The 134509-nt window shown below is 42.5% G+C and overlaps 4 protein-coding genes across 7 annotated transcripts; 1 reads left to right on the top strand and 3 right to left on the bottom strand.

The window, feature by feature from the left end:
• Nucleotides 1-21671: 21671 nt before the first annotated feature.
• Nucleotides 21672-85610, bottom strand: PARG (poly(ADP-ribose) glycohydrolase; the record flags this gene model as incomplete). Of its 2 annotated transcripts, none has more annotated exons than XM_084264794.1 (18): nucleotides 21672-21841; nucleotides 22559-22687; nucleotides 26651-26756; nucleotides 30455-30563; nucleotides 31322-31400; nucleotides 35770-35917; nucleotides 38239-38314; nucleotides 38971-39031; nucleotides 41577-41656; nucleotides 53417-53574; nucleotides 55612-55704; nucleotides 71972-72046; nucleotides 73088-73171; nucleotides 74227-74349; nucleotides 75390-75576; nucleotides 77681-78652; nucleotides 82970-83036; nucleotides 85439-85610. In XM_084264794.1, the coding sequence occupies 18 exons, from the start codon at nucleotides 85608-85610 to the stop codon at nucleotides 21672-21674; spliced, it is 2889 nt and encodes a 962-aa protein (XP_084120920.1). The 2 variants fall into 2 exon arrangements, with proteins under 2 accessions (XP_084120920.1, XP_084120921.1); XM_084264795.1 differs by having other exon boundaries at nucleotides 75390-75573.
• Nucleotides 85611-85969: 359 nt separating this feature from the next.
• LOC311191960 (mitochondrial import inner membrane translocase subunit Tim23) lies at nucleotides 85970-103221 on the top strand. Its single transcript, XM_084264322.1, has 7 exons — nucleotides 85970-86115; nucleotides 86628-86686; nucleotides 89291-89384; nucleotides 89602-89686; nucleotides 92001-92059; nucleotides 94380-94490; nucleotides 102550-103221. The coding sequence occupies exons 1-7, from the start codon at nucleotides 86019-86021 to the stop codon at nucleotides 102663-102665; spliced, it is 621 nt and encodes a 206-aa protein (XP_084120448.1). The 5' UTR covers nucleotides 85970-86018; the 3' UTR covers nucleotides 102666-103221.
• A 4193-nt stretch (nucleotides 103222-107414) lies between these two features.
• Nucleotides 107415-120168, bottom strand: NCOA4 (nuclear receptor coactivator 4). 3 transcript variants are annotated; one of them, XM_084265248.1, is made up of 11 exons: nucleotides 120132-120168; nucleotides 119330-119495; nucleotides 114224-114377; nucleotides 113667-113807; nucleotides 113458-113546; nucleotides 112853-112961; nucleotides 112202-112273; nucleotides 111341-111484; nucleotides 110102-111109; nucleotides 109663-109752; nucleotides 107415-109152 (listed from the first exon to the last, which is right to left on the bottom strand). In XM_084265248.1, the coding sequence occupies exons 3-11, from the start codon at nucleotides 114362-114364 to the stop codon at nucleotides 109147-109149; spliced, it is 1800 nt and encodes a 599-aa protein (XP_084121374.1). In that variant the 5' UTR covers nucleotides 114365-114377; nucleotides 119330-119495; nucleotides 120132-120168; the 3' UTR covers nucleotides 107415-109146. The 3 variants fall into 3 exon arrangements, with proteins under 3 accessions (XP_084121374.1, XP_084121373.1, XP_084121375.1); XM_084265247.1 differs by lacking the exon at nucleotides 120132-120168 and having other exon boundaries at nucleotides 119330-119581; XM_084265249.1 differs by lacking the exons at nucleotides 119330-119495; nucleotides 120132-120168 and adding an exon at nucleotides 116772-116787.
• Nucleotides 120169-130518: 10350 nt separating this feature from the next.
• Nucleotides 130519-132318, bottom strand: LOC311192487 (GRIN2-like protein; the record flags this gene model as incomplete). Its single annotated transcript, XM_084264970.1, has 1 exon — nucleotides 130519-132318. One exon carries the CDS (start codon nucleotides 132316-132318, stop codon nucleotides 130519-130521), a length of 1800 nt encoding a protein of 599 aa, XP_084121096.1.
• Between the last annotated feature and the right edge of the window lie 2191 nt (nucleotides 132319-134509).

The following is a 134509-nucleotide window of genomic DNA, read 5'->3' as shown; positions in this document are numbered from 1 at the left end:
CTGTAACAGGTAACACCAACTGAATTCCTGAAGCAATCATGGCACCACTTGTACTGCAGCCCCCCTGAGCCCAGGTTCCCTGGGAACAAGTGAGTCTGCCCATCACTGATTTCTCCAGAGCCCTTGGCAACCATAACAGCTGTCTCTGGGCCACAGAAAGCCACAGCCTTTTATCAAGCCAAAATGGGATAAGTTCCATGAACAGCGTCAACCGCAAATACAGTGGCTGAAAAAAAGCTGCTACCTCAAATTTATGTCACAAATACTGGTGCTGACAAAATAATTACAAGTGTTAGCTAAGTGTTCATATTGACACTAGCCTTCAGTGTTACACGAAGAAAAGGCTCAGTTTAATTTGCTTTCCTAACTAACAACAGTCATCTTGTGATCCCATTGGCCTCTTACAAGGTTTTCAAAACCGAGAGGAGATTCCCTGTGATTTTTAACCCAATGAGAAAAAAATTATCAGGGTTGAATCTTGGGAATGCTCAACACCATCAGCTCCAGTGCTAGCAAAGGGAACTGAAGCTTTAGAACAAAGAGAACAAGTATAGATTACAATTAGACCAAGAGTTGTAGAACTGTAAAGATGAAGTTGCTAAAACTGCAAAGAAATAGCAGTAATATGAAAAGAAGTTACTAGTTTTGTTTTCATTTTATAATTATCTGGAAAGCTACAAGAACATAAAGTGTAGAAAACAAATTAAGAGGAAGAACAATTCAGATTTGACTCTGAGGTGTCTCTCATTTAGTTTTTTGTCCATTTAAAGAAATAATTTATTTGGCAAGAAGGTAAAATCCAGGGTGTTTTGCTGTTCAGTGTGACTAGTTGAACATCTATTAAAAACGAATAATTAACATGCCAAATGAACTTTAGAGTATTTAAAAAACAATACTGTCATTTTGAGTTACAGATCAAATTTTGTTACCCATTACACATGAAGATTATTTTGCCTCTAATTCAAGAAACAACAGATACCTCAAAAAACTATGTATAAATATTTTCTAGATATAAACCCCATGCGATTATTTTCTCACTATTTTTACTCTTTCCCCTCTACCTCCAAAAAAGGAAATATGCAATTACAAATTTCCTAAATTTGAAAGGGATATAAAGAGCTCTATTTTTCATCATCCAATTTAATAATTAATATAAAAAGAAAAAAGGCTGTTACTGAATAAAACAGTATTAGAGCATTCTCTTCTCTGTCACCACATTTTTAACATGACATCGTTAACTCATTATCTATTTTGAAAGCTGCTGACTTGGATCGCTTTCCTAGTCACTGACTGTAACTGTATCATTCCAGCAGTGAACTCCATTCCTTTATCACACCAAATTCCCTTGACTCCTCTTTCAAGATTTCTGCAGCCTTTTCACTCCCATCCCTAGTAGATCCAATGACTACATCATAGCACCAGCTGGCATCTTCCACGTAACTGAACTTTGCAAACAAGCACTTGTTCACATTCTCCACGGTGTCCAGATACATGGAATGTATTCTCACAAGGCAGAATCACCAAAACTAGTAAACAATCCTCCCTTCAACCCAGAAAACCTCCAAAACTGCAAAACCACATGCTCTTCTCCCTGCCCCTTGGCATTTTCAGCAGATTGGCAATGGTTGAGCTACCTAGTATGCCGAATCCCTTCCCTCTATGTTAGCATTATTTCCTACCTAGCTACGTTCACTTGTCATTTTCCTTTTCACAGATTCAAAGCTTATTACAACACTGGTTTCCTCTTCTGTCAACACTCTGTCTATGATTAGGGCTCCTAGGCAACTGTAGGAACATAAATACTGTCAGCACCATTTTGAGAGCAGATTAAGTCCTGCAAAAGCTCAGCGCAACTGGGACAACACCGGCAGAGGAAAAATATTGTCTGCATATGTAACTCTTTTTAAGATGCAACAGCACTAAAAACACTATGTATGCATCACATTGTTTGGCAAACCATGGTAAGATTTCATCATGTTGTAACAGTAAGAACAGAGAAGTCACCTTGGCGCTTAAGACTTTCTATCTGTGCCCATTCTGATAGAAATTATTATTCCACCTATCTTATTCCATGCAAATCCCACCCTTTGCTAACAAACTTGTGCACACATACCTCAAGGGTGGACACCTGTTCATAAAGCACTCCCTGCCATTATTTAAGTGCTTTGCAAATTGCTGGGGGAGAAAGGAATGAGAGGGACGTTTTTCTCAGTTTATGGCACTACAGTGGCAAGCTTCTTAAGTACAGGTAATTCCACATTCATTCTTCCTACTACTACTTCTGCTTGGAGTAGGTGTAAATCTTTCTTCTAGCAGTTAGCAAAGAACACACAGCAACATAACAATTTGTCAGGGAGATTTGAAAATGGATGCAAATCACACAACGTATAATAGAAACTAAGAGCTTATAAGTGGCACCAGTCACTTCCCTCCAGTTCCATTTAACTTTCAAAATGGGGTCAGAGCCATACTGTCAGCTGTAACTACTGAATACACAATCAACAAGAGTGGATATGGGCTACTGTTACTCCTGTGGAGATGTAAAGATCACGGGTGAAGGAAACTGTTACGACAGACATTATTTCCATCTCATGAAAAAGTAATGCCTCCTTTTTTTGCAGGTATGAAAGAAAAATGGACAAAGCCACCAATCGTGTAATTCCAGTCAGATTTCAGCTACAGATTTAATTTCCCTCAACAAAACTCACTTCTTCCTAGTGCTTCCGTTCGCACGCACTGCTCTTGAGTACAGATGTCAGCTGTCAGCAGCTAAACAAATCTGAGACCACCAGCATGATCATAGACCATTCCAGCCCACTCAGCCTTGAGACCGTCAGTCAAAAATCAGAACACAGGACAGCAAGCAGAAGGCAGAAACACTTAGGATTGTTCCACTCTGCTATGTTTCCTAAATCAACCCCAAAAAGAAAACAGCGACTGGCAAGGAATCACGCTGAGCTAAGAGCAACCTAAAGGAAGGTATTAATTAACTCTCTACCAGAGGTCAAAAATAAGAAAGAAGCACTGAACCAAAAGAACAACGTGATTATTTAATGCACCAAAGCACCCATAAAATGGTGGAAGTAAATGAAAGCCCTAAGCGGTTGAAAATTTCTGCAGCTGTTCTGCAGTATGGCACGTGTGTCAAGCTACAAGCTACCTTCTACCCTGGAATTTTCAACTTTAGAAGTGAGATGGTGTCATGGATAGACTTGTCAATTATTCTACCCAGGTTTCTAGGGGGCAATAGAAGCGTATGAAAAAGGGACAGCGAGACACTTCAGATTGCAAAGCGTTTATCCATTTTTTTTCCATAAATTGCACAGCCTAGTATCATGAATCAATATTGTCCTGGTACTGACAGTACCCTTACTGAGTTTAACACACCCGTGAAGTCCTGCTGCCAATGCTAACAAAAGTTCTGCATGCTCTGTGGAAGTAATCATTGACACGTCTAGTCCATATTTCACAAAAAACACTCCTTCACCCTCTATTGTGATCATTTTCTCCTATGCTCCCCATACAGCTCACTCCAAAAGCTCTTCTTAAGATTGAATAATTCTAATAACACATGGCTGACAGTGACAAAAATGGATGAAGGTAATAAAGCATCTCCAAAAGCCTGTTATGGATAGTTGAAACTAGAAAGGCATCTAATATCCTTATCAAGTAATGCTACTTCAGGAATATACACCTCAATGTGCTAAATCTTTCTCGTTCTCCCAATACAGATGTGCAATACTGTATAAAGAAGCATAATTCTCCATCCAAAAAGTTGGCCCGGAGGAAGGTTTACAAGCTGAACATTCACCACAAGGTATGTACCATGAGTCTCGGGCAATGGAGGCATCTCCATGCACTAGAACTACCCAACATGTTACTCTCCCCTCAAAAAAGCCCACCTCCAGTGGATACTGAAGGGCTACCATCACCACAGGCTCCAGGGTACCAAAACACTGCAGAGGAGCAGGAGGAATGCCTGGAAGGGATCGGCTTTAGCCTCAGGCCCTGCCCACAACCCAAGGACACATCTTCCCATGGCCACCCGTCAAAACCAGCGCCCTGTTCACCTTGGCTGCGGCCAGGGACGGAGCCAGGGGGGCTGCCAAGGCGCTCCCGGTAACGGCGGGGCCGAGGTCCTCCTGGAGCCCGGGCCAGGCGGGCCGCTTTCCCCCCCTCGCCCCAAGCCGCGGCGCGCCGCCTCAAGGCCACGCCACAGGACCCGGCCCGGCACCTGCGGCGCGACCCCTCAAAACCCCACGCACGGCAAGCGGCCCCCGCCGCTCGGAGGGCCCGCACGGGGAATGGCCAGGCCTGGCTCCGCCACGCCGCCCACAGCCCGCCGCTCCCCGAGCCAAGCTGGGCCGGGTCCGGCCCGGCCGCCGGGCCCACAACCCCCCCGCCCCTCGCCCGGCGCTGACAGACCTGCGGGGGCGGGAGGCTCCGGCTCGCCCGCGAACAGCGGCAGCGCCGCCTCCAACGCCGCCCGGGGCACAGGCCGCGACGAGGGAGCAGCGGGGCGGGGGACCGCTACCTGCGTCACGTGAGGCGCGCACCGCAGCGGCTGCGGCGCCCAGTGCGCGCGCTGAGGTCACGGCGGGGCGGGGCCGCGGGCCGCGAGGCCACGCCCCCTCTCCGCGCCGCCCGCCCGCGGCGCCATTTTAGGCTCGACGCGCGGCGGTGGCCGGCCTGCTGCTGAGGTGCGAGGCCGGGGTGCGCCTGGGCGCCCTGTGGTTGCCCCGGGCGCCTCTCCCGCCGTACAGCAAAGGCACCTCAGGGGGTATGCAGCCACGGGGTGCCTGCAGCAGGAGGCACGCCTGGCAGGGCAAAGCAAAGGGCAATCTGCGGTGTTCCAGGCTGTTGACAAAGCTAGTGGTGGAAGCAGGCACTGGCACAGCGTGAGGCATCGAGGGGATGTGTTCAAAAGAGGGGCAGATGAGGTGCTCAGGGATACGGTTTGGTAGAGGACAGGTATGGTTGGCCTCTATAATCTCAAAGGTCTTTTCCACTTCTGCAGTTGAATCTGTGACATAAAGGATTACCCTGGCACTGACAGCAGTGTGGCCCGCCTTCCTCACGTTAACCTGCAGAGGTACCAGCGCAAAGCAAGGAACCACGCTTGGTGTTAATGGCAGAGGACTGTGTTAAACTTTATGTGCATCTAGGAAGTCCTTAAGAGACCCCTGCCCAATGGTTGTCAGGAAAAGTAGATTAGAAATATAAAGAAAAGCACCAATGAGATAAACACAGAAGTAAAATGCACTGAAGGATGAGTTGCTCATGCGAGTCCTGTACAGGAATGACTTGTGGTTACATGAAGGAGATGTAAAGTGTTCCAAGGACTCTCTGAGACCTATAAGTAAAGTGGACTAAAAGTAGTAGACCTTGACAAAATGGTTGGAACTACGTTTGAAGAGGTTTTTTGAGTTATTGTCCCAAGTTATGTGGCCAAATATAAAATGTGAGACAATACAATTTCAAATGTTCCTTTGCTGGTAGAATTTATATTTACAAGTCCTCTTTTCTTTTGGATGCCTTCACATTACAAATGTATGTCTGTTTTCTGTAATAATTCAGAACATGGCATACTTGTTATTTACCTGCTCTTAATCAAGTTATGCAGCACATACAACCAAGGTCAATCATCTGTACAGACACTAAAATGGATATTCAGAAAAATACCCATCACATAAATGCTAATATTTTATAATTTTTCTGCTAAAATAGTAAGATGAATGATGGGGAAACCGGGCATACCTTAAAAGGAAGGAGAGAAAGAGAGCTATGATTTGTTTTGTGCTAAGGTTATATGGCAAAAATTAGTTTAGCAAGGTCAGGTGGGCAGAAATGAAAAGCAAAAACCTTGGGAAGGTTTTCATGCAGTCGGCTTCACCTAGGGCTCTGTTGCCTGATGGTCACACAGATTTTCTGGCTATTACAATCGGTGGTTAGGCTCAAATTAATTTCTTCTAGATTAAAAAAATATAAATCTTATTCCTCACATAAATACATCAAAAGCCGTATTGTAATCTCAGCAGTTTTCCTAGCAGCTGTGTGTCTTTGGGGGGTTGTTAAACACAGCAAAGCAAAGGTGTGGATGATTTTGTAGTAACATTTTCTGTGAGGCAGTACTGGCGTGGCAGAGAGACGGCGCAGGGAGATGGCGTGGGAAGCGCTGTGGGACAGCCCCGTCCCACAGACGGTGCTGCCAGGAGGGCGACTGCCACGCTGGCTGGGTGAGACCGTCGCCACTGCAGAACCAGATGCGTGCGGAACCCGGGGCTTGCAGCTAGCCAGATGCTGGTGGAGCCTTCTGGCAAGTGGTGAAATATTGTTACATGCTGCAGCTACTAATTGAGTTTTAACCTTATTATGAGCAGACAGAGACATCTTTAGAGCAATCACGTTATGCTGACTGAACATAAATTCAATTAAAAATTGTAGTGAGGACAAGCAGACCTCCCCTCTACTTCAGAGGGAAACCCACGTGTCAAATCCGACTTTGAATACCATGGCAGTGAACAGCATAAATATGCTTGGATAGACACTAAGCCACTACAGTATGTTTTAAGGGCTTATGTTGTTCCCTGAAGCCTTTGCCCAATTTCACAACACTTATGTTCCTTTTTTTTTTTTTTTTTTTAATAATTCTTCACATGATGGGGATATGTGTGCTTGAACCAGCAAATTCCTGGTTTATTGTGCTTTGGAGTGACCCCAAAATTCAGTATTTATTGTAACTGGATTTCCCTCCCATCCCTCCTGCTCAGCTTTTGGTCCCTGCCCCAGCAGCTCTTGCTGTAGTAAAGACATTGCCTCACTGCTGCTGGCTCTGCTTTGTTTGCTGCAACTTTGCCACTGTTCTGTGCCCCCTGAGCCGTCCCTTCTTACCACTCTCCTGCTTGTGCACCAGTGAGTCCCTGTGGTGGACAAGATTCTGGGTTGAGTTTGTAAAACTTCCGGTTACAGTTCACGCGCCCGTCTGTGTACCCGGCTCTGCCTCCTGACACCCAAAGGAAGACGGGCTGTGCCTCTGAAACTGGCTGGAATCAAAGCCTGTCCGTGGAACGGAAGCAGACAAGCTGCAACACACGGCAGCCGCAGAGCCAAGTTTGGCAGCTGGCTTAGCATCGTGCTGACGGCTGCTGCGCTCTGAGAAGGTGTTACTGCTCTGGCTGAAAAGTTCAACGCAGCGACAGCCACAACAGGACCCCTGGAGTGGAAGCCAGATGTGAAACTGTCTAACGTGTGGAAAGGCACACTGCCTCGCTGTGATCTACCCTTAGATTTGTCATCATCTTCTGTAGCACATTGGTGTGAATCTGATCTGCTTTCTTATTTATTTCTGCCTCTTTTTGTCTTAACTCAGGCATGAGTTAACAGAGCTAGAACCAGCCTACCGAGCAAACCAAAGCTAGAACCAAGCTGGTTTAAAAACATATCCCATTGCCCAGTGAGGGCATGACCTGACCCGTCGTTTGTTCCACAGAGTGGTATTCCATGACACTCTAATGCCTTGCCTCTGCCTTCCCTTGGTTTTGGTACATTGGTTTTCCTTGCCAGATCAGCAGCTACTTGCAATCAGCATTGCAGTTCCTGTGGTTAATTGCTTCACACAACTCTCTCTGTATCACAGCACGACTTCTCAGTAGGCTTATTTCTTCAGAGGGTAATCTCATAGGAGGGGGTCTGGATACAGGATTACTCATAGAAGGACAATCTCATTAATAGCTTCCCCTCCTGAGATAGATATATTTATGTATTTTTGGCAACTCTTCATCGTTGTTGGTAATGTAATTCCACTACAGACAATATTTACCAGAAGTTCTCTTAAGTCAAGGACAGAAACTCCATTTTACTTTATTTCCCAATGTGTTTATTGCACATGAAGACTACAAATCTGGTTCAAATCTGAAGTATCATCTATTCTTAAAGCAAGGCAATTTGGAAATGGTAAAGCATCCTCTCACCTTGAGCCTAACAATAAACGCAGTGACTGGCCTGTGGGGCTCTCTAGTCATTACCCTTGACTAACATTTAAATCTGAGATTTCAAATACTTAGACCATCCTAGACCAAACAGTTCCAGTGAATCATTTGGTCTCTTTTCAGAGGCTTTTTTGGGGGTTTTGATGGTGATCTTAGGTAAACATTTCAAATAAATGCCAAAAAACTTTCAGAATCCCTGTGCACAGTAGCAGAGTAAGGGCACTCACTCCTCCAGTCGGGATGACTTGCACATTTGTCCTCCTTTTCTGGAACCCTCTCAGTTGGAATAACGTGAAATTATTTGGCAGGCACCTCTTCTGCCAGCCACAGGAGTTTTCCTGGGCAGGGGACAGCACTCGGGGCAGTCGGCAGCTGTTTGGACCCTTCTCCCCAGAAGAAGAGGAGCTTCTCTACATCTTCAGCAGTTCACACAGGAGGGCAGCCACAGATTCTTGCTTCAAGCCACCCTCAGCGTAATAAAGGCCCTTCCCCTTCCATCCCTGGCCCACGCTCTCCACTGTCATTGCTTGCCAGTCTCCCCTTGCAGCATCCAGCATCCTGCCTGCTAAGCACCCTGTGCCATCAATGCTCCACTTAAGCCCATTAGTGTGAAAAGGTATTCATTGTAAACATACTCTACAGCTTGGAGTTCACAGTCGTGTTTTCAGGAGGAACTGAATCACTTTTAGCAGGAACTGACACCTGCTGAGTGCTGCCAGGCAAATCTGCTGGCAGATCCAGATTCAAACTTCCCTGAGTTTGCCCCGTGGCTCCTGGGTCTATTCTAGGGAATGTCTCTGCATTGAATGGGGAAAGGGAGGTTCTGGTAGCATCAGTATAGATCTGCCCTGAGCTGCTGTGCAGCCAGGGTAACAGTACTGCACTCCCTAAAACGGCACATGCTTAGGTGTTGCAGGAGGCTTGTCTGAAAAGCACGTTGCAGTGCTTCATGCTCATGTTCTCAACATGGCTCAGCTGGGTTCCAGCGTCTGCAAATACCCTTCCTGGACACGTCCCTGTAGTAGCTACACACCCACATTCAGCACATTTTACTACCACAAGGTCAACTGATGAAACCCAGACCCTAACGAATCAGCAGCAAGTTTCCACTTCCTTCAGTGCTCCCCCCAGTCTTGTCTCTTCCTTTTTTTTGGAACTGGTGCTGTGTGTCCGGCATTTCTCCCTCCCCAGTCCTTCACAGAGAAACATTCATTACCTCCAACACCTCCTGCAGCGGAGTTTATGTGGGAGATTTCACCTGGGTGATTTCCATTCCCTTTGCTGGCAGAAACCTTGGCTCTGTGTGCCACAAACTTCAGTAATGTCCCCGACTTCTCAGAATAAACCTCCCATGGTAAAGGGGGCATGGGCTGCTGGATGTCTGAGGGAAAGAAAAATGGGTCCCAGTTTCACCCTGCTTCTTGGGTAGGCTCAGCATGAGGCAGGGAGGAAAGCCAACAGCAGGCACACCCAGGAGCTGAAGGGAAGCAATTACTGCCCTTTCCAGAGCCATAGGGAAGGCAGGAAGACAGAACCAAAAGAGCCAGGCTTTTCACAGTGCTGCCTGGCAGGAGGATGAGAGACAGCAAAACAGGGATGGTTCAATCTAGATACAAGGAAAACATTTTTCACTCAGAGGTTAAAAAACAACAGGGTCCCAGAGACATGGTAGACCCTCAATCCTTGGAACTGGCTGAACAAAGGCCTGAACAACCTGGTCCAACTCCAGTGTTGATTCTGCTTTGAGCAGGAGCTGCCCTGGGTGACTTCTGCAGTTCTTTAAACCTGACTGCAGCATCTATGATCTGTACAGGTTTCACAGCAGAAGTCACATCAGATCTGAGGTTAAGCACACAGACCTCATTTGGTCAACAGGCAAAGCTGTATCGATAATGTATGGGTAACATCTGTCACAGCTTCAGTTACTCTCTGCTCTACAATTGCAGGCTGTATTGCTCTGGAGAAAACAGTGGCTTAGAATTACGGAGTGTTTTATTGGAAGACCCAGAGCACTGAAGAATCCTCCTCAACTGATTCTGGCTCGATGGTTATTTTTCAAGTGACTTTTATCCTCCAAACATATTTCTGCGTGGAACCAATTCAGCACCCTGTTTTTCTGGCCATGGATCCATTAGAGACAATAAAGCCAGGTGACAATCTGTAAGACGTAACTTCAACTTGACTGTTTCACAGGACGGTGCTAGTAAATTAGTCTGTTGCAAGAACAAAGCCAACTGTTGCTGTAATTATTTCTCTGCTCTCTCATTGTATTATTGTTAAAGCCTCAGAATAAACAAAGAACTACAGCATATACAAAGCAGCAAGTGAGTCAGTAAGAGGATTCGGGGTCAGGTTAGGGAGGATCGGTGGCATACAACATTTATTTTAGCCACCAAATAATGAATTCACATTGAAATTAACAAGAGCACTAAACTTCATTTGTCCTAGTATGTGAGTGGGAAGTCAGTACATTGGCTGGAGAAACAGCAAGAGGTGTTCACACTATCTGGGAGTAGATCAGCATCGGCACACAGAGCAGTCTACGAGCATTTGGCATGTTGATGGTGAATAAGGTGCTGCCAACTGCCTTTTCCTTAACCAGGAAAAAATTAAAGTCTCTACTTTTTCTGTTTTACCAGTGGATTAAGAGAAAACTGCTATAAAATAGTTTTCAGTAAAACAGGTGTTCATAAGAGTGTTTCAGGTGTTTCATAAGAGTCCTAACAAAAATAGAAATGATACTTACTTTTGATAGCTTTCTTTCAGCTACATCTAAAAAGACACTGTTGTGTTGTGTTTTTTTTTTAAATTGTCCTTTTAGGTGACAGTGAAACATGAAGGTACCCTGCCATCGTCATACTCAACTGAAAAATTATCCTCATCTCTTATTCTGTACCACTGGCTGTGTTTTCTTCAGGAGGATATATTTTGATTTTTAATGCTATTTATCCTGATGAGGGAACGTGTAATTATCTTCCCACTTCTTTCATTTGGAAGAAAATAAATAAGGCAAGACAGTTCTCCATCAGTTAAAACTGCCGGGGTATCTGAGACGCCTGGGAGCAGGGTTTGCTAATGAAGCTTTTGAAGCCACAGTGGTGGTGTCTGATTGTAATTGCTAAAAGGTGACTCTTGAAGAGGTTTACTTGCACTAATCAACACCATGTTGCGCCTCAAAGCTAGAGTTCCCTTAGATGCCCTGTCCCTACAGAGTTATTCTGCAATAACTAAACAGGCTTTTCTGTTTACTTCTGTTCTGGCACCGTATCTGTTTTGTTAATGGGATCCTTTGAAGCTACTATCCAAACCTGTTGTACAGTTAAAACTTCACCATCTCTTCCTAACATTTTCCTGTTGCGGCACCCAAACCCCTTCTCCTCTGGTGCCTGAGCCAGAGGAACCTTCAGCAAAACCGTTAGTGTAAAATATCCAGGGGCTCGAAGGTGGGCTGCAGACATCGACTCTGTTACACGCAGGGCAGCAATCATGTCTCCTTTTCCTGGTGGTGGCCGTTTGGAAGCATTACATTCACAGTGCCAGGCACAGCTGGACAGTGTCAGGGAGTGATGCTTCTTCTCGGCTCTGTGCTTCCCTTAGGTTTTGTTGCCTGTATTTCACAGCAAAGTAGAAAACAGTGGAAGTGTCTCGGTTACCAGGGCGAGCTTCCTGCCCGTGCTTCACGCGGGTTGTCAGTTTGTCAGCAGCCACCGGGGCCCCAAATAGATGTGCAGAAAAGTAGTGTCGGTGTTGTAGGCAACATGCAGCAGCCCACCCCAGACTTACCCCCAGCAGCTTGCTCTGTGCTTGTCTTACCAACTGGCAATAAATTATTCTAACTTTGCCCTACATTCCTTTGGGACTGGCTTGCCGGGCACTTCAGGCTGTCACGCCTCACAGGTCCTCCTGTGTTACGAACTCTGGACCCATCGGTGCTGAGCTGGTTGAATCGTGTTAATGTTTATTAACATGAGGCAGTTGTGGTGCTCAGGACACAGCACCATGACCATGTCTGGTGGTCTCCTCCTCTTTGCAGGCCAGCTGCCAATGGATGCCTGGATGGTGCTGGTTTCACTCACGTGAAAAGGGCATTGCTGCAGCTCCAGTTCAGGGCGCGTTGAAATGCACGAAAGCCTGCTCTGATTAATCATACCATCGCAGCACAGCACACTACATGAAGAACAACATCATTAAGTGAAAAGCAGAACCCACAGTGTGATGAGTTTTGGACTGTAATGATGCCAGGCTTGGATTTTTAGCGCTATTGCTGTGGCAGCCTGAGGCAATTACAGGCGCTGCCTTAACGAACAGACCTTTCCCGCATAGACCCATTCCCCTGGATGTGCACAGTGCCTGTGGAAGGCTGCCACTAGAGCCAATTAAAGACAAAAAATTGGAAACTCCATAAAGGTGCTTGGAAAGTGAGGAATAAATCCTACCTGTCACTTCATACTCAATCCAGCCAGCAAATCATGATCCTCACTCATTACCGGCCTTGCACGCTGTGGCAAGGGAAGGGTCTAGCTCTGAAGAGCAAGGATTGCATGTCACTTGGGGGACTGTCATTAGCCCAAGTCTTAAGTAAATGAGTTTGAAGCTGACAGTTCACTCGATACTGTAAAGCCACTAAGCGTCGCTGGCACACACTGTCACCACAGGCGCTCCCAGTGCGACGGAGGCTTAGCGGGAGCGAGCCGGGAGGCTGAGTTACGACTCCTCTTGCAGACAGGGTGAACCTTTCGGGGGCTGAGGCTGAGCTCATCGGCTAGACACGGCTGAGGAGCAAAGACATACAGCAAGCACCTCGGTAAACAAAGAGACTTGTGGACATAGTTGAAGATGCAAACTACTAAGGACAACATTAGGATGCCTTGGCTGCTAGTTACTGCTTGCAGTGCATGTCTTAGCCCTAGAGAAATGCTGAGAAGGCAGAGAATACCTGGTGTTAATCCTTGTTTCAAGACGCTGGTCGCTGTGACCCATACGTTCCCATGCACGACACGCAATAAAACATCGGCCAAGTATTACCAGAGATCAGAATCCAAGGTCAGGCTTAAATCTCTTAAGTCACAGCTCAGTGAGATCATTGCTACATAAATTTTCAGAACAGAAAAGCCTTCTCCTGCTCATTTAAGTATATAAATGAATTGTTTTGGTCATAGCCGAAACATTTTTCATGGGTACAGTTTTACATGGATCTGCCAGGAGATTTTACTGGACTGTAGCAGAAACCAATCTCAAAGTAATTTATTAACATTTTGAGGCTATCCGGAGGTCACATGTAATCAAGATTTGAGGCCAAAAGAGGGGAATGCTTGTTTAAAGCAAGCAGGAATATGATTAGCCTTGAAGCTGATGGGGCCACGAGCTTTCCAAGCGGGCAGAGGAGGTTCCTGCTGTCAGTCAGGGCAACAAATCTCTTCCAAAACTGACATGCAGAAGGCACAGGTTCATCTGTGCTTCCAGCTCTCACATGCCAACGGCTGACAAACAATTTTAAGACTTCTGAAACTTCAAAAAATAAGGAGAAGTCGGTCAAGAGATTTAGAGCCCCAGATCCTTAAGTCAGTTGACTGTATGAGTTACGTAATTGTCGTTAAAGCCATCTAGTCCCTGTGATTGCCTGCAATCAAACGGTCAGGCTTCAGACAGCGGGGAAAAAGTAAAAGCCTCCAGATCTGTTGCATTTTAAATTTAATCTGCTGGGTTTGGCTGCTAGTTTGTGTACATGGAATTGGGGAAATGAGGAAGGGATGGACCCAATCAATCAGTGGGTCTTCTTTTTCATCATGAACACTCAAGAGAATTGTCATCACCAACAGTAAAGTTTAAATGCCACTTAGCAGAGATTTACAACATGGAATTAGAATCCTCGTTTTCTCAAAGTTGTGGTACATTCAATCCTTGGCCAGAACACAGCGACTAATTTATTTAGTTTTTACCTTTCTCCTCAAAATACAAAAGAAAATGCATTTTCCACAGAACGTAGAACCAAACATCCTTTCGTTCCTGACCCACATTTGCTGCAGGTCGAGTAATTATGAATGGAAATGCCACTTTGTTTATACGAGTGCCGTTTATGACAGAGATTAAGTTATGAAATTTGTATTCCTGGCATCTTATTAATACTGTTCTGTTGTAAAATTCCTCAGGCAACAGGCGAAATAATGACTTAAAACTGCAACAGGATAATTACCTTACAATGCAGGCATTTGGAAGATAGACTTCGCTCCAGATTTCAAAACACAATTTCTTAGGACCATACCCTTTATATAAAAGGGTGCAAAACACTTACAATTACCTTAATTTATTTCTGTGACATTTTGGTTTAGATCCAATCAATTCCTAGTACATTAAGGGAAATCTTGTCATTATTCAATAAGGGGATACAGCTATTCAAAGCCATTTTCTTAACCTTTCATTTTGAAAAGGTAAGTCTTCAAATCTTGGCAAAATTAACTTGGTGCAGCGGTGGAACACTTCAATCTGTGCAATATCTTTATTGCATCTGTGTGCTAAGATGCTTTGATGAATTAAATAAATTAGCAAATTCAGCACTGCAGCTTCCAGCCCAAAGCTCTGAGTATGCGCTCAGAGGAGCGATGTCCTCACTGATACCAGGCCATGCAGGAAGGTTCTTCTGAAGTGTCTCTAAAACAGATTAGATAAACTACAGCTAAATCTTAAGTGGACACTCTTCAGAATTGATTTAACTTCCTCCAATTCCAAGTGGCAGCAAAGTTTCTTTCTGCTTAGTAACAACCCACCCTAACAGCAGAGTTCAGCATCACCAACTTTCCAGACTGTCCCTTTGTAGGCAACACCTGATGTGAAGAGAGCGTAACAGATAATTCCACAAACTAATTTCCTTTAGGGGCTGAGCAGGTCAAACAGGAGAAGGCCTTTGTGTTGTGTTTTGTCCCTGTCAGTCCTGCAAAGCCAGGGTGTGCCAGTGGGACACACTGACTTCTCCGTACCTGGACACAGCTCCTTGCACCCAGCTGCCCAGGAATACAGAGAGGAGCAGCAGCTCCTCAGAGCCCTTAACGTGGGAACACGGCTGCTGATGAAGATGCACAAACCCATGGAAATACTTCCCTGAAAACCCACTTTCTGGTGCTCCAGCTACACAACACAAAACAACTTGACTGAACAAGACAGCTTGGAAAGAGTTTTCCATTGATTTCCCATTCCCGATTCTGAAGTTGCAACATTCTGGCCATGCAAATGCTGAGGCTTGTCATGTCCTCACTGAGCTCCAAAACAAAGACACCTCACCCGCACGCGGCCAGAGCTCACGTCACTGTTTCCAGAAAAACATCACTCTGTTCTCTTAGGCTGTTTCCCTCACCTCCGCAAGCAAAGCAAGCCCACCACCATCATCCAGCCAGGACAGGCTTTCACAAATGAAAGGCAATCAAAGAGGCACCTAAGGAAACCCCAACAGGTATTTCTTCTTGGGCACCAACACGTAGGAGATGGCAACGCAGGAACAAAACCCAATTTTCTCTCCAAGGAGCTTTCTGCCCTCTTCCCAAAGCTTCAAAAATAAAAGCTAACTGGAAAAAAAGCCCCTACCCTACAACAGGTCTTGATAACGATTGCTGAGGTGTCATTTCCCACACACTCTGGTGTTGCTCCTAACATAAATTACAGTTAGTGCCAAAGCTAGCGAGCACTGTGCTTTGTATTGGGTTTGTGTGGCAGGGTTTTGGGGGTAGGACGGGATACAGGGGTGGGGAAAATACTGTTAATGCCTTTAACCCCCGGCTAAGGTCAGGCATACCAAAAATGTGACAACACCTGGAGACACTAAAGCAGTTTGTCATTTGTTGTAACTGCCTTCCTACAAAAACAGCCCCTGGAATTGCAGCTCAGCGTTTGTAATTTATGATTAAATGCTGTACTTGTATCGTGCATCCAAAACGGTGGCACCTTGAGCAGCACCATGTTCTGTTCCTTGGTATCTTTATACATACCTGCTCTGCTGGGTTCTTTTACTCCCTTCCCATTTAGGAAGTGCAGGTTTTTGCAGAAGGTATCTCTCTGAAGCACAGGAAAGAGGTGGGCCTTCTAGGGAATGTAGCTGCCAGGAGGGTTGAGAGTGCCTGTGGAAGCTTCTCTACAAGGCAGGTAGGTAGTGACACACGGCTTAACCAGAGTTCTCCCACAGTTACAGAATCTAATCTTTACCCCTGGGGGAGGAGTTAAGGCTTTGCAGTGCTTGCTACCTGATCCTGCACGCTTTTACCACTTTACATCCAATGAAAAAATCCCCTCCTTACATTCTGCTGCTCTGGAAACTTGAACATCAAAGCGGGTAACCAGTCTCCCATTTTAGCATCACCTGTTCAACTTACCATAAACACCAGCAGCCCTTTTGTTTGGGTTTGGGCTTTTTATTTCCTTGTTTGTTAGGCCAGTCAGCTAGGACGAGGACTTTCAGTGCAACCCATTTGACAGAAGAGCTGACTGCAAAGGCTGAGGTGTGTGACCTGCAGGTGCCAGGCAGCCAGCAAGCAGCTCCAGATGTAAAGGCAGTGCAGTCTTCACCGTGCACTGCTTCTGCTCTCTTCTGTTTGGTAGACTTATAGCCGATTAACTACGTACTAACGATCCACACTCCCTGTAGCTTACCAGAGCTTCAAGTTTCTGCCCTGCATGTATCACCCAGCACAGTGCCTGTGAATCCACAGCCACCGTCACAGCATCCCTACCACAGTGCTACCAGGAGGACTTGGAACACGCTGGTGCTTCCTCTAACTGCCTATCGAGTAGTGCCACTTAGCGCATCCCTGCAACGTAACCCCGGCTGACAGCTCAGTTAAGCAGGAATTGATGGTCGTGCTGTAATGGAGTTATCAGTGACAGATACCTCCCATGCAGCTTCCAGGTCACACTCACTTAAGCAATGATAAACGAGCATGAAACACTGTTAGCACAAAACAAGGTCATAAATACTCACTTCTTAGTTAAAAACCCCAACAGCTTCAGACAGCTGCAGCATCTTGCAGTTTCCACGATTTTATGGATGTTCTCGCTACTGTCAAAAACGTGCCACAAAATTTTAAAAGGAGACTTTTTACAGACTTAAGAAGGAAAAAACCCAGCCAGCACAAACACTGCACCCGCCTACACTGGCTAACACGCAAACACAACAGCTAACCTTACAGAATTTACAGCAGCTTTTGGTATCCCAAGGTCTGTCTCCATCCATCCATCCATCCATCCATCCATCCATCACTGGAAGCTGCTGAGGCCGTGAGGATGCAGACCATTTGGAATGTAAACGTGAAGTGCTGCAGAATTCATTTGTCTGTGACTCCTCTAACCGAGTACTGACATAGGTGTGAAGCCACGGGTTTGTAGCAGAGAAATAAGGGAAAGAATTCCAAGGGGAAGCAGCAGGCCCTGTGACTGCGCTTTATCCCCAAGGAGTTATCTCCACAGGCTCCAGTTGGTTTTAAGAATTAATAAAATGTATTCCTGAGGCTGGTGGCTGCTTGCAGTGAGATCAGCAATGGCTTGGGGCAAGAGAGAGTGGCAGCTGCTTGCCTGCTACAGTAGCAGAGTGTCAGCACCTTCTCCTGCTTCCCCATCACCTGGGACTCATGGGTACCACGTGAAGGGCGTCAGCCCCTCTCCACCCAGCCATCAGGCTACCAGAAGCCTGTCATCTCCAGGTTATCCAACACGCAGCCAGACGCCTTGTACAGAACACTGGGCCACTTGCATGAGAAGAATTAACCCTATCCTAAATGCAGGAATGACTCACCATGCCCAAGGATGAACTGTGACCGCAGTGGCAGCCGGCACACACCTTGCGCAGGGCACCCCAGCTCAGCCACCAGCCTGCCCTTCCCGCCCTGGCTCATGTCATATGGGCAGCATCTTCCTGACAGATACATCCCTTTGGTATTAACACTGCAAACTTTCATCAGCTCAGCTCCATCTAAAACCTTAGGAGCAATCAGAAATCATATTTTATCCTCATTTTCTGTCACGCTAAAGAATTACTTCTTTACTGGGTTAAACCAAGACTTCTGAGAGAGTTCTATACCTTTCCATTTAGGCGGTCAGTCTCACTTTTACAGACCATTTATGCAACATGTTCATTACTTGTACCTTTTTAGGGTTTTATTTGCTTTTATTCAGTCGTATTTCCTTCACAAAGTTCAAAGGATGCTCAAACACTTACTTGCTTACCAAAAGCAAGCTGGGAACTACACCCATGCACGGCCACACCCCCACGTGTGAGATCTCGCTCTCATGCTCACACCCTTCCAGTGTACAGCAGTTACCTCCTCCTTACGTTGCTACGCAGGTGGGAGGGAGCAACCTCTACTACACTGTACTGGAAGAACAAATTCGTTCCTTTTAGGTATGGGAACACCTGAATTATTCCACTTACTGCTAGAGCCACCTGTAGCCTTGTTCCCCACAGGTTCACGCGTGCTGGCATTTCTCTGGAGGTGTATGATGAGGCAAAGCACACAATATTGCTTCGGTCAGAGTTTTTTAATTGTATTCCTACAAAATCATGTAAACATTAGCATACAGATCCCGAAAAAAAAACCCAATAGAATATAATGGTGCATAAACTGTAAGTTTAGAAGAATGTCAGGAACACTTCAGCAGTTTATAAATTAATATATACACTAATGGGTACTCATCATTCCATAAGAACGCCTCAAAACTGAGGAATTTAGGTGCAAGAGCCGTAAAACAACAGAGGAGCTCAGACACCAATCTCGACTATGAGGCAACACTGCAATCTACATGACTGCCTGTTGTTGTTTCATATTAAGCATTCAGTTTAACTGCTAAAAAGTATAAAACAAAAGTTTCTGTAGGAAGTTTATTTTTATTTGAAATCATATAGCAAACATCCCTAACGTAACAAAACCCCCCCAAAACCGGAATAGCCCATAAACAGGTTTCTAGAAGAGTTACTAGGCTGCACAAAGCTCACTGGCATCTCCATTCCACACTACTGCAAGCAGAGCACCAAAAGGCATCTCCAGCTAGAGAAATCATTTCGGGCCGTTTACAAATGGAGACCAGTGGGTGGAGGGAAAAAAGAAAGATACAGAACACGTATTGGGCTGATGCAAAACTCCTGCTTCCACATGCAGCGTTCCAGGCAGCTCAGCTCTTCACTGAATCAGAAAGTCATGGGAATGTAACACCCTCATTAGTTTGCCAACTGCGGGCTATTGGCTTCAAAGAAACAACCAAGAAAAATACACTCTTCAGCCTGTCTGCCATCAGTGTCGTATTCAAAGTGTTCTTTCTTACATCATCGCCCTTCTGCAGGTCAGGGACACAGAGCAGAACGCAGGGTCTATCACTCACTGAGATGTTTGAAACAGAAAAAGGAATTATTCTTTTCTATTCTATTCATAGAGAAAAAAGAGTATGGAAACCATATCCTAAAGAACCATCTCAAACAAAAGTTGTTGTTGCCCATATTAGAAAATTCTCAGGCATCAGTGAAAATACAGACTGCCTAAAATGCCTGGGATTATCCTAGAAACACCCAATACTGCAGAAACTCTCTTACCTGGAAACCTTATAATAAGATCTTCAGAGAATCTTTTGAAAAATTCTGTTTCTCTGTTTGTAGAGTTGAAGTAAATTTTATGCTATCTTATTTGGCATGCTTTTCATACCCAACAAATCGCTGCCCCTCACTATGAAAATCAATATTTCATTAATAAAGATGTATTTATTCACAATCAAGGGTAGGCCATATTTTGCTAAGTTTTCAGCCAGTTGGTTAGGAACAAATTCGGTTCATCTTTTCTGTAGGAGATCCTGAGTAGTAACATCACAGAATCATGAAGGTGGTTTGGCAGATAGCACCAATTTTCCATCACTTCTCCTTATTAACAGGGCACATTTATCATTGGCAACACATCTAGAAGCACGATCATAGCTGAACCTAAATGCCCAAAGTAAGGACTTAGGTAAAACCCTTATTCCTATTGCCGGAATCTGAGCCAACGCTGAAACACCAGGAGCAGGAGAAAAGAGCCACTAACTCTGAGGGCACAAGTTGCAAACACAGAAAAAGGGCTGAAATTCTAATCCACATCTTCCTTGCAATGGACAAGAAGATCTTTTCCATTAATGCAAAGGTGCAGTGCACTTAAAGTGTTTATAAATGACCCAAACTCTCTTCTGTTGCTTCCATAAGAGCAGCTCAAGCAGCAAGTGCCTTCCTGTACGCCAGGCTGCCAACAGTGTCCAGCATTTAATTATCACATTGTGTTTCAGGCATGGAGAGGCTTTATCTGGCATTAGCATACAGGATTTGTTGATACTAGAGCCTTGGCTTACTACATCTCCTGACAGGTTTTTTATTTGTATTGCTAAACTGGTAATAGCAACTATGACAGACCAGAAAATCTAACATAGAAGAGTCTAAACTTAGCAGTTTGGGCTTAAGCTTACACTGGGTTTAGTCTAGTAGTAGACAAACATTTCACTGGATTGGCCCTTGGCGCAGAGCTGGAAACATTTAATCACAGATGTATCTGCAGTTTTGTGTAAACTACTCACGTACTACAGCAACACTAGTTTGGTATTCACAGAGATAGTAACAGCACAGATTTTACACCGCTTTTGCCCTCCTCTCATTGTTATCCTTCCCACACCTAAAAAAACCACGGTGCAAGCTCATGTTCTTACCTGCAGCCTGCAGACCTTCCTCCCACTGAATCCCAAGTGATCTTTGTTTCCTTACTCATGTTATCCCATGGGGATCTTATACTCAGCAAGAAAGGAGAACTTATACGACAGTACAAACACAACTAGCAGACCTCAATTCAAATGACACGGCCAAGAGCGAACCTTGAGATACTTCAAATATACTGAGGTGTTTAAGACCTGGTTCAATGCTGTAACAGATAGCACCAACAAAATGGTATTGAAGAGTTTTAGGTGGAAGTGTTTCCCTCTGCTTCTACCTTTGGTCACATCTCTTGTTTTCCCATCCTCCCACACTTTTTCCCTCTACTTCTTCATGCTAACTCTTATGTCTGATTCAATCAAGACAATGCAGTTGTGACATGCATGATAGCTCCTCCAGAATGTTTCAGGTTTTAACCAGTTATTACAAAAAGAAAGAAGAAAAAAAATTAAAACCAGGACTTTAAGTTAAACGAATACGTTGATAAGAACAATGAAGGTAAAGTGGCAGCCTTAAGGAGGTAATTGAATGATTACAATTTTCTGTAGGAATGATCATGACAACCGTCTCTCTAAACTCATCCCAGGGGTTCTGTGGCTGCCTGTACTCCAGCACTAAGCTTCCGTGAGACATCTAAATAAGATCCCTGACAAAAGACAAAGGAGTACAGAGAAATCTTCTGAAGTCTTTCAGCAACCTCTTGACTGAAATACAAACATATACTGGAATATCCTGCTTAACAGGGTATAATGCAAACCATTTTTACCAAAGAAATCTTTTCTGTCAACACATGAACAGGGTTTTCATGTATGAAACCACCAAAGAAAATAAATCTCATCTCTCAAAGGGGTTGGATTTTTTTTGTGTGTGTCTTAGACGCAGCTAGCAATGCTGTCAATAGATATTAACTTAAGCCAATTCATACATTATACCCAGCAATTCACACAATATACCAGTGGGAAGAAATGAACAATGTACTCAAATACATTTTTTTAATCTTCAAAGCACAACCCTTTTTCTTCATCATCATCATCATCAGTAGAATCTGCATAGGACTCAACGGTGTTGTATATGAAAGAGTACAGCTTGACATCTGGTCCTGAAGTAGAACAGCTTCTGCATTCCTCAGTGTAATACCTCAGTAACAGCCTGTAAATATCCCCTTAAAAACAAAAAGAAATATTTTTTTAAAATGTAAGACCACGCTGTATGACAAACATCTAAGTGCAGCTGAAGACTGGCAATGCACACTCCTACTGAGATAGGGGCTGGGACGTCTCTCTAAGTGAGCACTGGAAGAGGAGGCAGGCAGCTGATTCAAGGAAACGTGACTGTTCCCAAGGCTGCTCCGGTGGGCTCCCTCAGCTTCCTGCACAAGCCATCTGAACGTCAGGCTGATACCCTCACTGCTTACAAATCTTTGTGCTTCTGCCCCAGAAACGAGACATCCAACAGTTACAGTGGGTGATGGATCCAGTGCTTTTCTTGCACTGCTACTGGGCAACACAACTGACCACTGCCCAGGATCAAGCCAGAACCACTATAAAACAAATCTACGTCCAGAACATGTGAGCAGATCTCCCTTTTTAAAGCACTGAGGTATATTAAAGTGTTGGCAAAGCTTTTGTCTACCAGACGTATCTGTATTTTCCACACTCTGGAGCATAACTCCCAAGTGAATTAGGAAAGGATTCTAGAAGCCTTCTAACAGGTTAACACCCAGCTGATCCTGAATCAGACGAGTTCCCCTCTCTAGGAACAGGCACAAATAAACTGAGATCCTGTTCAGGACCTGATAACAATAATTCTTATCACACAATTCCCATGTAGAGGGATGGCAAAGTCTCTTTGCTGCATGAAGAGATTTCTTTATGCTCACCAATAGTTTGGCCCTTCTCACAGAGAAAAGTGTGCATGCTGTAAATATCCTGCATCAGCTCCACATCTCCAAAGGTAAAATAAACGACATCACGTCCGGCCTCAGCAGCTGCCAGTATCTGTATTAAGGCTGAAAGAAACAAGCAAGACAGGTTACACACATGAATGTAGGATAAAACAATTTGTTGAAGGGAAAAACACAGCCAAGGTTTATGGCACATATTCATTCCACCCATCTCCAGCTGAACACCACAAAGCAGCTTGAGCAGCAGGTAGGTAAGCATTACTTCCACTTTTAAAACAAAGTAAAAAACACTGGGACCTGCGGCTCAATGTTGAGGTGTTGGAGTCACTACTGACAACCACCCTCACTTTCCAGATAAACAATGTCCTTAAAAATCAAAGGGGGTTTTATGGTCCTTTCCCCTGTGAAGCAGCATGCAGCCATTAGTTATCCAGGGAAAATGTGTGACAGTGTAAGGTGGCAGAGCACCATCTTACATCCTGGTTTAAGCTGCATGCTCTGAGTCACAAACAGCGAGGGCAAAAGCACCCATCACAATTTCCATTCTCTCCCACCCTTCAGAAGGCAGGGAGCCAACACTTGCACCAGGTAAGCTACACAAAGCAGGAGCTGACCAAACTTTTACCTCCCAAAAGGAAAGCTGTGCTTCTGCAGCCTCCTACTGTGCAGTTTAAGGTGTCTATTTTACCTATAATACAAGTATGCAGCATGAAATAGAAGGGCTTGTTCTGACCTATAAAACATGAGCGGCGATGCCAGGAATTCAATTCAGTTTATCTAACTTTCAGCATTATGTCAGACTTGCTGGACCAAGCTGCACCCTGAGTCCTGCCAAAGGCTAGCATTACAAATCAGAAAACACTGAAAAGAAAGAAGAATGTGTCCTAACTTGGAAACTGATTTTTGCAGATTCATCTTGAGAAATTGTCTGAGGTATTGATCAATGGTCCGGCTGCACCAAGTAACAACCTATGGCAACTGGAGAAAGTGGCTTTGGTCCAGCTACATTTTCTCCCTTCTCACCCACCTCCTGACTTCTCTGCAGATGCCCATCAGACATCTCACCGAGCCAATTCCATTCACCAACCTGGCAGAAGAGTTACACAACAATACAATTGAAGCTAAGTGTTTTCTGCTGGATGAGCAGCTGAACTGGCCGAGTGTAGGGTTTGCTAAGAGCCAGTGCTGAAGCAAGGGAGGGCATCAGAGCATACACCCAAAAGCAGCAAGGGGGAGAAGAGGAGCCAGAACCCTTTTAGGCAGCACCAAACTGTTCCAAGAGTGCAGCTTTTTCACCAACCAGCTCTGCAAGGCTGGGGTGTCACAGAGGCAGGACATCAATCACAAGGTTGCTTCAGGTAACAGTACAGCAGTCCAAATCATGGACCCCAGCAACTATTTGATCTACTGCAGCTTGTCTGATTTCAGAGCCTATGGGTGCTGTTCTGATATTAATTCTTTTCTTTCGTAGCCAGCAGAGTTAATTAAAATGTGATTAATATTGTGTCTGTGAAGATTAATTTTAAATAAAACAGTCTGTGTATTGCATTACCACTTGCTAGCAGAAACTAAATAGAAAGCCGTTCACAGCTCAAGAACCTTTCATGTTTAAAAACGGAGACCTAATAAAGTAAGGCATTCTTTAAGCAAAACAACCTCCTGGAAACCCAAAGCTAAAATTATAAATGACACGATTCACATGTGAAATTAATCTCAATCTGGGAACGATATTTTAATTAAACTACTAAACCAGCTGTGGATTTGGTAAAGCTTCAGTAGTTCAGCCTTTAAAAGGTCTAATTAACTCGCTTGCATAAGGGAACAGAACCTAATGAATCTTCTCATTCACTCCAAACAAACAACGCAGTTACACTTTACAGAAGATACTAAAAATACTCTACTGTTTTTGAATTGCTGTAAATCTTATGAAATGAGAGTCAAAATTTCTGTCAAGAATCAGGCTTCACGTTCTTCTGGACAATTAATGACATACAACACCATATGAAGTTTCCATGCTACTGATACAGAAAGGAGCATCACAGGAAAAGCAATAGAGCCCATGGAGGGGGAAGGAAGAGGACTGTAAGGATTTGAGCTCTCTTGCTCCTTGCATCCAGTTGACGTGATCCCATCTAACTCTTCTAGACTCTCACTGGGAGGAATGACTGTGCTGACACACTTTCTCCTACCACCCAGCAACAGTGGCGGAAGCGTAATACAAATTCCCCTGGGGACTCCACTCTCCTCACAGGTCTGACCTGGTCACAGTCCCTGGTAGCCAGAGGAAAGGACGTTCTCACCAGGAATCCCCCACTGCTGCAATGCTGTGGCAGCGCAGCCAAAGCCCGGGGATCGGTGTGAGGAAAGCGGCACCAGACACGGCAGGGACAAACTGCACGCTGCAGGCACAGCAATGCCACGCTGGGTTAAACACCACATACACCTTGTCATGTTGCCCAGCATCTAAGTTCAGAACTGCAGTACTGCCACAGTAGCACCTCAAGGTTGCTCTCATTTACACAAGGCAAGGCATGTGCTTTTCTCTCCTTCCTCTAATCCTACAAGGTCTTTTAAAAACTGATGGCAGTCATCCTATTGAACTGCATGTTCTCCGATGAGTAAGAATAACAATTCAGCTGAAGAGTATTTTCTCACGGTCATTCAAAGTTAAATATCTTTGAGATGTCTCATCACATCACCTCTTTTACATTTTCAACAGAACACTTTTCCAATCCTCAGACTGTTGCACAGAGCCCCTGCAGCTAGTAATTGTTAAGTTATCCTCTTGGTTGAAAAGCTAGACAAGATCTTCCAACTTCTCCCAATTATATAAACATCCTCTTTTTCAGTACTGAAAAGTCTTAAGTTCATACTAAAATTTTGTGGAAACATCCCTAACTTTGCTGGAATGTCTTGTTTAGGTACCAGGTCCTTATAAATTAAAGCTAGATAATTTTTTCCTCCCTTAAGACAACTTGAGTTTTCACATCATCCGTGACCTTGAGTGAAACTGTATTTTATACACAATCACATTAAACCTTCCTGACATTGGCATAATCAAGTATGATCAGATCCTACAGTAAATAACTACTTCTGATATGGATGATCTGCACTTGGCAGCCCATTTTATCTAATGGAAATCAAAAACAACTGTCAGGAAATCAATGAGAATTGAGAAAAAGAAACCCAGATGCCCAATGAATAAAACACATTAAGAAAGAAAACTAATGAAGCTGGTAGCTCGGTGATTGTCTCAATGTAACCACCTAAAGCTGTTCAGAAAAGCAAATTTTATATAGTCTCCAAATGTTTGAAAACAACAGAAATGTAAATTTGTACTTAGAACTAAGTGAATCAGGATATCAATTTAAATGTTAGGATCCACCAGTGATGGGAAAAAGGCTTAAATGAAAGTAGGCATGTTGTTTCTGCCATGCCATAAATACTCTAATTAAAAACAAAAGAACATGAGAAAGTGAGTGATATAGCAGGCAAGCGTGGAAAGACAGCAGGATGGCTGCATGACTGGAAGCCTCTCTGGTATATACAGCAATATGTTAAGGAGCAAAACTGAACAGTAAGCATTGCCAGCACGTGTGTGAAGCCTTGCAAATTAACCAGGTTCTTTAAACAGCTCTGCAGAGATACGAATTTTAGGCACAATCTATAAAGACCACTTCAGAAAGGTCAACAGACTTAGATGACCGAGAACTGCAACAAACGTGTTGCTGCATGAACGCGTGCCCGTGCTGTTGAAGGTTTTAGTGCCAAAGGTCCTTGTAAATCCAGTGTTTCACTATCATGTACTTACCTCAAACTTTAAACTGAAAATAACACATAAAAGCAGCGGGCACTTTTATTGTTTAAGGCCACATTACTCATGGCCTGAAGATCAAAGCTAACAAACCAGTTCTGTGAAGGGTTTACCTATTATTCCAATTCTTGGCTATAAGGTATTGCTAGGAGCAAACCCAAAAAATGTACTTGAACAGCAATAAAAAATAAGGCCCAGAATCAAAATCTAACCTATTCGATTCATACTGACATTAATGAATTACTACAATTTACCTTTTAATCTGGAGTCCCCTCCGAAGGCACCACATCCCCAGTTTCCTGTAGCTATTGCAGAGAGATGCTGAGGTGGAACATTGGGTCGAGAGAAGCCACAGTAGGCCTGCAGACAAACAAGATATTGCAATATTTTCAAACTGCTTTATAGCAATACCAAATTCAAACACACCATTAATCTTCCTTTAAATCACTAGAGAGCTTAAGAGAAGAATTAGACAAAGGTGCTGATTCCTAGGGATTTCAGCACAGCTGTTGGGTGCCACGATTCAGTCTGCATAAGGAGCACTTGCACATCATCAGGTGTGTCCAGCTTCTTGAGTGTTCTCAAGTCAGCACTGTTAGTGTATTTTAAACATCCAAGGAACGTTTGTATGAAACCTGCGGGTCAAACAAGCTAGTACTCTGGCTGTGTGGACAATAATTCTTCAAGCTCCATCCTCCCAGCGAAAGAAATGGATTGGTGCTGCACAGAATGCCATTTTCTTTTCAACTTTTATTTAATGGGCGTGTGTTTCCCAACTTCCCAGGACACCAAGGACAAAAACCACCTCGACAGACACAATGAGAAAGTCAGCACACACTTGGAAGGACTTCAGCAGTGATGAAAGAAAAAATATCTGAGTATGTGCTCCCCCACGATTTTTCATAGCAAATAAAGGATAGAAATAAAACTAATCAATTTTTTTAAAAAGGAGGGAATATGCCAGTATTTTAAATTATTTTTACCTAGGAATACAGAAATAGGAAACCTTTTTAAAGCAGTTTTAAAGCAGTTAAAAGCTGCTTCTTTTTTCAGCTACAGAAATGAATCTGGGTTTAAGTTGTACACAACTGCAAAGACGGGATTCCTCATTTAGAAGTTGTGTGATGCTTACAATTGGTTTCTTTGCATCTCTACACAAAATTCTCATAGTTAAAACTCTTTGAAACATAACTGTTCTGAATATCATCATTCTTAGGGAAGCATTTCTTGTCAAATATGAAGCTGTAGCTTTTTCTAATTAGAAACTATCAAAATAGCCTTAATGACATTTGTGAGTGCAATTGCAAACCCAATTCTACATCAGTTGCTCCTTAGGAAGTGGAACCTGCCACTGGAAAAATTATTGACTAATGTGAGTCTATTAAGCAATAATCTCAAGAAGCCAGCAAGGATGTAACAGTGACATCTCTTTCACACTTATCTGAAAACCTTCACGCTGAGACCAGGTAGAGTTACTTTTCTTTTCCTTATTCTGAACAATTTATTCTGAATTAGGCGATTTTAATCTTGTTTTCTGAGTTAAACCAGAAACAAGGGCCAGCCTCAGACACCTACCTATTCTGAAATCTAACCAAGAGCGAAGACCTGGTCCTTTACACAAATAGATCATACAAAGGAGAAATCGTGCAGGCGTGTGAGAAAATACAAGTTGCAAGAAGAATCACTTTCAGTCGTTCCAATCATTTCCTTATATCTAACAAAATGCCAGACAAGAAGGAACCTCTGGACACTGAGCTCTATCTGCTAATATATAACACACTCATATTTTAAAGCCTACGTGCATATACTGTGCTTACTGAGGCCTGGTTTATTAAAACATAACAGAAATGGGGTTCCATCAACTTGTTTTCACCCACAGCAAAATCTGAAGGTTAATACTAATTTTAAATCAAACTGAAAAAACCCCTCACCACAGTAATTTAAAAAAAATATTTGATTTGCTAAACTATTATAGAACCTCCAATAAACCTAATGAAATTTTTACTGTAGTAAACAGAGAATTAACCCAGGCTTAAAATTTTCTTTAAATACCAATCAGTCATCAAACAACATCATTCAAACCGACACACTGTATAGAAGTTGCACGGATCTACCATAATTCATTTTAAAAATCCAAACCCAGTCAATAATATTGAAAATTGTGGGCAGATCATAAATTCACTAGAGTAGGTAATTTGAATTTTGTACTAAGATATCACTGAAGTTTACAAAATTTATTTACTGTCTTTTTCAGGGATAATTTCATTACCAACCATGAAGAAACAAGCTGATGAATGTTACTTTAGTAAGATGCTAAGGCTTTACAACTAAATTAAATTAATCCTTCAGCACTGTACATCATTTCTGGGGGGGGGTTAAGGAGGGGAAAGATGAGCTTTCAGGAATATTCCCTTTCCAGTTGAGAATTGGGAATACACTGCCCTATGTTTGAATTTATTTAAAATGCGTTCTATATTATTCTATACCCTCCTGCACTACAGAAAGCAGACTAACAACAGTAGTATTGTGCCTATATATTTTAACACCCTAGCTAAAGCAGAGGCCTGCTGCACCTATAAACATAGACTTTATCATTAGCATGTTTTGAATCTAAATATAAACACAGTAATATGGTATAACTACATCGCCTCCCCAATAAAAATAGCATTTCCATTGCTGTAACAGGCCACAGACCTTTCACTGCCTAGCAAGGGCTCCTTCTGGCCCATTCGCCTTCTTACTAATTTATGAGAATTTGCAGATTAATACCAGGCACCTCTTGTTCAGAGAGAAAAACTGCACGGGGAATAAGAGGAAAGGCCTTGAAAACACTGACACAGGTTGAAAGATAAGGCTTCAGAGCGGTGAACAGCTTGCTGATGGCAATTACTAGTCACTGAAAAAGTACAGCCTCAAGACCTGGGAAGACTGCTTTAGTTTCAAGAACAGGAGCAGCAGTAAAGCAAGAAGTAAAAACAAGTAACATGAAAATCTCAGCCATGCAACATGGTAATTACCTGCTGCGGCATGGGAAAATAACCCCATGCAGGACACAGTCCATGGCAGAGACCAAGGGCTAGAAACCATCTACAAAACTTAAACACCTTTTTTAAGAACAAAATCACAAAATAGGTAGGGCGGGGAGGTGGGGGGGGAGGCAGTGGCGCAGTGGGAGAGAAAGGATGCTCACTGCAGTTCCAGCTTCCTTTTGCAAATTGCTCTTCCATCAGAACAACTTTGGTGACTAAGACTGTCAAAAACAATAGCCACTGGAGCAGCACAGCTTTGTGTGCACACAGCTAACACTGGGCAAGGTCAAGGACCGACTGTTGAATGCACAGTGATAATGACTAAATAATGTGTAAGAATTATTAGCAGAAAGAGTACTGTTTCTGTATGTCAGTCCAAAAGTTCTGTTTAAAGGATTAACTGGCCTGACTGAAAAGTCTCTCAAATACCTCCTTTGCTGTAGGCTGTAACTGACATGTATGTACACATATGCAGTTTTAACAGCCCTCACAGCTATCATGCAACTAAAGATATGAATTTATGACAGCTGAACCTGTTTATGAACAGACAACATCGATATATGAATAGATAAATTCCCAGGTAATATGGCAATACCTCAGAGCAAACAAGAAAGATGGAAGAAAAGCAAGCAGCACTGTATTTATGACCTCTCACATGTTAAAATAAGGCACCCCCTTCTCCACCTTGACAGTAGGACTAAGCAGAGCCAATCACAGGAAGAGAACTTAAAATCATAGTTTAGAAGCAGGACTGGGAAGAGTTAACAAAATATGTATCCAAATTTCATTAACGTTCTTGAAAGTTAAATAAGACACCTTTGAACAGCATATCAAAGGATAAGTGTCATTCTATTTGACAAGCTTCTGCTTTAACATCTGAGAGCACAACCCTGAACTATACCTTTTCTAAGAGACACAACTACACAAAACTTCCCTAGCAGAAGACAGTAATACAAAAATATTTGAAAAGGTGCTATAAACATTAATGAAACAGCCTTAGGCTGCAGGTTGTTGTAAAAAGCCACTGGCCTTGTTGAGCTCTCTTCTAATTTTCTCCGGGCCAAACTGATCAAGGAAACGTCTGAAGTGAAACGCATCTATAGCAACAATTTCAGTGTAGCGCCGCTGCCATTCATCCCTGGAAATGGAGGGAGGAGAAAAGTAGATGCCATTAGTTGCTTAATACTGGAAATACAATTGTGACCCAAAATTCCTTGCAGAGCTTCTCTGTGAGAAGCAACTAGAAAGGTGAGCTCATAACAGACAATGGAGCACTCTTCTTCTTTGTAAGCCAGGTATGAAAGCAGCATCAGAAGTGAGACAGGTCTCCCTATAAATTTAGAAGCACTCTGGCTAGACTTTGGGCATGAAGGTGAAACAAATCTAACTACGTGGCACTGTTTGTTAAGTGCCTAAGAACACCACAAGGTCAAAGTAAAGCACTTTGGCTCTCTGTCTTCCTCCAACATTTAAATGAGTGTACATTGAGTATGTTTCTATGCCAAAAGAATAATTTTGTGTATGCACTATAACAACGTTGTTGGAGAAAAAAACTGAAGAGTTCAGAGCTTTCTACATCAGCTGCACTGTGGCACCTGACATATCACTGTCAAAGTTCTTGTGACATTGCAATCCAAACAAAAATTTGGATGAAATACATAAAACGTAAAAGATGTTGTTTTAAGAACTGACATATTGGCAGGTACTATTTATTAGGATTAATATCTCATTAGTAATATGACAGCACTTTCTTAGCTTCTTAGGTCTATGGAAGAGCAGGATCAATCAGTCAAATTCTCTAGCAATTGAAATGCTAGTAACTACTTTAAGCACCACGTTTTCAAATTTATAATCTTTATTTATTCCTTCACTTGAAACATTTGTGTGGAACTTTACCTTGGGGTCTTATCTTCATGGCTTCTTGCCCACCGGTAAGTTTCTGCATAGCCTGTGTACTCACTGTACTGCTCAGTACCTGAAACAAATGATTTTCCATATTACATACAAAAACAGGTACAAATTTTTTTACATGGCAGCCTTTCATAGGAATCAGTGCTTCTCCAAAGGAACACACAGCCCTCAGAAGCAAAGGGAAACAGAAACTCACATCTACACCAAGAGATCTTATTGTAACCACTGGAAGCTTTTCCACAGATGATGTGGAGCATCCTCCACAGAACATTACAAGTGCAGATCTATGTATGATGGCCAGTATATAACAAGATAGTTTCCAACTTTGCCACACAAATTCAATAGCTTCTCAATAAACTGCCTGTCAACTTTAAGTTTCACTATCTAACAAAGAATATAAGACTTTGCGCCAGCAGCTCCTTGCTTTATTCTTTATTGAAGCTACTGCTTGTGTGAACACAATGATAAAGTAGTCACTCCACTAGTGAAATGTGGCAAGCCTACTTCATCACAATTGAGCAAACACCTGGGCTGACAGTTTAGGAAGATACTCAAACATGTAAATGGTGAGCAGTATGTTTACACGTTTGATTTCTCCAACGTGTTTTATTCCTCTAGCAAAATTAAAACCCACAAAGCAGAAGAAAACGCTGATGCTCAGAAATGAAGCAGATTTCAACATGTCAGAGTTACCCAGTGTGGTGCCCTACAGTCCGGAGGGCAGCCTTACGTATGGCTAGGTAGGTCTGTTAAGCTTCCTGGTCTCACTGGGAAATAAATCACCCTTTCTCCTTATCATTCTGTTGTGCATTTGTTCAGCATCTTAACTGAGAGTAAGGCTGATAACAACCTTTCTAAATGGTTGCCTTTCACCTCATCTAACCAATCTTCAGGACCTTATTTCAAGTCCTGAGGATGCACAAATGCTTCAGAGAAGTACTCCTAAAGGCACACCATAGCAAAAAATCACAATTTTTCCCCATTTTGAGCTCACAACAGCTGAATTTCAAAAGTAGGGGACTGAGAGGAATACCTTGCTTGGAAAATCTCAGTTCATACAGATACAGCTTGGCACAAGTTATAAACAATAAGAGTAAGAAAAGGACTGTTAAACAACTTCCTAATCACAAACACTGGCACCAGCTACACCTCTAAATGCAATAGAAAAGTAGGTTTCAGAAAGGTGTAAGTCAACAGGACAAAAACTCTGATGACTAGTAAGAAAAGTAACACCCATCTATTACACAGATCAGTGAGAATGCAAACGGTTAAATTTCATCTCCAAGTTTTTCAATCTCCAAGTACAAGTTGAGCCATCAGAAACAAAACTATTCACTTTTAACCTCATCTGACAAGGGAATCTGAACATTTGCTTTCAGTAGACTCAAGCACAGGAAACACAGGCTCTTAAGAAGTATTTAAAATGATGCATATATTGAAGACATTTTCCCCATTTACCCCAATGACTTTTAACAGAACAGACTTATCAGGGCTTCTTTAACTCATCTGCCCTGTTATCCACTCATCATTTAATTAGATTTATCTAGATGATTAACCATACTGAGGGCACAGAAATTCCATAAGGCTATTTTGAAGAGCTGCTGTGTGAAATGAGGGGGACGGGTAAAGATTCCTCACTAAGAATTCACTTCCTGTTACAAAATCCAAGTCCTGGACTGTGACGGCAGAATATGCCTAAACATTCACACACATCCACGTCCTCATTCAAAGAACAACCGTGAGAGCAGCTGAAATATTCAGAAAGTCAGTCTTCCAACTGAACTGCAGGCTATCAACCTTCAGTAAGACTTTTCCTGACATAGGTCAAATTCTGCTTTGCTGATACGCTTGGAAAAAGCATCTTGGCAAATAGTAAGAAGAGACAGGTGAGGGAAGCACGTGACTTTCTTTTCTAAGTGCTCCCTTCAGGAGACAACCTAGCAAAACTTCCAACTTTGAAAAGGAAGCATTTCCTTTGGTGCCTAGCATGTGGAAAGAAAAGGACAGGTTATCAAGCTATTGCTAGCAGGATAGATTAAATGACAAATCAAAGCTGGCTTTCACAAAGTTCCTTGTTTTCATTAATTTTTACAAAAGTGTAGTGTCTGACGACGAGAGCACCAGGAAGCAAACAAGCAAATACACATATATATTAAAAACAACAAAAAACAAAAGATACCAATAACAGAGAAGCTCAAAGAAATCGCACAAACTCTAAACTCCTTTCCCAGAAAGCCAAAGTTAATGAAAATCAATGGGTTTTCATAAGTGAAGCTCTGGAAATTTGTCAGACAAAAAAATGGGTATTCAACTGGCAGCACTTTTGCCTGCAAACTACTGGGATACAGACTGCTGTTGCTGGGAGAACAGGAGCGCTACAGGATAAGCTAATGTTTCTGGTGAACATTTTCTCTTCCCACAAAAAATAAAGAGGTAAAAAAGCCAAGCTACAAATAAAACATAACAGCACAGTTCCATCACAACTTCAAGAACAATCTACAAACACTAAACCAAAAATCCTAAAGTCAAAAGAAAGTATATGCAAGTATCATTCAACAATACATTCTTCATGAAACTTGCAGTAATTAGAGCATCAGACAGTGAAACTGCCAAGTATTAGTGCTCATGGCATCTCACACATCTAGAAAGAGTTACAATTATTACTAAGAATATATCCTTCTCAAACTCCACAGTCTAGCTTTTTGTTTGCATATGATCTGTATGGCATGATAAAATTCCCAGGGATTGGGGAAAAATCTCCACCATACTGTCCCTACAGTATGTGTTATGAGCTAGAAACTCGAGCTCTGAAGAGGCAGTACCACTAGCACTGAATAAAAGGAGGACATGTGAAAAGCACAACAGCAGAGTTTGCAGTCACCAAAATAAACACGGATTTGTTGCTAAAGCTGAGGGGAAGGTCCTTCTCCCTCTCTGAATCAGTTCTTCTGATTTCTTTCTTCTGCCACCAAGAAAGAGGTCTTCTACCTCTCTTGACAGGAGCATGATCAGTTTGGTAAATCCAGCTGAAATACCATTTTTCCCCCCTGAACCAATTGTCTGATCTCATTGACTGCAAGGGTAATGTGCTTAGAAGTCTTTGAAATGCATCGCTAAGAGATGGCCAGGACTGGCCATTGTGCAGTCTGTGATTTAAAGCCGCCTCATCTGCTCTTCATGCTGCCCAAGTATATTTAAACTCAAAGGAGGAAAAAGAAACCTAAATGAAAAACACTGACACTTATTCACAGCTCTACCAGAAACCCAACTGTGGGAATCTTTGGCACTGCTGCTGACATCTCTGTAGGTAGATGTCTGTGCTGAAGAACTCAACTCTTTTGTATGACCAGTTCCATATTCATTACAGCAGTGATCTTAACCAGATGCCCTGCAATCACAACAAATTTAATTTCTCCCCAATTTCTCAGACTCTTCTTCAAATTTAAGCTACATATTTATACCCATTAGGCCGCTGAGTCAAGATGCATCATAAAGAATGTAATTTATCAATAGGATTGTGAAACGCGGTGGAGACTTGGCTAAGAACTGAGGTGGAAGAGCTCCAGGGATGAAATTAAAATGATGGAACGGCCATTTCCATTAGGGAAGAACAGCATATCATAAATACTAATTGCAAAGTATTCAAGAAAACTAAAATGTAATATTGCTTCAGTGAAAGAAACCCCAACATCCTCACCTTTACTTGTTCATATCAAATCACTGATTTTACAGGGGTATGAAATAAGGTCTTTCAAAACATTCATTTAGTGTTTTCCCCCAACCAGTTATTACAGAGAGAGCTGTGCTCTGTTTTTACTCTCCCCAGAAGAGCCTCACCCAGAAAATGGATACGTTAATCCTGCTATAGTATCACACCCAAACCGCACAATAGAAACCAGCAATGGCCATGAATTTTCAGGCTCCTTTTCTTAGAAAGGTAATCACAAAAGACAATTTATCAAAAAGTTTTCACAGAAAAGGCATAAATTTATAGTAACCAGAAGGTGGTTCCTCTTCTTAGAGTTTTCAATCCCACTGATGACATCAAACGTTACGCATTCCAGAAAGGAACAAAACCCCTGATTTATGGTTACAGAAGCATTACCTGCTAACAGCTGGAACCACCTGATAGCTAGTAATTGTAGCTGTCACTTATACTGCCCAAGAGCATTCTTCAGCTAAGCCTAAAGACACTGAGTCAAACCCTTATGTAGGATAAAAAAGTTCTGTTTGCTGTCACTTTTTTTTGTTGTTGTTTCCTCTAGAGAGCACAGCAGCCCGATAGTCTTAAGAGGTGTGGTAATGAAGGAACCTCTTTGTTAATAAGTATTTTTAATTCCCACAGCATTTAAACGCACTACACTTCAACTTGAAATACATTTTCTATCTATAAAACCAGAATAAGACATGAAATATTCAGTGCAAAGTCTAACCTGTGATGATAAGACATTCATTGTGATCCAAGACTTCAGTGATGAGCCTAGATACAATCAGTTCTGGGTTGATTAGAAAACGAATTTCTTCTTGCACTAGTCCTGCCCCGGTCACTCCACCTCCAACAAAACGGTTTGCAAAGTCAACCTAAGAAAAATACATTCAGGAAGACTTTGAGATAAACAATCAGCACAAAATCATTTCATTTACCAAGGTAAATAAAGCTTGTATACGTTTCAAAAAATTCTATTGACATCTGCCGTGACTTAAAGATAGAAGGCAGCAGCACAGAACTCAATTCACAATATGCTTTTCTTTCTTCCTTTCTACTCAGAACACTTAATATGAGCAAGATATTACACAGCAAAATAAGGTTTTGCATCTGAAATGCTCTGAATCTAAGTTCTGTGGGTTTTCCTTGAAGAGCACATGTTTAAGAACAACACACATTCCAGTGAACATGAAAGATGAGAGCAGCAATTTACAGTATTCTTTTGCATTTTACAGACACTGAAGAATCATTAAGTTGTCCTTTACCAAGCACTTTGCCCCAGATGTCCACACTGAAGCATTTTTAGATTAGCACTGCCCCATACCAGTTGTTCTGTACCTGAAGGAATCTCTTACAAATCCTCCTTGAAATGTGCTTGAACAAGGCAAATCATTTGATCATCAAGGTTTCTGCTTGAAACAGAAAAGCTCTGGACTATTGTTTGCTGCGTAACACATTTTGCAAATTACTTTATTTTTATATAGGAAACAGTTTTAAAAGGATTTGGTTCATTCAATTAAGTGATTACTATTTATGCCCATGGAAATTTATAATTTTTAAAAGTCATTTCATCTTTCCAATGCTATTAGCTTCTTACTGAACTTCATTTAGATAGGTGATGAGAGCACAGTTATGGGAGTGGAACAAAAGTTGCCAAAGTAACGTGAACATCTGTGGAAGTTACAAACTGATTCAGGAGGCAAGAGTCAAGTCTAAAGCACCCTGAGACCCAGCCACTGCCACGGTAAGCATTCCTGAAGTCTACCCTGGAAATACCAACACACTTCAGTTGTTTAAGATTTACTGAACTTGACTACAATACAAAAAAGTAACATGAAAACTACCCAAGCATTCAACTGTACATTAGCTGTGCCCCTCGCACAAAGTCCCTGTACAAACACATCTCCCTGTCCCAGAGACACATTGTGTATGGGCATGTGGCCAGCCCTGTCCTCCACTGATGCCCACTTGCTGACTAGACATCTAGGATTGACCTTGGTGACCTGACTCATCATCTTGCCTTTGATGACCACCAGCCTGACAGCAAAACTGTTACTGCCACCATCGCTGCTTTGTTTGTCCCAGCCAATCATAGAATCATAGAATGGTCTGGGTTGGAAGGGACCCCAAGGATCACAGAGGTCCAACCCCGCTGCCACAGGCAGGGCCACCAACCTCCAGGCCTGGATCTACACAAGGTTGCCCAGGGCCCGATCCAACCTGCCCAGTGAGGCTGGGGTCACTTCATTGTCTTTCTCTGGTCATCCTGCACACTCTTACTGTGAGCAGAGATATTTTGTTTGTTAAGACTTGAAATAGCCAGGAGGAAAAATATGACATCGTGGACAATACGCATTTTCTGAGAGCACATCAGAAACAGTACATGAAAAGGCATAATTCAACCTTCTCTCACCTCCAAGGTTATAGTTGAATAGAGACACAGCAGCAAAATGGTTATTATTGAGCAGTTGCCCAATAATAAAAAATGTGTGTTTCAATAGACATTTGAGTGCTGAAGTTTCATGAAGTCACAAGACATATGAACGTTTGAGCAAAAAGAAGTCATCCTATTCTCCCTCCTCCTTTTCCTTTGCAATGCTTGTTCCTGGCTCAAGCACTTATAATTCTTTATTGATATGTGAACCCTGGAAGGCAGACTTTTTAAGAAAAACAAAAATCAAGCAACTGATTTGAAAACTCAAATATGTTCCCTGATAAAGATATGGACAGCACATCCTCCTTAAGAATTTCTTTTGCTGACTGGCACCCAGACTGAAACAATGGTGCTGGCAGCAGCAAGAAAGTTTCCTGAACCACTGACCGGGTCACTGTCTGGGGCACAAGAATAATTTTTAAAAATAAACTGAAACCCTTGACAACTCATCAAGATCACAGTCTGAAACTGATCTTGTCAATCTTTGATCCTGGTTTGAACCAAAAGACCTGAAGCTGTCCAAGGCTTGTGATGTTCTGTCAGCTCTTTCTGTACCAGGTGCATGTGCAAACCTAGATGAGCTGGGGAATACTGACAAGCACCAATACTGCCCATGGAATTAATTTTGGTGTTTCTTTTACACTGCATAACAACTTGTCATTTAAGTCAATTGAAGATAAAAAAATAAGTTCATTAAGCTGACAGATGATAAAAGCATGAGAAAAACATGACAAAGCGACATTTACTGCTACGTGCCCTTACCTGGAGCATACCTTGTCCATTGCTTTCGATGGTGCCTTCATAGGTGACGTGCAATCTAGACAGCTTTTTCTGAGATCTATCATTGAGGAGAACATTGTGCAGAAAAGATGATTACAGAATCTCCACAAAGGCATGCACATTTAAAGAAAAACCCATCTAAAGCTCAAAATTCTTTACACACATTAAGCATAGGGCATTTTAAAAAGAAAATCCTGGTGGATTAAAGAAAATGTATTTGCTTTTCAAAAACAATCTGTAAAGGTTTAACAGCCAATTTTCCCAGTTTCTCCACCTCTTTCACCAGAAACCCCAAATTTGAAATCAAAGCTCTACATTTTTCATGCAAGGTTTTCCCCACATTAATTTGCTAACCAGCAAGAAAGCTGCAACACAGCTTTCTTCATGTTTGCATGCTGGTTATCACTCATGCTTCATGGTATTTCCTGTCCTTTCTGAAATCAAGTCCTCTCTTTCCCACTCAAGCAACAGCACTAAGGACACGCTACTGTTTTAAAAAATCACTGAAGGCTAGTTTGCTCCACAGGGAAACATACTGGAAAACTAAGGGCACTCAAATCACTTGTGGCAGTTCACACACTTCCCTCTGTACCTCCCTCTGTAATAATTCATACCAAACACTGATTTCTGTAGTATTTCCAGGCCTGAATCTGCATGGGATTCAGTCATTACTGACTTAAGAAATTTCTTACATGAACAGGAAGTATGACTTACCTTTCCCAGTCTGGAAACTCCTGGAGACACTGTCTTGTAAATGTCACCAATCCTGTAGGTTCTACAATCAAACCAACCCCAGAGAAAAACATATTAACTCCTGGAGCTTTACTCTTTAGGCTATTTTAAGTGGGTTAAGCTTTTAAAATTGCAACACCATTCTTAGCAGAAACACAAGAGCTTAACTTTGCTCCAGAGCGGCACTGAATCTTCTCCTGACAGCCTACACTCAGGTTGAAAACACATAACATGAAGACCAAAATACTCACTGTTCTTCTCCCTTTGGAGTTGGAGCATTTTCCTTTTTCCAGATCAAAGAAAAACTTCAAGTGAATTCCACTATTAGAAAGACTCAATTGTTGTAAAATGTGCTACCACTTGTGAAAACTGCCCAGAGACATTGTAGAAGCCCCCTCCCTCGAAATGTTTAAGGCCATGCTGGATGGGGCTTTGGGCAACCTGGTCTAGTGAGCAGAGCAGGTCCAACCCCTTGCCATGGGCAGGGTGAACTAGATGGGCTTTGAGGTCCCTTCCAATCCAAACCAGTCTGAGATCCTAGGAAAAAGAAATTGTGAACCTTTAAAAGTGACTACTGGTCCGTATCAACAGGCAATGCACAGTGCAGTTAACCTATGGGTAGGTGAGAGTAGCAGCTCATATTTGAGAAAGTCCTCCTAGGTCAATAAAGATGTAGTGTCAGTGGATTCCAAATCCAGCTGTTTTCAGGCCTGCCAGAACGCTAATGAAAGTCAGTGTATTTCAACTGAGAAGAGACTCCTGCCCAAAGAGAAAAAGAGGAGCTATTGCTCACTGAAGGAATGAGGCATTATCAACTTCCCTTCTTCTACTCAAAAAAGTTCAGTTTTGCAACAGAAAGAAAATAGCAACCATTTATTAGGTGATTTCATCCAAATAAAAACTTACTTTGAGACTCATTTTTTTAGCTCCAGTAGGTCTACTGCACTGGCTTGTAAAAAAAAAATAAAAATAAAAATCAGATAGTATGTAAAGCATAGGCATATCCTTCCAAGAGCCTTAAATAAGCCTGTGCTTTTCTTCAACATTACAGGAGTTTAGGGGAAAAACTGGTTGCATACTCTTAAAAAAGTGCACAGCTTTTACTAATGAAGTGTTTTTCCACAGGGGAACTCTGGTATCCGCAGCAATATTTTACAAATTAAGCATTTAGCTTTTGAGCACCAAGTCTTCAGCTGATATAGTCTCCACTGTATTCTTTTACAAGGAATTCACTTACCATTTGCAAAATTAGTACACTGATTTATAGAGCTAAGTTACTTCAGTCTAACTAATTCCTTGGACAAAAAAGAACAAGAAATGGGCTCTTTTAAAGGTATGACAGGAATTTTTAATTCAATAAAAGAGCACTCAAGAATCTCATTAAATATTGAAGTTATAGCGTTAATAAATCCAAAAAGGCAGTTCCATAAAGCATGTTCCAAACAGATTTCATATGCACAGGGGGTCAGGGACAGCTGCATGAAAACTATTACTTGGGCATTTAAAATACCCAAGAATACTATAACTCTCTTCAGCCCCACACATAGATCACAATTTACTTTCTGCCTCAGAGCTTTAGTTCTATTGACAATGTTGAAAGTTTGATAGCTGAAACAGGATGTAGCTGCATTTAATTTGTGGTGAATTAAAATGATGAACTGAAGATAAAGTGAAGCAAGGAAAATTATTTTTATATTTAACAGCTCAAAGCTGGCTTTCTTTTAAAATAAGCCTTTCTGAGAATATGAAGCTGACAGTGAAGTATTGACATGTAAAGAAAAAATTCTTTAAAAAATACTATAATGAGGATATTACTGCAGATGTGATGTATGCTACTGTAATAAAATCTCTTTCTCTCCAAAAATACAATATAAAGGCTCTGATACAGTTCTCAAAAACAAATTTTTGTAAGCTTATTCAGATGTTCAAATTCACAGTAACAACAGAAGATCTGTCTACACACACTAAGGAAAGTATTATGTAGTAACTTCTAAAAGAGTTTGGAATGTGTCATGTCTTCCCATCACTTGTTTTAGTTGTACTGGACAAATCTTACAACAGCTTAGCTCTGACAAAACAGAAGGGAAAAACCTGTTACATCAACACAGGTAAGGGAAAATCCCCAAGGGCTACAAATGCTACAGCTAAAGGACTAAACATGTATACTCCAGGAAATCTGTAGTTTGATTCAGAATCTTTATGACTGTGATTTTGATGACTATGTATGGTGTTAAGTTCCCTCTACATTCTCACTCTGACATGGTGCAGCAAATAGTTGCATATATTACAAACTTTATACATATGTATAATTATATATATTTATATAAATAAAAAGTGTGCATGTAAAGGGGCTGGGAAAATATTTCTGTATATATTTTACACACCCCCTGTTTACATATATTTGCGTGCGTCAGAAAAAAGAAAACGGAATCAGTTCCATACAAAAAAGTTTAATTGCATGCATCATTTATATGAGAAGTGACATTAATATGACTATCAGCGTACTTAGCAAGCTGGCTTTTACTTATATTGTGATGCTGCATAGCCATTTCTAAATTTAACGGGATTAAAATTTTTATTTTTCATACTTTTTTCCGTGACTCTCCTAAAATAGCAGAAAAGGGTCTTAAGTTTCTCAGGCTTCCTTGGTGACCGTCCTTCAAACAATCTGAAATGCAAGAAATCAAAGCAATTAATTATATTTCAAGGATATACTGTATAGCAATTAGGCTACTTGTTAATTGTGAATTGGTTTTTTAACTATTATGCATATATTTCAATTAGCCTTGAATTCACATACTCTACTGTGGAAAGAATTCACTAGACGGCCCCCCTCTAACATGGGTCTTCAGGAGTAAAAAGTTCATTCACTTGCTAAGTTTTTGACTAAGCAAATGCCTATCTCAGACAATTTTGTATTACCAAAAAAGCCATACAATTTCAATGTTAACACCCCTGAATGCTACTAGTTCTCTTAGCAACAGACTGGTCGAGCACTCCAAGATCCAAATGCCTTACCCTACTTTCAGGTCAGTGAGTTGCAGAACTAATGCAACCATTCTGCTTCCAGGAGTTGCACTGCACCAGCAGCATTTCTAAAGAAAAGAACCCACCCCCCATGGAAATGGCTTCATCCACTGGGATGCTACTGGCATCACTGGTAAAAACCTAAGCATTGAAAAGAAGCATCCTATTTTTAGCCATTAAGTGAAAGCATTCTTTTTAAGACTAGCTGAAATACTTTCACTGCGTCATCTATCTTCCAGCAACTCGAACACGCGTTCCTTAATTTCACTTCCAACAAAGTGACAAGGTATTGTTATTGACAACACATAATGGAATTTATCTGGAAGGAAGAAGAATTGCGTCGACTTCAGAAATAATATCCTTTGAGTAGGAAGTCCACTAAAAGATGTCTGGTCGAGTGAAAGGCCTGAGGACATAAAATTTCCCCCCCCCAGTAGTCTAAGTAAAGGAATGACACAACGTTATTTATTTGTTTCCATGAACTAGAATGACAACCTGCCTTTAAAACCAGAACACTGCCAGATGAATTTAGCTTTTAGTAGTGAAGTGAACCAGATTTTTTACAGTATTTAAAAAATTCTTATGACATATACATGCTGAGGAGACTAATTTCACTCAAAATCTATATTAAGTCACAGAAAGTAATTTTAAAAAGGATAAAAAGGTTCTAGGAAAACTTTTTTGTTCTTTGAATAATTCATCAGGACTTTTACAGTCCATTTTAAAACAGGCCAAACTACAAATTCTATCAAGCAGTTGTGTTTGCTCAACTCGTGAGGAGTTCATAAAAGGAAGAGTTCATGTGTGCATCTGCTGCCTAAATTACGTCTCACCTTTTATCTGGAAGTCCCATTTGATATGAATCCGTTAAACTAGTTAATCTATGAGCCTAGTCACGCATTTACTACCTTTCTGTCTCTCTACATCAGACTGAAAACCTGCTAATGTTGCAAGAGAGGTCTTCACATCACAAAGGTGATGCAGGATTCGGCATAGCCAGCAGACTAGGCAGAAGTCCAGAATTGGAAAAGCTATATATGAAATAAGTCAGATCAAGGTAAATGGTAATGGCAGAGCAGATGAACTTGGTTTCATCCATTACAATCACTCACCAAAACAAAGTGACTCTGTCAGGTAGAGAATTTCAACCAAATATTTTCTTTAATATCTGAGGCATTCAGTATGTTTTCTCTCTTGTTAAAAGCTGTGCTAACTACCTGTCTTCTTTCTCCTCTGGGATCAAAGCCAGATTAATGCTGATCTGCTTCTGAAAATATCTAATTTACATCTGATAAATATTCCCAAAACACTGTCTATAATTACAATAATGAAAAAAAGTACCTGTATTTCTGTTCTGGCCCTGTACAGCTGGGTAAAAACCACTGGGCAGCACAAAAGAGTTTGAAAAACTCTGGGTTCTGGCACAGGCACACCCTGTGTGCAGTGATACTCCACAGAGTGGACACAGAATAATACTGTGGGGTGTTAAAAGTTAACTGTATTTTGACCTAGGAGCTATATGCATCAGTTCTTTTACAGCCATTAGCGTATGGGCTCTCATCACCTCCCACTTACACTATTTGCTCTTCTTCATGATTTAACATAGATACCACTTTCTCTTTGAATATCCACTGTTTAATACTGGGGGGGGGGGGGGGGGGAGGGAGGTGGTGCGGGAGAGGGGCGGGAAACCAAAACAAACCACATTTTAAAGTATTTACTAAAAAGCAGGCAACACCAGTCCTGACCACACATTTTAGGACTGAATCCACCACAAATTATGCTTGTCCAAAGCAGAATGCACTCATAAAAGGACAGCCATTTATGGCAGGTTGCAGACACCATGTCCCAGATCAATATTCTGGGAATCACTTCATATTTTCTGTGTCTAGCATGTACCTTTATTAGTGAGCTAGTAGGAAACTGAAGATGACTATGTGCAAATATGCTTTTTCTTTTACATATGTTTGCAAACTACAATCCACTAGTATATTACTTCCATATTTTCATGTAACCAGACCAAAAACCTATTTCAAGTAGAGGTGCTTTACAACATTACCAATCTGTTTTCAACTCAAAAATCCCCACCGATTTTAATGGACTACAAATTAACCTTAAACCCTTGTGTTAATAAGTTACTGATATTCATTCAGTTGCATTTAGTTGCTTCAGATGTTCTTTTAAATTTCCTCATAAATCATGCCACAGTGACATGAATGATCCAGAAGACTTTCACCGAGCTATACTGAAGCTGGAAGGAGAAAAGCCCAAGAGAAAAACCATCACTCCCCCCAGGGCACACGGACAGCCAAGCTTTCTCAAGTGCAGCACAAAGTAACCAGTCATCTTTGTGAGTGCAACAGTAAAATCAAGTGATATTTACAATAAGAAAAATGGCCCAGCCCTGCCTACATTAATTTAAGTAAGAATGTAACATGGCAAAGTTTTGAATGTTTTAATCTTCAACCTCACTTCCAAAATGATTAATTAGGCAACATTACAAGAAATTTTATTTCTGAAGCAAACGTCCCCATTTTGAAAAGCAAAGTTAGATAAGGGCATCGATACAATACTAAGCAAAATTATTCTTCAAGCTCTGAGACACAGATCCTACTAAAGAAAATCCACCCAAAAATTTAAGTGGAAACCACACGATCCATTTCCTGATAAAAGAAACCAAGGCCAAACCCCATTAATTCCAATTAAAGAACTCAGCCAAATGAAGTGCACGGTAAATCAAATGTAAAGCACTGCAAGCCTACTTTCAGCCAAGGTAATTGAAATATTACTGGCAACTGCATATGTAAGCTCTTTTGCTTTGGACAAGACATTCCCACTGCCCTGCACCTAACTCCAATTTAGCAGATATGGGAGTTACCAAAGCTTGCAGGGCTAATCACAAAACAGCTACAAATTCATCTCTGGTTCTCTGGCCTCCAAGCCAGGGTAGATGCAATGGTAATCAAATAAAGGACCTCTATGGAGAAACAGTGGAGTGTTCTGAGGAATCAAGTTTAGAGATTTAAAAACATAAAGTAGATGTGTGAACAGTGTCGTAAACACAAAGTAGACGGTTAAAGTCATTGTGGCCAAATGAAACCTCTTTTCTAGCAAATATTCTGACACCTAAACAGAGACAAAAGCTTTAAAGAACTTGACCAGTGCCTCAACCAATGGTGCCAAGTAGCTCTGTAATCAAAACCTAACATGGTAGTTCCAGCATTACTGCACAAGTGTGTCATCTTCTCAAGATAACAGAAGCAAAGAATGCACATCAATACAGACACAAAGGAGTATGTCCACACGGTGGTTTATAGATTTTTAGAATTATCTTGGCAACTGGCAAGGTACTTCAATGGGTGCATTTCCAATGATGCAACACCAACGGGATTTAATAACATGAGGAGCTACAGAAAAGTGACCCTGGCATGCATACAGTTTACTGAGGAAGAGCTGAGCCAGCTGAAGTAAACATTTTTTTAAATACATTGGTTCCGACAGAGGTGTAATTACAATACAGTCGTTCACCTGCAAAATTTAATTTCCAAAGAGCTAAATTGATCCCCTGATGTTACTTGAAGAACTGGCTCCAGTAATTTTACAAGCAGAAGAAACCACTACAATCATGTGGTTAAAACCTCCTAGATGAAGATTCCCATTCCAGGCTGGGTTTAGAGTGCTTCTTGGCAAAGACCATAATCGTTTAAATTTAAATTGGATCTTCTCATAAAACTCAAAATGCTGTCCACACTGTAACAATATGTACAAATTTGCAGTATGGGTCATACTTCAAAGAATACTTCCTATAAATCCACAGCATTTTATGAGTGCCAATTGCAAAACTGTGGATACACAAATTCAGAGCTGTGGTCCCCACAGTTTAACCACCTGTGCTTTTCCATTACTACCACAGACACCAAAAAGTGCCTTTTTCTTTACTATTGCAGTTGAAGACACACTCACAGTTTCTTATATTTCAGCCTGATCTCACTGAAGAAAAAAGTACTGCACCTGAGCAAGTGCAAGACATTTTACTAAAACCTCATCTAGATGAATTTTACACAGTAAAGGGAGTGAGGGGAAGGATGGCAAGTTAAGGCAGAAATGAAAACACTGATAATACCCTCAATCTCAAGAGCAGAGCTTTAGTCCAATGTATAGAATGGCAAAACACTTGGGGAAAAAACCAAACCAAGCATCTTGCTTTTTGTATCTTGTTGCATTTCAAGCCTAAGCTTATTGGGTGTATACATGCAAGGGTGGAAATACTATGCTTACGTATATTCCGGTCAAACTTTTATTCCTCTCCATGTGACTGAGGGCTATTTTCATTAAAAGGCTGAGCTTTCTCAATTACTAGCAATCTCAACGGGAATCACTAAAATTTCATACTGATACACAGATCCCTAAAGGAAAAACTAATCTAGTGTAGCACAGTAGACTCATCAGTTAGGATTACGTCAGTAGCACTGGGGAACTCAGAAGCACTTTTCTCCCTGGAAAAAAAAAAAAAAAGGCGGGTGGGGGGTGTTCCAAAGCCAGAATAGAAAAATTAAACTTTTTTTTTACCCAAAACCAGTATCATATGTTTAATGCACTATTTTTTTAAGCTTTGATTTGCAATCCTAAGCATAGTTGATCAAAACTCTGTTTCAGTAAAGGTTCTGTTACAACATTATTTGATGTTTCATTCATGCTCAAGGTAACCATAGTCATTAAGTATGTTAAGGACTACCTATAGATATCAGTGTATTTAATGTCTAAGAAATCTGTATGCCTTAATGTGCACAGAGAGATAATCCCATCGCGCATGCACTGGAATGTGTATGCAATTATGTATGCTTATCACATGATTGTACAGGATAAGAGAACAATCTCCTGTCTCTCTAAATAAAACACAGCCTACCAGACAGAAATAACTGGAATTATATTAATTACCTGTGTCCCTTCCCTGAAGTACTTTCTCAGAAAGCTTTTTCAATGGATTAGGGCTTCCCCTGCCCCCTACAGAAATATTTATTTGCCTTTTAAACCAGTGTTGGATCACTACAGCTTTGCTTCAATGAAAAAGATGGAAGATAGTTCCAGTCAGTTACTGATAACGGGCTTTTCATGAAGAGCAGAGCTGCAATATGTGTTTTATTGCTACCATTTACACTCCCGTAATCAAGAGAAATGAATTACACAGTGATTCACTCCTGTATCTTATGATTAACAATACCCCACACCCACTCTGGTCTGCAAAGCACCCAAGGGACTGAGCACGACAATGCAGGAAGAAAATACTTTTGTGCCCTTCATAGACCAAAAAGATACTTGAAATAGCGTTAATTTCATCTTTATCTCACACTTTTTTTTTGGTGCACATTTTAGAACACAATACATTATTACAGTAGCACATATGCATAATTTGTAAGTAAATAAATATACATATATCAGGGGTGCACACTCAAAAAATTTTTACTGATAGGTATGCATAATGAAAAAAAAAATTGGAGACCACTGCCCTAGACAGCTCTGAATACTTAAACAGCTATTACATAAGATGAAGAAACCTTAGCAAGTTTAATATGGGAAATGTAAACCCTTACTAGAAAGCCCTTCAGCCATTGAAAATATTTCAAGTGAAAACTAAAAGTGTGGCTATTCTGAATATTAAAACTTCAATTAATGAAATTTAGACTTCTCTATATAAACCAAAAGCAAAATAACTCAGATGAGAGATTCCTCCTGAGAAGAAAGGCAGACAAAATAATTAGTGTTCTAACAGCCCCAAAGAAAATGCCTCTGTCCAGATCTTGCACTTCACAATAGGAAAGCATCACTCAACATTGCACAAGTCAGATAGAGAAACCTCAATTCTGATTTCCTGATGCCTGGTATATGGCTCTTCCAATTCATAGTATGGATTCCATTTTTCTGTATTAAAACCACCTTCCTTTTCTTAGTTTATATAGGAAGTAATTTAGAGTTTTTTAATTCCCTTGGCATCAAGGAGGAGAAAAACAATATATTCAATCCAATCACACAGGCAATTTCTTTCCTACTGTCATGTGTCATAAGCGTGAGCTGTTGTCATACCAAAGTTATTTAAGAACATCATACTATTCAATACCCATATGTTTAATTAGAACTTCATCTTTAGATTAAGCAGTGATTCTTAAGATTTGTCATAACAGAAAGTTGAGCAACATCATTTTGTTGGTAATCTAAATGCAAAAATCTAGTTTCCATCTCATACACTCACATATCCTCACATCACTATTCGCTGTGCTTTTCATGTTGTACTTTTGTTTATTGTGGCAAGTAACTTGGAGCATTATAAACTGTTTTAGGAAAAGGTTTTGATGATTTATGAGTTTTAAAATGCATCAGATAGCATCTTACTTCATCAGTAAAGTGTCAAACTCCAAGTACTCAACACTAAGAAACAGCAGGGTACAAAGTTTTGCCCCAAGTATCTAAAACTAAAGACATCCCTGCAGCATGGTGCAACTAAGTTCTGCCCCAAAGGACTATATTTACTAAGCTAATGACAAAGTATTCAGATTGGGTACTGTTTTAGCCACTATAGCAAATTAATTACAGCTGACTTAAGAAGAGCGTCCTTTTAAAATTGTAGATTTCAAAAGTATTTCCTCATTTACCACACACAAATGCTGATTTAAACTTGTTCAGAAAGTTCTACTCTAGTATTGCATCCAAGGCTAATTAAAACACAGACCTAAAGCAGGTGTAACAGATCAGTGCCTACAAATACAGAAAACCTAGAACGATTTTTCAGAGGAGCATCTCTCACTCCAAACCAAGTTCTCCCAAAGTCGCTAGATAATTTATTCCCCAGAGAATACTCATTAGTGTTGCAAAATTGATGATGTTTATGAAGAGACAATTGCATTACTAGTAAATTCAATTTCAATTCTCCTGCATAAACGTACTATACAGTTTGCCCATTTCCTTTCATATATTATACATCCCATAAAAGACATATATATCTTAACTAGTGGGGTTTTTTCCCCCCATTTCCAATCGCTTGAAATTACTTTAAAGGTTTGTTGGATAAAGATGAAGAAATTCAGTCCTAGTAGAATACTTAGACCAGAGCATCCACTAATATATAGACCGAAAAATCCACCAGAATTACATCACTAGAATTGCTACCTTCAATTATGAAAATATCTCAAATGCTTTGATGGGAGCAGATGCATAACAGCTCCAGTTTAACTACACCAGTTGTCTGCAAAAGGAAAACAAAGGAGTTCTAACTTGACCCAAGAGCTAAGAATGGATCTGTAGTAGGTCAATGAGACAGCAAAAGCAAAATGGGTCCTCGACATGCCTGTCTCCTTTTCAGTCATCCAGAACACAGATTCAAAATTGAGGAATTTTTTTTTTCTTGTATTTTGCTTTTACATGTAATCAAATCAGGTATTTTCCTAAATTACTGAATTCTGGAACTTATTCAACAAGGGTAAGAAAAAAACCCAGAGAGCAAAGTCTTGCAAGACAGTGGACTGTATCTTTTTTATTATCTTCTCAAAAATAAATGCAAGAAAGCGTTTGCTTAGGGACATGGCTGAGTGGTGGACTTGGCAGTGCTACGTTAACCTTTGGACTTCATCTCAGAAGCCTTTTGTAACCAAAGCGACTGCGTCATTCAATGTTACTTCAGCCTTCAGTGAATTTCCAGAGGTGAGGGGCAACAAGCACTTCTCCCCTTTTTATGAAAATGCTGTTAAATCACAAACTATTCACCAAGATTAACTATAAGTATAATCACTGTAAACTGTTTAACCACTGTAAACTATGTAACCACTGTTACAATGCAGAGACAGTCTCAGGAGAGTCAATGCAATTCATGCTCCACATTCAACCAGCATGCAACTCCTAGGGAAAATTTACCAGTAAGAGGAGTATTTATCAGTAAAAGGAATAAATGGCAATTATTTCTTTCTTTTGTGATGAGTTACTTTTGCATAAGTCTGCTCAATGAATTTCCACATCATATATTATACAAATATTTAAAAAAGAAAAATCAAGTTTTTAAAATTTAGCTTGATATTTTGAATAGAAGGGGTATTTTGTGCTATTTAATATGATCTAATGTTTGGCCAGTGAACAGATGTCATTCTATCTACTAGGATTTATAAATATTCAAGCTCTCAAAGTTAAACTACAGATGCCATTTTTTAACTGCATTTTTAATGGATTATGTTATGACTTAAATTGTAACAGGCCCATCCTTGCCAAGTACGAAAGGGAAGAATTTAATTAAATTATGGAGTGTTTAATTATCCACAAGTGACTTTCACTCTGTAGCATAGTGAACAATCAAAATAGACAGTATCACAACACACTATTTAAGTGGAATGAAGAGAGGAATGGTCAGTTTTTTCCTTGTCTCATGTGGCAAGACCATCAGACCAGAGATGAGGAAAAGCACAGGTGATTTCTGGTAATGCTACCACACAAAATGGGCTTCGTCCCAGTCAGCTGCAGGTATTAGTACATACACCAGCACACAAGAAACTTGTTGTCATCACTGTAGCTACAGTGCCAAGCACTGGTGCACCACAAAATGCTTGACAGCAGAGGTGGGGGAAGAGTAAATGCTCAGTGTTGTGCACCAAGTGTCTGTTGTTTTGTCAGATTTGTATCTTGCAGGGGGAGCAGGGGTGAAAGTCATAACGTGCAAGTTAATACCACATAAAAATTTAAAGCACCAGAAGATTGGGAGGAGGGAGCAAATATTATGGCTCTTAAATGTAGAAACCATAACTATTTTGTAGTGTATAAAAACATACTATTTAAGTCTGCATAAGTTGAATTGACAAATGCCTGCTGTGTAAAACTGAAAATGTGAGCTTACAGAGTTCTGTTTCTAATTTAAGTCACAAGTTTTGGATTTTTTTTTTCCCCAGTCTCAAAGAGTTGAGAGGAGGAGGAAGCCTTTTTTATGAATGCAGAAAGAGTGGAATGGAGGAACACCACATTTGCTAAAGTAAAATTCCCACAAATGCTAACATCCACTCAGTAATTCTACTTTCTCAGGGAACCGTGGCAGATTATTTTACTGTACCCAAAGAGCAAAGTAATTAGTTCACAGTCATGTAGCAGATGAATTATGCTAAGGAAAGAACTAAGCCTGAAAAAAGCTGCAGACCATAACACTGTGGGGAGAAAGGGTTGCTGTGAGGAACAATCTGGTATGGCCATCCCTAAGCAGACAGAGCAGAGGAGCAGCATCCAAAGCTTTTACATCAAAACACTGTGTCGTGATTTTGCCCCAATGGTCGCTTGTTCTTTAAAAGGAAGAGGGGGAGAACTTGGGGGTGGGGGAAGGGAAGAGAAAGGGAAAAAAAGACCAAAACCAGGCAACCAAAACCCCACGGGTTGGGATAAGGATAGTTTACTAAAATAGCAGAAAGATAAATATAACAATGATAACAGGACTTTAGAGCAAAAAATGTATGAAACTGGTGATACACAATGCAGTTTCTCAGCGAACTACACAACTCAGGCCATGCAGCCCAGAGCCGTCCCGAAATCTGACCGTCGCCAAAAACCGTGCGTCCTGGCACCACCTGCTCCTCCCCCCACCAGCCCCCCTGTTATGCTGAGCATGATGTAATTGGCATGGAACACCCCCTTTGGCCCCTTCGGGTCACCTGTCCTGGCTGTGTCCCCTCCTTTCTCGTTAGCAGGGAAATATGAACAACTGAAAAAGTCCTTGATTGCTTGGCAACAACTAGAAACATCAGGGTGCTATCAGCACTGCTCCCATCCTAACTCCCAAACATGGCATTCTATCCACTATTAGAAAACAAATTAACTCCATCCTGGCTGAAACCAGGACACAATGTTATTAAGAGAAGAGTCACAAGCATTTTAACTTCAGTTATTGGCTCCTACCTTTTGAATATATTCAGCTTCATGAAAGGCCTTTCTGTAAGAGGTGAGATACACACTGCAATGAACCAAATCTACAAGACCGAAACAATAGCTGGAAACATGACATATTCTCTACCCTTGCTATTAAAAAACTAACTTTTCAGAGCAAGAAAACACAGGATTGGCAGGAAGAAAAAGAAATAGGATGCTGTCCACCCTCCTCCTCCCTCCTTCATTTTAGATTTCAACTAAGTTGGTTACATACAGTATCACAACACAAAACTAAATTCTTGTAATACTCTCTCCACCACTCATTCACGTAACATCTGTTTCTTTTTGCTTTTATTCCAACAGTCCACCTCTCACTGACCTATTCCTTCATATTTTATCCACCACACCACTGGAATAAACACCAAAACACAGTGGGCCTTCTTCCAGCATAGTTTTCTGGTCTCTCTCTTCCGAAATACACAGTATAGAGAAACCTGTGCTAGCCCTTAAAGACAGCAAGCACCAAAAGCATCAGCATATCTGACAATTTGTTCTGGGAAGTTTTAGTCTGGCATAGCTCTTACAACACATGTACCCAAGTGAACTGGATCACAGGCACTGTGTTTTTATATTTCACCTCGGCGTTCAGATTATATGCATTATATCTCTTGGTGTGAGGAATAAAAAACCAACCCTCTAGCTTGATAATCCAGTGTAATAAACTTAAGGTTGACCTCCACAGATCTGTGTGAAAGTACCCAGAATATGACAAATTCTCATTTCTAATCTGCAAGTCTACATGAACCATATTCTGCAAAGAAATATCTCTATCCTCTCCCTCCAACTAAACTGCATATATAAGAAATAAAAGATATGAAGACAAATTTCTGTATCAAATGTCTCTAATCTAATGTTAAGGAAGAGAGGAGTGTTTAGAAGTGACAGTATCTCTAATTAAACTCTTATTGTAGTATTGAAACCTTTCTAGGCTGACTTGTAGCAAAAAGGAGAGGTTTATTTTAGCATGTAGCTCCAACTGCCATAAAAGGTAATGAGATTGTATGGATGCTGAAGAATCAAGTCCTATTGATCTGCCTTAATGTGCAGATGACCACTGCTGACACAAAGGAGACAACAGAAAAATGGCTGGGAAAACACTGACCTTTAGCTTAAATACATATAGAACACTCAAAGCACAACTGAAATACACCATTTGCAGATGAACAGTTTGTGAGGAGGTAGAGAATTGTACCAGACCAATTATAGCAGAGGAAGAGCGTGCCTCTGCATGTGTGTGCATAAAACAAAGAATTGGAATATTAAACATAATTTCTTGTGAACAAGGTCCTTTCTTACACAGTTGCACAGTTTTCTTTTTCCTTGGAGGCAAACAGACAGAAAGCAAACCACTGAAATTAATGACAGAAACACAAAAGAAACAGTGAGTTTTTCCCCTAAATGACAACAATAATATTTTCATTGAGGAGTTATCAGCTTCATTTACTCCAGAGTGCCATACCTGTTGAAGTTAATGTCTGGATAACTAGAATACTCAGACTTCATCTTTGCATTGCGACGTGGAAAAGTACAGAAGAAAGCATTGGCCAGAAAACTAGCAATCTGTTCCTGTGACATTGTGATGGAGTGATTCATCTTTTGTTTCAGTAGAGGTATTGGCTACAAAGAAAAGGAGGGAGGAGGAGGGAGAAGAAGGAGAGAAGGAAAAATAATTAACATACCCATTTCAGGAGAAAAAAACAGCGCACAAAATTACATTTGTTAAATTAGAGCAAGAGTAATTTAGGCCATTGGTGAACCCTTTAATCAGCAGCACCATTAAAGTCAAGCACAGTTTATTCAAGACAATTTGGAAAAAATTTGCTTGACAAACCGCAAATTTCTAATCAATAATAAAAAGAAGGATCGAGAAAACACAACTTACCAAACAGAACCATGAGGAATGGAAAGGGGAAAAAATTAGATGGGATGTTGCAAGTCCAGGGCAATCTTAAAAACCGAAAAACCCACTTTCCATAGCTGTACAGTTAAGAACCCTTAAGGAAGGCTTTCAGCTACAATAACCATGCTTTTCACTTTACAAAGAAAGGTGGAAGTCAGGCCACAGATCACCACCCTGCAATCTGCTTTGATTTTTTTTTTCCATCCTACTTGAAGAAGTAGCACTGGTAATACTTGCAGAGTGCAAGTATTCATAATCAGAATGAACAAAGAGCTCAGTTTCACTTTGGTCCTGGGAGTTTTATTTGACACTAGTCAGTGCTTGTTTAAAGAAAAAGCAGCAGGACAAAATAACCCTGAAGTGTTATCTATCTTTTAGTTTATCTGGCTTTTGTCTCCTGATTTGGAATTTTCATTCACCACATGTGGGGCTGGTTTTTTTCATTATGTGATAATACTGGTGTGGTGGGGAAAAAAAAAAAAAAAATTCATTCTGCCTGCTAAGAGGTCCAGTAACAGTTACTATAAACCGACTGGACAGGAGAAAGAGAGGAGTTTTCACCTCTTCTTCCAATATTCTCAGCCTTCACCATTAGCCTAGCTCCAGGAGAGCCAACCAGCTACATTTTATCCTTTTAGTTGTGAATACAGTAATTGCTACTAATTTAGACTGTTGAATACACAGCCCTGTTTACTCCACAAAACAAACAAGTTTTCCTTGATTCTTATAGCTACTCCATTCACTGCATCTCATTCTGACTTCTGGCTATTTAATTAACAAGGTATATTGTGATGTCTGAAGTCACACAGCTAGAGGGGGAAAAACACCTGAGAAGCTCTCTCTAACAAGCCCATAAAAGGATATTTTGGACAGTACGTTATATGGGGGAAAAATCAGCTTTATGTCTATCCAGAAAAATTACTCTGGAAGTTCTCTATAATTACTGTCTCTATAAAAGGCATTACTATGTGAACTTGCAGGTCTTGTGCTTCACTCTGTTCCAAAACTTCACAGCATTCTCACAAACATCCCCATCAAGTGAGTAGTAAAAAATTTTAAGAAATACTCATACTGTTTGATAATATGCATCTGCTGTAGGACCCAGAACAACAAAGTAGAGAGAGATTTTCCTTGCCCCTGTCCAACAAAATCAATTTAGATGGTGTAAGAAGTGTAACAAAGGCGTTTACAAGTGATAGTTGTTACCCTGGTAATGCTCTGCCTACAATACATCCTAACTTACTTCCTCAGTCCTACTCACTTGTATCAGCTTTACTACCTACAGAACTGTATGCGCACAAGTATCGTGATGCTAGCACTAGAATAAGATATGCTCCCAAGTAAACTAAGGCTTTATGAAAATACTAATTCCAGGATTAAAAATCGAAAATGAAACTACATATGTTTTAAGATTATTCAAATATTTCAGTTTTTAAGGGTGACAGTCAAACCTGAAAGGGTTCATGGTCATTTAAGAAAAGCAAGAAGCAACTCCAGTATATAGAAAGTGTTAACTAAGTTCAGGCTAAAAATATGACAGCAGCATATATATATATATATATATTTTTACATTCTGTTATACCATTAGAGGTGTATTGTCTGTTCTTCTCCATAAGCCTCAGCTATGTTCAACACAGAGTCTATAGCTTTTATTAAGAACATAGAATAATCCTGATGTTTTGACCTTAGCCATTAGTCACAGCTTGCAGAAGAGTGGCCTGCCACAGAGCACTTCACTAGCTGTGTTCACGTACCTGCGTGCAGATACTAGGGAGACAGAGCGCCAGCTTGACCATGTCAGGAAGAATGGATTGGAACAAGTGTTGAGCCTCTGCATCTTCAAGAACCTGTTAAAGAAGGCAAAGAGGAAAAAAAAAAAGAAAGAAAAGTTTGTGAAAACAGGACCCAACCAGAAGAAATGAGAGGAAAAACATAGGTTCATAGGTTAGCTTCATGCAAATTTGTAGCATTTGTCATGGTAATAGCTCACCTTGCAATAGTCCACTAACTGTAATACAGAAGCAACTCTTAAAACTTGCAGAAGAGAAAACACATCACCAAATGCCCTACAAAAACCTTACTGGTAAGTTCTCATTTGACTCTTTCCAAAGCAATGAACCAAACTCTCAGCTGATAAGAATCATCACCTAACCACAAAAGTACTGGAACAATTTACTTAAAACCTCTTAAGGACATACATAACTGGGTCAGGCCAGTGGTCCTCAGCTCAGCAACAGGAAATGCTATGTAAGAAGCATGTGCAAGCCTGACAACTTTCTTCTGTTCCCCCAAGAACTACAGCCGTTGGATTACATATGTTAAAGGGTGCAGCATGCCTAGTTCCAACATGCTGAAGTTGCATCTTTCTAGTCTCTTCTGTAAGGCAGTTGAGCCTATGACTATTTTAGCTGCCACTCTCTACCTGTTCTTCCTTCCTGAGAAGGAGACACCAGAACAGACAGCACAGGGAAGAAGAAAAAAAAGACACACCAATGGTTCACAAGGCTTCTCAAAGCCTTTACACTCAAAAGCAAGTCACATCAAACCCTTCCTGACACATTTGGCTGCCAAAGTGTACCAAGCCAATGGATTCAGAGAAAAGTCCAGGACTTCTCAGAATTCTAAACTGCAGCTGCCAGTTCCAAGCTCAACATGACGTACCCAGGGTTTAAGATTGACTCAACCACACCTCCATCATCATACAGCTATTTTTAAAAGATGCAAAAAAAGTTCTTTATGTGGGCCCTTTTAAGAAAGGCTGGGATAGGCACACAAATAGGAGGCTGTGAAAAGAAAAGCAACATAAAGCAGTGCAGTGTCCACAGACAAAACAGCCCAAATCCATGACGTATCCTCGAACACCTCACATTCTGCCACATGAATGGGTTTAAGTAAGATCAAGAAAGTAAAAGCACATTCTCCATCTTCCTGTGCAGAGGTGTAGTGTTGCACTGCTCTAGGAATCTTGGTACCAGATGTGACTGGCTGTTAGATTTGCAAACTTAAGGCAAAAAGCAGAGAAAATGCACAACTCGCACTACAGCTGGGGAACGCAAGACACAGGTTCAGCCTTCTGCCTCCCTCTTTCACCCGGGGAAACCGTATTTGTGACAAATACCTTCTACCAGTTCCTAGATTAAAATAGTGCAAATTCTGTAACTGTGGCTTGAAAACTAAAGAATATTATTTTTCAAGTAAAACTGTTAGGAAATAATTTGATTAACTACCTATTTCACACAAAACCAACAGAAGACAGAATGGATGAAACAGCATTAAGAAAATATCAACATTAGTCTCTGCAACACTTAAGACTAATTGCAAAATCACAGAAAATAATCTTTTTAGTTATACAATCAAAGTGTTGTAATTCACACTTCAATAGAAAGTTTCACACAGACCTCAGAATGTAAGAGATACTGGTAATTTTCCTGAGAAGTGGAAAACACCATGCCTCTGTTTCAAAGCATACCGTACTCCATAAATGCCAAGCTGAAAATATTGTTTGCTAGCTAACAACTTCTGTTCTTCCAAGATCATTAAAATAACTATGGAAGTATCTCTGCTCTATTCCCTCCTGTTTGAAGTGATATAAGGAATAAGAGTGCTCAGGAAGTTAAAACACACAACACAAATGCTCAGAGGATAAACAACTTACAGCAGGGATGGGGGAAAAGGAAACAATGCCAATACCTACACAATTACTTGCCATGCATTATGTATGCTGCCAATGGAAACATACAAACAAAGTTTTTAAATTAAAGTTTAAAATTGAAACAAGAACTTCTAAAGAGCAGCAAGCCTAGGAAACATCAAAATAATTTGATATAATACAGGAGGAATCCAAGTAAAACACAACTTGTTACTGAAAGTAAACTTTTTCCAGGTGAAGAAATGAACAAGATCAATCTCTCCTACTGTTGGCTGCATTGCACTTACATATTTACACACTAAGTCACATACTGAAAACTACGACCTAACCTTTATCATCACCTACTTTAGCAGGAAACTTTGCTCTGTTCATAGACACAATGTTTTTAAGTGCCATGAAGTAACAAAATGGGAATTTAAAGACTGCAATTTCAGCTCTCAATACATAAAACGAATATTAAGTTAAATCAATTCAAAAGATGACATTTAACCTCAGATGTCTACCGGGCTGTCAGATTCAGATATTCTCTCCCTTTTGGGCAGCACTTCCTCTCTTTTAAAGTCGACATATAAATAGTGGCTGCCATGCTTTGCTGACTACCACAGACTATACAGGATCACTTATCTGGTGACACATTATGGCACCAGACTTTGTCATAGCTGTCAAGACTTCAACCTTTTCTTTATGCTTCTTTGAAAACAATATAATAATACTATGAGACAATTTCTTCCCAAAGAAGGCCAGCAACTGCACAGCTCAGCTCTGATGCAGAATGCATAACTACAAAGGTCAATTCTTCAACTCTGAAACTCTACTTTTCCTTCTCTTATTTTCCAAATGTACTAGAACACACTCTCCCCTCTACACAATTTCTATGTATGACTTTTACCATACCTCTACTAATGAAAACCTCACAATTTGAAGCTGTTAATGTCCAGAAGTGTTCTCATTTGATTTCAGACAGATTATTCTTACACTTAAGTGACAAAAAAGTGTTGGGGTGGTTTTTTTTGTGAAAAGTGTCGGGTGCCACAAAAACCTTACTACATTTTCACTGGACGAGTCACTGAAAGGACCTTCCAACTCTAAGATATTATTGTGAGTTCCCAGACCTTGACAAGAAACTAACTCTGCACTGTTCTTAATCAAGCCACCAAGCAGCTTAAGCACCCCTGTTTCCCATACTCCCCCTATTTAGGCACATCTCCTAAATACTTCAGGGAAGACATCAATCGTTTTTCAAGCTCAGTTTGTTTCTTCCCACAGATGCTATAACTTGATAAAAGAGCTGCTGCGGGGTGCAATCCAAGAACTCTTGTTACTCAACTGCAGGTACCATGGTTTTGTGTGTTGGTTTTTAAAACAACCCACAAAACAGCCACCCATCTTTCTCCCTAAAAAATAACACTTTGGGGAATTACTCAGGTCTGCGCTTCCAATTTACATCTTAAGGCTATAACCCATTATTGAACAGTGACCATATGCCAGAGATAAGCATCCTTCTTTGTTTAAAGTTTCTAAAAAATACCCAATCCCCCTCCCCCCAAACCTAACTTGAGTCACAGCCACATCCATGCAATCATAACTTACCCCTTTCTGCCCATGGACTCTTCCTGTACAGGTAACATTCCTACAAGGTTTCTATAAAGAACAAACACCTGCAAACCCCCGGCTGCTTGGCTCTCATCCTCTTTTGACCACTACAGCAGCATGCCACCACAGCTGCAGCTTTGTAGACCAGCCACAGTCAACTGCATATTCTCAGCTATGCTCAGTGCAACACTTATCTATAAGACTGCCTTTTCAGACTTTGAAAGCAACAAAAAAAGAACACTCAGTCATGGAAAACAAAAGGATTCCAGGACATGGAGCACTGACACCACAGCTCCATCCGACAGACAACCCATGATACAAATGCCAACCTGGAAGAACCCAGCAACAGCACGGAGAATACCTGGTCACAGAACTGAATGAAGATTTATTTAGAAGCAAACTCTCTTCAGGAAGCAGAGACTTGTATGGTGTGAAATCCAGCACAGAGTCACATTACATATTCTACATATTTCTTGCTGATACAAGAGGGATGTGTCATTCTCTCATCACAAACACAGACACCACATTTCACCAGTTCCCATACTCATCTGATAATTTCCTGAGATCCTTCAGCTTAACAATGCTACAGAAAAATAACTTGGGGGCAGGGGGAAGGAGCAGTCTTTCTCCACATCAGTAAGTCACACACTATTAGATTTGTGCAGGGTGGGTGGTTGGTGAAACAGAACTAGTCGTGCCCCTCGGTAATGGGCTAGAGGCAGATACCAGCTCCAACTCTTTTCACTGAAAAAGCAGCAATATTCTAGACAGTATGAAGCTGTCACAACAAGCACCTCACTTAGAAGTAAATCTGCTACAGAAGTGTCAGTATTGATTCAGTAATGTGCTTTTAACTTTGTACAGTGTTTTTCAAGGCAACAGCTATGCAAACTTTAAGAGGAAGGATTGGGTTTCCATTTTTACAAAAATTAACTCTTGTTTTATAACCTGAAATTCTAAAATTGTGAACAATTTTGGATTTTAAATAAAAAAGAAAACATTAAGTATCGTAGCAATTTTGTTTTAAAGCAATTGATCAGTTTCTCTTTTCCTTACTATGCATACAGCTTCCTTCAGGATTTGAAATAAAAACAAAAGTATATTGTTGACCTTATTTATAGTCCTCCAATCATGCAAAAAATTATTTAAGAATAAAAGCAGGGGTTATACCCGGAGGGGAAAGCATATGGAATCACAGTCACAAAGCATGACTTATTGTTTGCCAAAGAAATCACTTGGTGATTCCATCAGCATCTGCACTGGAGTGACTGATTAAATGAACATGACTTAAGGCTCCAATTCATAAGATGCAGATGGCTCAGCGAGCCATGGCAGAGGTAAGAGCTCCTGGCCAAACCTGCAGTGCAATTTTGCAAAATGAACATTGATACAGCAGCAAAGAGGCCTGACTCAACACTGCCGTAAGTAATGGCCTCTTGTCACTATAAACCAGTCCTCCAAAACATAACGAACGAGTACGCCTGACAGTCCTAATAAGAAGGATTTGAAGTAGCATGGGGCGATAGTGATGGTAGAGAGTTCAAATTTAAATCTGACAGCTCATCAAACCAAACAAACTACACATACAGAACACAAATTTGGACAGCTCTATCTATCACATGGGAAGGTAGAGTTATCACACCAATAGACAACCAGCATGCTAAGACAGCAGTGGCTTAAAGCTTTCAATCTGTTTGGGTTTATATCCCCATGTTAACTTTTGGGGCAAGACAAGGACCCACCGAAACATATTCTTAAAGATGAAGAAAACCAGAGTGCTTCATTCAGACTCTGTGTCTTATTCCCTATTTTTAATGGATTTTGACCTTCTGACTTTCCCCTTTCCAGCTGCCATAATGCTTCATGCACTCTTAGAATGACTTTGTTTTGGTTTGTGTTTGAAAGTGTCTGTACCATCAATTACTACACTGAACCGTCTTTTCTGTAACAGCTTTCCTAATTATTTTCATGTAAGATATCACATAGTTAGAAGCAGTAATAGCCTCCTAAATTAGACAAACTGTGTAACTTTCATGTACTCTAGTCAGAGAAAGTTCATTATCCGCATTTCAGGAATATTTTTCTTTCCTTACTATTTTCACTCTGTCTCAAAAAAATCTCTGTACACTTTTACAGGGCATTAAGATCCACATGATGAATAGTTCCAAGCTGAGAAACTTGGTTGCAAATAGAGGTGCAGCAAACAAAGGCATATATAGCCCACCTAAGCATAACATCACTATTAAACCTCCTTCAAGTCTGCAACACAAAGAAAATAATAAAGACAGATATGTGACCAAAGGAATTCTATTCACATTCCCACACAGAGAAGTATTTGGTCAGTGCCACATGCAAGGAAGATTGAGGTGGCAGGCGCCACTGAGTCTTCTGAAAAATATTTGATCTACTTCTATAATTTCACAACTTTGTTGAGGATACAGGGAAAGCAAAAAACAAGGAAAAAAGGTAAAAAATATATTTGGGGACAAGGACAATAGAAACTTGTGTTCAAAGGTTTCATTTAAGACTGTTAACAGTCTTGTTCTACCCATAAGCATTTAAAATGGTGCTTTTTCTCCATTCAACGCATGGACTCTTCTGAAGATTCCTGTTTCACTGTTGTATGAGATGTTGGGTCCAATTGCATTCCCACACCTCAGATTGCTAACTTGTACTCCTATTTTTCCCCCTAATCCTGGAGTGTTTTTAAACATTACAGAATCTTAAAAGCAGGCACTCTGAATATGCTATTTAGAACAGCTGGGAAAAAAGCATAAAACCTCCCCAAGACTAAACAAGTTCTTATAGGGTGACTTTGAAAAGTAATATATTAGCTTAATATATCCTAAATAAACCAAAACAATCCTCACCAAGTCACAGTCTCTACAAATGCTTTTCTTCTGGACAGGGTGTAGATGATTTCTATGTAAACACCCTGTGCCACACCCATCGGTGTATCTGAGATAGAGACACTAGGCTGCAACCCACTAACTGGTATGCCCACGTCAAACACACTCTTTGCCATAACGTCAAATATTATACATATAAACAAGATTGAAACATAGAAGCAAAGTCTGTGTGTGTGTGTGTGTGTTTTAGTTTCCATTTTATTAAGTTAATGAACTTCCAAAACGGCAGGAAAGGATACTCTTCGCTCGCCTTCTTTAGTTCCCTTACAAAACTAATTTGGTAGGAAACACTTTAGCTGTCAAATCCATCCCATTTCTTGAGCACTTGTCTGATTAGAAACCAGAGGAAGGACAAAGTAATCTTTGGAGGGAAGAGGAGAAAAAAAACATAACACTGGATTATGCGAAGAAAAATCTTATTTGAGAAGAATGCTTCTGACATTTATCAAAACCACAAACTGACACTTCAAAAGGAACAAAGAAGACAGCTTACAAGGCAGAGGTTAATTCATTTTTGTTTAATTTTTCCCCCCGAAGGCTCATTCACGTCTTCTGCCAATCCAGCCCCGGAATGATCTCTCAGGTGTATCATCCCTAACAACAGCAGTTTTGTTTTCAAAGCTTTTCAATATTCTACATAAAATTCAAGATTAAAACGTGTATTTATTTTTCCACCTCCTCTTAATGATTTTAAAAGCCCAATTCATATTTTCAAGGTATGGGAAATCCAACCACAATCATTTTCATTACCAGTGAATGAAATGCCAGTCCTGATTCCCTACAGGCCACCACCAGACTCTACCTGTCACTCTTAGAAAGTGATTCTATCACGAGTAGAAGCACCACAGCCATTTCCAAAGCAGTGGTGGAGTCTGGAGTCCTGGGAAGAAAAGTCAAATCCTGCTTTCTAAATACTTTGAGTTACTTTTGGTAAGTACAACGTAGTGGAAAGGACAATGACATTTCTACAGCAGGGCTGCAACATGAAGGAGGGGGAAAAAAAGCTATCTTTCATCTGACTGATATAAGCTAAAGATGAAACAATCCATTTCCAGGTTCATTCAAATATTTCACCTCTCCAAACACAGTACTTGGTGACAAAATGTTTAATGCTGCTATTTTAAAAATACCTGCTAAGAACCATGGCCTGAAAACATTCAGAAGCAAACGCATATTTAGCTACAAATTTTTTCAACCATTTTTGAAGCTGATAACCTTGGCATTAAAAGCTTCCCCAGACAACAGAGCAGTTGTACCTACAAAAGCTGCATTTTCTTTAACATTACAAAAAAAAACCAAACCACCCCATAAAGATCAAGCACAGAGAGAAGAGGAAAAAAGAAGGATCAACCAAAAATAACATAGCATTGTAGATTTCAACAGATCTAAAGACTATTTTTCCTTGATAATCAATACTGTAGACTCAAAATAACCAGTACCTTGAGAAAAATATCCCTTAATGAACATTCTATTGGCCAAATAAGACCCTCACATTATCTCCAGGGTACACTCTGCCACCTTTGCAAACCTGTTCTTAAAGAATAGTTAATGTTGCAACTAATAAACTCCATGAGGAAGCAAGATGAACAAAATCAGATTTCCAGATTAAAAAGTGGAAAGAAAAATTTGAAACCTGGTTACAATACACTTAATTTATGCCCTCATAACAATCCTAACAATGGCAGTGACTTCACAGCTTCCCTACTTCCACACACACTTTTTCAGAATGTGCCTCTTGAAAGCTTTGACTATCACCATTTTTTAATTCTAACTGCTCCAGACATTAAACAAAGAAATTAAAAATTCTAAAGGCACAAAGCAGCTGGGAAAAGCCACCACAATCAAGGAAAATTTCTCTTAGTCATTTGGGATAAGTAGGACTGCATGGAGAAATTATGATTTAAACAAAATCCAATGAAAGCAAAAAAATATGTCCAGCCCCTGCCCCCAAAACAAAACCAAAAAGCAGTATCAGAAGATAGCTTTTAAACCCAGAACATTTATATTCTCTAGATTTAAATAGCAGTATTCTCAATACAGTGAAAATCTATGGAAGAGATCCTCAGAATGTATCTCTACATTGTCTCAAAGCAGCAAGTATCTGCCATACCCTTAATTATATTATACAATACAATTAAAACTCTACACCTGGTATGTGTAGCTATTCCTTCTTGGGAATTCAGAGTCAATAGTCTGATGCAATACTCACTGTGATGGTGCTTACAAAACCCACTTCAAAACACTTAACTGTTTTGCTGAGAAAGCACAGAAAACTAACAATAAGCCCGCAATTCAGTACTCAATGCTATTTCTCCTCTACAATGCTTAGCTTCTAATGTTCTGAATGTGTACATGATGCATATTCCCCCACCAAAAAAAACCCTCACATTTTTGTTCAATATGGGGACAAATTCCTTTCAGTGGCTGTGAAAAGAAAACCCTTCACAGCACATTCAAAAAAACCTTTTCGGTTTAGATTTTAAAAAGGTAATCTGATGTAACAAAAATTGTTTGAAAACATCTGGACTAAAATGAAATCCAGCAAGGAGCAATGGATAGGCTATTTTCAGCCTTGGGACATTTTGTTTCTTGCTTAAAAGCCTACATTTGTAGTGCTGACATCTCTGTACAATGCTTGCTTCTGTTAGTACTGTCCAGACAATTATAAAAATGATTTATCAAAAACCCAGTCACCAGAACAATTTGGTACTTTAAAATTCCTTCTATTCCAGTATCACTGATTACAGCAATCATTTTTTCGAGCAGGTCATTCAAACAACAAAACATATAGGAAAGACTGACAGGGTTCCTAAAACCTGCTAGGAGACAAGAATGGGGAAAGCCTTATTAGAACATAAAAGTCTCCCAAGATATGCATGTACTTACTAGTAGTGGGTGTTCTTAAACAGTCCAGTCTTTTTCAAATGAGTGAAAATCCACAGTTCAACCATAATCCAACTGGACTGTTCTACAGTTGCATCATCTTCAGATGATGTGTTTATAGTCTTTTTCTCAGGTGAAAAGCAGATGTATAATTTCCAAAGCTATCCAGGTAATTTCCAAAATTTCGTAAGATTTTAAATTTTAAGATTATTAAGGTTAAGACCACACACACCTAAAAGTCTGTGTGGTTCACTGGCTGTTTGAAGTCTTTTACTAACAAGGCAATTTCATTCAGATCAGCTCAGTTACGTCAAAACACAACCAATTCTTAGAGAAGAAGCAGACAAACTGGCAATATTTGCACATCTGACTTTGCTGCTCAGTTCTAACATTTAATATGCTCTGCCTTAACTCACACAGTTGCACCTGACACTTTCTGAAATCACCAAATTCATGCCAAATGTTGTGGTACGCCATGTAGCAACATACATTCAAATGAGAATCTATAGTTTGGCCAAAAAAATAAAATAGCAGATTGAACATACCCTTTAGATATTATCCCAGGGTTTTACTAGGCTTATGCCACAATCCAGCAATTCAGTAACATACAATTGTTAGATGTTTTTTCTGGGAAATATAAGAGTTTCTTCTGTTTATTTTAATATTCCCAAGTGCAAAGCACTGACTAACAGAAACAAGAGTCAGTGTCATATGGTCTATCAATCCCCGCTTCAAAAATATTCTCGTATGTTCTGGAATCCGCACAAAGCACCTACAGTAGAAAAAAATGCTGCCTTTGAAAGTGTCTACACATATCCATGTGAATACTGCTAGGCCAAAATTCAAATAGTAAAGATTTATGCAAATCAATAATATTTTCAGTGCAATTAACTCAAATTTTTCAATAAAATGAAACCAAAACTTTTCAAAGAGCAAAACACCCATAATATGGATGCGTGATATGCATGGAAAATAGAACAGGTTGGAAAGTTGTATTCATAAATTAATTTATGCATTTATTCTACATATTCTATAAATTTATGTATTTGTAAGCAACATTTAAAGAAAATTTGAAAGAAGTATTTAGTGAGGTTCTAGAAATTTACAGTAGCCCTTCTTGCATGCAAAAGCAGATAATAACAAAGCCCTACATACTGACTGTTCCTTCTAAAAGGATTTAGCATCCAGAAGTACAAGTCATGCAAATTCTAATGGCAAGAAGCAGGGAGAAGTGGGATTCCTTGTCTAATCCCATTTCAAAACTAATTAGAGCTGTAATTTTATGACAAACACTTTTAATAGCCCATACTCTATATCATACAAAAGCATAACTAAAGGGTGAAGAAAAATATTATTCCTTTAGCTTGACAACTGATCTTGTTTTCTTGCTACATAGTTTTATTTTTAATCAGATAGTAGTATAAGCTGAGATTTGTGCCAAAAAAAACCCCTGCTAACAGCCAGTTTTGAGGCTAAAGCCAGTGTACTTATGCTTGACTGGAAAAAGCAAAAAAAGGAGCACAGATAAAGTGGTGTGCTATAGTCTTCTTTTTCCTTCATGATGAAGGTTCTCCTCTACAATTAAGTATAGACAAGAGCAGAAACCGGCCTTTTTGAAGAGCACTGTCATGTTTCTTTCAACCTCACAAAAAAATCCAAATATAGAAGTTATACAACTTCTTTCATAATGGAAAACGACTTTCTAATTGCTGTATTTGTATGAGAATCAAATATTAACCGATTCAGCAAATATGCAGATCCTGGTCATTAAACAGATTGACTAGGTTCAACCAGCTTTCCCAAGACAAAACAGCAACAAGACAACCATAAACAGGCACTGCAGACACATACGTGCTTTTTCCTACACTAAAAGCCAAACCTAACAGTTGGAAACTAAGTATTACACAGTGGCAAATGAGAGTGTGCCTTTGTAAAGACACCAACAGCATATTCCCTTTAAGTCTTCCTACTTGCATCATGTAGGCACCAAGGGTTTAAAGCTCTGCAGAGTGCCTAGAAAAAGAAATTTTAAAAGGCTTAAGTGCCTTCAAGGGGTTCATTTAAAACAGCAATTACCTTTATTATTTTATCCACCTAAACAACACTGCTGTATAGATACCCATCCTTTTTTGTCATATTGGTACTATGCCACAACACTGCTTGCGTGACAATGCCACATTCACCTCTCAACTTCAACTCAAAGCTGGAAAAATGTAAAAAGGGGAAAAAGTTCAGGAAAGCCCCCAACAAAAGAGGCCTAGAAAAGTCTAAGAGCAAGAAAAGCAAGTGATCAGCAGCACACTTCCTCACAACATTATTTTGAAATTTCTTACTAGTGTCCATTACAGTATCCCTGCAGGTGTCGATGGGATTTTTCTACCGGCAATTTCCCCAAATCCCCTCAGTACCTGACAAAGTCATAGCATCCTCTACATTCCCTGACAGGGTGTTCCCCAGCCTTTTATTCAGCACTTAAGTAATTACTTTTGACTAGTTTTGAAACCCTTACCTGCTAGTAACACTCACTGGGTGACCCTTAACTGCTGCACTAGAAGAATGCAATTTCTTCCTCACCCTCTCTTATGTTCATCTGGGACACTACCTCTTTCCTTGCTTCTCTCAACCAAGATGAAAAGATGAAAGTCCCAGCTTATTCAGACAGTCCTCATATGGAAACTACTACGTACATTTACACCATTTCTGACTCTCATTGTATCATCTTCTTTTCACTGAGCTTCATTATCTCAGTGGGGAGTCCAGACAAACGTAAAAATAGTTACGGATACAGCATGAACAGCTGCAAGATGTACTGTGATACATATTTCAGATGACTCAGAGAAGGTCAGAGACAATCACTGTCTATGTCACACAAATTTACCTAAACTCCAATCTTTGGTCTATGCTTAAATGATCAAACTTATATTTGAATTATTTGCAGTTTCCAATACATTGGAACAACACCAGGTTACAGTTTGTCTTTTAATGACATGCCCAAGTACTAGATTTAATCCATTGCAGAACTCAAAAGCATACAGACATTTATTCATGAAGAAACTTTTAAAACGCAAATATTTTGGGAAGCCTAAATGCTAACAGTCCTCTATACGTAACAAGTCCCTTTCTCCCTGCTTTACTTATACAAAAAAGCAGCAACAGTAGCTACAAATCAGCTCCATATCTGATTCTCTCCTTTTACTGAAGCTTATCAAGAGAGCCTGTAACTTAGATAACTTGCAACTAAGAACTGAAAAGCATATGAGCATGTTCCTTTGTTTTCTGACACTAAAGCAATGTAAATACTATGATTCTTCCCCAGGTTTCAAAGGTGTTTAGAAGTCTGAAATTAAACCACATGGCAATAAAAGCACCCAATATTAATTCATTTCCTCCAAAGTTCTTTTTTGTCTCTTTGTCAGTCTTACATATTTTTCAGTGGATTTGTTACTGATTTAAATACTGTTGCTAAGTCTCAGAAGCTTTAATGGGACCAAATAACTCTGATACAGCTCTACTGTAAAGGACGAAACCAAGTTATGATGCTGCTCACTGACTGGTTCATCTTGGAAGAGTTCATATCTGACTGACAGCAGTGGTTCTATATCGTGAAAGTTTCTGAAGCTCCACAACATAAATCCCTCTGACTTCAGTTCTTCTATACTACACAACTAGCACCGGATTTAAAAGAAGGATCACCTTTAAAGGAAGTTATGAACTGCTTATACGATATCATGTCATCTTCTGATTTAAATACCCCTCTGTTCCTGAAGGAGAGGGACAGAATCAAACACTAAAAGGAAGAGATCATGAAACAACATTAACAAGAAACACGTTTAAGCTCTAAGAGACTCTAAAGCAACATAGTAAGACAAAGCATGCCTGGAACAGGCAGGCCCAATCTAAAGCAGCAGCCTGTGTGACAGTCTTAAATCCTAGAGCCCTACTTTTTTTCCCTTCCGTTGTTGCAGATTAGTCTAAGGCATAAGCCTTGGATGACCTCACTAGCCTTATTTCATGCATCTGGGAAAAAGCAAAAGAATTTGGTCTTCCCTGGAAGTAAACAAAAAGAAAAAATATTGAAGGAAAGAAAGAAGAAACCTACACAGTACACAGCACTGTTGATCAAAAGTATGTGACAAATTCCCAGCTATCATCACATAAATAAAGCTCATGTACACCACACTGTGGGTCCCATGACAACTCCATGCACAGTGCGTTCCTCACATTTCCCTTTCTGCTTGCTGTTTAATTTTTCCTGTCTGGCTTCCAGGTGAGTTATGGAGAAACAGATGCAAGGATGACTTCAAGCAACAAGAATTTTGCCAGTAAGAAGGAAAATGTTAGCACTAATCATTTTCATCCAGTAAGTAATAATATGAAAAAATCCTAAGCTTGTATGGCAATATTAATAAACAGATGGCAAGGCAAATCAATACAAGAGTGCAGAAATTCTGTCCAGGACAACAAAACTGTCAGATACTAAAACAAATAAGCCATCAAGAGCTTTATATACATTACCGATGGGTGTTATGAACTTTTAAAGAAACAAAAAACCTCCAGGCTTCCAAATTTACTTCACTGTACAAACAGGAATTTTACTTCCACACATTAGCAGGCATTCAAAAGAACATTTTGAAAATAGTGCGAGGGCTCCCTCTTCTGACAATATTTCAAACAAACTATAGAAAGTGTTTAATCCTAAAGGGAAATAACTTGAGCCCAAGAAACTGGTTATTTTTGTTATTATAAGAAAATTTGAATCTTAGAAGTAGGATCTAAAGATCATGCATATTTTGACTGTGTAACTTGGAAGGAAACTACCTAAAATAGGAAACCACACAGGACCAATACGAAAGCATTTAACAGATTAACAGATAAAGCAAGCTGTATGCAAAATCAGAAAATTTATGAAATGCCAGTTGTTATTTTACCAAGCACAGACCCACTGAAGTAATTTCTGAATTAAGCAGCCTCAAATCATAAAAACAGACACCATTAGATTTGTGGACCCAGCTCCCTTCTAAATCAGATCACAGAATTCTTGGTTAAGAACACACTAGAAGTCAATAGTGCCCAAGATATAAATAAGTATTTGAGAGCCACAGACTCTGTTTTAATCTTTTTCTTTTATTATGTGACTATTTTTCCACTGTTGAGCTACTGCCCCTCCCTTCGGACTGATCCAGCTTCCTTCCAACCAAGCCTCTTCACTTTTGCTGAGCAAATGGCACCTGAAAAAGCTCTCCTGTTCCCTTGAAACTGCAAGATAAACCAGAAGACACACAAGCCCTTAACTGTGTAACTCCTAAATATAAGTAGTCCAAAAGCCACACTTGACTACAGCCAGTATATTTTGGTCATTTGCACAGACCATTCTCAACTTTTTATTAAGCAGACTGCAAACAGTCTTTGAAAGCAGATGCCTTGTTAATTTACAAAACTTGAAGAGTTCACACATCCTGAGATGTATCCTCTCCATATGTTCTGTTGACTAAACCTAACACATTCAGTAAACAAAGCCAGAGGAACATTTTGCTCCTCTGGTGTACAAGGAGCCACTGTCTTACAACACTTCACTGGTCCTTATTTAATATACTGCTACGCACTTTTCACCTTGGTCTAAAATCCATGTTTTGAAACAGCTCTTCTCCCTTCATCTGGGAACCTCACAAATAAATCATCATTCCCAGGTGACAGAAATTGCCTTTTCACCCCCAGTGAAAGATTGATGTCTGATATGTCATTTATTTCCCTTTTGTTCCTCTCTTCTCTGGAGACAGCTGATATTACTTACTCCCCCTGGCTGATGATCTCAATCTAATCACCCATAGTTTCCAAACTCCCAGATGCACAATATGAACACCTCAACACAAGCTCAGCTGTGTTTCCAGCAATACAATGATAATCTGGTACATTCCTGAAACAGATTTTAAAATAAATAGTGCTTGCACTTCAAAACATTCTAACAATGTAAATATGAATCCTTTAATAAACAAAAGAGTGAACAGTTCAACAGGGCAAGTTAATTTCAGTTAGTACAAGAGTCAACAGGAACAAAGAGGCCACATGTCTACAGCCTCTGCCATCCAGCCACAACAGCCTGAAAAACAGACACCCCACAGATGAGAGGAAGGAGCTCTATACTGACGAGATGGGTAAACCCAGCAGGTCTCCGGCCTCACCAGTGCAATACTACTGGTACTTTTATAGGTACCTTCCATCAGTAGTAAGTGTGTTGCATGCAAAACAGAACTCATTTGGTACAACAGCAGTCCCTACACGCAATGGAAACAGGCTATAGACAGAACAGTTCCTCTGACCACATGAATTAAGCAGACATATTTTAAACATACGTAACTAACAAAATTAACTTCAAATTTAATTTCGTTTCCATTGAACCTTAATACAGCTTAGCAACAAGAGAGCAGGCACATGTGTTTCAGAATCACTTCCAAGTTGGTGGAAGAAAAATACAACAATTTCTACTGCATCTCATTTACTGTCCCATACTGCTTTAACTAGCAGTTTCTGATCCTCATTTAGGATGTAGATAAGTGCAGGTTGGACTGTCGCTAGTCACCTACTATTAATTTTTCTTTTCCATCCTCTTCCAGAAAGGTAACATGATGTCATAAAAACCACCCCAAAATTACAAAGGCTCCACAGTTTATATTCATTATGTTAACATACAGCAAAGTTTTACTGCCAGACCAGCGAAGAACACACTAACCAAACACCACTGTTAACTAACATTAAAGTTGTTTTTAAAAAGGGGTAAAAAAAGAAGTGCAATACTTTTTATAGCAAGAAATCATTACTCTGGAAACACTAATACAATTTCTTAATAAATCTGATTTTCATAAAATAGAAAGGCACCTGATTTACCTGCTTAAATTTAAGATTAATCCAGTTTATGAAGCTATAATTATAATTTCAACTGAAGTTACCAGACAAATCGTCCACATAGACGATGGCTGTAGGATCTTTACTTTTGAAAAGGGAAATAAAACCAAAACCATTGAGACATACAAAGTAGTCATTTATATTTTACTTTTCTTCCTATCTTAAATCAACTTGGTTTACCTTCTCACAGAAGTCAGTAAGGGCTGTGAAGTCCCATTTCTTAGAGTAAGCAATGTTGTACCTCAGTATAGCTTCCTAGAGAAAGAGCACAAAATAAAGCTTAGATATATTTGCTAACAGAAGAAAAAGGATTGTATGGTTTGCTTTTTGAAGGAACAGTACCATCTAGTGGCTAAAACCTGTCACAGAGCCCACCCAAATTCATAAAACTAATACAGTGCCACTCTATCACTTTGAATCCTGGATTTTAGGTTTGATATTGAATAAGCTTTAGGTTTTTCCTCCTAGCACAAAAGATGATGCTGTATGGATGTGCCTAAAACATATAACATAAATATTCCCCACCTCATGCTTACTCTCCTTAAGAATACCCAGAAAGGTGCTTCTCAGCAATATACCAGAAGTTTTACCAGCTTAGAACACAATCAGAATCATGACAAAATTAAACAGGCCCTTTTCAACAGCAGCCACCTTTAAAAAGTTCTCGAGGAAAAAAATAAAATAGTATTATCAAGGGAAGTTTCATTAGTGGCTGGGGGAGCACTATTTATTCATTTAAAATTTCTCTGCAGCTTTTCCATCCTCTTCCTTCCCTGCCTTTCAGTATAATCTAAATTATATTATTCTCCTCCATAAAAAACATAAAAACAATTCTGAGCTGCTCCAAATCATAATTCATTAAAAGCCGACAAGAACTGAAAGATTAACAACGGAGTATTAGCCTTCAAAATTTACAGATTTGTGTCAGCAACCTGAATTGTTTCAATTTTAGTCAAGTACACTGCTGTGAACAGTTGTGCATCTCCCTACCATCTGGTTATGGAAAAGCCTATGTGCTACATTTAGCACAAACTAGTAGACACTGCTAGACAAATGCAGTTTCTGTAGATTAATAAAAGGCAGTTAATTTCAGCAATACCCAATAAATTCAGTGGTAACACTTAAGACTCAATTAAGAACTTTAATTCTTTAGGGAATCCCTTGAACAGCATAGATTTTTTTAAAATATCTATAAGTGATTAAACAAATAGGAGTGAGCTAGAATCACTAACAGTACACAGAGAGCCTGAATGTAGCTATATGCATACACACTTGACTTCGAATTGACATGCTTACCTTCAAATCATGTGAGCAAGTAAATTTGTTAAGTAAGGCAGTTTGGATTAGTTCCCATCGGCTTCCAGCAGTTCTATCTCCATTCTTTGAAATAAACAAAACAAAAAAAAAAAAAAGAGTCAGATAAAATTATTCAAACCAGAAAGGCATACATACTTATAAATTGCCTTCCTCGACATTTTGTTTTACATAAAGTTTGCTTTATCTGTGAAGTCCTTCCTCACCCCACCTCAAGGATAAATAATGGTCAGTTGCTAAAACTGTAATATTAAGAACAGTAAGGACAGAGATGACAAACGCATATTGCTGTGGCTGACACTTGCACCAACTCAAATTTCAGACCTCCTGTGACATTTTCCTCAACAGAAAATCTCACAGCGCACTGCAAGGAATAATGACATTTCTTATGAGACCACAAGGGCAGAGACAACTCATCTTGCTCAACTGGCAAAGATGAATCTTACCAACACTTTATCACTAAAGCATCTATTTAAATTAATTTTCTACTCTATCTGTAAAACTGATAAATTAAAAGACTGAGTACTTTCTGGATGCTATAAAAACTCTGTTCCAAATTTACCACAGTCTGAAATACTTCAGTGGGTAAGTTTACGTCTCAACCAGTGGCAAGAAATGCCAGATCAACAAATCATGTGGGGCCAACTCTAATCTCTCTGCCACTATTTTAGCAGAACAGCAGTCAGACACACCCCTCCATCAGCAATGCCTGACAGAATATTGCAATAAAAACGTGGCTACAAGTTCATTCACGTATGCTGGTGTCCCAAATGGCTCCCTCCCAAAAGCCCCCAAGTACATAAATACATAAGTGCATAAACACATAAATATATATAAACTTATATTCCACGTAAGTATAGAAATATATACACCATCAAATCAATGGCTAGGTAAAATAATTACTGGGGGGAGACGGGAGATGGACACAGGACACGACACTTCTGCTCTGCCTGAAGCATCACGACCCAGAATCCAGCTTTTCAAAGCATGCATGTTCATCTATACTTAATTTTCCAATTTCATACACACAGTTTGCAAACTGAGCAAACACAGTAAACTGCAAAGGTATCTATATGTATACAAACTTCTTTGATTACACAACTGTAAATATTTTATGTTACCTCATCCTCCACAGGGTACAAATTTTGTTCTGAGCAGGGCATTTTAACATGTTTGTTATCCCACAAATCTTTGTAGTGAGTTGGAAAAGGTTTAGGCACCTCTCCTTCCCTCAGGAGATCCACCTGCAACACAGAAGGAGGGGATGAAAAAAGCTGACACTCTACTTTCAAGTTTTTAAATGGAATAAAAAGCAGAAACATAGTTACAAAAAAAAGTTCTAACCTACAGTCACCCTTTTTGGAAAGAGCAAAGCTACAAACTAACCATTCAGTTAGTAACAAATTCACCTGTCACTCTTACATTATACTTGGCGTACAGAACACCACCCTATCATTCAACCTCTTGAAACACACTGAAATAAATTCAGTATTTTCAAAACGTAGTTTCAAATAGTAACCACAGAGGTTAAAAAAATGTTTTCTCTCACATATGACACTGAAGAGAAACCACTATAGTTTCAGCAGTATTTCAAGTTTACCCCACAGAATTATTACAAAATAAATAATACAACATTTTAAAAGACTTAATTTGCTATATACACGGCCTTCTGGCAGCGTTAATTCTCTCAGAATTTGCACTTAAAACTTAATGTGCTTTTCTTGTGTTGATTTGCCCATGACCCTACACAGTTCTGGTCACATGCTTTATTTCAACAGTAACTTGACTGCATACTGCTTTAAAGAATTACAGGGAAATACATCAGGTTTGATCTAAAATACAGTAGTAAAATTCCTAGAAACTCCTCTTTGCCTTTTTCACATCTCAAATATGTTTAGCCTTTTGTGTACCTTGAACCCAAACCTGAATCACATTAAAATGAAAATATAACATAAAGGTGTTGAAGTGCATATTTTACTTGCAGATGTATTTAAATTCCCAGCTTACATCTCAGACAAGGAATTCTATGTAAAAGAAAAATACTTGTCCCTAACAAGCCTGAGGCACTAAAACCATAATTGCATTTTTTCCGGATCTTAATATCCTAATTCTGTGCACCAAAAAAGTCAATTTTCAGGGAAATCAGTTGCCCTATTCCGCTTGCAAGAAATGTCAAAGAGATTTCCACAACCTGTGTAATACTACAAGACTGACACTGACATTTCATATCATTGAACAGTTCAGTAAGAAATTGGATTTCAGGCAACACACTGAATTATCGTACTCTGACGGTGACTGTATGATTAGCTGAGGGTCGCAGATGAGGAAGACGGGCCGCACACATAGGCATTCTCCTCATCTCTTCAATCGGTGTCCCAAACCACTTCTTATTACTTGGAAGAGGTGGTGGCATATATTTAGCAATCTTTCTTCCTGGCCTTTGAGGTTTGAATTCACACTTTTCTTTCCTGCTGTTAAAATAAAGTATGTTAAAACATTTTATTTCCACTGAAAAACTTGGCAGACAAAGGTTACGTTTACAACAGAGTCAGGTTATTTGCTGACCTTTTTTGTGGAACAAGGCCAAATCTTTATTTGGGGAAAACCCCTGCCACCAACCACCCCCTCACCACACACAAATACACCGTGTCTGTGACTACAGCCCCTTTGCATGCCAGGAATACAATACTTGCAATGGAAGTAGAAATTTAAAAGCAATCCAAAAAGAACCTACAACATTTAAATATATGCAGGAGCAGATGAACTAATCTTCTTTAATGATCACTAGTATTTGCATAGATTGGATATATTTTGAGGAAGAAAAATCTGAACCTGCTGTATGTTTGATGTAACGTACCAGATGCTTCTCAAGCAAGAGAAAGTTCTCAGAGTAAAATGCAAAGCAAGTTAAAGGTCTGCACTTTGAGGTGCTGTTTAGAACTCTAAATTCCCCTTAGTGAACTTACTCCACCCTTGGATAAAGATGCTGTCCAACCTGTTCCCTGTGTCTATGCATAGACCAGTATTTTCAGGTGCAGACAATGTCTCAAACCTGGCTGATGACACACATCAGCATGACACCAGGTACAGGACCATTGTGCTCACCTCAGAGCCAAAGGCTAAATCTGGCATAGCATTACTGACCACTGAAACCTGTTTGAGAACTGCTTCTTTCTCCACAAGTTAAGACCTGAGACAGTCTCATCTGATGTAGACCCAGTATAACACAAACCAGGAGGAAAACTAAGATTTTCTAACTGCCCTTTTATGCCTCTGAGGCAACTACCACTATTTTGCCTGGCTTATGACCTTCATCTTGTTTAGGCCCCAAAAACAAAAATAAATCTCTCTCCAGAGTTATACTCTACCTTTGTAACTACTCCACAAAGCACTGCTCCTATTCCCATCCATCCACGCAGGAAAACTTTTACACCAGTTTCCCTTCTCAAACGTGGCCTTACTGTAACACACAGTGACCCGGCACTGACAGTCACACCCCTCAACCTCTGCTGCTCTGCTACAACAGCAATTCATCTGAACTACTGAAAAGAGTACTCCCAGAACCCATCATTTTAAAGTTTAAAAATAAACTTTCCCATACTTTTTTTGCAAAGTCTTCATCCATTTTTTCCTAAGAACTATCTTTATTGTTTCTAAATCCACTCTCAGCCTACTCATCTTTTAAGACTTCTCAAATGCAAGTTCCTGCTGCTAGGTAGACAGCCACCCACTGTCACCCTCTTAGTTTCCTTGAAAAGTACAGCTTGTGCTGCTCCTCACATAAAGGACCTCCCAGTAAAGATGTGAAAAACTACTCTATTGTCCTACTTCAAGGACTTGAGTCTAAAGAGATAAATGCTTACTACATCAACACACAGAGTTCTCTTGTTTCTGCTTAGTCCTCTGTTCACCCTCAGCTGCCACTGAAACATAAGCTCTTCAGAACAGATTTATCCTTCTGTCTTTACACAACACCTAATATGCTCAGGGCTTCTATTGCTATTGCTGTGGTGTGTACTCACCAGATCTTGTCTTCTAAATTATGAATAAAGCAAAAAACAACCCAGATACAGACTCAGACACATCTCTCTACAACTGCTTTCAAAAGTGAATTTTTCATGTCCATTCCATGTCTATTTGCTTCAACAAAACAGGTTCAGTATTTCTGAGAGATGAAGCTAAAATAACCCCACACAAAACAACCACTTCCTCAAGTATCCTGAATGAAATAATGCTAAAGCTACACTTTGTAAAACACTCCTGTGCCACTATTCATTTTCAAGTGCTAAAAATCCCATGGTCTTAAACCACTTGTTTCATAATCAACTTCTACAGTATCTTTAATTTCCAATTTTAACAGATCCCCAATAATTTAAAAATTGCACTGGACAAATATATCCTTTAAAAAACCACAAGTAGTCCCACTAAAAATAAGTTACATCAAGCTTACATGAAAGTTGTCTTGTAAAAAGTAGGTTAAGACACAAACTCGATACAATCCAGCCTCCAAAGTGCTATCACCAAAGAGGAAATTTTTGAGCATGAAACAAACAGAAGAAGCAGACAGTACACTACCTTTTCTCCTCAACTTTAGGTATCCTCATGAAGTGAGAGGTGATTTTGGAATCTCTCTTCACACTCTGTTTAGCACCTTTGCATTCTGATGATGGAGCAGGAGAGATCCCAGGTGACTTTGTATGCAGACCGTCCTCTTTAACAGAATTATCTATTTCCTCAAAGCTTTCACAGCCCTTGGCAGAAAAACATGACTTTCTTGATTCGGGTTCAGCATCCCCATATTGAATCCTAAATGATTTGTTTATGGATTTTGACATACTAATCTGCTCTCGTTCATCAAGCAATGGACTCGTTTCTTCATCAGCTTCTGACCCATGACAGCTATTCTTTGAGTTATCTACATCCATTGGTGACTCTGGTTCACTTTCTTTCTCAAAAGCAGGTGAATCCCCTGAACTGCTCTGACATTTGCTCAGTTTCCCAGGACCTCCAATATCAGATACGCAAGCATCACAACCAGCATCTGACAGTGGACTTTCTGGAACTACATCCCCTTCTTCTTGTTCACCCGTTAAACAGACAGAATTGCAGCTCTTCGGCTTGTGTGTGTTGCATGGAGCCACTTGTCCATCTGTCCCAGTGTCTTTTGAAGAAAGTTTTGTATTCCCCATTTTCAAAGGCTGGCTGGAGGATAATTTCCTCTGAGTCCAATTGTCACCACTTTCCTCACAGTCCCTCTGTGACAGCTTGCCAGTTTTGTGCATCTGATCGATGTTGGCGTTTTTAAAGAGGTCTCCAGACTGCATGCCCTTCACAGGCTCTGTGCCCAACACCGCGTCTTTGCCCTCAGCCTCCCAGTTACACACAGGCCCTGCCTGGTGCTTTGCACCAACTTCCACAGATATTTTTGAATAGTTTTGCTGACAAATATTCTCTAGCTTTGTCACATCGTGCTCACAAAAGTTCTCTTTTTTAATGGAAGTCATCTTGGGATCTTCTTCAGTATTGTTATTGATTTTGCTGTGTAAGCTGCGAAAAGAAGTAAGGGAATTTAACGTTTTATCTCCAAATACAGTTTTTGTGTGTGCATAAATATATTTAGAGGAATTAATATAAGCATACAATGGAAACTACAGAATTTCACCCATTAAACTCTGAGTGAGCACTACCAGGGCCAACAAGTTCTGCTGCAGTGGAGAATGTAGCTCATTTACACTGAAAGACTCCAAAGGATGCTGAATCAATTCCTTACCTTCGAAATCTACCCCAGTAGTTCTTTATCTTTATTTTCATCTAATTAGGATTAAGCTATTATTTAGTTATTATTTAGTTATTTTCTCCAGATGAAAAAGGTCCCCCTAAACTTTCATTTTACTCAGTTAAATACAGCGAGCCAGGAAATCAATGGGTTTGTAGCCATTCCCTCAAAGCCAAAATTAATCTTTTAGAAGAGGATACAGTAGTCCATAATCTCAAAAACATCCTATTACTTCCTTACTTTCATAAACAGCCCATGACTCTTCAAAAATATCACAATACAAAAGCATAAAACATGATCAGACCTGATAATAAAAATTTAAAGACCCATTAGATCAATTATTATTTTTAAAGATAAATATAACATAATTTGTCCTGTGCAGTCTTATTTTTTCCCCCCATTCTTTGTATATCCCAATGGTTACACAGGGAAATTAAGAGAGTTTTGTATGAGCAGATGAAGCTTCAAGACATTAGAAAGTCATTTCACACTTATGTACCAATTGTAATTAGTGCATTGATAAAGAAAACACTTAAAACACCATATAAATATTAAAAAGCCTTGACTAATCTTGCTGAATATATCACTTTGAAAAATAACCTTCTCCTGAATGTATTGTTACACCATCATATATAACCAATGCAAACAAAGCACACTGAAGTATGTATGCCTGTCCGGTCATGGCACAGTTTTCCATCTACACTAAAGAGGAAAATACGCAACTATCACACAATCCTAAAATCAGCAAATAACATCTTAACAGATTCCTGAACGCATTAATTCTCTCCAAAAAGAGCATTCTGGATAAACAGCTAGCATTCACACATTTACCACTTTGAAACAAAAAGATTTTTAAAAGGCAGGGGGGAGGCTTGGAGCAACAGAAGGTTTCATGTTATGATAATTTAATTCCCCATCTATTCACTAAAAATTCTTCTCAAGAAAAGTGGAAGTTGCTACTGCTGCCGTCTCAAAAAATAACTAAAGGTATCAACAACATCTGTTGTCAGCCTAAAATGAGAAATCAAATCTAACACAGTGTTCAAATAAATTACAATCATGATGTTAACTGCAATACGAAGGCACATGAAGTGTTGACACAACTGTGCTGCTGCTTAGAACTGACTAGACTGTAATATCTAGCTAGAGAATGGCAATATTCTAAAGTGAATCTTAAAATGTTTTGTTCCCTCCCTAAGCACCCTCTAAAGTTCCTTGCTTTATGGCAACCTATGAGCCTATAATTAAATCCTACGTACTTTTGTATTAATCATCAGAAGTTTTCCTAGCTTGCCTTGAACATTTTAGCACTGCCATAGATTTCTATTTATTAACAATCATGAATAAAAAATAAACCACCACATTTACAATGGCAATGATAGTAAAGTGTTATCTGATCTAATAACCTGATAACCAGATAGTTAACTCTTTAGAGTTCAATGCTGCCTTGCAAACATTGCTCTGACAGACTACACTAGCAGAAAACATATAAATTTACCTTGCACCATTCAGCAGCAAAGCTTTTATAACACCGTTCACAAAATAACTTGAACACACATTTGAGCACCTGTAAAATCTGGTCCAAATTAAATCAGGTTGCATACGCTTATATTACAATTACAGTCCTATGAGATGAACCAGAACAGATCTTTGTCTGTTAACAGACAATACAAATTAAATTAACAACAGAACTGTGAGTTTAATGCAGGTCCATAAGCCAAAATCTGTAACTCGTATTGCCCCTTGTTAAGCAAAAATAAAAGCAGAACTGTCAACCAAGGACCTAGTCAGATATTGCCTGGAAAGAATACAGGGATGCTGTTCGGACTTGCAGAGGTGGGATCAGGAAAGCCAAGGTGCAGATGTAACTGAACTTGGTGAGGGATGTTAGAAACAACAAGAAGGGATTTTACAGGTACATTGGCCAGAAGAGACAGGCCAAAGAGAACGTACCCCCCTCGGTAAATGAGAAAGGAGAATTGGTTGCAACTGATGTGGAGAAGGCTAAGGTACTGAATGAGTTCTTTGCCTCGGTCTTCTCTGGCAGCCAGGATTCTCATAATTCTCAAGTCCCAGAACCTTGCATCGCTAGAACTCTAGGTGGGAACTGGGGGAGTAAATCCCCACACACTGTAAGGGCAGAGCAAGTCCGAGACCGCCTCATGAGACTGAATGTCTACAAGTCTATGGGGCCGGATGAGATGCATCCCAGGGTCCTGAAGGAGCTGGCTGATGTGGTTGCCAAGCTGCTCTCCATCATATTTGAAAAGTCGTGGCTGTCAGGAGAGGTCCCTGGAGATTGGAAAAAAGGTCACGTCACTCCCATTTATAAGAAAGGGAACAAGGAAGACCCAGGGAATTACAGGCCGGTGAGCCTCACCTCTGTGCCTGGGAAGATCATGGAACAGATCCTCCTGGATGACATGTTGGAGCCCATGAGGGATAAGCTCATGATCTGGGACAGCCAGCATGGCTTCACCAAGGGAAGGTCGTGCCTTACCAATCTGGTGACCTTCTATGATGGAGTGACAGCATCGGTAGATAAAGGGAAGGCAACCGATGTCATCTACCTGGACTCATGCAGGGCCTTTGACACAGTCCCCCACCACATCCTTATCTCTAAATTGGAGAGATGTGGATTTGATGGGTGGACCATCCAGTGGATAAGAAACTGGTTGACAGACCATAGCCAAAGGGTGGTGGTCAATGGGTCTATGTCCAGGTGGAGGCCGGTGACAAGCGGGGTCCCCCAGGGGTCTGTCTTGGGACCGGTGCTCTTTAACATCTTTATCAGTGACATCGATGATGGAATTGAGTGCACCCTCAGCAAGTTTGCAGATGACACCAAGCTGAGTGGTGTGGTTGACAACAGAAGGAAAGGAAGCCATCCAAAGGGATCTTGACAGGCTGGAAAAGTGGACCCGGGTGAACCTAATGAGGTTCAGCACTGCCAAGTGTAAGGTGTTGCACTTGGGCCGGAAGAATCCCAGACAGAGATACAGACTGGGAGAAGAGCTCCTTGAGAGTAGCCCTGCTGAGAAGGACTTGGGGATTCTGGTAGATGAGAAATTTAACATAAGCCAGCAGTGTGCTCTTGCAGCTCACATGGCCAATGGAATCCTGGGCTCCATCAGAAGAGGAGTGGCCAGCAGGGACAGGGAGGTGATTGTCCCTCTCTCCTCTGCCCTCGTGAGTACTGTGTCCAGATCCGGGGCCCCCAATACAAGAAAGATGTGGAACTGTTGGAGAGGGTTCAGAGGAGGCCACGAAGATGATTAGAGGGCTGGAGCACCTCCCCTGTGAAGAGAGGCTGGGGGAGCTGGGCTTGTTCAGCCTGGAGAAGAGTAGGCTGCAGGGGGACCTTATTGCAGCCTTCCAGTACCTGAAGGGAACATGCAAACAGGAGGGGAATCATCTTTTTAAAAGGGCAGACACTGGCAGGACAAGGGGGGATGGATTAAAACTAAAGGAAGGAAGGTGTAGATTAGATATTAGGGGGAAGTTTTTTTAAGAAAAAGCGGGTGCTGGAACAAGCTGCCCAGAGAGGTGGTGGATGCCCCGTCCCTGGAAGTGTTCAAGGCCAGGTTGGATGGGGCCCTGGGCAACCTTGTGTAGCTCCAGGCCTGAAAGTTGGTGGCCCTGCCTGTGGCAGGGGGGTTGGAGCTCTATGATCCTTAGGGTCCCTTCCAACCCATGGCATTCTATGATTCTATGATATTATACATAACTCAATCTAGTGGTAGGAAGCTGCAAACCCAATTTGCCTTCCCTTGCTGCAAGTTCCCATCTTTTTCTTTGCAGGAACAACAGTATTTATTCACCTAAGCAGTGCTTCAGGAAGTGAAGTCAGAAAAAAAGTTTGGTTTTGTGAGGCTAGAGGGGGAGGGATGGGAGATGAGTTATCTTTTTATAATGAAAGTCTGCTAATTAGTTATACTCAAGAGCTGTGCCAAGGTCAGGAAAGCAGAAGAAATGGGGTTGCCTTTTTTTTTTTTCAGTACCTAGCTGCACTGGCAACCTGCACTTCTAGTATCCCACAGACCGACTCAGAGAACTCAATATCTGAATAGTTATGCTGTGCATTTTACCTTTTGGACTCAGTCGTCTTGGGTCCTTTACTCTCCAACCAAGCAGTAATTGTCCGTTGCTTACAAACTGAAAAAAACAGAGTTCACTACATTGTTACATGAAACATGACAAAACTGCAACATCATTGCATGTGAACGTAGTAACTCGTTCTGGATAAAACCACCTCAGTTAAAGCCCTCATTATCATCCCTACTATAGGAAGCATCCAGACACTAACATCATTAAAACTACATGTGATGCAATATTTAATTTGTATCAATCAGCAGCTGTAGCTTCTGTAATAATCTTTATAAATGCCACCCAGGACTGGTGTGCAATTATTATTTTTTTTAATATGGTTAAAAACATACGGTGAATCTCTAGAGTTTAAAGGAAAAAAAGGGGGGTAAGGGGACTGGGGACAATAGTTTGAACTTTCCAGCTCTCAGTATCACCTTTAATTGCCACCACCACCATGAGCCCTGACAGCCTTCTGCTGAATTTTGGAATGAGGAGGCAACATGTTATAACTTATCAAACAAAACTAACAAGTAGGCATCTTAAAGACTGAGCTGAGATCCTTGTCTGCGTGCAGCATACCATGAAACATGAGGCTCAATATAAAGACTGTACACACTAGAAGTGACAAGTGCTGAGAAAAGGACTATTTCTTTTCCTCGTGACATAAAAAAAATTGTAAATCCCATCAATCCTTACTCCCCTAAACAGCAGCAAAATGTGAAGGACGCCTTTTTTTTTCCCCTCAAGATTTTCTAGCAAGGACATAGGTCTGATGAATGTGGTCAGGCTTATCTGCGATGCTGCAGTTCAGATAAGCCTTCAATAGAACAGCAGCACATGAACTAATTATATAGAGACTTGAGGTGGAGAATAGGGAGAAAACTCTCAGAACAGCTATTTCACAACTGGAAAGTAACCTTCATTATCATAAAAGAGGAGGAAAGTGTTGTTATTTAACAATAATTCTGAAAATCTGGCTTCAGTTCCTTTTTTCATCCATTCTCTACCTGCCACTGCTGACTATGCAAGGCGTTTTACTCGCTGCTTTCAACTGGGTAAGTAAAACTTGTAGTTGCCCTATTACAACAGTAGTTTTGCAGAAATTAAAAACCAGTACAGCACATTTGGCTATTCTGATTAATTGTCACTACTGAAAGACTCAGCATTTTACTGCAAATGGAGGTTGTGTAACATGCAGCGTAGCTCCCTTAGGCCTTAGGTAACTACAAAGACTTTGTTTCATAAACGCTTTTCCTCACATTCAAGGCCTTGAACACTTTTTCACAACTGGTTATCAAACAGCCTCATCAAAAGTACTTTTTCATTCTTGAAATTCTGTAATTTGCACAAAATATGTAAATAATTTTAAGTTCTTCTGAAACAGCACAATCTTTTTTTTTTTTTAAGTGGTCCCTAAATTTCCATTTAGGATTTCCCAAATCATTCCCATAAACCAAACCTTTCCTTGCAATCCATCACTGAGAAAAGCAACTGAATTTTTAGAAGATTCTTATTTATCACTCTGTAAGGGCGCATACATATAACTTCAAACTATTATCTGCTCAAAGTCGCATCTCACTGAGGTTTAACTCATTGATCACAGGAAATCTGAGGGCTTTCCCGTCCCTGCATTCATCTCTATCCCCAAAACTGTTATTGTACATTGAAATCCCGTTTCAACAGTGCTATCTCTAAACAAGAAAAACTTAAGGAAGCCATGCAGGGGCTTTATCCCCACAGCTCTGTCGCACAGCGGGAGCACGCCACAGAACAGCAGCGCCCTATGCCTGCGGCCACATGCCCACGTGGGTTCCCGTCATTATCTTTAGCTCTCCCTGCCCAGACAGCCGGGCACAGTAGCCCGCTGTACATCCTTCCTCTTGCAGCACGTATTTGCCCTCGCACACCCTAAGCACGCTACCTTAGCGGTTCACACCTCACTTGGACGGTTGCAGTGTTACTGAAAGTTGGCAGAGTGTCGGGCACGAAGCCAGGACAACGATCCCGTACCCAAAGCCAAGCAACTTACGCTGCCACGCACCTCCGGACTCGGGGACACGCTGGCTCCGGGTAATCGAGTTAAGAGGCGATTCAACCTCGACACCGCAGGCCAGCTCCGCGCAGGCTACGTGCACAGGCACAAGCGGCCTGTCGCCGTTTAAAGCTGCCCTCCCCTCAACGCAGCCCGCGAACGGCACAGCAGGGATTCAACGAACAGCTGAGAGGGACACCGCAACCTGGGGGAGCCCCCGGCACGGCGGGACGGGGCGGCGGGAGCCGGCGAGCAGCGCTTCGGTCCGACACGGGCAAACTCAACCGCCCCGTCCCCCGACACACTGAAGCAGCCCGAGCCGCCTGAAGAAGGGGACACACACACACACACAACCCCCGGCGTTTCCCCAGCTTCCGCCGCCAAGCCTGGGCTCCCCTCCTTCCCCGGGGAGAGCGCAGCCCCTGCCAGCACAAACCTTTGTTCCCCACGGCGGTGGCGGGGCTGCCGCCGCCGGAGCTGCTGCCCCCGGGCCCCTCCTGGTGGGGACCGAGCGACGGCGGCCACTCTCCCTGCGAACCTCCGCCGAGGCTGGGGGTGCTCGGCCGGGCTCTCTTCCGAGGGGGTTCCGGCCCGCAGCCCGCACTCATTCTCGGCGGGCCCGCCTCCGCCCGCCCGGGCCCGCCTCAGCCGCGCGGGCCCGCCAGCGGCCGCCGGGGCCAGGCGGCAGCCACCCCCCGGGGACGGCGCGACGATGCGGCGAAGGCGGCTCTGCCCCTCCGCATCCTCCGGCCCGCGGCGCCGGGCTCGTACCGCCAGCCGCCCCCTTGACGGCAGGCACGGGAAAAGCGGCGGGGCCGAGCCGCGTCCAGCGAAGCGGACCGAGGGCTGCCGCCGCTCACAGCAAAATGGCTCCCCGCCCGCCTCACCCCTCTCACCATGGCGACCGCGCTCCTCCCCTGCCGGCAGCGGGCACGCGAGCCGGAAAGCAGTGCGGCCGCGCTTTACGGCGGCGCGCGGAAGTCGTTGCTCCGGCGGGCGCGGGGCCCGGCTGCGCCATGGAGGGTGGCGGCAACTCCAAGGGCACGGGCCTCGGCGGCCTCTTCGGCACCGGAGGGGCAGGGTACTCTCACGCCGACCTGGCTGGGGTGCCGCGTGAGTACCGGCCGGCAAGGCCTCTGGAGCGTGGCGGGGGGGGGGGGGGTGTGGGGGGGGTGTGGAGGGAAACACTGGTACCCACTTCCCGTCGGCGGGGCAGGGCCGCGCTCGGAAATCAACATGGCGCGGCCGGGCAGCGGGTGGGTGCCCGAGGGGCCGCGCCGCCGGCGTGCCGGGGCTCCGCCGCGCGCCTCGGCCCTGGGAAGCCGCGCCGCAGCGCGCGCCGCGGCTGCCCCTGCCGGGGCGCTGGGGAGGGAGGCGGCTGGTGCCGCGGCTGGTGCCGCGGCGGGCGCCGGTTACAGACACGGCGTGTCAGTCCCGTCCCGTCACCGAGGCGCTTCCTGAGAAGCGGGGATGGCAGGCGGGGCCGCGCTGTAACCAGTCGTGCGGCTTGGCCGAGGCATTTTCACCGCCGCCACGCACGCGGCCGGGCGCCTTTTAACTCGCCGGGTGCGGAGCCGTCACCGCGGGAACCGCCGCTAAAGTGTGCGATTTTTCTCTCCTTGCAGTAACTGGAATGAGCCCTTTGTCCCCGTATTTAAACTTGGACCCCAGGTACCTCGTACAGGTGAGGAGGCGTTTTGTGTCTGTTGCGTTGAGCCCGACCCCGTTGTTCCTGTGGTTACACCCCAAGCTCTCAGAAGCCCTGCAGCACCAGGCCCACGGCTCCGACTGACAGAACAGTTGAAAGGAACTTTTATTTCAGTATTGTTTCTCATAAAAGCTTGTATGACCATGGTATCTAGAGGAAGAAAACCAGTTTTTATTATAGAGGATAAGCAAAATTGTTGTGTCAGCATAAGCCTGCTGCTATTGAAAAGATGTTCCCTTCCCCACCCTGAGGCATAGAGCCCCAACGCACCTGTGCACAGGCTCTGACATTTGTCACTCCCTCCACTGAGCCCCTTCAGTTAGTAAGAGCAGACAGAAACTCTTCACCTTTTTGATGGATTAGTTTTCTGTACTGTGATGATGTCTGTCTATTTATAGAGGTGTTCAGTCAAACCCCAGACCTGATACAGGCTTTGTCATCGCAGCAACAGCAAATTTCAAACCACTTTCCTAATAGCATTTCCCAGCTGAAAGGCAACCATCACAAAATAGAGCTGGTTTATGCTACAGAATAATACCGCTATCGCACTGTCACAGCTTAATATTAGTTAACAGAAGATGATGGCCCATAGGTCACCATAAGGAAAATAAATTAATTTCAAATCCTATTTTTTTGTCTCAGTAATACTAATTAAGGTCAACAGTTGTACAGTATCTGCTCAGCTGTCCGCCATTTGTTTCACAGTACACTGGGTCACTGCTGCTTTTGGAAGTGGAAAGCAATGAATGCAGTTCTGGGGGCTGTTTTTTGTATTTCTTTTTTACTAGAAGCTGTTGTAGTCAAGACTGCAATGTAACATTTCCATAATGGTGGAAAATGGGATAGTCCTCTGTTTGGAACGGATTGACAAGCACAATTATCTTGCCTGCTGTTGTTGAGTGGTCAAAAAACGCTAAACTTTGCTTAGATCTCTTCCAAAAATACCTTCTAAAGTTTTCATATTTAGTTAGTTCAGTATATGGGAACATGTTGGTCTTCAAAATGATGTAATAGAGTTATTTAGAGGCCATCATCCGGATGATCAGAATACAGAAAGTAAGCCTCATTGCTGAGAATCTTACATGTTGATCCTGGCCCTCCCATAATAACAAAAGCTGACAGTGGTACTTGTGACATTAAAACCCACTTGCTTCATTATTCCATCAATGAAAGCACAAACCAAGGTGTTTTCTGCAATGCTTTTGTTACCTTCAGCAGGTAAAATATTACAAAACAACACGCCAGCCTTTGCAACAAGCCTAGAGGATGGGCTTCCTAGATACTGTCTCTGTAGAAACACAGAGGTTACACACAGACAGGGATTGCTTCACCTTGACTTTTTGGGCAATAGTGAAAACGAAGAAACTGCTAACTAGTGTACGCACTGAAGTTCTCCAGATACCTAGTTACAGGGAAAATAGAAGCCATATTGCAGGTTCAATTTATTGTTAAAGTATTCACCATTTTAGGAGCTGTGTGTTTTTGTGCATTGCTATCCATATTTAGTGCCAAGCGTGGGCTGAGGAAACCCCTCAGAGTGCATTTACTTGCGTCTGCAGTTGTTGCAGTCATATCAGTTAAGTGGAAGAGTGAACCAGAATGCACAGAAGCATTGAGAAGAGATCTTACTGCTCTAGCACTCTATCAACACATGTGCATCTTGTCAGTGTCATACTGGGAAAGTGCTTTGGCCCACCTTATCTCTACATGTATGGTAGTTTGAGCCCATTTCTCTAGCTTTGAGATCAATCTGATTTACCATAACACAAGTCTGTCCCTGTGGGAGAAAGATACACAGGTAAAAAAACTACCACTGTCACATATTTCGTGCCTTATCATCAAGAGTTTTTAATATAAACCTGGCTTTTTTTCATGTCTGCAAAATAGGCCACTTATTTCAGCACAAGGAAATGCTTCTTTTGGTACAAAGGCACTTTAATGTCAGAGTGGTGGGAAATGGTGCATTACTGCTCAGGAAATGATGCTGTGTAATCAGATAAAAGGGTTTTTTAAATGGCAGTGAGTCTTGTATTGCCTGCTGCAAGACATAATAGATAAATTCTAATTTAAAAAAAACCCCAAACAACCAACAACTTACTCAATATGCATTCCTTGGCTATCTGATGTAATTTATAAAAAGTTAGGACAGTTAGGGAAAATAAAGCTCACAGTTTATCTAAGTCTTTTTACATTCTTACTGAAGTATGCACACAGCGTATTCCATCTCTGTGCTAGTGTACACAACAGGTTTCCAGAAATGCTGGCTGTATCTGTTTTTTTCTTTAATTCATTGTATGGACTAAGAAAAAAACCTAACACTGCCTATGTGAGGGTGATGAGGCCCTGGCACAGGGTGCCCAGAGAAGCTGTGGCTGCCCCCTCCTTGTCAGTGTTCAAGGCCAGGCTGGGTGGGGCTTTGGGCAGCCTGGGCTAGTGGAGGGTGTCCCTGCCCATGACAGGGGGGCTGGAACTAGATGGGCATTGAGGTCCCTTCCAACCCAAACCAGTCTGTGATTTCTGCACTTTTGAAGTGAGTACAGGTGCTAAATACAAAGGTGTGTTTGTTTTTTTTTCCCCCAGGATACAGATGAGTTTATCTTGCCCACAGGAGCCAACAAAACTCGAGGCAGATTTGAGTTAGCCTTTTTTACCATTGGAGGATGTTGTATGACAGGTAGGTGGTGGTTGTTTTTACTTTTCCCAGCTGTCCAGGTAACACCTATGTACTACAGTAATTGCTGAGATTGTAAATGTCTTGTTCTGCAGTCTAGCCATACCTAAACAGCTGTTTTGACTTCAGTCTGTACACTGAAGTCTATTCTCAGTATTTGCTTCTAGTCTTGGTGGTTTTTTCCTTATTAAAGAGTAATGCCTGATATTCTGCTAACTAGGGGCAGCATTTGGGGCGCTGAATGGTTTGCGACTTGGCTTGAAGGAGACCCAGAATATGGCATGGTCAAAACCTAGAAATGTACAGTAAGTGTTTAACCTTACAAAAACTACACCTTAGTGACAGAGATGTTTCTCCCACTTGTACAAGGTTGGATCTGAATACATTTCAATAACATATGTCTTTTTGTGTCTTTAGTGGGTACAAATGAGAGCCAGTGTTTGTCTTCATCAAGTTGCTGAATGGTTTTAGTTACGATGATGTTCAGTTCCAGCTTTTTTGCCATTCATTTAATGACAATTGGCATGTCCTCTCACTTGCCTTAAGTATTTTAAGAATATATCACTACTGTGATATTTACTAGACATCTACTTCAAAGTCAAAACAGTGGTTTTATGCGTTGAAATATTCCCAGAAGCAGCACAGTTCACTTTGAGCTGGATTTTGCAGTCACTTGACTTGGGACCAAGTTCTCTTCTTTCCCAAACTTCTCAACAGCAGCAAGAGATTAAAATGCAAAGACCTAGCCTGCCTGGGTTTGCATGAGGGGTGACATTGCTCTGCGCTGCTGAGTGAGCCTTGCATGGAGGAAGTTGCTCCTGATTACAGTGTCCCCGAACACCCACGGTGTTCCCATGCTTCCACCTTACCTGAATGATTGAAAGAACTCAGTAAAGATAGGAACACCTTTGCTCCTGCACTACGGTTCTACTTCTAGAACTACTGGTTGTTTAGACATAACTGTAAGAAAACTTAAGTGCCTGTGAAGGAGACATGGGAAACTGGGAGTTGAATGACTGGGGAAACCGTTTTCACTCCCTCGATACTTTGAAAAAAGGGAAATTTCGAGGAATTTAATAGTTCCTAGTACGGTTTGTAGCAGCTCTGCTCCTTTTCAAGTTCTGTTTGTGTATTCTTTACCCCCTTTCTCTACTATCTCTAGAGTCAGAACCAAAATATTCCTCACAGTCACCATTCTGACTCTTCCCTTATGTTTTGTATGAACAGAATTATGTTTTATGTGTTCAGAATGAGCAGAGTCAAACACTTGTCAAGCACAAAGTTGGATGTGTGAGCCCAGCAGGTGGCAGTGGGTGCACATGCTGCTGTCAGCCCTTGTCCTTCAGGGGAAGAGCCTCCTGAAGGTCATCACCTTGGAACAGTCCATTAAGTTCCATGTTTTCATAATCAGGTGCAGGGAAGAGACTTGCCTAGCTTGATTTCCTTCTAATTTATCCTTAATGTACACAGATTATTTTTATAAATAAATTTTACTTTTGCTCTTAATCCCCTACCATCAAATATTACACAATGTGTCATGGTTATTAAAATTATTAATTTTCTGATCAATTGAGAACTGATGTTCACAGAATGGAGGTGGGAGTTGTAATTAGGGCAGATTGTCAATAACTCAGCTTCTTGGATTTTTTTCTCATTTCAAAGTGAAGTCTTCAGTTACTGTTTAGCTCATTACCTAACCCTATTCAGCAATGGCCTATTGCCTAGTGAAAACATTTTTTTAAAGTAGTGGAAAATTAACTCAAATCAGAAGGAACTTGCATGAAACTTTCATTGCTTTAAATAGTAATTTAAGTTCCAGTGGTAGTCAGCTGTCCAGAGCAGTACTGTGCCTGTGATAGTGTTACACTGCTGGGAGATAAAGATCAGTCATTTCTTCTGGCTGCTGTTGTCACTGTTCTGGAGACAGCTGATGCCAAAAAGAAGTGTCATTGTGCTTCCCTGAGAGCGCACTAAAGAACTGCTTTCCCTCTTTAGTGCTAGTCTGGAAGCATACATACAGAGATACTCAGGGTATTCACCTTGCGCTGAGCGTTAAGTCTGGCAGGTGTAAGAGCTTGCCTGTAAGAGATTGCCTCTCTTCTTCCCAACTTGCTTTTAGTACCCACCCCATTTGTTCAAGCATCACCATACTCCCTGGCACACGGTCCCTGTATTGCTTGCACCCTCTAGAAGGGCACTCTAGCTTTCTTGGAGCTCTTTGGCCCAGTTACGTCAGCATAAACGTATCAAGTAACTCACAGTAGCTATGTATAGCGACCTCGTAAGGAACAGTTATCAACTAGAGTTAGAAAGTCGGTTTAAGGGAAGAGGTTGGAGTCGTGGTAAGGTGCAAGTTTGACTTGAGAAACATTTTCTTAAAACTTGACAGGATTAAATATTTGCCCTTAATATCACCTGTATTACTGTTTGCAGTATGCCTGATGGAGGGGGTTGCATATTAACAAACCGCAGGCTCTTGTTTTTATTTGTTTTGATTCATTATTCCAGTTTTATTTATCAAATATATTGCCTAAGCGCATTACACCTACTATCATAAACACTGCCCCAATGTAAACACAAAGCACTAAAGTTTTTAATACCTTTTTAACTCCTTTATAGAATTCTAAATATGGTGACAAGGCAAGGAGCGTTATGGGCTAACACCCTGGGATCTCTTGGTAAGTGAACTGCTTATTCTATAGGGAAAACAGTTTTAAGATGTGATTGATGGGAAAGTACATTGTCTTAAATTTTCCTAATGAAATCCATAACTAAAAACTGCAGGTGGTGTTTTTCCTGTGGGACATGAGGGCCTTTCACTAGACCTTGAAAAGGAAATTAAAGGCTAAAATGGGATTTGAAGTGTAAGTAGCTAAAAGCCTGTAATTAGAAGCCAACATGTTTAGTATATTACAAACAAAAAACTCTAGCTATTGGAATTACAGGACTAACTGAAAATTATAGGTAGTGCTTACTTGTTAAGAAATTACAGTCAATTCACAACTTAAGGCAAAAAACTATAATTGAATTCTTCTTAGGTTAAAGTTATTTCAGAAGTGACTCAGTGGTCATGAGAGCCGCTTCCTGATGTCGGTTCCCACTTACCAACAAAATGTTTATCTGTAGGAAAAATGTGATAGTGACTAAAAAATGTATCCTTTTACGATCATAGCTTAGCTAGAAAAATCAGGTGGTACACCACCCATTTTAAATCTAAAAGTTGCTTGTAATTAGCATGGGGGGGAAAAGGAAATGATCAAAAGCCTGATACATGAGGAAAACTTCTGTGAACTGAGGTTTGGTGGGAGAGAGCTTGTGGGAAATAAACTCACACCAAGATGATTTCATAAATGTCAGCGGACTAACTAATGCCCTTGAGAATACAAGCTCTTTGGCTTCCCCCCACCCCACTCTTAAAACACTAAAGGGTGCTTAGTTACTAGGAAAGGAGAAATCTAAAACTGGTGTCATTATTTTGAAGATTGAGGATGGAATTCATTGCCCCACAAAAGTAGCGGAAGAGAAATTAGCTGTATTTCAAACAGATTACATCCTGTTCTAACCCAATTTACATATATTTGAGTTTTGTAAACTGCATGAAGGCACAGGCTAAGTTGCATTTTTAAAATTGTGATTCAGCCTTCTAAAGATTAGATTAATTTGCATTTTAACTGATATATCAGCTTTCAGGGCATAATGTAGAGTCTGTGGTTGGAGATGGGATTCTGAACTACAGTGAGAATATCACTTTACATAAGAGATGCATATTGCTTAGTAGGTTTTATGGTGGGATATTTTTTGTTTGTTGCCTTTTCTTATTTTCTATTCCAAATCTAATGAACACATGTCTAAAAACTGAGATGTGGGCACACTCCAGTTCAAGGTTCCAGGTTAAGTGACACATTAACAGGTTTCTTTCAGCTGTGTTTGAAGAAAGATTACTCAAGAAAATGTTTGTGCATTCCAGTGACAATTTGTTATTTTCCTTATAAAACATAGCCTCCTGAGGCACAGAGTTAAGCAGAACTTGATAATTTGGCATAGCTCTGCCTTGTCGTAGCTACCAGGGAAGTTCTTTCAAGGAGCTGAAGTGGTTTTTTTGCATCTTACTTCACCTGTGCAGTGTTTCTGTACCTCAAAGATTCTTTTTGTCATTACTGACAATGTTTGTTATTCTGCTCCTGCACAGAGGCAACAACATCTGTGTTAAGCTATTTAAAAAAAAATGTTGCATTCAGCTTTTTCTTTCCCTCGTTGTTAATGCTACACACTGAGACAAGGTAAAATACCATTACCTGTGCCACATGGAGGAAGATGCTACTGTTCAACTCATCAACATTAACAGGGTTGCTTAATTTACATGCTTTTTAGCAGAAGTAAAAATTTTCAATTCTTGGAGGACAAGGGATGAGTTAAATTATCTGGTACCCTTGTCTCTTTAGAATTGTGACATACTCTAAGCAATCCAGTAGTCATTTATAAAACACAGCTCATTGTACTCCAGCTCTTGATAACATGACATGAATGCTGCACTTATCTCGCATTTCATCTGGGTCACACATGGGCAATAACTTTCTCTGATACCTGGCAAGTGTTGTTTAGTTTCATGCCCACCATGGAAGACAGTCTAAAACCTGCCAGTATAAAGTTGAACCCTCAACATTTTTTTAAACAAATTTGAACTAGCAAAATGGGCTTAAACTCAGTCAGTGGTTTATATCATATAATCATGTCTTGAGGCAGTACTGGATGTCACAAAGAACGCTATTTTATAACCAGACTATAGCTAGAGAAAGAAATATCTGTAAAATAGAAGTCAGTCTGGAAAAAAAAAAAACCCTCCCCAATGATGAGATTTGGCAGAGAATGCCTTCCCCTTAAAATAAACAGTGCTTCAGAAGTGTAGTCCAAATAGTTACACACCAAACCTGGCCTCTAAGCCTTAAAACTCCCATTCTCTGAGATCTAATTTAAATGTTTAATATTTTTCTTTCCCAGCTCTACTTTACAGTGCATTTGGGGTCATCATTGAAAAAACACGAGGTGCAGAAGATGACCTGAACACCATAGCCGCTGGAACCTTGACAGGAATGCTATACAAAAGCACTGGTAGAGTAACAAAGTGTTTCCAGTTTTCCTTTTCTTGTGCTTTATGTAGTTACTAGGATTCTCATTACTTGTACTGAACACCATCCTAGGAGCTCTGAAAATTGGCAGTCTAAAAATGGTACAGTGGGAACGAGGACCCATGAGTTCATTAGCCCCTTATCCACACATTGGTTTTCACACAGCTAAGACTACTGCAGGAGAACTTGCATTTAAAAATAATCTATCTGGATTAAATGGGATTCTAGCTTGCATCAAACTAACAATAACAAGGAGTGTGTTAATAACCATCCTGTGTGTTAAACATACACACCAAGTAAGCACTGAAGAAGCATTTACTCTGATTGATAGGGAGATTGTACAAAATACCTATATCCAGGTCACTCTTAGCCATGTTTTTCAGGCATAGCAGGAGTAAAACCACTAGTTTCCCAAGTCTGTGAGTGGATGCAGGCAAAGGGGAACTACCTTCCAAAGTGAAAGGGGGCAGCAGATGGGAGGAATACACAGAACACAGCTTGATTGCATCAAGATGAAACCTACTACAATCGATTCACGGGTAGTACGTGCAGCTGCAAAACGCCTGCACCCAGAGAAGCCAGTATATTTATAGTTATTACTTAGCTGTTTGTGAAACTCTTGTCTTGTGGGAGGACTCTAGTCTTTGCATTGCGGTCAAAACCAACAAACACTGTTATTTGGGAACAGCATGGATTTCAGGTTAAGTTTGCTGACGTGTACCAAATTGTTTGCAGAAGAGAGGGTCTGAGCTTCATCAGCAAAATACCTGTTAGCACATACATCAAGCCCAACAATTTTGGGGGATCCTCCTTTTTAGATGACTACTGGGTACCACAGTTCAACATTACTATGGGAAAAACATGTGAGCTTGAAGTACCTCGATAAAGATTTGGCTGTACATTTCACCTGTATTTTACTGAAGAGATAGTTACAGAATTTACCTGTGTACTTATATACATATCTAACTGAGCCTCAAGGTCATAGAAGCGTTCCTGAAGGACAGCTTTATAAATGGGGCAAAACAGTTTGAGAAGTCTTATTTTCCTGTTGGCCTAGACTAATTGAAACAAGCAATAGTTGGCTGGAGCATCCTTCATGAATACTAACTAGCTTGTACACTTAGCTTTGCAAGAGCATGTACCTGTCTTGTAGTGAGCTACGTATCTGGGATTTCATGCATGCTATGCCAGATTACCAACAACAGCTGGATAGGGTAGCAGTACAGAATCTAAGGGGGTTTTTTTGTAGGAAGTTATTAAGAAGAACTGCCATCTTACAGTCCAGCAGAAGTTTCCCCTTACCTTTCAGAAGTACAGAGCTGGCATTACCAGCAATCATTTAATGGTGCAGTGCAGCCACAGATAACTGCTGCAGTCACACACACCATCATCTGACATGACATTTTTCTTACTAGAGCACAGTGGAGCTTTTGTTTTGTAACATAAGATCTACTGAGCTAATAGGAGCACTGATAAAGTGAATGTCAGTAAGTATTTCAAGTATGTGACATGCATACAAACTGTAGTGCACAGAAACTCAAAAGAAATAGGTTTTTCACCATATGCAGAAAATTTGAATGGAACAGTAGACCCTAAAGTTCAAGAGTTAGTTCTGGAAGTTAAAAAGATTATATTCACATCTGTTGGAAGAGTTCAATTCGTATGTTATTTTCCTTTTTTTTTTTTCCATGCTCTGTCCCTCTTGCTGCTTTGATTCTTTCTCTCACTTTATGCCACAATGCCTTTCCTAATCCTGTATGGTAAAGCTTCCTTCTGAGTTATGCCTTTACCCAGCATGAATATATATATTTACCTAAAGCTTTGAATATGTAAACCATATACAAATGATCAGTTCACATCTGTGACATATCAAGATTTCAATCATTTCCTGTGTTACACAGGATGCTACAATGTGTTGGCACTCCAAAAGGAAAGCATGAAAACCATCAGGGACATTGCTACAATAAACACCCATATTTTAGTGTTCGCTACTCCCACAAACACCATTTCAAGTCAAGGTGATTCTGTAACCCACAGAGGGTGGATACAGGGTTATCACCCATCCTGCCACACTGAAAAATACTCTGGTGTGTGCTACAAAGCCTAGATTGAATTTCTGAAACTAACAGTTAAAGACTTTGCTGAGGGGCATGAGTGGATGGGGGAAAAAATAGCGGGAAGACTTTTTGAATGCTGAGATTTGTTGCCCCAAATTGGTCCCAGTTTTCACAATTTGTCCTTGTAGAGATGTTAATCATTACCAAAATGCCAGCAGTTAACAAAAAAAAAAAAAAAAAAAAGACTTTTCCCAAGGACCCATGTTCTAAATCAGTTAGATTTTGAGCAGTTTTGTGTGAGGCTACTTAACACAAGAAGAGCATTAAGAAGTCTGCAAGCAAGGACTGGAAGTTCAGCCCTCCTGTGTTCACTGGATGTGGCATTAGTCACCAAAAGCTCCCCATTGCCAGTGACTAAAGCAGTTGAAGCCCCAAGACTTGCAGTGGTCCTTCTTGGAGTGAGTCATACACCATTAACTTGCCATTATAAATCAAACATTAGTGGGAATCCCTCTTAGCAAACCTAAGGCTTAGGTTAACAGGTGCTGAACTGAGTTTCAAAGCACAACTGGTTGCAAGAGTGTTCAAACAGCACACTAGTTGATTCCTTTGACCAAAACAATCTCTAGCTTTCGCCTTTATTTGAAATGAAGTTTAATACCAAGATTACTTACTAGATTTTTACCCCCAATCAGCAGTGTGACTACAGTATTAACTTGTTACACTAGACTTGCAGCTTTATGGAAGCTGCATTTTGGGCTCAAACTGAGCGATCTGGATAGAAGTTGAATGTCAGATGGGAGAAAGCCCTTTGTGTTCCTTTGCCAGTGGCATATGCAGTAGAAATGTTCTTGCAACTTAGTCAATCTCGTTTGAGCTCTGTGGAAAGGGACTCTGATATCCTGAGTCCACAAGGATGGCTTTTCCATTTAAGAAGGTACTATTTATTCTTCAATTTTAAGCAAAGGCAGAAATGAAGATGTCAAGCTGTTGGGTTGGTTTTTTTTTTTCTGATAAATGTTACAAAGCACAAACAGGAACATGTCTTAAGCTAATATTTAGCCCCCTTGCATGCATTTTCATCCTCTTTTCTAAATCAAATATCATTGTGGGGGTTTTTTCATGATTGCATTAGTCTCTGAAAGTAACAGAAATCAAAAGGATTATTATCACTGTGCACTATGTCACTGTTACTCCCTCCCACCATGAAAATGCACATGGTTTCTGTCATGTCACAAAGGTACAGCTGGCTGGGGATCTTGCACTCCTCCTCAAGCATGCAAGGCCAGTCACTTTGGGAGAAGATACTGAGCTAGGTGGGACTTTGGTCTGAGCCAGTGTGACAGCCATTAATTTCTCACTGCTTACTGAAGTCTGCAACAGGAATTTCAAAGAAGTTAAATAACCTTTAGCTCTTATCTGAGGGTTGCACAGGTTGTAGATGTTCTTTTTCTTAGATAATTTTTTTCTCCTGCTGAGGCTAGGGAAAACAGCAACAAAACTGAAGTAGTGCTTTGAACAAACTAAATTATTTTGTCTAGTATATTTCTGTGCAGTAGGAACTCAATGCTAGATGGAACATCTCACGCCTTTTGCACAACAGATGTTACATAATTTGGTATAAAATAGTGTCTGTCTGAAAAGAAGGGAATTGCATGCTGGCAGTAGCTGAAGGGAGTAGTTATCATTTTAAGGCCTCAGAACACAACCCTGGAATGTCAATACATTATTAATTAATTGAGAAGGGCTAAATGTTTTCTTGCTAGCAGTAAAATCAGGTCAGAGCTAAAGATCCAGCTGTAGGACTTAAGGGCAGCTGTTTTAGCTAGCTGCTTCTTCAGTTCCTTTTGGGCTTAATCTGTGTTTTTCTTAGGGCCAGACAGGGTTTTTCTTGTTTGTGTTTGGAGGGGAGGGTGAAAAGGAGCTTTTTGCAGACTCCTGCAGGTATGGCCCCAGGAGATCTTGTTTTTCCCTCTGTGTTATTTGGAGAAAAGCAAGTAAAGGATTTGCTTCTGAACTTTGGAGTTCTGGGCTGTCAGGCATTTTAGAACTTGAGAACTTTTAACATGAGTCTGTAGAGCTGTTAATTAAGTGGTGTTTAGTGAAAGGATTTTGTTTCAGGTCTAAAATAAAGAACATATAAGGGTGAAGTACAAGCAGGTGCTACAGGTAGTATCTTGCTGAGGCTTTCTTTGGTACTGATGTCTGTGAGTACCCATGGCCATAGAGAGCAGCGCTGCCTCCTGCCCTGCTCCGCTAAACAGCGGCTGTGAACTTCAGTGCTGCAGGGATCTGCAGAGTTCTTGCTGCAATTTATAGTAGCTGAAGTAATCTCGTGTCTATCAGGTGCTGCTGCTTTCACTCAGTGACAAAACAGGGAATTTTAAGGTTTGCAAAATAATTTCAACATCTTAAATGCTTCTAAACTTGTACATTCTTACTGCTTTTCTAATTTAACCATCACACCACAGTAGCTATAGGAAATTTTCCATGTTTCAAGCTTTGTTGTTTCTGTATTTTAACCACAACTGTCTCAGCTGCAGCAGTATGAAAATGGAACGTGCTTTACTGGAATGCATCTTGTTTCTGAAAAGAAGTCCATCAGTTTCCTCAGTAATTTCTGCATCCCCAGACTTTGCCCACACGTGCAAGGTTCTGTAAATTGAGCCATGTGGAGGAAACTGCTAGGATTCTCTACTTACACACGACCACTCACAGATGTTCAGACAAATGTGTGCCTGATGGTTGAATGTGGAGCAAGAGTGAGGTTGCCTTGTACATTTGAGAAGTCAAGCCCTTCAAATCATTTTAAAGTCTTTTTGTTCCTGGAAGGAACAAAAAAGGGAGAGAAACTGCATTTTGAATGAGAAATTGGAACACAAAACTAAACACAACTATTACACCTCTTTTGTGTGGCATAAATACCTGGGTCTGGGTTTTTGGTTAAAGTATTTCTGACATTTGCTGTTGAATGGTTCTTGCTTTAAACATCCCAAGAACTATCCCAGGATAGCAGAGTAATACATTCTGAAAACAGAGATGCAGTAGGATCCAAAGCAGAAGTTTGCCCCCATGTTATGCAACGCAGATAATAGTTTTACCTACTATACAAGTCAAATTTGGTGTTAGGAGTGGCCCATGCCACGAAGAAACACAAAACCATTCTACCAGAACACTGACAGTTATCTGGTACTCTGCAACCTATTTTAAATGCATAGAAGCACCAGCTCTGTGGTGAAGGGATGCAACAGCTAAAGCCAGAGAGCAAAACTTATTCGGACACCGTCAGATGTGTCTTTCCAAACTGAAGTTCTCAACTATTGTGCAAGTTGCCTGATCTCAAAATACCTGCTTTCAGCAGTGTCTGTCAGCTGGAACTTTATCTTACTCAGACAGGCAAGATTAGAGGCTTGCAACCATGCTTCTACCAGGGGCTGTCCCGGCACACTTGGTATCTGAGGCTTGCAGGGAGTGATTGCAGGGGAAGGGTGGGTACATGCTCTATCGAGCAAACGCAGCTGGGATGGGAGTGGAGAATTTATTATTTTTTAGGAAGGTAATCTCCTTGGAGGGCTTAACATTTCCTGCCCAGCAACTGGGCTGCATTCTACAGCACGCTACTGTGTGAAGTCTGCCACAGGCACAGAGGTATTTGCTCAAACACCAGTCTAACCAGTTAGGAAAGGGGAGGGTTCATTTTCCTTTTGCTGTAATTAATGAGGGTAGTCCAGAAACCGGGTGCAACTGCTACAAGACAAATTACAGGTAAGATTTGGTAGCAGAGACACAGGGGACCCGGTAGCAAAGCACTTGTGTCTAATTCTGCACCGATGGTACCAAGTGACTGAGCTGTCCAATTGAGAGACCTTCTACAGTCGTGGCTTTGTAGGAGCTGGAACCAGGCTTAGTCAGCCTTCAACCTACCTTTTTTTCCTGTTAGGAATAATAGAATTTTAAAAGGAAAGGAGATAAATTGAACAGGGGGGCTGTGGGAAGTGCCTGTGGGAATAGTTACAGCCCTGTCCTGTGTTACCTTCTGTGAGGATATTCCATGTTTCATGCATTCCCTGTACACCGGAATGGTTAGGAGCCCTCTTTGGGGGTTTCTTCTATGAGCAATTGCTTCTTGATAGGAACAGCAGCAAATGAGGGTCTAATGTTTTATTAATTTTTCCCCAAAAGTAACAGGGAGTTAGTACATTTAGGGACTCAAATATTTGTTTTGCACAGTGTTCTTTAAATTTCACCCGTGGCTTTTTGCCAGAGGCTGCTCATACATGGTTAGTTCTGTGTACCCAGCTGCAAGCCCTTCAGGTAAAAAGCGTTTTGTGCAACAAATTCAGTATGACTTACCAAAACTGAAGTTACATTTGCATTCCTGAATCCTGATTTAAGGATGTCAGTGCATACACAGTATGGCTTTCTTTGGAGCTGTTGAGTTCCCAGCAGTTAGGGCAGCAAACTCAGGTGTATATCCCAAAAACTTCTTGAATCAGGGCTGGACTGGCAATGAAATTTCTAGAAGCTATAGCCAGAAACGATCTCTAGTACCAAGTCCAACTTCTGCTATTACTTCTGCACTTTCTTGGTTTCGTTGAATGCCCAGGCAATGCAAGTAGGATTTCACTGGAGCTGATAAACCATTTAACCTTGCAGCTCGGGTAACACAGTCTCAGTCTAGCTGCTGCCAACAGCTTCTTGCCCCTCTACAAGCCCAAGTGCAATTCTGTGATACAACTTCATGACACAGTGGGGGGGGGGGGGGAACCCAAAGCACACCACTGATTACCAAGATGCCTTTCTTTTGAGTTTGAGGAACCTGGACTCCACTGTCAGTTTTACCAGTAAAGCAAGCAGGTTTTATCTAGCTTTTAGCAGAAACTGGCCTTGTTCTATATACTGTACACATTATCTAACGTGCTTCAGCTCAGCTGGGATTGATAAACATTGCAGAATCAAACTCTGTGAAGTTTTCCTAGTGTTGAGGGTCATACCCTCAGGACTTCCTGTGCATTCGCAGTGCACTCCGGGAGCTTCACCAAGGCACTTTCTGCTACTGAGGAACACAAACATTCTGCTGTTGTTTTGCCAGAACAGAAGTCTCTACTTATGCCCCTGTACACCCCGACCCTCACAGGGGTGGCATGGAGTTGTGATGCCATCTGACTCCCAGCTCCATCTGGGTGCAGTGGCTGGCAGCAGTAGCCAAACTTGCCCTGTATCTTTACCTTCAGATTACAGAAGTTTCAAGTCTTGAGCAGTAAAGACAGTAATAATAAAAGAGACTAGAGGATATTTTCTGTATGCAATTTTTGCCGTTGCAAGGTGATAGTGATTAGTAATAGTAAGAATAAAGAAAGTTGTTCAGTGTATGCCCTGGTAAAGTTTTGCCAGTTGATCCCTTTCATCTCTTTTTTTAAGGTTTTAAAATTCCAAAGACACAGAAGCTGTGCTAAGTTTTGCATAACAGCTCTCATGAATCTCTGGCACCCAGTCACACACACATCAGCCACTCTCCCATTCGCTTACTTCCCTCCTGGCCTTTCTCCTTCACCCCAAACCTCATTACTGGTGAGCATGATTATTACCTCTCATCTGAGATCCTAAACAGAGGAGTTCTTAGGACAGGAGGAGATCACATCTATCTGTAAGCACCTGTGTTGAGGAGAGGTGAAATAGGTCGAGTGGGGCTTGGGAAGAGGAGCTTTGCTTTGTACACTCAGTAGTGGTTCCCTCAGGCAGTAGTGGTAGAGTAGGTCGAGGGGAAGTCAAACCAGCAGAATTAGCATCAGGGTCGGGAGCCTGGCAGCAGGGTTAAGGGGAAGGTAGGATTAGTGCAGGGGCCCTTTCTGGAAAATAGTTCAAGGGTAAGACCTGTGTTTCGTTAAGATGCCTCTCAATTTGAACAGCTTCTTGGGAGTTGCTCTAGCTGACCATTTCCTCAGATGCAGCTCTGACAGACTTCAACCTGTTTTTCTTTTTCAGGTGGAATGCGTGGGGTGGCTCGAGGTGGCATCGCAGGCCTGACGCTTACCGGCCTCTATGCTCTGTACAACAACTGGGAGCACATGAAGGGCTCCATAGCCCGGCAGTCCCTCTGAGCAGGGCAGCCCAAGGGGACGGAGGACACGCTTGCATAGTCACCAATCAAATCAGTTACAAGACCCGTCTGCTGCCCCTTCCTATTTTATTTACAATTAAAGCAAAACTGAAGGAAGCTATGCTGGGATGGACCCCTTGACACCATGTAAATGGACTGGCTCTTTCCTTCCCACCAGCCAGCTGCTGGAGAGGCAGCAGTATTTGTTGGACCCACAAGTGAGCAGAGCAGCCCCCGAGACAGAGTCTCACTGCTCCGCTCCCCAGCCAGCCCTGGGCCAGAGCTCCAAGGCATGATGCTCGAGTCCCATTGCTGTCCCTGCTGTGCTACCATGTGTGCTCGGTTGCACGTACTGCAACAGCAGCGCTGCACAATAAAGTCTGTGTCCGTAGAACTGTACCCTGCCGCCCGTCAGCGTGCACCACCCAGCCAGCGGCAGCATTCAGTAGCAGGTGGCACAGAGCAAGGCTGGTTCCTCTGGCAGCTCAGGGTAAGCTGCAAAAAGGGACATGGGTAATAAAAAGGGTGGTACTTGCGCAACACTGTTCCTGTGCTTTGCTGTTCCTGCTCCTGATAAGGCAGAAGTGTAGGCACTGACCTCTTATTGACAGCTGTGTTTTGAAGGACCCGTAGGGTAAAATCCTGGGGGAGCTCGTGGGTGAGGGGAAGTGAACTAATCAGCTGATCATCTCCTGATGCAAGGTGATGCTGAGGCACAGCAGAGCTTCACTCTGCTCCCTTGTTTGCTCTAATAAATAAGGAACTGGTTGTTGTTACAGAACAGCTGACAAGATTATCAAAGTGTTTGGGTGCTCTAGGATCTTACAACTCCTTTAGCTAACAGTCAGAAACCAATCAGTGTAACTACTCCTCTCAGTACCCATTAGGACTTTTCATTTTTCATCCCTAAGTCCTGTTTGCAGGTTATTGGCAAAACAAGGGCACATAATGAGCCTACACCCTCTCCAGCATTAAACTCTGTACCAAGCAGTAGTTGCAGATCAACAGTAAGCGGTGAATTAGTTCAGTAATTAGAGTTACTGTATAACAACTCCCTCATTTGTTAAATAATTAAACAGGTAAATAATTACACGGGTCTGAGATAACATGAAGGCAGGGCAAGGGAAAAACAAGAAACTCAGTGGACAACTGAGTGCAAAGCAAGGGCTGGCCTTAAGTGGTCCCTACTGAAACAGCTCTCGACACCTACAACACATGCAACCAAACAAAAACAGCAAAAGGAGCAGTAGAGGAAAGTGGTACCTTCTGAGAAGAAACACTGCTTTGCTAGGAAGCTTCTTAAGGAGGAGGTGACTCCTGAGACTGGCTTTTTATAGAGCAAGTGCTCTAGCTAACAAGCCTTCACAGTTGAACTCAATTATCTCTGCTTGGGTACCAGGTCAAAGTAGATGCTTTATGCAGCATTTAACTACATGTAGCATAAAGGGAAGAAAATGGGGTTTTCTCACCTGCTTTGTAAATGGTTCTTGTTGAGCCTTGTGTTCCACTGGCTTTGAGTGGGCTATTATTGTGGTGGTGTTAGGGTCGAGCTGTCTAGCCCCCATTTTTCAAGGGTTGTACCACTACAGACACAGTCCCTACTCACAGGCTGCAGAAAGGTGACATAGGCACCAGCTGTGCAGTGCTGTCACATCAGGAAAACACGTGTGTTTTCTTTCCCCAGTGGCATCAGTGAACTCCTCCCCACCCATGTCTCTTGGTGACCGCTAGTAGGACTTGTACCCCCGCACACAGACAGCACTGGCTGAAGGACTTGACAGCCACTTTGGGGCTGATGCTGGGTGAGGGTTGCTCTTTAACTGTCAGGAACTTTGCAGTGTGTCTTTTAGGTTTTCTAGATGTTTTTCAGGACTGAAATATGACCCACGAGCTTTGCCCCTAATTGATTGGGAAAGCTATGACACTTAATGTCTTTCCTCCTTTAGCTGCACTAGAGATAATGTCAGAAAAAGCTCTTGTAAGTTCCAGGTTGCCACAACCTTAAGGCTAGGCCATCTCTTCAGACTGCTGAGCATGTCACCTGGTCTGCAATAACCTCAGATGCCCGGGAGTTGCTTACCTCAGGGGCACAGCTGCGTGTTTAGAGCTGTTACAAGCTCTGGTTTGTAACCTGGGTGTATATGGAGAGATCCATAGCTTGAGCTGTGAAATACAGCCAGCGTGGAGGCAGCAGTGAGGGAGGTGAATTGGAAGTATGGAATACAGGAATATCTTCATGGTGCTCTATGTCAAGACATAACATGCCCATGGATTTAATGTGAGCAATCAGTACAAAGTTGCTACCCAAAGTTCTGACCAGAAGTATGTTCGAGTTCAGTAAGAAGAAAAGGAAGTAAAATCAAATTGCAAACAGGATTTGGCAAGCAAATTACCATCCTCCCATGCAGTAATACATCAATGAGAGCATGAGACCCTGGCCACCTTGAAAAGTAGTGGTTTCTGTTCCTGTGGTGCCAGCCACAGCATTTCCTGGTGAGCTCACACCTGGAATATTGGGTCCAGTTCTGGGCCCCTCAGCTCAAGAAGGACACAGAACTCCAGCGCAGGGCCACCAAGATGATGGAGAGTTGAACACCTCCCTTATGAGGAAGCTGGGCCTCTTCAGCTTAGAGAAGACTGAGCAGTGACCTTATTAATGTTTCTAAATATGTAAAGGGTGAGAGTCAGGAGGATGAAGGCAGGCTCTTCTCAGTGATGGCAGTGATAGGGCAAGGGGCAACAGGTGCAAGCTGGAGCAGAGGAAGTTCCATGTTAATACAAGGAGAAACTTTTTCACTGTGAGGGTGACAGACCCCTGGAACAGGCTGCCCAGAGAGGTTGGGGAGTCTCCTCTGGAGACATGCAAACCCGCCTGGACACGTTCCTGTGTGATTTAGCCTGGGTGATCTGACAGGGCATTGGACTAGATGATCTTTGGAGGTCCCTTCCAACTCCTAACATTCTGTGATTCTGTGATCTCGTTTTGCTAACAGACCTTAGACAGTTTTCCACGCTGCTGCGGCAAGTGCGGGAGTCTGAGGCAGCCTGTACAGTGAAAGCTCTGAACCTCTGAAGCTGCTTCTGTGTCATCTCCTGGACAGAAAGGCAAACTGCTGCCACTGTTCCCTGCCAGCAGGTGACTTTTCTTACCGGTGGGGGAATTTGTTGAAAAACCACTAGTCATGTGGTGGGAGTCTCCAGCTTCCTCCATGAAGCAGAAGCTGCTTCTGAAAGGGGGAGGGAGTGGCTGCTAGGGCAGAGAAATGATCCAGTGGGCAGAGCCTTTGTTTCCTCCAACCTAATCCATAACTGAAGTGAGGGGAAAATTCCCTTCTTGTGCTTTAGCAGACGGTTACCCCTGTGCTTAATAAATTGTTGCTAGGAGAGAGGTATGTTTTAAGCAGAGCTTTGTGTACTCTCTGTTGGCCCGTGCTGTTGAATCACAGGTACACCTCTGGGTACTACAGCCGTTCTGGAACTTTCACAGCAGTTCCCCTCAGGTGCCTCTTCCCAGAGCGCCACTGTTAGACTTGCACCGCAGCACATCTGGCTCCCAGGAATCGAGCGGCCCCGGGAGCCCCACAAGCAGCCCTGGCCCAGGGAGCAACTACTCCTAGGGAAGGGGGCCGCTGCTGCTGCACCCTCCTGGTTCCAGTTGCAGCAGGATAAGGGGCTTCCCCAGGCTCCGTGGGTGTCAAATAGAGAAAACAGCACATTGATTTCTTTGCTCACCAGGTCTGTACTGGAGCCATGAGTGAGGGCCTGCCAGGCACTGACTTTTCCCACCCCTGCCCTCCACTGCTTCAAGCCTGGGATCCCACCTGAAATGAGCTCCAGGCTGTCCCCACAAAGCAGTTTGGCTTTGTGCACAAATGCAAGCTTGAAGGATTAATTTGTTAAAGAAACTCTGCTGAGGGAGAAGCAGGAGGGAACTGCTCCAGCTCCATGTGGAGGGAGAAAAGATGACTCCCAGATGTGCTCCAGGGAAGCCATGACTAGTGTTCTCCACTCCGGCTCCCCTATCTTCCTTATCTTTGAAAGGAAGGAATACCTTAGGTAATGTTCTCCCTGTCCTCGAAAGCTATACTCAAGGTGGATGTACGGGAGTGCTGCACGTGGCTGCTTCTGACAGGGAACCACCCGCCCCTTTATGAAAGCTGTGCAGGCACAGCTGCACACGGAACTCAAGGTACCAGGGCTGAAAGACTGCCAGGCCCAGACCCCTGCTGTCTCATGAGAATGTTTGTGCTACACTGCCTGGAATAAGTCACCTCTACCAGTTAAAGGGATGGAAGATCCTCAGAGAAACAAAACGTTCAGGGAGGCAGGTGTTCAAAAACCAGAGCAAAAGATCCAGAGAGGAACTAACTTCCAGTTGTGCTGCCAGGCCAGAGAGGTTCTGCAGCCATGGGCAGACGACGACGGAAGGCCACTAAAATCCGCAAGTCCTCCCCAAGTACTCAAAGCGGTAAGAAACAACCTTGTGTCTCAATCTGTATTTCTTGCAGCAGCAGAGGGAAGGCCGTGGGATGTAGAGAGAGCAGCTGTGGGCTGCAGCACACACCCAGTGCCAGGGCTTCGCGGCTGTGAGAGCACGACCCCAGGCAGCTGCGAGCAGCAGGGAAGCCGAGACCGAAGATGGGATGGCAGCACAGCGGCGGTGGCACCCAAATGCAGAAGTTACCTAGGCAACATGCCACAGCAGCTTCTGGTCACTGCCTTGCAAAGGAGACGTACCACACCCTTTGGTTGCAATTATTTTTTAATGGAAAAGACTAATCAATGTTTTACATAAATATCAATTAGTGATAATAAGTCAGTTGAGTAAGTAGAGGAATACACAACCCCAAGCTTTGAAGGCTCATAATGGATTGACAAAGTGGCACACAATGACGACTACAAGGAATTGCAGGAGGTGGGCTGCACATCAATCGCCTTAAGCTCAACTGCTAATCACCAGGCTGTTATTGGAGTTAGTCACAGCACAGTCTTCCCATGCAGCAACGAGGACACGTTCACAGGGAAAGCCAACTTCAAAAACCTCTCCCCGCTTCCAGCGGAAAGCTCCAACTGCGGAAGTATGAGAGCCTCAAGTGGCCCTTCTGGGCTCTGGTTTCAGGGGTGCAGTACCCCCCTATCAGGCTAAGAATGTATTTTTAACCAAACACACAGGTTCTGTCAGGCAGGAATGTGTTCACACTGCAAAGTGATAACAATCATTTCTTTTCTAGGGTGCTGTGAAGAACTGAAATCACTTCTATCCCTGGGCAGGCTGCAGCAATGCGCAGAGGAGGCGGCCATTCTTTAGTCCCCATGGGTGGTTTAAGTAAGAGAAGTTGCACCAGAAACCATGAAACCTCATTGTTTTTCATAAAGGCCGACAGAAGTCATCCACATTTCCACCTACCATCTCCACACTCCTTCCTCAAACTGGGCAATACCTGAAGAGGTGCTGCTCACATGATGTCCTCAGCTACAGGGATCAGTCACTTGACAGCACTTTCTTTGTGTAACACCATGGAAATACACAGCTTACCTATCTTTAAAATGGAACAGGGGGAGCTGTGCAATTTGCCAAGTTAGTGTTCCCAATAAAACAGCATGACATCAACCTGATGAGAAGGCATCAAATTCCCCAAATATTACCTCTAAATATGACATGGCTAAGATGCCTGCTTGTCAGTGGTTTAGGCAATAAAAGGTCATTATGAATCATCTACAACTGCAGGAACATACACATTCCATCTTGCAGCGTTTTCAGTGACATTCAAATAGTTACTAAATGCTGGGGATACGGTAGGATCCGATCTACAGATGCATAAGAATTAAAACCCCACCCTGGGTTCGGAATGGCTCGAAGTTTTGCAAGAAATTTGTTTTCACTCAAAACAGTTACCAACTCTCAGGTCCTATAAATTCACGTCTTTCAAGATCTGGACTAAATACTCAGCTGGGGGGACACATCAATACCAGATGCAAGTGAAACCTTTAAAAATCAGCAACTACTAAATAGAAGAAATTGCTTCCAAACACAGCCCGAGTTACCCTGCAATCCAAGCCAGCTAGAACCCCACTCATGATGAAGCTGCTGCAGCAGCTGGAAGGAATGCCAGCACTTCGGAGGTCACTGCCAAAGGAGGACTTTTCACAGCACCAGAAAGGGTTTGCACTTTGTGCTTGCACCGGCTTCAATGTACTTACAGCAACAGCCCACAAAAGAAGATTCATGTAGTCCCAAAACAGATACAGATTTACTAACACCTCTATAGTATCAAGATTGCTCAGTGGGTTCACACTGCAGAATTAATCATAAGAAAAAGGCATCTCCTGCACCATAACTTGTCGTAGGAGTAATCTTTGTTATAGTTTTAGAAGAAAAAGCAGACGGACAAACACAAACCCAGGAATTCACTGGCTGCAGTCACTCAGCATCATGTGCCAAAGATCAGCACGAAGGGGATGACTTCATTGCTTCCAGTTCTTCACATCTAAACAAAGTTAAAATGGAATTATTCTCTTTAACAAACAGAAATCAACACTTTGGGGGAAAAACCAAAACAACACAACATTTATAAAGACAGGACTGCTAGGAAGGACTTTGTTTTTGAAATTCATCAAAGAAAATGATAAAGAATTATCTTGGCAGGCAGAAGAAACTTGACGCCAGCTGTAAGTACACTGCTGAGATAAGAAAGAAATTGCCTGGAAACTTAACAACATTAATTGCATGTTCCAGTTACAACAGAAGTTACCAAGATTTTACCAAGTACCAATCAGCTGAAGACTGATTTACTCAAGAACAGAAGTAATTTCCACACTAGCTTGCAATCAAAAGGGGAGGAACAATGAAAAACCAGAATAGTCCAAGCTGTTGCAAAGGTACATGGGGAGAAAAGCACAATTCTTCACAGAGGACTCTGAAGACACCAGTTGGCTGCCATACCCCCGAGTAACGTTTGTGCTCGGCTGTTCTAATGCACTCTGTGTGCGTGTCCTACCTGTAAAGGAGTGCGGTGCAGCCATTTGTCTTTATCTCCACTGAGTTTCATACAGGCAAAAAGGTCACAAACTGTAGGGAGGCCAAAGTCCTGAGAAGAGAAGTCACCTTGATTACTGATCTCCAAACATAAACACACTCTGACACATCTTCAAATCCTGCCAAGCATTCGCAAAGAAAATAGTAAAGTGACTCCTGAGCCTGGGAGATTAATGCTTTCTTCATTTAGTAAGACCAGCTGTGCTTCAAAATTGCCTTTTCTTCTGCTAAACGCTGACCGTATCTACTTAGATAATTAAGTATTAATCACTGAACTCATTAAAAGAGCAAAGAAGCCTAAAGATCTTCATCTAGCATTATCCAGAAGAAATGTGGAAGAGAAGGCAGGAATTAAAGGCAGTGAAACAATAATCCCGTGCACCTAAGACACAGACACTCACCTGTGCTTTCTTGCGTAGAAGCCATTTATCTTCTGCTGGAGGTGAGTTGGCATTTTCTAGGTTGTTTGAAGTCAACACCCAGCTGTTTACATTCAAGGGGAGGTGGAACGGAGCCAAGAGATCTAGGAAAGGACTCTTGGAACTCACATCTGCTTTTTCCCTACTCGCCTTTTCTTCTGCACTTTCCGCATGGTGCTCGGGCTTGGCTAGCCAGCTCGTCAGAGGCCTTTCCAGCAACACTTTCAAGGGCTCTGCGACCTCTGCTGAAAAATCCGCTTTCTCTGCACTGACGGGTTCCCCTGCGAGCTGCTGTGTGGGGTTAAGCCAGGCATTGGTGTCAGGCTTTGTCTTCTCCTGCTCAGGGTTTGGTACATCTTTCTGGCTGACGGGAACTCCATTTTTATCCTTCCCTTCTTTTTTGAGGAGCCATTTACACAGAGCCTCTTTCCCACAGTTTTCATCACACACACACTCTGAAAAGCTGGCACACAGCTCGTTAGCTTTGCATACATCTTCCACCTTAAACGGGGCCTGGGGATGCTGAAGCAGCCAAGAACTTACAGCAGTTGTAGTGGGCGATTTCTTTCCGTCAAGATGCTCATTCAGGCACTTGAGGTTTCCCAGGTTCTCGATCTCCACACTTTTGATCTGGCCACAACAACTGGTACGTGTTTCAGCCTTCAGGAGCCAGTCACTGAAATTAAATTCTTCCCTAAAGGGTTTAAATTCGTACTTCCACTTCTCATCTGAAGCACCACTCCCATTTTCTGTGTCCGGAGTAAGAAGCCAGTCAGAAAGGTCCATCTCTTCTTGCTCGAGGGGTTCCAATTCCTCCATCTTCTCAACAGCAGAAAAGGACGAGCTGAGAGTAGAGGTGGAGTCCTTGCGTCCGGGGGAGTCTGCCTTCTCAGCAACATCACGCTGTTGATTCTGCAGGAGCCAGTCTTCCAAATCTTTCAGGTTTCCCCAGGCTTGCTCAAAGTAGCACACTTTGGGAGAATTTAAATCCTGGTAAAGACACGTTGAAACACACCTGTTAATGCTTAAGGACAACACTCAGGAACTGTTGGCACAATTACAGTTTGAAGCATCCTGACTGTGACTGTAAAAGTGTCAAATCAAAGACAAGGCAGAGTGAAGAGACTCATGGGAGGTTTGATCCCCCCATATTCCACCTGCAATTGGATATTGTGTTTTCCCCTTTATTAGGAACTTGGCTGGTGCCTACAGGGCTTTTACCTGGCTGGGCTCTGACACGCATTTCTGCGTAACCCACTCCTCCAGATTGGTGCTGGGAATATACGGAGCCTGGCAGACCCCCGCGGGTCTGCTTCCAAGCAGCCAGTCGGAGAGCGAGGCACCCACTGTCCCACACAGTGCTTTCTGCTGAGAAAGAACATTCTTGGTTACGAGTCGTCATAGCTGAGGCAGTCCATGGTGAGCATCAAAACACACACCAGTATTTCTGAACCAAAAGGAAACCCAGTCCCTTGTAATTAAGGGAAAGGTAAATCTTCATCTGCCTGTATGACTTCAGGCTCGCAGACAGATGAGATTTAGATTAACTTTTACTTTTCTTTCCTTACAGCAAACCTCCTCTCTCTCTCACCGTAGATGGTTTTGTGGTCCCAGATTCTTCAGAGTGCAAGTGCCAGGAAAGGGAACAACACACAGTTCTGGTAGGTGTAACCCAGCTGTGACCACCATTCTGGCCACAAGTCCTGTTACTACTTTGTGACCCTCCTTCACTGGCACTGTTGCTGTGCAGAGCTCAACAAAAGATTTCCCGTGATTCTCTGCACTAACAGGAATCAGGGTGTTCAAGGCCCTGACTTGGCAGCATCAAGGAATTCAATTACAGTCTTCTGACTGACAGCCACATTCCAAATTCACTTCCACACTGCATTCTTACATGTCTGTTCCTGGAGCAGACAGAGCATCACATCACTAGTGCTCACCTCAGCGGCTGCTACTGGCTACCAAAGCATCTTGCCAAACCAGTGGAAGGCATTACTCCAGGAAGCTAACACACCATGCACTTGAGTTCTCCCTTCCCCTTCCATACAGTTAAATGTTCACATATACAAATCTTAATTTTACCTGCTCGCAGTTCATTAGGGCACAGCTCTGCCCTGGGAACCAGGGAGAAGTATTCTCTCTCTCTGAGGTTTGCTGTAAGGGAAGAAAAGTAAAAGTTAATTTAAACCTGAGCTTTGTCCAGTTTCTAGGATGAATTCTACAACAAAGCAGAAGCACAAGTAAAACCATTCAGTTCTTTGTGCCTAACAAGTTCATCAACATATAAAAGCAGACTGGAGGAAGATTTCCTGTAAAAATACTACCTTCAGCAGTATTCCCTTAAGAGAATTATCTCCAATAATACATGAGAGAGGAATATTTTGGGATTCTTATCTAAGTAGTGTATCACAGAAAGCCATCTACCATGTATAACTGCTAATACTGAAGAAAACTGTAACATTCATTTTCGATTGCTGGAGCACAGTAAGAAAATAATCATAATTCAATCAGTCTCACCCAAAATACATTAAAATAACACATAACTAGTTCTGAACCCAGTTGAAGTCAGAACTACACACTAATTAATAAACCACAGAGAATTTTATGACTTTTACACACATTCCATTCATGCTATAACTAAAAGTAGAAATATCACTTGGAATATAATTGCACTGTCTCAAAAAATTATCCCCCCCTCCAAATATTTCAATGCAACAAAGTCTCAGTGCTTACCATTGTTTTAATTGAACCAAATGAGGTAATTGCCTGACGAAGGTAAGATGTGTCAGCCTCAAAATTCAGGATGGAAGATTCCTCTGGTTTAAGAGTAAGACTTCCCAGTCTGAAAGAGTAAGGTGATAGTTACAGGGGAAAGGGGGTGTGGAAATCTTAATTTGTCATGTTTTGGCAATCTGTTGTTCCATAAAAAGGCCTCCAAAATGACCTAGCGCTAATTGGACACCATGCTTTTCATACTTGCATAACGAGATACCTATCCACAAACCAAGATCAGAACAAGCAGCCAGAAAAGCACAAGTTTCCCCTTCTTACTTCAACTGCCATCAACAAATACTATTTGAAATAATCTGCACAGATGAGTACCTCCACTGGGCACTATCATCTTGCTTTATCAATCAACCAATAAAAAGAAAAAAGATGGGAGAAATCGTATCTCAGACTGCCCTCAAGATCTTATTGCTAGGAACCATTAAAGAAATGTGGAAACAGTGAGTCAGATCCATTTTTAGTTCTATTAGGATTAACACCCTCCCCCAGATTAAATTCTTCAGTCAAAATAAATACCAATTGCACTAATTTGTGTCATAAACCACACTTACCTCTCCAGACAGGCTGAAATCTGGTTTGCCAGTTCGTTACTGTAGGAACGTTCCAGCTGGTGAATCAGGCAATTGAACTGTCCCAAATACTGCACGGAAGACAAAGCACATGTTACTGGCTCACCTTCCAAGACTAAAATCGAGGACATACTTGCAAAGCCGAAGTTTACTGGAAAATGCCAGTGCAACAGCTTACAAGCAAACCTTACCCAGTAGAGTTGCTGTGCCTGCTGCTGCAAGGCCTCCTCCTTCAGCTGCTGAATGAGATCCACCTGCTCGAACAGCCAAACTTCCCGGCTGCGCAGGCATTCCAGCTGCCGGCTTATGTGGCTGTGGATCTTGGCTTTCACCTGCAAGGTAACACGGGTCTTTTACAGAACATCTGCTGAGCTAGGAACGAGCGCCTGCAGTGCTGGTGCCCACTAAGTGGGGGTTGTTTTGGAGTGACCTGTTTCTCAAGAAAACTAACCACAGTCACACACAGCGCTGCACGATGCAAGTGAGTAGAAGTCCCTGGGCTACCTTTAAAGAAGTGTCAAAGAACAATGTTATTCACAATTATCCCTCTCTTCGGGTGCTTCAGCCAACAACTCCAGCAAGTTCTGTGTGCCTCAGCTACTAATACAGGAATACCTTTATTAAGGGCACAACCGAAATGCACAGCAAATGCTTGCAAGCCTCTAGGAAAATTTCAGGCCGCCATTGTGATAGCAAGTACTCCAGAACAGTAAAAAATGTCTGTTACTGAAACAGACTTTTACATTACCTCCCGCCAGTTGTCCTTAATCTGTTGTTCAGCTTTGACAATTCCAGATATAGCCGTTTCCAAGTCCTTCTTTGCTTGGAGGCACTTCGCCAGTGGCTCAATGCTGCAGGAGTTTCTACTTCTATCTTGCGGTGGGCTCATCCTGGAAGTATTCCTGAAACACGAGGAACAAGAATTTCTCAATAATTTCTATTCCCCTTTATCGGAAGAGGGTGGGCATCATATGAAGAGTCACCTGCTCTACTTCACTATAAAGGCGAACAAAAACAACCCCAAAACCCCTAAGGCCCTTCACTGGTGCAGGTTTTCTAAAAGCAGATACAGCTTTCTCCAGCAGCAGCAATAGCCTCTCAAATTCCTCGGCCAACAGAATTTGCACAACGGCAGGAAAACCAACAGTCATTTGACAACAGCTTCAACTGCAGAAGCTTAGGCAATCCTCTCCTGCCAGTTCAGCTTCCTCTGGCTTTTATGCCTAGCCAGCAAACTCCAAAAGCTCGGGCCTGCTTTGGGAAACATCCGGTATCTCTACAGGAGCTGGGGGATGCTTACCCTTTTGTCAGCTGCAGGCAAATCAATTGGCTCCCGTAAAGGAGGGAAGCTGTGGAACAGTGCGGTCAGCTGAAACGCCAAGCGCTGCTTATAACAGCTACCCCCTAGTTTTGTGGTGGGCACAGCCAGGGTCACTTACTCAGCATCAACATCCCCTCAAGTAATAGGGGCTTGGACATAGAATTTCTAGGGAAGTTACACCAGTTGGTAAGGATTGTGAAAGTAAAGGAAAAGAGCTAAACGTGGATTTTTAGTAAGAATGGGAAGCATCACCATTTTTTCCTAAGAGGTGGGTACTTTGTTATCGAGTTTCAATTTCCCTGTTAGTTGCATAGGATTCCTGAAGCACTAACTAAAGAGTCCTAGCAAACTTTCTATCTAAAACAGGACTTCGGCGATGGCAGCCATGGAAATTCCCAGCAGAACTAATTCAAGTATACACATGTGTCATTTTAAATACTTAATAAATTTTACCACTCCTCTGGAGGGAGCTGAGTATTTTGAATATGACAAGACAGCCACAGAGCAGCTACTTAGTCTGCAATTCTTAAGCACCGTGATGCCATAAACTACATCCCGAAAATCCTACAGCCAAGACCCACATAAGCTCCACATTTCAGAGCTGAGGGCTAGGACTGGCTTGCAAGTGGAAACTGACAGAAAGAGGAGGGTTTGCTGTCAGGCAGCAGCAAAGGCTGCAACTCCCTCAGTTCCCTCCACACCATGGGCTTCCCATCTCCCAGGTGTTCCCAGCCATGAGACACAGGGGAGGCAGAGAAGCCACCCCAAGCCCCTGTGCACAACTCAATCCCACCCTTGCCATAACATCAAACCTTCTAGGAAGTGCAGAGCACAACTACAAGAGATGTAAACTTGTCCTGATTCCTTAAGCTTATGCTAATTCTACACCAAGTAAGCCAGGGTGCGTAAGTCCAATGTACAGTACTCTCCATTCAGTGCTATGAATATCCATTTTGTCCTTGTATTTTCATACTCTGATTCATTCACAGGTTCAGTTCTGTAAGGTTTCATGATCTTCACCTTGCTAGTGATCCCCAAAAAAAGGTAAGCTTTCTCTTCACAACACCCCTTAGATGTTTTTCTTGCTTGTAAACTCTGTCATCTATAACCTACAGTAAAACACAAGTGGGAGCCCTAACTCTCAGATGTAAACTGCAAGCATTAATGCAGAGACAAAGATATATCCAGCCAAGAAAGCAAGGATGTTACAGATATAAAAAGCTGTCATATGCTCAAAAGTAAACAAAAAAAATATTGCTCCTTATTATTTCGTTTATCATACTCTTACATACAACCAAATCAAAGTCTAAAAGGCTAAATGTAATTGCCATGTTTGCCTGCACAGCAGATACTGTACTTTAAAAGGTTCTTGTGAAAATTGTGTTAAGCTGTGTATCTACAAACACCAAGTCCAAAGTACACAGCATTGTCATTTATGAATTTACTTTTTCACTTTGCATTACCAACTTCATACTGGCAAAGTCAAATCTAAGAAACTTTACGTAAGCAGCTCTAATGAGCTCTGAAAACACTCGTGCTTGTTGCTTTTCTGGTTTCCAGTTGATTCCAAGAGTCTCTCTCCAAAACGTACAGAGAGAGAATCAACACTGCTTTCCTCCAGCCAGCCAGCCCTCATAAAATGGCTGTTCTTAGGCTTTGTCAGGAAACAGCCAACAAAACTAACATTATACTTGAGGATAAGAGTCAGTCCACCCTCCCTTTCAACTTCCACGAGCCTCTAAGCAAAACAAGTGGGGGCAGCCACTAATTTCCCTGCACCCCAGTTATCACCAAACAGCGCTAAGTTTAAGCCATTTGCAGGTCCCACGCTCTGACTCAGCGGAGACCACACGCTCAGGCTGAACGGCATCAGAACACAGTCACTTCTGCAACGAGACCCAGGGCTGCAGCCCGCACGCAGGTATCCCACCGCGGGCACACGGCACGCACGCACCGCACACCCCCTCCCCATCACCTGCACTCCGCGAGGGCCCCGCGGAGGAAGCCGTCCCCGTCCGTTCCGCGGAAGCACGGCCTGCGGAGCCCCGCCAGCGAGCCGCGTCCGGCCCCGCCGCCAGCCCCGCTCCGAATGCTCGCTGGCGGGCGGGGGAAGGGCCGGGGGCAGCGCCGAGCGCGGGCGGGGGACGACCCGCTCGCCGCGCGGTATCGAGGCGGCCAGGCCGCGCCCCGCCCCGCCGCGCCCGCACGTAGGCGGCGGGCGGGGGGAGGCGCCGCAGCCGGCCCGGGGGGCCCCGACCTGGGCAGGCCTTTCTGGAGGGGGGGCCGAAGCACAGCCGCTGCGCTCCCGCCGGGGATGGAGGAGGAGGCGGCGGCAGGGCCGTGGCTCCCCTCCCCCGTCCTCTCGGCTGAAGTACCGAGTGTCCTCCCGCATCCCACAGGGCAGTTTTAAACCGCAAAACCAGAACGTTTTGCAAGAAACCCACAGTTTCTTGCAACATCCCAAGCCTGGCGATGCGCCTTTTTCATGCGGAAAATGCAACAAAGCTCAGGGAGCGCGGAACGCTCGGCACGTGTTTCTGCTGCAGCAGCAGGGGCTGGGAGGGCTGCGAGCTTCTGGCAGCCAGAGGAAGCCCCCGGCCCCTGCCCGCGCAAACCCGGGCACCGAGGGGCTCCCCTGTCCAGCACCGTCCCTGTAAAGCTGCGGAAACCCTTCTGGTTATGCACTGCTGGGGTGCAGCTAAACCCCTGGAGGGGCTGAAACAACACACAGCCAATTCTTACCGTGCCTACTCTTGCTTCCACAACTGGACGCAGAGAGGAGGGGAGCACACACACACCTATCTGCGTGAAATCAGTCACAGAACCCAAACAACAGCACGAGTGAGGCAGGGAAATATTGCTCCCAACTGAAAAGTAACTACCAGTCCTTGCAGACAGACTTTTGGCTGTTTCTATGAACACCAAAAGCTTTACAGGGGGCATGTCATTGCAAAGACCCTACCCCCAAACCTTCTGGTTACAGTATTGCTTCTTCCAGTGCCCTGTACAATATCCCAGTCTTCAAATCAGCTGCGTACCCTCCACCCCTTGAGGTGTGACTTCCTGCACTTGTCTTCTTTTGCTTTCATTTGTAGATCAGAAACTGAGGGACAAATAATAATTCTTCAGATTTTCATTAAATACCTTGTAGCTGGGGAGCAGACAACCCTTCCTGCCTACACCCTCCGTTAACATGCCAGCAGAAAACTGGTTTTACCAGCTCTCCCCTGTCAGCACAACCATCCCCACTGGCTGCTGCTTGGGCAGACCACTGTTTTCCACTTCAAACTGGTGTTAAATAACCTTAAAAAGACGCTTGTGCTGTGGATGGAAAAACTGCTAACAGGAACGTCAAAAAGACTCTATTTATAAATATGGGACGATTTTTTTCAGCTGGTAGGACAAGACTGTTCCAAAGGTCTCTCTGACCTGACTTGATGTGGTTTTGAAACAGCTGGCTTGTTTGAACCAGAATCCCTCTTAATTTCCATTTTACTCCACCAAAAAACAGTAGTTCCTCTTAAGTAACTATCCCAAATTAGGTGCGTGGGAGTTGTGGTCAGGGAGTGAAGTACTGTAAGTACATGAGCTGAATCTCAGAAAGTTCATTTTACATCCAAACATAACAAGCATTTTATACAGTACAGCATTAACATTGTGAGCCAGTATCTGTGTGAAGCTTCTGCTGGGGGAAATATTTTACTCCAAAACAAGTGGGTACCACTGTAATTTGTAAGCCACAAGCAGAAAAAGACAACCTCCAACAGTTCCAAATAAAAGACAAAGTGACATCTGAAGAAATAACAGTTTAAAAATTTTCCAGTGATACACCTTCTAAAATGCCAGTAGGTCTCATGTACCTACACTGTATGGGATAGGTGCCACAAACCCGAGCACACACTACTGCCTTTTCAGTCTATTTTAGCCCTGAAAGAGGCCAGCTGGTACGCAAAGCACACCCACCCAGACAGCTTAAACAGAGCTGGGTTCCAGAGTCTCGTTCTCAGCTGGGCAGCTGAGTCAAGAAGTCTGATCATCTTTTTGTTCCACTAATTGTAAATATATTTTGAAATACAGCACTGCAAGCACTTAAGTAAAATCACCAAATATACGTAGGCCTGAAATTGCTATAACATAATTACACACAATCCCAGAGCAGAAAAGACACAGTGCTATCTTAACACAGATTTTACACTGCAACACAACCATCTTTCACACTTCTGCCCTTAAAAACCCTTGGAAAACACCTGACAAATCCCTTCTCTGCTTGAAGCGAATGGCCCCACAGATAGCATTGCCACACTCTTCATATGGCCACGAGTACGACGTTATGTACTTGCACAGTTATGAATGGCATTTTTTAAATGACTGTTAGCTTTCTTCTTCTCCCATGACTGCATACCTAACACCCTGTCAAAAGGCAATCTTGTTTCTCTGCCAGCTTTTCCCTTTAATCCCAGACACAAATACCGAGTTCAAAAGCTGAAGGAACGAGTAACAAAATCCCTGAAAGCTCTGGCTCAAACCACTTACCTAACAAGGGCTGTTTTCAGCAGGCACGGTGCACGACAGCTCCTGCTCCCTTCTGACCTAGGCTGTGACTGCGGCGGCAACCTTTGCAGCGCACAGCTAGCTGCCCACAAAGGTTCTGACTTCTCGGCTCAGGAGGGGGGTGACCTTAGGACTGACAGCACCTCCACTTCTCTCGGGCATAAAAAAAAAAAAGCCAGATTAGTAAAAAAAACCCCAACCAAACCCCAAAGGCGCCCGGGCACTCGGTCAGCGTTAGCCCTCCGCCTCAGAATCACCCTTTCCTGACTGACCTGCTCGGCCAAACCCGACCCAAGATGGGCAACCCGGACGCCTTTCAGCCGGTTACTCCTGGGCCGCGTCCAAAGAGCGATGCCGTGCCCGCCCGGCCCGCGGGACAGGGCAGCTCAGCTCCCGCCGAACGGCTCGGGGGCTCTGCCCGGGCCCAGAACCACCCGGCACGCCGGGCCCAGCAGCGCTCCGCCCGGAAACCCGGCCCGGCAGCGCCACGGCGCGCGGGGTACAACCGCCACGTCCCCAACAGCAGCGACGCGCGTTTCCCTTCAGCCAGCCCGCAGCCGGCGGCGCCGCCGGGGCTCCCGAGAGAAGCCCCCACAGGAGCCAGCGGCACGCAGCCGCCCCGCCCGCGGGTGGGAAACGCGTGTCCGTTCGCGTGCCGCCGCCGTCCCCGTCCCCCCCGCTCGCAATCAGCGCGCAGAGGGCCCCGGCCCGGTCACTACCCCCCATCCCAGCCCCTCTCCGCCCGTGCCACGGCGGCAGCGGCGCCCAGCGAGGCCGCGCTTACCGGCTGCCGGCACGGCCCTCTCCCTCCGGCCCGCGGCCGCTGCAGCTGCCCGCCGACCCACCACCGCTCTCGCGAGAGCGCTGCCCTCGCACCGCCCCCTGGCGGCGCGGCGGAGCGGCTGCGGGGGCGGGCGGTGGCCGTCGTCGTCATGGCGGCGGGTGCGGGGTGGCGGTGGAGCTGAGCGGGGCAGTGGGGTTCCCCGCCGGCGCGGAAGCGGAGCGGGGGAGAGAACCGCGCGTGTAGGGGATCACTCCGCATCACGACACAGCCAGCACGCCAAACTGCCGGCTGCGGCGCAGCAGCCGTAGTCCACGGCGGCTGAGAGGAGGCGGCTGCTGCTGCGCGGCCTCGGCCTCCTCGTCCCGGTCCCGGTCCCGCACCGCCCTCGGGACCTGCCGAGACGGCTGCCTGTCACTTCCAGGCGGGGCAGGAAGGGGATCGGTGCTGGTTCAGCCCGAATCTGTCTGGCCCCTGAGCTTCCCAGCGCCAGGACGGCCCACAGCAGCGCAGTGGCCGGTGTTACCTTAACAGAGACCGGTCAGACCGTGCCCCACCAGAGCCTCTTCTGCCCCGGGACGAGGCAGCATCACCACCCACCCCAATCCCTCCCCTGTATCCTCCCCTCTCCCATTGTCCCTGTCCTGGTGGGAGAGCAGCCCAGCAGCCAGGGTACCTCTCAGGAGGGCTGCCTAGACCTCACAGCCCCAGTATGTCTCTGTGCGGCATGTCTTGAAGTCAGCCAGCATTCGGGGCTGCTTCAAACCCTCAGACAATACCAGGCCGCCCTCCCCACCTGCAACAAAACAAGGCAGATGAGGAAGATTAGGTACAGGACGTGTCAGGGGATGCAGCATGCCACCGGGTTTGTTCTTGTTTGTGCCCACTGGAGAATTCCCAGTGTGTTGTTTGGCTTGGCTTTGCGCAGTACCTTTTTTTGTTTGCTCTTGTCTCTCTCCAGGTGTGAAGCAGAGCAGAACATTTCCTAATACCTGTCATTACTTGTCAGCTGGGAAAAGGATCCAGTTACTGTTCTGGAGGGTAACAGGAGGGAGTTCTGCTGCTCCTGACCATGATTTTAGTTATTGGAGGCAGAGACCTCAGCCTTTCCAGGACCACCCAGCCAGCACCTCCAGGAATGCAGGTCTGTGAAGTGCTGCCTTTTACAGGTGTTTGCACAGTACTTAACACATACATTACCAGAGAGAAAGGACTTCAAGTGGAAACCCAAGTAGCTGTGCAGCTCTGCATACATGTGGTAGTGGAGTCACCATCTCCTAAATAGAGGACCTCTTGTGGGCATGGACTAAGGAACCATTCATGGCTGCAACCACAGTACTTTAAATAATCCAGTTCTTTGATGTAAGGTGGAATTCAGCCTCCTAATCCCAGACACACTGTTATGATAAGAACCTGCATGTCAGGTATCTGGCTTTTTCATCTAAACCTGTAGGAGACACCAGCTGTGCTATATAGTCTTTCTCAGTATATTCGGATTTAAGAGAAGATAATACTAACCCTGTCTGATCTTGAAAACAAGCAGCACTCATATACCTGCTGTGCCCCCTCCCATGCACATACCTGGCAGGGCTGTCCTGCCTCTCTTGGGCAGGCAGGCAGGCAGGCATAGAAGGCAAAGCCCTTTGCTGTTACATGGTCCCAGGCTTGGCCAGGGCAGTGTCATTAGCCAGATGGTTTGGGCGGTTCTCATAGAAGCACAGACGGTGGTAGCTTTGCTACACACAGTATGCGCTCTGTGCAGGCTCATTCTGGCTAAGGTTATGCTTTCCTAGGAGGATCTGCCAGTTGGATAAATCTTCCATCTCACCCCTAAAGTAATTTCAGAGTAAGGAACTGTATGTGTCTTTTTCACAAGCTCCTTCCTGCCACCACTCCTCACTCTGCCATACCCTTAGTTAGCCACACCAGATGTGCCTTTTAACCCAAACCTACGCAGCGTAACATTAGTTTTAAAAGTGTATTAGCCTAAGCAAAGAACACATGGGTAGCTTGCTAAGAAAGGGGCAGAAGGTTGGGCTGAGATGCAATTTTAAGGAAAAATAAGAAGATCCCTTCACATTCAAACAGCTGCAAATATGGAGGCTTAGATACGATGCTGTTCCTCAGTGCTGGGTAAAGCTGTGGGTCAGTACTGACACTCAGCCTCCAACCAAAGTATGAAGAGAAGCATTCTGGATGCACACAATGGACCCACAGACACATCAAAGACAGTTAAAGAGGATTAAAGCATGTGGCTTTTCCCTTGCAAAGTGTATGACACCACATAATATGACCCTGTATCTGCCCAAAATTCAGTACTATTTCTTGCTGAATGGGAAACATGTGCATAGTCCTGCAGCGTGAAGCCCATCCTTCCTGATAAACCACTGTTTGGCTTTGCCTTGATTCCACAAAAGTACTTAATGACCCTCTTTGTACATGCAAAGATGCTCTTCCTTGCTCTTGCAGGGTGAGAATAAAGGGCAGGGTGGGGATTCATCCTCAGTACAGAAATGGAAGCTTTTCCTGTGGTTCTTAGGTATTAGCTGGCCAAACTGTACTACTTGGCACCACCCCAAGCAGAAAGAACTTGAGGAATGTTCTCTGCTGCGACGACTTTAGAGCAAATTTTATGGAGTTTATGTTCATGTTCTTAAATAATGTTTCTGGTTCCTGTTTAGACCGTTCCTCTTTCAGTGAGTGCAATAATTCAGTGGGAAAGAATCAGTTGTGATCACTTTTATGTTTAACGCCTCACAATGCAGTTTCCCTGTTCCACAGCTCTGCCACACAGTGAGGTGCACGCTGCTGCCGTTTAAGAGGGAAGCAAAGAAATGCAGCACACGCACAGCTGGAGGAGAAAGCAGATGCCAAGGCAGCCTAAGAAGCCGATGGCCTCTCCCCTCGGAGACAGCGATGTTCCCAGAGCAGAGTATGAAGCTGTAGAGGAGTCGTCACTGCAAGTGTCAGGGAAATGCACAGAGCTCCCCGGGGGATCTGCTGTTTGCAGCTCTGCCGTGGGAAGCAGGCTGTTCTCCGTTTGTCCCTACCAGCCCAGGCACGCAGCCCTGCCTCCCACGCATCCTCTCTGACGTCTGTCCTTGGTCCCCTTCCAGGAGGGCTGTGACCTGGCCCTCGGTCACAGCCGTGTGCCAGATCCATCCCCGGAGTTCCTCCCACCGGTGGCCCCAGGCCGACCTGGCAGCCACCGACCTGTCCAAGGAGCGCAGCAGGGCAGCAGAGCCCCAGCCTTCACTTCCCTGCAGGGCACTCTGGAAGCTCTCTGTGCAGTATTTACTCACCTTCAGTCTTTGCCTTCTGTGTTGAGCTACCTCAGGGCCTGAAATAAACTAACTATTTATGAACTTCCACCAGTTTCATATCTAGGCTGCACACAGATGTTTCAATAATCTTTTCCTGCACCCCACAATCCACTTTCTTCTTTCCTTTAGCTCAACGATGTCCCATTTCTGCAAATTTTTTACTTACTGCCTAGTCATCTGTCCCATAAGAAGTCTATCAAATTTCACATGAAACAGAAGTACAGAATCCACCTAACTCCACGTGCATCTTTCATTTTAAAAAGTTCCCAGACAGGTTTTCTGTAGCTTCTCCAAGAAGTCTAACTAAAGGCAGAAGTTTCTTCTGGAAGCAACAGGCTGCAGTGAGAACCCAGTATTGGGGAGTAAGGGTCCCACCATGGATGTGAACTAATTTCTTACCTGTTGCAGTCCAAACCTATCAATGCAAAAAAATACCAACACATTTTGACCAAAGAAGAGCCATCCCTAAGTAGAAGTGTAGAGAAAAGGAACAGATTTGACTTGTGGTCACAGAAATGCTCTCTTATGCAATAGGGGTTACTCACAGTTGTAGAGATGCCATGTTGACAAACATCTGAATGTCTGAGTATGTGTGTACCAACACAGCTGTGCACGGGGTATGGAGTCCCAGGGTCTGCATTGCATATGTGACAAAGCAGAGGAGATGCACGTTCCTGCCTGTAGTGAAACACCTGTGTGATTTTGGTCACCAGACATTGTGAACTTCCCCCTTGTATGTATACACACACACACATACTCCAGCCAAAATTGGAGCAGGAAAGGACTCTCAGTGCAGGCTTAAGGCACAAGGGCTGTTTTATCTGGCAACTATGCTGTTATGGTTCTAGGCCTTGCTGTCATTTGAGTGGAGAAGTGGGTTATTGAGCAAGAGGCATCACACAATCGAAACAGGTCTCTTCTGCTTTCTCAGAAACACTTGTCTCATCTATTTCCAAGCTACAGCAGTGTGGCACTAAATTAACCCCTAATTCTACTGTTAAGAGTGAGGCTGATTCTGAGGCAGTGGCACTTATGTGGGGTTTTCCAGACACTGTGGGCACAAGACAGCATCCAATTTACCTTTGTGAAAGAATTTCTGCTCAGTTCCAATCTGTAGTACAGCACTTTGCACCACAGTGTAAGTGAATCATTTACAACCCTTGCAAAAAGCAACCAGAGGAGATTGAAGGAGGGACTCTTTATGCATGTTGCATTACTGAGGGTGTCATGTTGTGTCAGGGGAAGGACCAGAAGCACCAGCTCCTGAAGTTGCTGTCGGGGCAGTACAGTGTAGGTCAGATCACAGTACCCGAGCCCGGATGGTCCTGTGTGCTGTGGGCACAGGGAAGAGCTGCCCAGCGGCAGCTGTGCCCTGGAAAGCACAAAGGGGTGTACTGGCGAGGTTCACTGTGCAGGGAGCTGCCAGCCCATCTCTGCTTCCCAGTAAAACTGTAGGAAGTGAGCAGGGACCAGAAAATGCCAGGGAGAAAGAGTCGTGCCAGGCTGTGTGCCACAGGAGGAGTTAGGTGATGTAACCCTGGCCAGCAGGAGCTCCCAAAAGCTCCTGCCCCACATGGCTTAGATGTTACACTACCCTCAGCACTGTGGCGGACAAAACCTCTCCACACACCACCTGTGACACCGCTGCCACTGGAGTGGTCTTTTCTGCCCGAAGGTGAGCAGGAGGTGGCTGGAACGGGGTGGAGGGCTGCAGGGGCAGTTCCTTGCTTGTATTTCCCTGCTTTGTTTTCTAAGCTTCCTTCACACGTCCAAGCAGCATAGTCGGTAGTATGTTGAGAGGCTGATGATTAGATGGCATCTGATTAGGTCACAGATAGGATTCATGTTTCTAAGGACTTACAAGCTACTGCTTAGCACTCTGCTATCTGAACACATCAGTGCATGTGATGGCTGACAGCTCAAGGCCCAGCACTTGTACAGCTTGAGAAAGACAGAAGCTGGACGTCAAAGGCAAGGGCTGTGCACTGTTCCCTTCACTGATGCAGACCAGAAAAATAGCTAGAAGCAACTGTGTGCTGGATACACTCATCCCAGCCTGCAGAGGTGAAAAAGGAGCACACCTCATTTTATACTGGGCAAAACTGGCTGCAAGTTCCCTTTTGAGTAAGAAAAGGAAAGGAACAAAATTCTTACTAACCCACATCACCTAGGAAGTTTATCCATCTCTTTGCTTTTATAAACCACATCGGTTGCTGGAGCTACAACACCCCAGACTGTAACATCAGCGGAAACCCCCGGCAGGCACACAGCACTGGCAGACACAAACAGCCCTGGGCTCTAAGCACAGGCTCACAGGCATTAAGATTCTCTGTATTTGCAGAGGGTCAGCTGGATCTTGTGACCTGTGTAAACAACAAGGCTTTGCAAAGCAGCTCACTGTGCAAGTTGTGTTCTTCGTTTCCATAGTCCATAGTGCTGAACAGAGGGGAGAGGAACATAATTTAGAAATCAAAACTCACGTCAGTCTGAGAGACCTGAAGTCCCCTGAAAGACACCAGTGACTGGCATAGTGAGTCCCACTGAGTTATTTCCACTGGTACCACAGGAGTTGAGAATTATTTATTTCCAACTCATAAACTCACATGCTGCCTCCTCCTCTCTTGCCAATTAACAGTATTACTTAGCACTAGTAGACTGCTTTACATTTTCAAGGGGCTTAAGAAGATAAATTAATCACCTCAACATGTCTGAAAGGAACAGATGGCAATGAAGTATTAGCATTGCAATTTCACAGTTGGAAAAGCTCCCAGGAGAGGGACTAGTGGTGTCTGGAGGGCCCCTCGCCCCACTCCCTATGTGGAGATGAGGTTCCTGGGTCTTACCTCTGCTCCAAGACTCCGCTTTCTCCCAGCCTCACTGCAGGCTGGTTTCCTAAGAAAAACTGTATGGTTTTTCTTATTCCATCTTAAACAAGGAGTAACATCTTACAGAAGGCCTCTTACCTCAGCACATCTTCAGGCAGGTCATTTGGATTTAAAAGACTAAATGTCTATCCAATAATGCAATTAGTCCAGCTTGCCATTATTTCTTACTGGCTGTAAGCAGAGAAGTGATCAGGAAGAAATGCATTCCTTGTCCGTACAGTGGAGATGCTTTTCTTTTCCCCTGAAACATCTTTAGCTGCAGTTGGGCACAGAACAGTGGATTGCATTTTCCTCCCCTCTCACTGCCCCCTCGGAGGACCACATGTCACTACACGAGGCCTTTTGGCTCAGCCAGCGGCACAAAGACAAGTGGTCTGCAAGTGCTGTAAGCTGAACTGGGGGTGAGAGAGCCCCAGTTCCTCTCTCACAGGGCTGCCAGTTTCAGAGAGCCCCTCAGCTGCCTATATCCCCATCCCTGCTGCTGCGTCCCCCTCACCCTGAGGCAGTAGGACTCAGCAGGATGTTTGCTTACAGGGCACCCGTGTTACTGGGCCCAGGGTGAAATCGGTTAGGTGGCCCTCCCAGCCGATCCCCACCCATTAAGCAATCTGTCACCATCACAAGTCTGAAAAGCATTCCTCAGAACAATTTGACATTTTCAGAAGACCAAACAAATATATAAAATTATTTTAAAACTGACATTGAGTAAGCAACTTTTTTGGGGGGTAAAGACTTGACTTAACCGTGGAGGGTTTTTATTTAAAACATTGAGCAAATACCCTATATTTCAGGATGTAACCCCACAGTCAAAGATTATCTCAAACTACAATTGTGCAATGGTAATAAAGTCAGTGTCAAAGGTCTGACAGGTTTTGGCCTCTCCTCCAGGAATGGCAACAGTAAATATGCTACTACAGTTCCTTTGTTACTAGAGCAAGATAATTCAGAGCAAAACACGTTATTAGCACTCTTTTTCAGAGCTATTTCATCAGCACACTGATATCAATTCCCTTCAGTCTGTGCTGAACCACTAACTAGGCATCTCAGGCCATTATCAGTCTCATCACCATCATTTATGATCTGTCTGGAAACAGCAGTGACATATCCCAAATTAACAGGTGGCTGTTCCCGTATTTTAAGGGAAAGGAGGAGTGCTGAGGGAAAAGGGTTAAGCCCCTGGCATGCCCGTGCAGCTGTCACTGAGGATTTGTGCCAAAGGCAACCTTGGTTTGATCAGCTGTAAATGGAACTTGAGCCTTGAGGCTGGGGAACAGAGGTAACATGCAATGCAAACTGGCTTTCAGGAGGGCTCAAGGAAACAATAGCCCCTGTGCTCAGCATTAACCCGCTTAGTTATAAAACTACTGTAAGTTTTTCTTCTACTTTATTTATATTTAAAAATCAAAAGTAATGGATTTGGATTTTCCTATGTTAGAAAACATTAAAAAACAGAGTTCTCACAAGAGTAACACTTTAACAGAACACTGATACAATGAATACTTAACACACCATGTGACAGCATTTCCATTTAAAAAAAAACCCTGAACCCAAACACAAAGTAAACCCAAATTCCCCTCTTTCTTAAGAGGCATCCATCATGCAGGTGAGGCAACTTCCTTTATCCATGTAGATAATATTCAGATGAAATCTTGTTTATTTCATTCCCCCCCCCCCAGATCTCCATTAATATGCCTTGTATCTTAATCTTTTCAGAAAGCACAGGAAAGCCTCAAAGACAAACGCTACTTTTGCTTCTAACAGCAACCCCAATTAGTATCCTAAAGACTCACAATGCCTGTAATGAGTGGTTTTCTTGCTTGGCAAATCGTTGGTGTCCTTTCCCCTTGCCTATCAGTTATTCTTCTCATCCAGGAATGACAATCCTTGTTTAGTGCTGTAACAGCAAATCTGTGCCAATGCATGAACAACAGGTAACTCACACCAGAGCTGTGCAAAATCTGAGAGCTGCCCAACTTTCATAGTATACAACAGCCAAAGCACACAAGGGACTTTGCCATACTGTTCCAGTCCCTTTTACAAACTCACTTTCTGACCACTTTGATACTGAACCAATTTTATCACCTTCCCAGAGCAGGGGGCTTTATTTTGGACGGGTGCTTGGGATGGTGAGGGTGGGAAGGAGAATCCAGATTATTCCACGTCAAATAGCTTGAAAGTATGGATTGCAAGGGTCACGGGCACAAGGTACACTTGTGATTTTAAAGGTGTAGTTTGTTCTCCCGCACACCAGAGGACAAGGTAACAAACACACTAGTTTAGGCTGTTATACTGCTTAAAATTCTCAAAGTGTAGTATTTGAAGAAAGGAAGAAATGTATGTTCAGTACCCCAGACCATAAAATAAGCCCATATAGAAACTGTGAGCTAAACTGTTATTTAAACAGCAGAAGTGACTTTGAGTTATTCATTCCTTCTTCACTTCTAGTAAAGCTTTAACAAAAGGAACTTTAACACCTAGGATCATTATCAAAACTTGGGTGCTCGCAGCTATAGAGGCATCCTGAGCAAGGTGTCACAGTCCAGTGGCTTTAGACTTTTTGAGTTCAGACTGTATTGAGAGCAAAGTCCCAGGGCCGGAATGAAGCCTTCTGAAATCAAAGCAAGTTTTTCAGAAGCCTGCTTTTTTAAATTCCACTTTGTCCAGGAAAGCAAATTTGATCTTGAACTACTCTACATTATTAAAGTGATGCATCACAGCACATTCCAGCTAGCATATCCTACATTTAAGGATTTTCTAGATGAAATAGCTGTCAAGGAGCACCAGAGGCTCACATACAAATGTCAGGTGGACTTATGCAGACAGCCTGCTAAGTAGCTGTAACAAAAGCCAAACCAAAACACCAACAGCACAACCACACAGATGTAAAGAAAGAATGGATAACTCCATGGCAGTAAGTTCTCTGATATTGCAAGTTTGGCTTTGAGACCAAAATGAATGTTTCTCCTTTCCCTCCATCAAGAAATATTGCACGTTCCCAATTCCCTGAAGAATCTCAGACACTGACCAAAGGCCATATATGATCCTGGGAGGATTGTATCCCGGCCTCCTTGGCAAACTTTTCATCTCAAACAGGCCCTGCATTAAAGTATCATGAACTGTTTCTCACTGGGAAATTACAGTTGTTTCTGGGAGAAAAGAACTCTTTAAGCTGCCCATGTGACCGAGGCACTGGAACAAATAACCTTAGAGCTGTGCTTTGGTGGAGACACAAAGTCTCACTTTCAGCAGCCTGAACATCAGAGCAGACAGAGAACACAAGACCAGGAAAGGTTACATGCAAACTGTCGCCTGCGGTTTGTGCAACAACAAAATAACCACTGTTGGCGATAGATGCACATGAAGAGAACTCACTGGAAATTACTTTTAATATAAGTAAAACAAAACTGCTTATCATTGGAGGGCATGACAGCGTGACAGCCTAATCTGAACAGCTTTTGTTTCATGTCTCTAAACCAAGCATTCAATGTGTAACTCACATTACATGAGTCATCTTTGGTAACACTGTACATTTGTGTCAATCACTGGGTAAACATAATATCTGGATATTTAGAGTGTAATTCGTTGTAACTACAAACTACTTTGAAAGTTGCACTGTACATCAGCTTGCAAAGGGAAGAGTTCAGACTAGCAGTATCGAAGTTAGGTTAGGTAGCAAATGTTACAATTCTTTGTCATACAGCATGACACTAGTTTGTCATTCTGTCTACAGTTAAAGTGGGTTCATAGTCAGCATAAATTAACAGCAAAGTAGCTCCCAAACCACTTTAAGGGATTAGGTCTGAAAGAAGAGAGCTTTGATTAAAGCATCATTTTCTAACTTTTTCTAACCCTAATTTTATTAAAATACAGAAAAAAAGTCATCATTATTTTAAAAAGACACGTAATTAGAAAAATGTCTCATTCCTTACAATATGATTTCAACTAAGACAGAAGAACAAAGCAGCGCTACATTAAATACAGTCAAGTGCGTTCAGATGGCATGATGCAGGTACACCCTTAGGTCCTGTTACATGACCCAGCCAGGGGTTTTTCCTTGCTTTGATGTGCATTTTAACTTTCCCCACTTACCCTGAAGTGGATTGCCCCCATGTATCATGTTAACACATAAGAATCAGCATTTAATTACAACTTAAAAGCAGCAGAGCTGCTCTACAGCTGTGCTCACTCCACTGCAGTGCTGGAACGAGCACAGCAGCTCGGATACCTCAGGGAATGCATCATTGTTCTGAAAGGCCTTTTTTTCCCCATTTTATCAGAAGATGGCTCCTCATTACTTTTGTCAGGCACCTGAGAAGGCTCTGTCTGGAATTGTTCTATTTGGATCTCCAGATGCTTTTGAATGGCTAACCCAAGGACTTCTGGATCCACAGATGCCCCATACACTTCCCATGTCATTCCTTCATCATCCCATCTCACTTCACGTACTGGAGATTTGGGGGCCTCCAAGTCTTGTTCCAGGCTCACCTCTGGGAACACATGGGGGTGGTCTTCTGCTGCAGCCACTGGGCTTGTTGCCACAGATTTGCATTCCATGGTTGGAAGAGTTTGTACCTCGGCATCTCTACGCTCAAGAGCTTTTTTCAGTCCTTTGGTTAAGTCGTTCATAGAGGTCATAGTCCACATATCCTTAGTTGTCATTACCGTGTCTGCACCTTGCTGGCTACTAAAGGCAACACAGGCAGCCTTTGTTTCTGGAGGAGCTCTCTCCTGCTGAGCATAGTGTTGAGTGTGTTGTTCTCCAGGAATGCTACAGCACTTCAGGACTCTCTTGGCATCCAGCCCCGATTCACTTACTGAAGAAACCAGTTTAGGATATGTCAGAATATCTGAAGTAGAAAAGGAATGAAAATAGCCAGGTGGAGCCTGCTCTTTCCCTGACTCACTAACTGAGCACACCAGTCGTGGAACAAGCTGTATAGATGGTATGGGCAAAGAATGGCAGTAGGCCGGGACAGTAGCATCTGCTTTCATAAAAGGGTCCTGCCTTACATTACAGGGCCCTGCAGAATTGTTATGAACTGTCATCACCATGGGGGAGTATGCAGAGTTTGGAATAGTACCACAAGTCAGACCACCGTGCACAATCCCAGTGGCCTGACTGAACATTGTCCTGCTTGAGAAACCATTTCCAGGCATGTGGGGTCCTAGAACAGCCGTGTGAAACGTTCCAGGATCTGTGTAAACAGTAGTATTCCGTGGAATTCCGCCACTGTCAAAGTTATTTGTAGGTACTTTTTGGTCTCTAGGTAGAACTGGAAGATGAGTCACAAGGTTTTGATAGGGAGATGCATTTTCGTTTATTTCTGATCCATATCTTTGTGTTTGGAAAGACATCCTAGCCACTGTCAGACCATGCCTGCAGCTAGAGGAGCTTCGGCTGGAGTGAGTCACGCTGGTTTCCATGAGTGTGACATAAGTCTGTTGTTTGCAACTGCAAGTTAGGTCTGAGTGGCTTCTCTGAAGGGCAGTTCCTGGTTCTTCCATGTCACTCACGCTTTGCTGGTGTATGCTGCAGGCTGAAGAAACATTCTCAACAGTGCTGCTCTTTACACATATCTTAGTGTCTCCCATGTCCCATGATGTTGGGGACTGTTCAGTGATAAAACAGTGGTTTGTAGTCTTAGTTCTGCTCTGCAAATTGTCAAGAACTGACTGATCGCTTATGGTTTGGACCACTGATCCAAGCCCCATCACCCCAGGCTGTGAGGAGGACCATCCAGAGCTTGGCACACTCCTGGCATCACTCTCATTCTCCAGGGTATGGCAGATGGTGCTGCTGTGGCTTTTCTTCAGCTCCTGTTTGTTGCTTTGCCTCTCCTCTAAAATCGATTGCCCCGTACAGGCCAGACTTGAGGAGCTCTTTGACAGAGGGTGACTGTTGACATTCAAGAGATCATGACAAGTAGAACTCAGTGCATCCTGGTAGGAATGAGTGTGGAGCTGGTGGCTGTCAGCCGACATGGCAAAGAAAAGAGATCTGCAAGAAATGGTGAAGAAAAAAAAGCAATTTGAGAAGGAAATATATGCACTGGAAACTATAATTTCTATGGAATTTCTGCCTGGGCTTCTTGCTTTTCACAGTTCACAAGTACTCCTAAAAGCAGTGTACCATAGTCTCTGTATAGTCAGACTGGCCAGTTTCCATTTTCAGTTTTCACAAAAGGTTTTTTCCTGAATTAGATTCAGGATTTATTTAAATTCTGTTTTGTTTTGGTGTGGGGTTTTTAAATATATATAAAACATGATTTAAAAAAATTCCTTGGTTTCTGTCTTCTAACAATAACAATCTCAGCATTGCCAAGTTCTCCCCTGAATTTACCACAGACATTTTTGGGACATCCAGAGATGTCATATAACTTAAGCAAAGACAGAAGCATTTTTAAACAAGATAGCTTTTCCCTACTGTGTTCATTAGCCAACAACGTTAACTGTACCATCAAAACAAAAAAAAATGTTCAGTTTCTATTCTCTGGACATGGCCATTTTGTAAGTCCCAATCACTGCTGGAGCTATACAGAAAGTCTGCATCTCAGCACACAGTCTGCTAAAGGAACATGTGTGGTCTGGGCTTCTTGCGCCAATCACTTTTGGGAATCCACAAGTTCATGCTGGCTGTGGAAGGTACATGCTCACTGCACTAGAAGCAGGGTATAACAAAAAACCAAACAGGAAAATCTCTAACCAAAGCATTGTGGTCCTTCTGTCCTTTTTTAGTGCACTCACTCAGTCACATCACTTTCTAGAAAACACTTTTTTCTAGTGGTTGGTTTAGTATCCAATGCTGTTGGTATCCTATGTTGTTCTAGTATCCTCTATGTTGTTAACATTTACATTAGCACTTCTTCATCTAAGAGAAGCTGTAATTAAAGGTTTTGACTATAACCAGACTTAATGATCCATTTTTGTTGACTGAATCAGATCTTCCACTGATATTGCCTTGGTGTCACAAAGGTCTTTCAATGCTTCTATAACTAAGGTATTTTCATATGCTCATGTACCTATTTCCATCTACATGCATACACATAAACATACATCTTTCCTAAAAGAGCCCATTCTGTCAAAAGGAAAAATCCAGAGCATTTATTCCTTGCTTCCAGGTTGAATACTAACAAATATTTTCTTGTGCAGAAGTATAGTGAAAGCCACATGTTCTTGTTTTAGAGAATTTTCCCTCAGATATACCCTGTTCCCTCTGCCTGTCATGTAGGACTCCTACAGAAGCTGTCACTAAAAGAAAAATGAATGTGTGGTACAAACCAGGAACATACATGGGACAGAGAAAATCTCTGTGAATGTAACCTGAAAGCTCACTCATAACACCAAAAAAACAGGGGCTGCAAGGGCTCACGTTGAAACCACTTAGTCAGAGGGTTTTAATATGTGATCCTTTTCATTTGATATTTTCAGGCTCAAAGAGTCACGTACCAACGTCACTGAGAAAGAGCACACCTTTTGCTCCATCCACAGACCAACAAAGTAGCAGCTCTACTGCTGACCCAGACAGCTATTGGTACTTACACAGAATCACAAGGTTGGAAAAGACCTTTAAGATCATCAAGTCCAACTGTCTAAACCATATCTCTAAGTACCTCATCTACCCTTTTTTTAAACCCCCTCCCTGGGCAGCCTGTTCCAGGCCCTGACAACTCCTTCAGTAAAAAATGTTTTTCTAAGACCTAATCTGACTCTGCCCTAGTGCAGCTTTGTGCCATTTCCCCTTGTCCTATCTCCTGTTACTCAGCTGAAGAGACCATCGCCCACCACTCTACAACCTCCCTTCAGGTAGTTATAGGTGGTGATAAGGTCTCCCCTCAGCCTCCTCTTCTCCAGGCTAAATATCCCCAGCTCCCTCAGCCGCTCCTCAGAGGATTTACCCTCCAGCCCCTTCACCAGCCTGGTTGTCCTTCTCTGCACTCATTCAAGGACCTCAATGTCCTTCTTATTGTGAGGAGCCCAGAACTGCACACAGCACTCAAGGTGTGGCCTCACCAATGCTGAGTACAGGGGCACAATCACCTCCCCAGACCTACTGGCCACACTGTTTTTGTTACAAGTCAGGATGCTGTTGGCTTTCCTGGCTGCCTGGGCACACTGCTGACTCATACTCAGCCTGCAGTCAACCAACACCCTCAGGTCCTTCTCTACCTGTAAT

This window comes from Gallinula chloropus (genome assembly GCF_964237585.1).
Source record: "Gallinula chloropus genome assembly, chromosome: 5".
NCBI classification, from domain to species: Eukaryota; Metazoa; Chordata; class Aves; order Gruiformes; family Rallidae; genus Gallinula; species Gallinula chloropus.
Note: the sequence above shows the minus strand (reverse complement) of the source record. Positions and strands in the feature narration are given on the sequence as shown.

Excerpts from the sequence above, each read along its gene's own strand:
- LOC311191960 (XM_084264322.1), top strand. The coding sequence starts at position 86,019 with ATGGAGGGTGGCGGCAACTCCAAGGGCACGGGCCTCGGCGGCCTCTTC. Across the intron at positions 86,116-86,627 it reads CGACCTGGCTGGGGTGCCGC|TAACTGGAATGAGCCCTTTG; the intron begins GTGAGTACCGGC and ends CTCTCCTTGCAG. Across the intron at positions 89,385-89,601 it reads TGGAGGATGTTGTATGACAG|GGGCAGCATTTGGGGCGCTG; the intron begins GTAGGTGGTGGT and ends TCTGCTAACTAG.
- NCOA4 (XM_084265248.1), bottom strand. The coding sequence starts at position 114,364 with ATGAGCCCACCGCAAGATAGAAGTAGAAACTCCTGCAGCATTGAGCCA. Across the intron at positions 112,274-112,852 it reads TTGGTTCAATTAAAACAATG|CAAACCTCAGAGAGAGAGAA; the intron begins GTAAGCACTGAG and ends CTTCCCTTACAG. Across the intron at positions 109,753-110,101 it reads TTCTACGCAAGAAAGCACAG|GACTTTGGCCTCCCTACAGT; the intron begins GTGAGTGTCTGT and ends TTCTCTTCTCAG.